The 144,179-nt window shown below is 44.4% G+C and overlaps 1 protein-coding gene across 1 annotated transcript; it reads left to right on the top strand.

The window, feature by feature from the left end:
• Window positions 1-37,707: 37,707 nt before the first annotated feature.
• LOC142924606 (uncharacterized) lies at window positions 37,708-106,558 on the top strand. Its single transcript, XM_076067146.1, has 7 exons — window positions 37,708-37,961; window positions 40,304-40,430; window positions 41,440-41,559; window positions 41,983-42,162; window positions 45,822-45,934; window positions 105,737-105,982; window positions 106,352-106,558. Exons 3-7 carry the CDS (start codon window positions 41,523-41,525, stop codon window positions 106,556-106,558), a joined length of 783 nt encoding a protein of 260 aa, XP_075923261.1. The 5' UTR covers window positions 37,708-37,961; window positions 40,304-40,430; window positions 41,440-41,522.
• The last annotated feature ends 37,621 nt before the right edge of the window (window positions 106,559-144,179 follow it).

Raw genomic sequence — 144,179 nt, 5'->3', positions numbered from 1 at the left:
CGTACATATATAAACGTGTCGTTAAAACCCGCCACCACTCGATACAGCCAACTAGTAAGGGTTGTCACGGAAACAGAACAAGCCAATTCGTCACTGGTACTTTGGAGAGCCAAGCCACAACATTTATAATCGGAGTACGACGTTTTGCCAGTAATTACAACTAGCTTCATCAGGCGACAGCCAGATTTGTGACACTCTCGCGCAAAGTGGGGGGGGGGGGGGAGATTACCGAGTCAACGTACATTATGCATGTGCATAATGAGAGCATTTTGATCTTGTCCTTCCTGTCTATTGTGTATTAAAATAGCCGTACCAATGGTAATCCCTATTGAAGTATGGTGCCCTTTATAGGCATGCATTTAAATAATGTATTATTTGTTGGCACCCGTGTTCAGCAGTAGCAGAGCACACGTGCCAACAAGGACACTCAGTTGATTTTAATGTTGAAGTTCTGTGCAAAACTAGCTACTGCTGGCCAAGAATAATTCGAGAATCTATCGAAATTGAAAGAAAAATTTACCGTTCGGATAGCTACCGCCTTTGTGCTGTGTGGAAGCGACCCATCAAATAGTACATTAGATGAAACTCCGAGTACCCACTCAGGAGGTATAGTGGTAAAGCAGTGGAGGAAAAAAAAGCAAATTTTTAAATTTGCCCTTGTTGAATGATAGAGTCGAGACACACAGCAAGCGAGATTAAGAAAGCGCATCGGAAGAAATAACGGAGGTGAGAGAGAGAAACAATTGCCTGCTGGAGAAGGAAAGGCATTCCTACCGAGGGAGACAAGTTGACAAAGATTTTGATAATGGGAACCGGTGGCGTGGCTCGATCTTCCCTATGTGCGCAACACGCTACCGAAGGAAAACAGAAAATCCTATTCAAAGGCTAAAATAAGCTCCATTTTTTGTATAAGAACCCGATAAACAATAACCCCATCCATAGACTGAGGAAGAAAGGGAAGAGCCTGAACAAAGGGAGGAGATTACGACGGAGATGGGTTGGAGGTGGAGAGAAGGGGAGAGGGGAGGCCGTAAAGGCGGCTGCACATTCAAGGAAAGCGGCGTAGAAAGAGTTGAACGGGGACATGGAGACAACAGACAAAGGGTGGAGAAAGAGGAAGAGAGGATCTTTCAGTGCTCCCTACAGGAAACCCACAAAACTGAATTTCCTAAACTCGTGTCGCCTCCGTGACAGCAGCACCACCAACGCCACAGACTCACGCTCCCCTAATTGATAATACTATCTCCATTGCCGACCAGCCACGAGATGGCTGCTCTCAACACCTCGGTCGTGGTGTATGCAGCAAAAGACTTCCGGCTGGTGAGCAACCGGCCATTGCGAGGGTTGGAAAGAAACTGAAGCACGGGGCGACTCCCACAACCTTCGGGTATTTCCCAACTGGATGACGTCTTGGGACGAAGCCAGAAGTAAGCCAAATCCGCACTCAATAAATGGGACAAAGATCCCAGAGAAGCCTCCAGAAATGTCACAGGAGGCTCGGGTGTGAGAAACCAGACTCCATGTGGGGTCCTCCAGACCTTTGCCCTCCAGTTCATCAACATTTGTAAAAGCAGGACGTCTCAAAGGTACGTAGCATGGGTGAGGGACGATGTTGAGAACCACGTTCCATGATTAGGCGCTTTGACAGGTTGGGGTCCGAGTAAACTTTTAATGGACCTCACCCTACGACATTACAGATAGAAGGATAGTGTGCCGGCACAATCCGGACACCCTACTACACCGAAACACTCTGCTGCATCAAACTCCCTGGTACAGCTAAACACTGGCACGATTACGCTCAAATACACACAAACTCTCGCTCAGCCAGTTGGTACACAGGTTGTCAGTTGTGGGGGACGCGGGCCCCCGGCTCCCCCCCCGGGGGAGGGCTGATCTCGAGAGGGCTGCGGGCTCCGGACTCCTCGCTCGAGTGAGAGCAGCCTCTACTCGACTCCTCGCTCGCGGGGAGAGGGCTGCCGCTCTCCGGCTCCTCTCTGTGGCTCCAGATCCACCCAGGACAGAGATCACAACCCCAGTCTCCTCCAACAGCTACCACAGATACAACAAATCCGTCAACATCAGTTGGTTGACACCGAGGCGACCGCAAGGCAAACACCGGCTTAAAGCTAAACGATACGCATGGAGCTGCATCTCACAATGCAGTGCACGAAAACTGATGAAATAATACAGATTTAAGTTTGCAAATTAACACAAAATTCGTTCTCAATTTTAGTTTTCCAAATGCGCTACCGGCGTAATGTCAAGAGACAAATAAATCATCCATTCGTAAATCTCGCATAGCCGTGCAGGCCCTGTGTCATAAAATGCGGTGGGTGGCCTTTTATCTTGTACACAATAGGAGCCAACACTTTCACATTAGCTGTGTTATGAGATTGTGCGGCGCACGAGAGTCAAGCTGAAATTGTTATTCTCAGAGATGGAATTAGGAAAATGAAGTGCAAAACCCAAGTTTAATGAGACTGTAATTTTGTGCAGTCGCTGGTGACGGGGCTCGGACGATCGACTTGATAAGACTTGAGACCTCGGTTTCAACCCAAGCAGTCAAAATCCAGATTCACGCCCAGAATCTCATTATTGCCAACGCACCGCTTTGATCTCTGAGCCACCCGTCCACTTTGCATATATAGTGTTATCATATATTTTATCTGAATGTCACCGCTGTACACTCAATTTTAACGGTGATTTTCAATATCTACCTTTGGGATGTTTGCCAAATTCACAGATATTTTTTAAGAGTGACAAGAGAAAACCCATGCATCTTACGTGACACTTTGTTGTGCTCTGCATTGGCAGTGATTAAATAACGCTTAAAACGTATTTGAGTTATCGACAAATGAGTTTTAAGTTCGTAATAATAAACTAATATTACCGCGCACAATTTTGGAAACAAACTTAACATTGAGCGCCACTCGGAGGCGATAAGTACATTCAAACTTTGCACGGGCAGTGTCGTACACCTACTTGCTGTACTGCCTCTTACCAGCTGGAGGCGGGTGGGCTCACGCACGCCACGTACGCACCTGGGCGTTGCGATGGAGGATGTCCAAGAAGGAGCCGAGGCCCAGGCTGGGGAGGTCGCGCGAGTCAAAGTGCTCGGCAAGCTGCTTCTCCACGCGTGACAGCGCGGGTAGGCCCAGGGGCTCTGCCATCTTACTTGCGTGGCTCAGCAGACGGACCAGATGCTCGACTACCGCCTCTGCGAAGGAGACAAGCAATGCCATTGCAGGAGAGGACAACGATGCTGTAACTCGCTCCAATAGGCTCAACAACTGCAACTCTCTCTCTGCCCTCCCACCCCCCACGTCTCATCTACGGCCTCCCGATAAGTTTCATCATCACTCTCCAGATGACTCAAAAAACAAGTTTAACACGAAGGCCTTCGCGACCAATATTATCCATAATAGAGATTTTTGGGTTAGGTCACATAAATAGTGCATATTAACGCGTATTATTGAGTGCATGTTTACATGATCTAACCCAAAAATCTAGATGGACTAAAAAAACCACTGGCAGACTTCTCGCACCCGTATGCAAGACGATATCGCCCCAATATTCGAATTGTTCAACTATCCCCCGAACCAGTCCAGGATTAATTTCAAGATCACACTCAGCATTCTGAAGGTCCTCCGTGGTCTGACCCCCTATGTACAATACAAGAAACTACATTTTATTCAGATTGTGCTTTCGATATCGTGTCATGAGACGGAGTATCCACTCGGATCTCTCACGGAGCAGCGGAACCCGTCCTATTGGAGAATGGCCCGCAGAAGAGAACATCACAAAGCTACCTCTGACATTGCTTCTAGTGACCTCTGGTCCACAGAGTAAAGGGAAGCACATTCCCACCCACTCTGTTGAGCCGATATTGGACTTGGTCAAATTAAGTGCATAGCCATTTATTTAGTATGTCTTGGGTTTTTTTGACAGTCATTAATGACCGAGCTGAGACCATCAACTGGCTGCACTTGACAAAAGCAAGTTTAATCACAGGTGGTTACCCGGATTCGAACCCAGGATTTCAGCGTTTCCAGCTCAATGCTAATAATCTCTCTCAGCCACCCGGGTCATCTCGATGTAAATTTGACAAACTGATGCGTCGTGATATGCCAAACTCTTACTAATGCATTAGTAATAATCGAGACGAGATGTGAAATAAGGTGTTTAGAGAAGCTACGACAATTCAGCGCGCGTGCAATCCAGTAGACTCTTGATTATCCGTGTGCGGTTTATCTGATTTGCGGATTAACCACGCACATGAGATTTTTACTTATTAATAACTCATGGATTTTCCCTTAGGCCCAAATTAATAATCTAAAAATAGTTATACATTGTAATTCTTGGAAATGTTTGTTACAAGTCACGTGCTTATATCGAGCAAATATGTGCGCCCATGAATCCGAAATCTACGTGATCACCTCGACAGTACAGTAGTTGCATATCTTTACAACAGTGGGTGGAGTTTGATTGATGGTGATTGGCGTGGCTCTGCTATCCACTTAGAGGGCCGAGTCTTCTGCTCGGGAGCAGGAAAGTTTTATCACCGACCACGTGCATCGATCGGTTGATCGTTAGTTTGTGTCATAGAGATCCGCAGAAAATAGATATCTTTGGATCATCCGAGATTTTTTTATCATCCGCAGCCATCTTCCCCGTAATTAGCGCGGATAATCGAGAGTCTACTGTATGTGAAAATTTGTCTCCTTACTCCCCGGAAGAAGCGGCGGTCTGGTGTCGGGAGTGCTGATGTTGCCGAGAAACGTGGCCGGTTTCTCCTTGACCACGAGGTCGCGAGGAGTATCGAGGGAGCCACAGCACAGGGCCAACTGAAACAGCTTCCGGGCCAGCGTGTCCCCTTTCACCTGCCCCAGGAAGTCCTGCACACACTGTTGGTGGAAACAATAAAGGACCCAATCCATTTGCAGCCATATCACTCTGTTGGGACAAATAGAGGGTGATACATGCATAGGTGTCTGACCAATTTCAATGCCCCCCCTTACTTTTGTCTCAACGTGTGACTGAATTTTGTGAAAGCGATGGCCCTAAATATTTTAGAGGAGAGTTAATTCAGTGGTAGAGAAAGTTTTTTGATAATGGTGGAAGTATCCACAGACTTGAAACGTATGGCGATTATCACTCATTAAATAATTCCGAGGACAAATGTATTATGGAAAATCTTTGACAAATGTAAGCAAATGCATTAACTTTCTCGCACGGTAATTTTGTTGCATTAAGTCCAGACGCCATGGCCCCCACCTTCTTCAGCTTATTCACAAAGATGTCCTCGGCGTTCTGGAAGACCTGCAGCACCATCTCGGTCGCCGGCTGTGTCGTGAACTGTCGGCGAAGATCGGCGCTCGTCCCTGGCAAGGGGAACGACTCCAACAGGTATTTCTTGATCTTGTGTGGCCGGCCCTCCACCTCCTGCTTGATGTCACACTCGATGCGAGCCAGCCCACGGTCCATCACCTCCCGCTCGCCTTTCTGGGCCTTGCCGATCACCTAAACAAACAACACAATGTTAGCAACTGTGGCGGCCACAGGTGCAGGGCAGTGCTGTAGTTGCGATGATGGAACACGTGATGGACGAGTGGTTCAACAGCGAATGCAAGGTGTGCTGCTAATGCACGATTGCAATCGAGAGATGGGATTGGTGGATCCTAGCAGCAGTGGCTTTTGGCAAGCCATCGAACAAAGACAGTTACCGCATCACTCGCTTTCAGATGGGCTTCTGCGGCCAACTGGAATGCTCTTCCTTCCGATATTAGGAAGCCATTGGAGCTATGCACTTTTAAATCTAGATTGAAAACAATTTCTTTAGAACTGCTTTTTGTGTTCAGTTTGTTGCCCTCCACACCTCCGATTAGCACAGTTGGCTACGTACAGTGCGAAAGAAGTTCAACATATATACATGTGGTTTTACCCAATCCAGTCATTTCTGAGTACTTGTTTAGATTTGCAAATTTTGATTCTGACGCCGGTACACATGTCCTCCTCATTCATTAATAACAACACGGGATTTTTTTTACATTATTTGTGAAGCATATAGAAATGCAGTTTTGGATAATATTAACGAGGGCGACTCCTAGGATCGAATCGCGAACCTCTGAAACAAGCGACAAATGCACAACCACTCGGGAAAGAATATTTCTGTAAGGAGCGGTACAGTAAAATAGGCCTCAGCCTTCAATACGATATATATTAACATGATGTACTTACACGAGCAGTTACTTCAGTGCTCTTGTCACAGCACTGCACCCCCAAAACTGAAGTCGTGTTGGAAGTCTGTCTCAGACTGCATGACAAAAGGATACACCACATTCACTTGACAGGGAGACAGGTGTAAAACTTGTGTGCCTGAGCAACTGAGGATAGCTCAGCATTGTGGCCGTGTAAGGCAAACGCAGGGGCGGGGGAATATTGGTAAAAGGCTGATGCAGTGTCACTCTCAGGTGTGAACACAGCGACATGTACGTTGTGGCTGTGTGTCAGCAATTCCAGAACGCATTTAATTCCGAAAGTAAACCCCCTCAAGGGCAACAACAATACATACTTGAGGCAATCTTGATTTGAAGCTTTCGCGACTGCAGGAATCCACACTCTTTGGTTCTTTCGGTAAAGTCACGTAAAATCGAGGAGGAGGCCGCTTTCCTACCTTACAGTTACACGCTAATTTCTCACGTTAACATCACTAGCCCTGGCCACTTCTTTATGACCCATGGGCTACACACATTTCAATCCATTTAAAACAGTCTGCCTCAGCAGCACACCAAGGCTTTCCCACCTGATGACGGACGCTTGTGTTGCGCCCGAAACGTCGTGATTTATTTTATTTTATACCTACGTGACTTTACCGAAAGAACCAAAGAGTATAACTTGAGGCATCCAATAATAATACAATTCGCAGTCAACAAGCGACGCAATGCATACACACGTACACACACACACACGCTCGTACACGCAGGCACGGCACGTACGGAAATGCCCAGAGGTATGCTGGTGATACGGATGCCCAGATCGTGAATATCCGGAGCCCCGTATCGTTCCATGAGATGCTTCAGCAAGTCCGGCACCTTGAAGCGTGCCATCACTCCTTTGCCTCGGGAGCTGCGGCTCTTGGCCACGAAGGTCCTAAACTCTGCCGCAAACAACAACAACACGAGCGGGTTACGCAGAGCGCATGCTAGGGGAGCAACGACGACGCATTGATTCGGACGTGATCATTCATCCTGAAGATCGCGATATGCACACCGGATCGCATGCGTAAGAATTTATGTTTTAGATTTGTATACGTTGCGTGTCATTGTTTCACATTGTCCAACACCCACCCACTCCAGTCACTAGAGCCGGCTGTGTTCACGTTTTAAAACAAGGCGTTGAATCTAGAATTTATTCACGAGCCCTCAATCGCGATAATCGATTGATTCGCGACATGGGTGGCTGGGGTGGCGCGTATCGCTTCTGTTTATGTCTGCAAGGAATCACTTGCTGAGCCTTCGTATCATTTCAAATACCAAACAAATTCATGCATCAGTAGCACTGGGGCCTTGAAAAAGGGAAAAAATCCGATAAGCGACGTTTCGGGCAATGACCCTTCTTCATATTGCATAGAAAGGCCAGAGAGATTGAGTGAACAATAAGAATTGGAAACTGCACTTCACAGCGATTACCGTGTTTCAAAAGTTATTAGGTAACCATTCATATGAACCTTATGGTGGGACCCCAGGGTCCCATAAGTCTCCGGCTCTTGCATAAACATTATATTATATATAATGTAAACATTGTATTATAATGTAAACATTATATTATATATTCTATAAACATTATATTATATATAATGTACACATTATATTATAATATAAACATTATATTATATTTTGATTTAAAGCTTTCGTGACTGCAGTAATTCATATTCTTAGTTTTTTCGGTAAAGTCACGTTGAAGAGAAACAACAAAATAACAAAATATATATAAAACAATAAAAATTCTCACGACGTTTCGACCATAACTCAAACGGTCATCATCAGGTGTGTCGGTTTGCATAAATTTATTTTGAAAACGGCATATTTATTTATATATATAAAAATAACGTTTGCGTCACGCGCAACGATTGGCTGTTTGCCAGGACTAGTCCATCTATTTTTTGAAAAGAGGAGGGGGGAGACGAAATTTGTTTTTATGTATGCTGTCTGAAAGCCACTGTAAGCGTGAACAATCAATCAAGAACTGAAATGATTTATCAAATCTTTCCAATGATTGCTAAGATAGAATCCATCTTCTCGGTTGAAATTGTCTCTGTGTTTGTATATGTGGATAGCCTCATGAACGAATCTCTCATGGAAGCCAGATGGCTTACAAAGAACCTCCGTCTTGGAAAAGTCAATGGCATGTGAGCCTACTGAATTAGAACAATGATCTGCTACGGCCGAGGTGTTGGTCCTACCGTGTTTAAGGTCTGCTTTATGTTCACGAATGCGGTCCGAGATATGGCGTTTGGTTTCTCCAATGTAACTACTACCACAGAGGCAACTTAGTTTGTAGACACCAGGGTATTGTATGTCCGGAATCACATCTTTTACAGACGGAACCAGATCACGGATTTTATGTAATGTGTTGAAACGGACCTGGATCTTGTGTTTATTCAAGATTTTGGAGATCTTTTTTGTGATCCCAGCAATGTAGGGTAAAGTGATGGTTTTGAAAGGCTCCTCAAGAGGGTTCTTCTTCATGGTTTGAGTGATAGCTTTGCGGATTGTATAGTCGGAGTAACCATTAGCCCTAAGAGCTTGGTGTACGTGCTTGAGTTCACTGCTTATGTGTTCCTGGTCGGATATGCATTGGGCTCTATGATACAGAGTCTTGATGAGAGAATTCTTCTGTGATGGATGGTGGTGGGAATCCGGTTTCAGATAAGCATCCGTATGGGTAGCTTTCCTGTAGACAGAGTGGCTCATTGAACCATCAGGTCTCTTTTTAATTAGGACATCCAAAAAAGGTATCTTGCCATCTATTTCGACTTCCATGGTAAATCTGATGGCTGGGTGTATGGAATTGATGTGGTCGAAGAATTGGTCTAGAGCAGGCCGGCCATGTGGCCAGATGACAAAAGTGTCATCCACGTACCTCTTCCATAAGGTTGGGCGCAGAGTGGCAGTCTGGATGGCGTCAGTCTCAAATTTCTCCATGAAAATGTTAGCTATAACTGGAGAAAGGGGGGAGCCCATTGGGGTGCCCTCAGTTTGTTTGTAGAAAGTTCCATTCCAAGTGAAGTATGTATTGGTTAAACAGTGTCTCACCAGGGGGGGTACCTCAGTGTTTAGTCCTTGATGAACCAAGTCTTCAATGATTGCAATGGTGTCAGGTACAGGAACCTTGGTGAATAAGGAAACTACATCAAAACTGACAAGCAGGTCGTCTGGGGACAGGGAAATACCCTTGATTGTTGATACCAGGTGAGTAGAATTTTGTACCGCAGAGGTGGTCTTTCCAGTGAAAGGACGCAGGATTTCAGACAAAAAACGAGCTAGTTTGTAGGTGGGGGAGCTGATAGTAGAGACTATGGGACGAAGAGGTGTATCAACTTTATGTATTTTTGGTAAGCCGTATAATCTTGGTGGCCTGGCAGCAGATTCTATCTTAGCAATCATTGGAAAGATTTGATAAATCATTTCAGTTCTTGATTGATTGTTCACGCTTACAGTGGCTTTCAGACAGCATACATAAAAACAAATTTCGTCTCCCCCCTCCTCTTTTCAAAAAATAGATGGACTAGTCCTGGCAAACAGCCAATCGTTGCGCGTGACGCAAACGTTATTTTTATATAAATAAATAAATAAATATGCCGTTTTCAAAATAAATTTATGCAAACCGACACACCTGATGATGACCGTTTGAGTTATGGTCGAAACGTCGTGAGAATTTTTATTGTTTTATATATATTTTGTTATTTTGTTGTTTCTCTTCAACGTGACTTTACCGAAAAAACTAAGAATATGAATTACTGCAGTCACGAAAGCTTTAAATCAAAATTTAATCGCCTCTACGGGGAGGGTTTTCACATAACTTTAAGATCCTTCAACAAACTCCGGGATAAGAAAGCTCAGCTGATCGAGTCTCTCACCTTCCTGAAGAGATGCCGCGACTCTGGGGTAATACCAATCGCATTTACACTCACCTCTGCTACTGTAACTTCTTCTAATGCGAAACGAATTCTTTTCAAAACTAGCTTAGCTCTTATCTCAGAAAAAATCAGACTTATACGCACAGAACTAGATCAGTTAGACAAGACACTCTACAAATCACACTTATCATTGACGGCAATAATGTCCACATCGGATTGGGAACATGTAGACAATATGACTGCCTCTTCAGCTGCTACTATGTCGACCAAATGTAAGGAAAACCTGATTTCCAAATTTAACCTCCTCTTTAACAAAAGACCGGACCCACACACCAAAAAGTTAGACGTTAATAAAGTCGTAATTAATCGCAGTAACAGTTCTATTTCCGATGGTCTGAAATCCGTTTTAGCTAAAGGTCTAAACTTTGCAGTCACACCTAAACACATACCAGTTAATGATATAATTGCCCAAGTAGACGTTGCTCTCAGGGGCCTGGGTCACATCGCTGCAGACGTAGCAAGATCTGAAATCGCTGCAACCCTCAAAAACGCTAAGATGCCAGCTAGCAACCTCAGCAAAGATGAGCGTTTTGAATTATATAAATTAAAAAAGAGGAATGATATTGTAGTTCTCTCAGCTGACAAAGGCAATGCTACTGTCATCATGGATAAAATAGAATACAACAACAAAATTAAAGAATTACTCGACGATGGTAGTTATACAAAAATAAAAAGAGATCCCACCAACAGCCTCGTCACACAAACTAACAAAATAATTTCTGATTCAACCGCATTAATTGATCAATCTAAACAGTTTTCGTTGAAACCTTCTGCTGCCAGGCCACCAAGATTATACGGCTTACCAAAAATACATAAAGTTGATACACCTCTTCGTCCCATAGTCTCTACTATCAGCTCCCCCACCTACAAACTAGCTCGTTTTTTGTCTGAAATCCTGCGTCCTTTCACTGGAAAGACCACCTCTGCGGTACAAAATTCTACTCACCTGGTATCAACAATCAAGGGTATTTCCCTGTCCCCAGACGACCTGCTTGTCAGTTTTGATGTAGTTTCCTTATTCACCAAGGTTCCTGTACCTGACACCATTGCAATCATTGAAGACTTGGTTCATCAAGGACTAAACCTTGAGGTACCCCCCCTGGTGAGACACTGTTTAACCAATACATACTTCACTTGGAATGGAACTTTCTACAAACAATCTGAGGGCACCCCAATGGGCTCCCCCCTTTCTCCAGTTATAGCTAACATTTTCATGGAGAAATTTGAGACTGACGCCATCCAGACTGCCACTCTGCGCCCAACCTTATGGAAGAGGTACGTGGATGACACTTTTGTCATCTGGCCACATGGCCGGCCTGCTCTAGACCAATTCTTCGACCACATCAATTCCATACACCCAGCCATCAGATTTACCATGGAAGTCGAAATAGATGGCAAGATACCTTTTTTGGATGTCCTAATTAAAAAGAGACCTGATGGTTCAATGAGCCACTCTGTCTACAGGAAAGCTACCCATACGGATGCTTATCTGAAACCGGATTCCCACCACCATCCATCACAGAAGAATTCTCTCATCAAGACTCTGTATCATCGAGCCCAATGCATATCCGACCAGGAACACATAAGCAGTGAACTCAAGCACGTACACCAAGCTCTTAGGGCTAATGGTTACTCCGACTATACAATCCGCAAAGCTATCACTCAAACCATGAAGAAGAACCCTCTTGAGGAGCCTTTCAAAACCATCACTTTACCCTACATTGCTGGGATCACAAAAAAGATCTCCAAAATCTTGAATAAACACAAGATCCAGGTCCGTTTCAACACATTACATAAAATCCGTGATCTGGTTCCGTCTGTAAAAGATGTGATTCCGGACATACAATACCCTGGTGTCTACAAACTAAGTTGCCTCTGTGGTAGTAGTTACATTGGAGAAACCAAACGCCATATCTCGGACCGCATTCGTGAACATAAAGCAGACCTTAAACACGGTAGGACCAACACCTCGGCCGTAGCAGATCATTGTTCTAATTCAGTAGGCTCACATGCCATTGACTTTTCCAAGACGGAGGTTCTTTGTAAGCCATCTGGCTTCCATGAGAGATTCGTTCATGAGGCTATCCACATATACAAACACAGAGACAATTTCAACCGAGAAGATGGATTCTATCTTAGCAATCATTGGAAAGATTTGATAAATCATTTCAGTTCTTGATTGATTGTTCACGCTTACAGTGGCTTTCAGACAGCATACATAAAAACAAATGTCGTCTCCCCCCTCCTCTTTTCAAAAAATAGATGGACTAGTCCTGGCAAACAGCCAATCGTTGCGCGTGACGCAAACGTTATTTTTATATATATAAATAAATAAATATGCCGTTTTCAAAATACATTTATGCAAACCGACACACCTGATGATGACCGTTTGAGTTATGGTCGAAACGTCGTGAGAATTTTTATTGTTTTATATATATTTTGTTATTTTGTTGTTTCTCTTCAACGTGACTTTACCGAAAAAACTAAGAATATTATATTATATTTTGATTTAAAGCTTTCGTGACTGCAGTAATTCATATGCTTAGTTTTTTCGGTAAAGTCACGTTGAAGAGAAACAACAAAATAATAAAATATAAAAATATATTGTTTTATATATATTTTATTATTTTGTTGTTTCTCTTCAACGTGACTTTACCGAAAAAACTAAGAATATTATATTATATATTATATATAATGTAAACATATTATAATGTAAACATAAACTGTGGTCTTTTTCACCAATGGGTTTGAAGGATGGTGGCAAGTGTTGTCTTGTTAAACTATGCCTTTAAAAATGAAAACTACTTACCTACAGTAGCTCTATTTAAATACACTATCGAAAACATAATTTACTCCCCTCTGCCAATCATCGTGTTTCTCAGTGTGGATTTGTGAACACACTTGTTAAACAATACATAAAATAGTACGCGTTTTCAATGCGCTGTTCATATTGTAAAATGTGTTTATACCAATGTGACTCTACAGCAGTTGCAGAGCCGCACTTTTATATAATTCAGGTCAAAGCCAGATAAACAGTGGAGGATAAACATCGCATGAAGGCGGGGCAATTGTTGTGCAATCATTTCAGGTCAAATTTACAGGTGCGTTTTATTCATGCCACACAGGTAGAGAGTTGAGAGTGAAACCTGGCCCACTGGCATCGTGAGTCATGGATCATGAGTCACCCGGACTTGTTGTGTTTGTTTATGGTTGCTATACAAGCCATCAAATTTACACCACGATGAGAGTTGATGAACAAGTAGGAGAGTGTGTAACTGGATTACATTCATGTGCACAGGCATTTCAGATGTGAATATAAAATAAATAAGGTCGACTCAAACGCCACTCTTTAGGATTTGGCACACTCAACATTTTAATTGATAAATTAAGACCAACAAACAATAATCAAATGGGTCATGCATCGATGCACCAATTGTGGTTACGGACTGCTTAAGAAGAAAATGATGAATGCAGATTCGAAGCGAGTTTAAACATGAATCTACACCATTTAAATATATTTTAAACAACCCGTTGCAAACATGACAGTAATTTGAAATGTAGCACTGTACATCAGAACAATTTGAAAGACGTTAGAGATTTGAAACTGTCCAAAAAGAAAGGGGGAAAATAAATGCATTTTTACATAATACAGGTTTTTTAGGTAAGATCGCGTAAATATAAAAATATGTCGGTAAACCCACCACCACCCGAAACCGCCAATTAGTAAGGTTTGTCACTTAAACAGAACATGCCAATTCGTTACTAGTACAGCACACCGGTTGTGTGTTAGAGAGCAAAGCCACAACATTAACAATCTGAGTACGACGTTTCGCCAGTAATTACAACCAGCATCATCAGGAGGCAGCCAGATTTGTGGATTTTTAAATGTAGATTTATTTAATTTCTAAATTTAAAACATATAGAGAAACTGGAACATTATTATTATTACAGAATTTGGTGGGACATATGTCGAAAAGAGAATGACTCCAGCTTAGCCTGCAAGAACTAAGAGACACAGTGTGGCCATGTGGCCTTAATGAGAGAGACTGACTCAAGCTTAGCTTGCAAGAACTAAGAGACACAGTGTGGCCATGTGCCCTTATTGAGAGAGACTGACTCCAGCTTAGCTTGCAAGAACTAAGAGACACAGTGTGGCCATGTGGCCTTAATGAGAGAGACTGACTCCAGCTTGGCTTGCAAGAACTAAGAGACACAGTGTGGCCATGTGGCCTTAATGAGACTCACTCCAGCTTAGCTTGAAAGAACTAAGAGACACAGTGTGGCCATGTGCCCTTATTGAGAGAGACTGACTCCAGCTTAGCTTGCAAGAACTAAAAGACACAGTGTGGCCATGTGGCCTTAATGAGAGAGACTCACTCCAGCTTAGCTTGCAAGAACTAAGAGACAGTGTGGCCATGTGGCTTAATGAGAGAGACTGACTCCAGCTTAGCTTGCAAGAACTAAGAGACACTGTGGTCACGTGGCCTTAATGAGAGAGACTCACTCCAGCTTAGCTTGCAAGAACTAAGAGACACAGTGTGGTCATGTGGCCTTAATGAGAGAGACTGACTCCAGCTTGGCTTGCAAGAACTAAGAGACACAGTGTAGCCATTGTGGCCTTAATGAGAGAGACTGACTCCAGCTTAGCTTGCAAGAACTAAGAGACACTGTGTGGCCATGTGGCCTTAATGAGAGAGACTGACTCCAGCTTAGCTTGCAAGAACTAAGAGACACAGTGTGGCCATGTGGCCTTAATGAGACTCACTCCAGCTTAGCTTGCAAGAACTAAGAGACACAGTGTGGCCATGTGGCCTTAATGAGATAGACTTACTCCAGCTTAGCTTGCAAGAACTAAGAGACACAGTGTGGCCATGTGGCCTTAATGAGAGAGACTGACTCCAGCTTAGCTTGCAAGAACTAAGAGACACAGTGTGGCCATGTGGCCTTAATGAGAGAGACTGACTCCAGCTTAGCTTGCAAGAACTAAGAGACACTGTGTGGCCATGTGGCCTTAATGAGAGAGACTGACTCCAGCTTAGCTTGCAAGAACTAAGAGACAGTGTGGCCATGTGGCCTTAATGAGAGAGACCGGCAGAACAAAGTTGACGTTGGAATGAAGACAAATGGACGAGGAAGGACACGGACTGCATTTCACGCATCGCCGAGTGCGTCTCGAAACCTTACGGACATCGATTAAAGTGGTCCCATTAGATTTACAATTAGTCTGAATCTTTAGTACACATTTAATGCCTAGGAATATAAAACATGTTGTAAAAGAATACAGGTCGTTTAAACAAATTCAAATATTGCTTACTACAACCAAAGCTCTTTGAAGAGGCGTAATTTAAAATAAAATGGCAGAGCAAAAGATTTTAATTAATTTCACTGCTCAAGAAAGTAGTCCGCTCAGAAAGCGCGTTGTGACGGAGCGCGTTCCGCGTTGTGCGAGAAGCGTTCCCTAAAGTAAAGAAAACGCGTTGTAGTGAAAACGCGTTATCGTGTGAACACGCGGGACAGACCCAGGTGTTGTGGGTTAATTCCCCGAGATAAACTTTCTTCCAACTTTGTGTTTTATACGCCTTGTGCTCCGCCAATTGTTGTTGTGAGCGTCGCTCTTCTGCCCTCTGTTGTTCATGGAGGGAGACTGCACCCCAGTGCCCAGTATCATCCTCCGCGAGCCTCTTCAAAATGCTGAGCTTGACACCGCTGGAAGCAGTCATCGGCCTTGACCTCACCCCACAGCAGTGCAATTTTAACAGCTCAACATCAAAACACAATAATGGGTCGTTTGCACCAATCGCACAACACCACAGCAATGAGTCTCAGCTGTTAAATTTTGATTTAAAGCTTTCGTGACTGCAGAGATTAATATTCTTGGTTCTTTCAAATTTTATTGTTGTGGTTTTCACACCTGATGATGATTGCTTGTGTTGCAGTCAAAAGGTCGTGAGAATTTTATTGTTTTATATTTGTATTATTTTATTGTTTCCCTTCGACGTGACTTTCCCAAAAGAACCAAGAATATGAATCTTAGCTGTTTCTTGTGTAGAGGGGGTCACGTGTGTCACCATAATTGCCCTAATCCTACAACTCGTGCTGCGTAATATTTTCCTTGCCATATTACCTGTGATACACATAATGAGGACAACCGGTAAGTCAAATGAAACCAGAGGTGGGAAACCTGTTCTTTATGATATTATTAATAAGCAATTTGAACACGACTTTTAGAAACACCGATGCAGCTATACACGTGCTAGATTGTCCAGAAATTCGGTTGATACTAATAGGGTTTATTTGCCAGTATTGTACATTATTTAAATTACATTTGTTTGGGCGGCAGGGTGGTGCAGTGGTCACGCCCGTGCATGACATCTTCTGAAGGACTGCCTGGCTTCGCTTTCCTCATTCTGGTCCCTTTCTCTGTATGGGTTTACTCCCATTGCAAAACAACAACAACATACAATGTAACTGGTACTAGCGAAACATCCAAATTACTCCTGCGAAAAGTTGGCAGGCCCCTCCTGAAAAAGAGTCTTGAGACTCAGTGAGGCTTTCCCAGGGAAACAAGCCTACTAAGAACATTGTTTCACTGCATGTGAAAAATAAAGATTTTCAGTATTAAATCTCAGTGGCTGTTTTCATTGAAAGATCAAGTTACGTTCAAGTGATAATTGTAACTGGCACACAGTATTCCTTCACTTTGGCGCGAGGAACTACAGATGAGGGAAGGCGGCAGTCAAATGGTGAGCAGCTGGCAACAAATCCCCCCCCCACCACTCCTGCCCATGCTCTGTTGTCCTCTTTATATAAAGATGTTTTCGGCCAATTAATGAAAGTTTGTACCCTTTGGTTGTTTAGGTAAAGTCGCGTAGGTAGAACAAATAACAATGGATCACGACGTTTCGATCGCCACACAAGCAATCGACGATTTTTTAAATTATTTTTTTCTACTTACGTGACTTTACCGAAAGAACCAAAGAGTAAGGATTCCTGCAGTCACGACAGCATCAAATCAAGATTAATGAGTGTTTACATGTGGGAGGAAATCGGAGCACCTGGAGAAATCCAAGCAAATGGGGGGGCAATGCTCTATCACAAATCTACAGATGGAACAGGCGGAGTCCACATTATTCGACACTGCCTTCTCTACCTCCTTGACGACCAAGGGGTGGGAGTTGTCGCAACATTTTTGTGATCCACCAACCCTCACCTCCACGTAGTCGTTGATTACAGGGATACATAGCCACCACAACCATCCGGCTAAAGTAGCTGTAATGCACGTCTAAAATTCTACAAAAGTTGATGGGGTCGTAGGTCAATTGGTTTGATTTCTATGCGCATTAACCAGTCTCTAACGTATGCACATTTAGATTCGCATTCGGCCGTCAATGGAATAGGTGGAGTCCAAAAGCAAAGTGGATGTACTGATTGTATCTTCATTGCGGGACTCATCCAGCAGTGGATTGACATGGGTTTCAGGCATCCACGTGTGGACGGGCAATAAACACTGGGGCCACCTGGCGGTAAATGTTTGCTGGTGCACATTGGGACCGGCTCACACGTCACTGGCCCCAGGCAACCCCCAGCCACTGGCATGCAACACAGCGAAGGGAATCTCCCACCAATAAGGACCACGCACAACCCAGGGTGCAGTCCTAGAACTTGGACTCGCAAACACAACAAAACCCATAGCCGCCAACCCACACGGTTTACCCGTATTCTGTTGGGGGAAAGTGAGTTTTCAGGTCCATACGGCAGACGGCCGTTTCAATACGGGCAACATTTTTGTTAAGTTTATTTGTGTGTTTCTCCCTTGTCATGGGACTTTGTAGGATGGACGTTGGGATTTATAAGGGGCACGGGGTGACCAACAAGGTGTGAATTGGTCTGTAATAAGGTAGTCACTGATGAGGGGTTGACAGCGATGCAAACCCCACACAATACAAAACGCCAAACGGCCAGTAACAATAAAAAATAATAATACATAACTGTCCAATGAGTAATTAGATAATTAAGATCAAAGAAACGCGTTCCTTAAATTGATCAAGTTTATTGTTGCAAGAGTTTGGGAAAACAGGAAGACTGGGAGTGGATTCCAGAGTGGAGCAGTGCAAACTGATAAATCTGAAAAGAAGAGTGAGGTGACCTGCATGGTGGTGAGCGGGTGGGTGAGTAAATGGGTGAGTGTTTGAGTAAACGAGTGGAGGAGTGTGTGATAGGGTGATTGAGTCAGTGACCGGATGAGTGGGTGACTGGATGCGTGGGTGATAGGGTGATTTAATTAGTGACTAGATGAGTATGTGATAGGGTGATTGAGTGGGTGACTGGATGAGTGGGTTATAGGGTGATTGCGTGGATGACTGGATGAGTGGGTGACTGGATGCGTGGCTGATTTGATGAGTGGGTGATAGGGTGATTGAGTGGGTGACTGAATGAGTGGGTGACTGGATGAGTGGGTGACTGAATGAGTGGGTGACTGGATGAGTGGTTAACTGGATGAGTGGGTGATAGGGTGATTGAATTAGTGACGAGATAAGTGTGTGATAGGGTGATTGAGTTAGTGACTGGATGAGTTAGTGACTGGATGAATGTGTGATAGGGTGATTGAGTTAGTGACTGGATGAGTGGGTGACCGAGTTGTTTAGTTGAGTGCGTTCTTGTGAACTGCAGTGAGGCGCGGTGGTTGAACGCGGAGTGGATGAGACGAAGCGGTCAAAGTGTCTGGTAGACCGAGTCCCTTAACGTGGGTGGAGGGGGGAATCAACGAGGGGAAGTTCACTGCAACATTCACCACGGTGGTGCTAGTAGTCGCAGCGAAAAAAGAGTGATACAGGGCTGACTGAATGAAGGTTGAGGCGAGGATGCAAGGTGGTGTAGAGGAGGCGAAGAGGAGGGTAGAGGAGGTGAGGTGGTGAGGAGGCGTAGAGGAGGGTGCCCCGCTCTTGGCGTTGATCTTGGTGAACACGTGTCCGCGCCCCGTCTCGTAGCTCTGCCCGGTGCTGATGCAGCCTCCACCGGCCGCAGCGCCCAGCGGCCTCGCCGAGTCCGTGCCCAGCTCCGCTCTGAGCAAGCTCTCCATTGCACGCTGTCTGCTCGCAGCGACAAACACAACGTTAAACTCCCCCCCCCCCCCGTCCCGTGTGGCCTCTAACACAGGGGTCCTCAACCCCCGGGTTGCAAGAGCACTTGCTTCAAGTACATATAAACCCACTTTTTTGTGTAGATATGTAGATGACACTTTGGTTGTCTGGCGACATGGTAAGGATACACTTAATGAATGAATGTCTAAATCATCTGAATTCACAAAAACCGGCCATCCAGTTCACCATGGAAATGGAGGTGAATAACACACTCCCTTTCCTGGATATTTTGCTCGGACGAGGCCTAAATGGTAAAGTAACAAACACAGCGTTTACCGAAAGGGAACACATACTGATGCCTATCTGAATGCAGATTGGCATCATCACCCCGCACAGAAATCCTTTCTCAACAAGATGCTCATACATCTGGCTAAAACAGTGTCAGATGGTCAAAGTCTGAGGAGAGAGATTAAACATGTCAAAGAAACGTTACGATTGAATGTTTACAAAAATGCTCAAATTAACAGAGCAGTGAATGCTAAACCAAGATCAAACAGCAATACTGCGGAATCAGGTTATTAAACAATTAAAATACCATATATCGTGGGAGAAACTGACAAATTAGCTAGTAGTCGCAGCTAAAAAAAAAGTGATACATTAATGACAGGGCTGAATGAATGAAGGTTGAGGCAAGGATGCAGGGTGGTGTAGAGGAGGCGAAGAGGGTAGAGGAGGTGAGGTGGTGAGGTGTTGAGGTGGCGTGGTGAGGAGGTGAGGTGGCGTGGTGAGGAGGTGAGGTGGCGTGGTGAGGAGGTGAGGTGGCGTGGTGAGGAGGTGAGGTGGCGTGGTGAGGTGGCGTGGTGAGGAGGCGTAGAGGAGGCGAGGAGAAGGGTAGAGGAGGTGAGGTGGTGAGGAGGTGGTGAGGAGGCGTAGAGGAGGCGTAGAGGAGGGTGCCCCGCTCTTGGCGTTGATCTTGGTGAACACGTGTCCGCGCCCCGTCTCGTAGCTCTGCCCGGTGCTGATGCAGCCTCCACCGGCCGAAGTGCCCAGCGTCCTCGCCGAGTCCGTGCCCAGCTCCGCTCTGAGCAAGCTCTCCATTGCGCGCTATCTGCTCGCAGCAACAGACACAACGATAAACTCCCCCCCCCCCCCCCCGGTCCCGTGTGGCCTCTAAATACTTATTTCCTTAGGAGAGGTGATTTATCGGACGAGGCCTAAATGGTAAAATAACACACACAGCGTTTACCAAAAGGGAACGCATACTGATGCCTATCTGAATGCAGATTCGCATCATCACCCCGTACAGAAAACCTCTCTCATCAAGATGCTCATACATCTGGCTAAAACAGTGTCAGATGGTGAATGTCTGGGGAGAGAGATTGAACATGTCAAAGAAACGCTACGATTGAATGTCTACAATAATGCTCAAATTAACAGCAATGAATGCTAAACCAAGATCGAACAGCAATACTGCTGAATCAGGTTATTAAACAATTAAAATACCATATATCGTGGGAGTAATTGAGAAATTAGCTCGAGTTTTGGAAAAGCAAAAAGCTAAACATCTAAGTAAGATTTGGCATGGTACACAAAATTCAAAATATAGTATCTTGTACTTAAGATTAATTGCCTAAGTTGTCAACGGATGGTGTGTATCGGATTAATGGCTTATGTGGCAGATGTTATATTGGACAGATGGGACGTAACATTAGCGTAAGACTAAAGGAACACCAAATAAATATTAAACACTCTCAAACATAACTGTCGGAAGTTGCAATACATGCTTGCCAACAAGGACACTTAATGTATTTTGATAACGATGAAGTGGTGTGTAAAACTCATTATTACTGGCCAAGACTAATTCGAGAATCCATTGAAACTGAGAAAAATGTAATTATTTTAACCTCTCTGACAGCTACAGGCTTAGTGCGGCCTGGAAGCGTATTATTAAGTAATTGTGATTGTAAGATGAGGAGATGAAGGCAGAAGAAGACGTGGGGCGATGTGGTGATGGGGTCGAACGTGGTGGCCCGAGGAGCGGAGGGAGAGATGGCGCGGGACGGGGCGGTGTGGAGAAGGTGGCAAGGACGGCGGACCCCACGTGAGTGGAACAAACGCGTGGAGGAAGAAGATATCTTACATTTATCATTACTTATAGAGGAAACATACTAATTTAATTATTACTATTTAATTATATAATTTCAATAACCCCCCTCCTCTGCCTCTGATTTCTGCACCTGATGGGTTCAGTGATGACATCGCCTTTCTCTATTTAAGACCGGAAGCAGGTGGATGGCTTCACTATTTTGGCAAATCGCCCGATGATGCTGGATGTAATTACCAGCGAAACGTCGTACTCATATTGTGGATTTACTCTCCAAAACACCGGTGGGCTGAAGTAGTAACTAAAAGTGGAGTTTTGTTTACGTGACAAATTCCTTACTAATTGGCTGTGTCAGGTGGTGGAGGATTACGACACATTTATACTTACACGATCTAAACCAAAAACCTATGTTATGAAATTAGGACAATTTATAAAATATATTGTCTACCAGAAAATACAGCAATTGACTAAAAATATACGGCAATAGATGTAACCTCGCAGCAGTGAACGTGACGAAATTTCATCATGGAAATGTCCGCTGCACAAAACCTTGCATTCATCGCCCCACACGTGGTACCTCAGCCTCAGGATGAAATAAATCATCAGGGAGTTCTCCGTGAGCATCGTGCGCGCTCCAAATCCAGAGTTGAGCCACGGTCTCGACACCCAGCCAGCCGCCTTCTCTTCTTGGGGCAGTCGGAGTCCAGCGCGCTATCGAAGGGCACGTGGTGAACGCTCAGAACGTGTCTCTTGAGCTTCGACTTCTGCGTCGCTCCGTACGAGCAGTCACTGCACGGGAAGGGCTTTTCCTCTGGAACACAAGACATCCACCGTTGAGCATACGCACGAGCTAATACATAATTTATTTATCACCATGCAGTGGATGCCATAGCATTACTATGTATATGGGACGTTTTATCAATCACGGTTGCTGACCACAGGACCAAAGGCCCAAAATGCCAAATGGCCAGCAACAAATACCTCCGATTAGCACGGTTGGCTACGTATGGTACGAAAGAAGTTCAACATGCGTGCAAATAGTAGAAAAGCAAGATACTGATTTCCTGAAAAATATCATAATACATTTTTGGGGCTTATTTTGAAGCCCCAACATTTTGCACTTCTTCGTGTGGTTGATGTTGATGCAGAGCAACAACTATAATTTAACATTGAGGTGGTTGAGCCAGATTATTCTATTACAGCTCATTAATTACACAATAATTACCTGCAATAGAACGAGTAAATACACATGGAATTATGAATTACATCCAAATGAAATGTAGTGTGTGCATTACTAGGACGTACCTAAAGGTGCCAGGTTGGGTTCATCCACCTTGGGGATGCTCTGCTCCACGCAGCCTCCTGCTTCCGTGCAGTCCATCCTCTTGATGTCCGAATTCTGGCTGTTGCTACTGCTGCAATTGGTGACGCTGGTGGTGGTCTACTTCGCTTTTCCTTCTTCTTCTGCTGCAAGGCCATCAACACTTTCATGCTCGTAATAGGATCAAGAGCAGCGTATGGTTTATTCTCACTGACTGGTGAAGCAGTTTGTTGATGTGGAACTAGGCCAAAGCATTCAAGAAAATTGGATTTCATGTCATTCATCTTAACGCCGCTATCCTTTGTCGAAGTGTAATCATGTTCAGGCTTCGGTCTGTACAAGAACTGTGCTTGAAGACTTTCATGAGTTTTCAGGATTTCAATAGGACTTAAAAATCCGCAGACTGAGCACATCTCATAGGGCGACGGTGGATTCAACACCGCATTGGCAAAACTGCTGTTATTCACCAAGCCTGGTGCACCCTTTATCATATAATCCTTTTCGTGGCTCTTCAAATGCATTTTGAATTTTCCTGGCTGATCAAACCTTTGTCCACATATGCCGCACCATTGCTCACGGATCTCCTTATGCGTTCTTACGTGGGCTTCTAGGCACCATGCCAGCTGGAATTTTTTCCCACAGACGTCACAAGAGATGAGTTTTTTAGCTCTTGTAACTCTACCGGATTGAGGTGGGGTTGAGACGGGTGCTGGTGAAGTGCCATCGATGGTAAAGGCAATTCTCCCAGCACCACCATGACTCGCAGCGGAGTTGCTCTCGCACATCTGAAACAAAAGACAAAGGTCACGCGCATGACACCCGTGTCACGAGTGTACTCACAAAGGCATACTTAAGGTGACATAAGATTCATATATACTACAACTCATTATACCAGAACTCCACAATATTGCAGTTCCTATCATGTACGATTTTACCCTCTTATCCACCCAAGTAATATTTTGTTTCTAAACAACAATGACTAACTACCTCCATTTTTCTAATGTTACCCACCAAATAGGTATTTCTGTATATACACACCAACAATATAATGATTGCCCCACACGTTCATTCCACTATTCACAACACTCTGACTCGCAATCTCCATGTAAGATTGTAATATCATTTCTGTATGAGGGCCCGTTAAGAAGTTTTGGGAATGGACACTTTTTTACAAACAACTACGTAAAATAGTCTTCATTAAAAGTACAGGATAGTACTACTAATGGCACTTATAAGGGAACGTCATTATCTCTCATGCTAATTATTACAATGTTAACTAGTTACCCAGGAAAGCTTAATTGCGTCTAAGTACTGCATTTTCAGAAAGGTCCCATTGCATTGAGATGTTTGCGTGAGTGGAACCCAGAGAGACCCCACCTTGCATATTGGGAAATAACACAACTCCACACAGATGGATTCAACCCACAAGCTCAAAGCATTCCCTGTTCAACAAAGTACTCAGTGTAATGTTTAATATAATTTATTTGGTAATATACAGTATCGTAATTGTATAGTGAATCTACAGCAGTGAGGTATACAGTAGGGTTGGTAAAATAATACATAGTGTAATATTACAAGTCTAATATTATTATAATCTAACGTATAGGGTAGTGTATAGTAACGCAGTGTATAATTCAATGTTGGGGTCTGTCTATGGCAGTTTATAATAAAAAATATTATTTGGAGGCATATCATAATATTTTTTGCGACATAGAAGTGTAATGTATAATAACTTATTGTTAGTAGCTCAGCTTAGTGGAGAATATATTGAGTACATTGATTATATTGATGTAGTTTATATTTAGTTCTTTCACATCGGTTTATTGTATGATAGTTGGGTAGTTGCAGTTCTTTAGCGTCAATATACTAAATGCCTCTGTTGATATGTAAACTCTGACTTTAACATAGCTACTTCTGTCACCAGTTACATGCTAATTCCTCACATTAACATCATGCTAATCTCACAGTTACATGCTAATTTCTGACTTTAACATCCTGCTAATCTATCACATTAACACAGCTACTTCAATGCTAAATTCTTCTGTTGATATGTAAACTCCTTTGTCAAGGAGCTCTGCTCCTCCCACCCAGCTTAAAATATGCTGCCAAGCTTAGCAGTGTTCATTGGAGCGCTGTCTTTCCGACAGTTCTGTTTCTTCACCTGAGGAAGGCTACTTGTGTTGTGGCCGAAACGTCGTGAGAATTTTATTAATTAATTTTAATTATTTTATTATTTCCCTTCTACGTGACTTTACCGAAAGAACCAAGAAGATGAATCCCTGCAGTCACGAAAGCTTTAAATCGAAATTTATTCAAATCAAGTTGTTTTATTTTTACCACAGTACTTTATGGAATCCTCAAGAATGAATGCATTTTTATAAGTATTAAACTATACTTGAAGATGTGTGAGAATGTAATTCTGCAGATGCAACCACAGGCTAACTCGTATCTGCATATACAAGTTTCTGGGCCTCCTCACTTCACCAAACCCGCATTGACCGGCATGGTGAAGTATGGTTAAACAACTCCCACGAACGACATGGTGTGGGGGAGGCCTCTATCAAAACGCTGGATCGACAAAGGGCTGATACATGTCACGACATTGTACGTTAAGATCGTTCTCTAGTCAGCACAAGCCGTCTATGTGGACAATAGAGGGCACGACACACGTGTACACGATGTTTGTGTGCGTATATTCAGCGTGTGTATCACGTAATAATTATATAAGGTCGCGATTATGCTCAAAACGAACCAAATTTATAACATCACGAATAACTTTGGAGGTCTCCAGAGCCTGAACAATATTTGAAGTAGACACTGACCCTTGTCACGAGTTCTTATGAACTATAAACTAAACTATAAACTATTTCTATTTTACCAGGTAAGGCCCACTGAGCTATATAACTCTTATCAGAAGCGACCTGGACACAAATGATAGCTCAACAAAAGTGGCTTATCATGTGGACATTTATAGCAGCCAAGTACTCTGAACTCACGTTTCTAAATGTGGAGGGGAAAACCGAAGGACCAGGAGAAGAATCTACGTGACCATAGGGGAAAAAAATAAACAAATACAGAGCAGGCGTCAGGGTCTGGATGGAACCTCCACGCTGCTGTAGGCCTGGCGAGGTAGTTAACATCTCGACACCGCGGCGCCCCTTATTAAAAGCTTAGCCATGTCTAGCAAGGTTATTGACTCATTTCACTCGACTCACGGCACCACAAGTAATGTATTAAACAAATAAAACAATAATAAAGTAGAGAGGCGCTACTTACATTTAACAATGTTGTTGTTAACTTTAAAAGGAGCGCGCTTCTCTCTGGCTTGCATTCCGGCGATCGCGGTCTCCTTTGCGATTGGTCAGCGCAGGCGTCACCCAGGGTGACACTCCACGTCCCCTTTGTTATTGCACGCCCCCACGTAGGCTCGAGACTCCTCCTCCCACTTCCTGGATAAGCCACGCCTGTCGCGGCTGTGCCCCGCCCACTGTCGTGCAAGCCACGCCCCCGCGGATCGGGCCAAGCTCACCCCACGGTGAAAGCCCCACATCCACAATCGGAATCTTTATTTACAGGCAGTCCTCGACTTACGAACGCCCAAATTACAAACAGCCGCACTTCAGAACCAACTGGCATGAAATATAAATTATTTTATATCGCCTGAAAACGTGAACTCGCGCTTGTGAGTGAGTCCGCATGCGTGAGTGTGAGGAGGGGGCACAGGTGGTGCATCAGCCAGTCATCTCAGTCATCTCAGTCAGTCGACCAGTGGCACCCTTGGGTCTGCCCCGTGACCTCATGCCAGCGGGCGTTCGACACTTGACGTGGCCTCAAGGTGCACATGGCCTGGCACAAGCGTTGTGGTGACGTCACCGACACTTAGTGGCGAATGGCGGTTGTTGTTGTGAGACAGTGAGAGAGTGTGAGGTCGACTCAGCCTCAGATGAGTTCCTGGTGCGGTGTGGAGTGAACATCGCTACTGGGGGAGACAAAGGCGACCGTGGAGGCGAATCCTCCAGGTGCTCACCGACACACTCACTATGCAACTCACCAACATCACCAACCCAATCACCTCTCAAATCACACCTGGCAGCATCTGCACGCCACGTTGGTGGCCGGCAGGTGGCAGCATCTACACGCCGTATTCTTGGTTATGTCGGTAATGTCACGTCGATAGAAAATACAAATAATTAAATAAAATTGAAAATAATAAAAGCTTTTATTATTATTATTTTAAAAATAATAAAAGCTTTTATTATTTTCAATTTATCATTTGTATTTTTAAATGTAAAATAATAAAAAAAATTTTTTTTATTAAATTCGATTATTTTATTTTCAAATCTACGTGACTTTACCAAAAGAACCGAGAATATTTTTCGATTTAAAGCTTTCGTGACTGCAAGGATTCATCTTCTTTGGTTCTTTCGGTAAAGTCACGTAGAATGAGAATAAAATAATAAATTGATAAAATAAAATAACAATAAAATTCTCACGACGTTTCGGCCACAACACAAGCGCCTTCATCAGGTGAAGGGACGAGACTGTCTAGAGAACAGCGCTGGAGCGAACAAAGCCAAGCTCAGATCGCGACCTTTAAGCTGTGTGAGAAGAAACAGAGCGCCTTGACAAAGGAATTATCATAGAATTTAGCATTGAAATAGCTGAGTGATTAGCTTGTGACTGGTCACAGAAATGGCTATGTTAAAGTCAAAGCCTACACATCTGAGCTATTAACAGTAACTGGGTAAACACTACACTAAATAATGAATACTATATACAACATGGAGTATAACAGCGCCTCGCAGCTGTCTCTCTACCCCTCCTCTGTTCCGACCATGGATGAACTCGTCCGTCTGAACGGGGCTCGTAGCTGTCCGTGGTGCTAAAGTTAAGGGTAAGAATCCACCAATTTTTTCGCCATATAGCATTGTGATATATAACGACTTATTGTGTGGTAGCTTAGCTGATTGGAGAATATATATAGTTTATTAATAACATTGAGGTAATTTATATTTTAGTTTTTTATTGGTTTACTATGTAGTATTCATTATGTAGTGTAGTATATACCCAGTTACTGTGAATAGCTCAGATGTGTAGGCTTTGACTTTAACATAGCCATTTCTGTGACCAGTCACAAGCTAATCACTCAGCTATTTCAATGCTAAATTCTATGATAATTCCTTTGTCAAGGTGCTCTGTTTCTTCTCACACAGTTTAAAGGTCGCGATCTGAGCTTGGCTTTGTTCGCTCCAGCGCTGTCCTCCAGACAGTCTCGTCCCTTCACCTGATGAAGGCCGCTTGTGTTGTGGCCGAAACGTCGTGATAATTTTATTGTGTCATTTTATTTTATCAATTTATTATTGTATTCTCATTCTACGTGACTTTACCGAAAGAACCAAGATTATGGCGTGTAGATGCTGCCATCTGCCGGCCACCAACGTGGCGTGTAGATTCTGCCAATTGAAAAATGAAAATAATAAATTGAAAATAATAAGCAAAAATCCAGATTCATATTCTTGGTTCTTTCGGTAAAGTCATGTAGATTTAAAAATAATCAAATAAATTTAAAACAAAATAAATCGAAATAATAAAAGATTTTATTATTTTCAATTTATTACTTTTATTTGTAATTTTTAAATTGGCATAATCTACACGCCATATTCTTGGTTCTTTCGGTAAAGTCACGTAGATTTGAAAATAAAAAAATTAAATGAAAAATCATGAATTGTTATTATTAAATTTTGATTTAAAGCTTTCGTGACTGCAGGGATTCATATTATTGGTTCTTTCAGTAAAGTCACGTAGAAGGGAAACAATAAAATAATTAAAAATATTTTTAAAAATATTGTTAAAAATTGTACTTTTCTTTTATTATTTATATTTTCTATCTACGTGACTTTACCCAAAGAACCAAGAAAATGGCGTGTAGATTCTGCCAATTTAAAAATACAAAAAAATAAATGGAAAATAATAAAAGCTTTTATTATTGTCAATTTATTATTTTAAAATCAAAATTTTGTTTCATTTTTTTATCTCTGTGACTTTACCGAAAGAACCAAGAATATGAATGTGGGTTTTTTGCTTTTATTATTTTCAATTTCACACTTTTGATTTGATTTGATTTTTTTTTCTATCAACGTGACTTTACCGATAGAACCAAGAATATGGCGTGTAGATGCTGCCAATTTAAAAATTAGAATAGATTGAAAATAATAATCAAAAATCCAGATTCATATTCTTGGTTCTTTCGGTAAAGCCATGTAGGTTGGAAATAAAAATAATAAAATTAAATAAAAAATACAAAAAATAAATGGAAAATAATGAAAGCTTTTATTATTTTCAATTTATTTTAATTTGTAATTTTTTTTAAATTGGCAGAATATACACGCCATATTCTTGGTTCTTTTGGTAAAGTAACGTAGATTTGAAAATTAAAATAATAGAATTAAATGAAAAAATACTAAATCATGAATTGTTAGTTTTTTACTTTTCTATATTATTTATATTTTACCCAAAGAACCAAGAATATGGCGTGTAGATGCTGCCATCTGCCAACGTTTGTGGCCACCAGATGGCAGCATCTACACGCCAGATTATTGCTTCCTTCGGTAAAGTTATAATAAAATTAAAATAATAAATTGAAAATAATAAAAGCTTTTCTTATTTTCAATTTATTATAAAATAATAAAAGCTTTTATTATTTTAAATTTATTATTTGTATTTTATTTTTTTATATTTTAAAATTTCAAGTAATAAATTGAAAATAATAAAAGCTTTTATTAGTTTCAATATATAATTGATATTTTTAAATTGAATTGAATTATTTTTATTTTCAAATCTACGTGACTTTACCTGAAGAACCAAGAATATGGCGTGTAGATTCTGCCAATTTAAAAAAACTTAAACAATAAATTGAAAATAATAAAAGCTTTTATTAGTTTCAATATATAATTTATATTTTTTAATTAAATTGAATTATTTTTATTTCAAATCTACGTTACTTTACCTGACGAACCAAGAATATGGCGTGTAGATTCTGCCAATTTAAAAACTTAAATAATAAATTGAAAATAATAAAAGCTTTCATTATTTAAAATTTATTTTTTGTATTTTTAATTTAAAAAAATAAATTGTATGTTATTATTTTAGTTTTATTTCTATCTACGTGACTTTACCGAAGCAACCAAGAATATGAATCTGGGTTTTTGCTTATTATTTTCAATTTCTTATTTTTATTAGTAACTTTTTAATTTGGCAGAATCTACACTCCACGTTGGTGGCCGGCAGGTGGCAGCAAAATAAAAATAATAAAATAATAAATTGTAAATAATCAAAGCTTTTATTATTTTCAATTTATTATTGTATTTCTTTTCATAACAAATTGAAATTTTATTATAATAAAAGCTTTAAGTATAGCTTTTATTATAATATTAATATAATATTACAATCAAAGTTTTTATTATAATAAAAGCTTTTATTATTTTAGGATTCTCCTCCACGGCGGCCTTTGTCTCCCCCAGTAGCGATGTTTACGACACACCGCACCAGGTACTCATCTGAGGCTGAGTCGACCTCACACTCTCTTACTGTCTCAAAACAACCGCCATTCGCCACTAAGTGGTGGTGACGTCACCACGACGCTTGTGCCAAGCCATGTGCACCTTGAGGCCACGTGAAGTGTCGATCGCCGGCTGGCAGGAGGTCACGGGGCAGACCCAGGTGCCAATGGTCGACTGACTGACATGACTGAGATGACTGGCTGATGCACCACCTGTGCCCCCTACTGTGCCAACTTGCTGAGCTTTAGCCACCCGACGCTCCGCTCGTTTTTCTGAGCGTCACTCCTCCGCCCTCCGTTGTTGTTGGAGGGCGACTGCCTCCAACTGCCCAGTAGCGTCCTTCACAAGCCTCCTCCACAGAGGCTGATCTTGACACCGCTGGTACCAGTCATCGGCAAGTCCACTCAGCTCCACATCCTCCTGTACCACATCACTCCATCTCTTCTCAAGTCCGTGCCACGCCCGTTTAGCTCCATCAATCCGGCCGAACAAAAGCTGTTTGGGCATGCGGTGATTGGGCATGCGGGCTACATGCCCAGCCAACACAGCCTTGCCTGCTGGAGGAGCTCGCCGATGGGACTTTGTCCAGATCTTTCGAGAATTTGTGAGCTCCTCACACAATCCAGCCTGGTTAAACCTAGGATTGATCGTAGGCAGGCCAGCCTAAATGTTTCTAACCGGTGAAGATGCTGCATTAGGGGGGTCCACGTTTCGCAAGCGTAGAGAAGGGAGGGAATGACTGTGGCCGAGAAGACCCGAAGCTTCATGCGGAGCGACAGACCAGGTAGCTTCCACACGTTACACAACCGATGAAAAGATAATGCCGCTCGACTAATTCGGAGTGAGACCTCTTTTGTTAAACCGGAACCGATCATGAGCACACTGCCCAGGTATGGGAAACTCTCCACTCTCTTCCCAACTGCCCCATCACCGATTGGGAGTTGTGGGGGTGGAGTGCCCGATGGCACAAAATACCCAGGCAGGTGCTTCTTTTGGTGGGGCTGATGGTAAGGCCCCACCTCTTAGTGGCACACTCCAGTTTCAGCAGCAGTGCCTCCAACTCTTCCTCTGAATGAGCAGCAATTACCAGGTCGTCGGAATACATAATGTGGTTGACCAATAGGGAGCCATCCCTTGACCGCACCCGGGCATCGATCAGCCTCCCATTATATCTGTACCAGACGTAAATTGCTCTGGTACAGCTACTGAAGGCTTCACGAACTATGTGGTCGAAATAGATGTTGAATAATGTTGGAGCCAGAGGACATCCCTGTCGCAGGGAATGGCTCTGACTCCCGGCTATGTAGTTTTACTCGGGTCTGCTCACCATCATGAAGGTCCTTAATGAGTGTGAGCAGAGGGTCAGGGACTCTGAAAGCACGAAGAAAAACCCAGAGCCCAGGCCTACTGATGGTATCATAGGCCTTGACCAGGTCAATAAAGCAGAGATGTAGGTCTTGTTGGAATTCCCTCCACCTCTGCTGTAGCAGACGGACAGAAAATATGACATCTGTGCAGGACCGCCCTTTCCTGAAACCGCATTGGGGCTCCGCAAGCCTCTGCTCAGCGTACCTAGCAAGGCGATGTTGAATAATCCTTACCAGGACCTTTCCCGGCACACTGAGTGAGATGCCCCTGTAGTTGTTACAGTCTGTGCGGTCCCCCTTCATAAAGAGGGGGACCACCAGGGCATCCTTCCAATCCTGCGGAACCCATCCAGTGGCCCAGACTGTTGTTATGATGTCATGTAGGGCAGTCTACGCACAAACGCAACCCTCCCTCAGCATTTCGCTTGGGAGATCATCTCTGCTCGGTGCCTTTCCTGGTCTCAGACTCTGGATCGCCCTCAGTACTTCCTCAATGGATGGTACCTCAGCCAGCCACTCACAGGGGGTGACTTCCTCCTCTAATATTTGAGGCACCGCATCCTCAGCAGAGTCATCCCCACTTTGTCCCATGATGTTTTCCAGGCTGAGGGATTCCCCCTCCCCCAGGACCTCACAGAAATGCTCAGCAAATCTGCAAACCTGTCCCTGGGGGTCGGAGATTGGATCACCCTTCGTTTCCCTAATGGTGGTGTAGTGGGTATAAATTGACGAATACACTTCTGATGAGGCAACACGATATTTATTGTCTTCCTTACAAGTCTCTAACACAAAGGGTATATCGGTCCCTTTACCCGATACCTGGGGAGGTATGGCCTCCGGATTATGCGGGCCCTATCACTAGGTACCCCGTTACCCTTCGTCCTCCGGCTGGGACCCTAGGAGAGGCTATTTGACCTGACCGTACCCGGTCCGTGGGTCCTGACCACTGGCCTCACTGAGCTCCGGCCCTTAGAAGGACAACGGAGCTTGGGGTCCAGAGTCCTATCTTCAGCCCAGGTCTTCGTTCTTCAGCTTGCAGATGACTGAGCCAAACCTCTGAGAGGTCCGGCTTATGGTTCGTGGCTTGCTCCGCCCTAGCCACGCTTCCCTTCTAGAACGTTCTGGAAGGTGACATCATCCCCCGGTTCCCCCCTCCCGGGGCCCCGGGGAATGTGTCCCAGGATCCGTTTGCTAGGGTTTGTCGTTGGCCCCTTTTTGGGCCATGGACATTAGCCCTGGCGTGATAGCGCTTCCGCCCCCTATTGACGATAAGGGGAAGCTACCAGCCCACAGAGTGGTGAGTGACGATTACCCCTACAATGGTAATAGGTGTGGCGCTGTAGGTTACTTTTTTAATGGAGTTAAATAGGGATTTGTGATCGCGGGCCACTGAGGCAGACTCCATCTCCTCAGCAACCCGCGACCACCACCCATCCTTGCAGCGCCTCACGGCTCTCCGAACCTCCGAGCGAAGGCTGCGGTAAGCCTCCTCATTCTCTGACGTGGGATGCTGTAGATGATTAGAGTGGGCCTGTCGCTTTTTCTCAACCATCCTGAACACCTCCTCTGTCAGCCAGGGTCTCTGGGGAGGTCTGGACCGCGTACACAAAGCAGTCATTGCAGCTGCATGAGTCACAGACCTAAACCTCGCCCATTTACCCTCGACATCAGGAGGAGTGGGGGACGATGCTGTCCACTCACACTCACTCACAGCGCGAGGCCGACTCATTACATCTCGCGGAGGATCGCGCTGCTGAACAAAAAAAGTTCCGCGGTTTCAGTTTGCAAGTGCGAGTTCGCGTTTTAAGGCGATGGGGGCCGTCCATAAATGACGTCACGCACCTGGGGAGGGGGGGGTCAGACATTTGTGACGATGTGTGACGAGGAGGGGGGGGGTTTAAGAAATGTGACGTCACATCAAAATGTGCAACTTTAAATAAATATAGACAACACGTTCTACTTAGGTAAATAGATTTTTTAATGTTTTCTCCGACAACAACTGAGTGCAGCACCACATTAAATACGCACTACAATGACAATAGTCTAAAGCGATTTGAGTCATGTTTAATTTTCAAAATGTAAATATGATTTTGGGGGGGGGGGGCAGAGCTTTGTGACGTCATATTTGAGGGGGGGGGTCTGACTTTTTGTGACGCCGTGTGACGAGGGGGGGGGGTCAAAAATCGTCCAAAATCGCGTGACGTCATTTATGGACGACCCCATATAAAATAATTAATATTTCATGGCAGTTGGTTCTGAAGTGCGACTGTTTGTAATTTGGGCGCTCGTAAGTCGAGGACTGTCTGTAAATAAAAATTCCAATTGTGGATGTGGGACTTGCTGGTAACAGCTTCTCTTCACAAGGCAGCAGACATCGCGGCTGTCGCGATTTTCACCTGAAGACGATGGCTTGTGTTGCTATCGAAACGTCGTGATTTATTTTGTTTTATTTCTACCTACGTGACTTTACCGAAAGAACCAAAGAGTATGGATTCCTGCAGTCACAAAAGCTTCAAACCAAGATCGGTTTGAATTATTTATCGAGTGTGGGTAGAATCTGTGCAGAGTTGTGCTGTTTCCCCATGTGCAAGGTGGGGGTCTCTCTGGGTTCTACTCACACAGAGCCAAACGCTCATTAATGTAATTGCCAAATATCTCATTGCAATGGGAAACTTCTGAAAAAAAAATCAGTCTTTAGACTCAATGAGGCTTTCCTGGGTAAATAGTTAATATTGTAATAATTAGCATGAGCAATAATGAAGTTCACTTATGAGTGCCACGAATAGTACTATACTAGACTTTTAATTAAGAATATTTTACGTAGTTTTTTTGAAAAAAAGTCTCCATTCTCAACACTTTTTGACGGGCCCTCATGCAGAAATTATATTGCAATCTTACATGGGGATTGGGAGTCAAGTGTGTCATGGATAGGGACTGAACGTATGGTGCTATAATTAGCTTTCTGTTGTGTATATGCAGATAGGATCTCTGGTGGGTAACATTGGGAAAATGGAGATAATTAGTAATTGTTGTTCATATACAAAATCTTATTTTGGTGGTGATTTGAAGCTTTCGTGACTGCAGAAATCCATACCCTTTTGTTCTTTCGGTAAAGTCACGTAGGTAGAAAAATAAAATAAAAAATAATATAGTACGTTTCGATCGCAACACAAGCGGTCGTCCTCAGGCGGAAAAAATAATCCGCTGCATCTCCGACCAGCGCCACCTAGCCAGTGAACTGGAGCACATATGTGGGTAAATAATCGGAGGCGAACTTCTTGTGAGGCAACACGATATTTATTAACACTCTATTTTACAGGGTCCCTAACACAAAGGGGTAGCGGCCCCTTCACCCGATACCTGGGGAGGTATGGCCTCCGGACTACACGGGCCCTAACACTGGGAACCCGTTAATTCCCCGTCCTCCGGCTGGGGGCCCTAGGGGAGGCTCTGCTGACCCGACCGTGCCAGGGTCTTCGGGTCCTGACCACTGGCCTCACTGAGCTCCGGCCCGTGGAAGGACGACGGAGTTTGGGGTCCAGGGTCCTATCCCCAAGGACCTATCTTCCCTTGACCACTGGCCTCACTGAGCTCTGGCCCTTTGAAGGACGACGGAGCTTGGGGTCCAGGGTCCTAACTTCAGCCCAGGGGCCAGTGACGTGTGAGCCGGTCCCAATGTGCACCGGCAAACATTTACCGCCAGGTGGCCCCAGTGTTCATTGCCGTCCACACGTGGATACCTGAAGCCCATGTCAATCCACTGCTGGATGAGTCCCGCAATGAAGATACAATCAGTACATCCACTTTGCTTTTGGACTCCACCTGTTCCATTGGCGGCCGAATGCGAATCTAAATGTGCATACGTTAGAGACTGGTTAATGCGCATAGAAATCAAACCAATTGACCTGCGACATTTGCCACATCAACTTTTGTAGAATTTTAGATGTGCATTACAGCTACTTTAGCCGGATGGTTGTGGCGGCTATGTATGCCTGTAATCAACGACTACGTGGAGGTGAGGGTTGGTGGATCACAAAAATGTTGCGACAACTCCCACCCCTTGGTCGTCTAGGAGGTAGAGAAGGCGGTGTCGAATAATGTGGACTCCGCCTGTTCCATTAGTATATTTGTGGTAGAGCGTTGGCCCCTCATTTGCTTGGATTTCTCCAGGTGCTCCGATTTCCTCCCACATGTAAACACTCATTAATCTTGATTTGAAGCTGTCGTGACTGCAGGAATCCTTACTCTTTGGTTCTTTCGGTAAAGTCACGTTGGTAGAAAAAACTAAAAAAAAATTCGTCGATTGCTTGTGTGGCGATCGAAACGTCGTGATCCATTATTTGTTCTACCTACGCGACTTTACCTAAACAACCAAAGAGTACAAACTCTCATTAATTGGCCGATAACATCTTTATATAAAGAGGACAACAGAGCATGGGCAGGAGTGGAAGGGGGGGGATTTGTTGCCAGCTGCTCACCATTTGACTGCTGTTGTCCCTCGTCTGTAGTTCCTCGTGCCAAAGTGAAGGGATACTGTGTGCCAGTTACAATTATCACTTGAACGTAACTTGATGTTTCAATGTAAACAGCCACAGATTTAATCCTGAAAATCGTTATTTTTCACATGCAGTGAAACAATGTTGTTAATAGGCTGTTTCCCTGGGAAAACCTCACTGAGTCTCAAGACTCTTTTTCAGGAGGGGCCTGACAACTTTTCGCAGGAGTAATTTGGATGTTTGGCTAGTACCAGTTACATTGTATGTTGTTGTTTTGCTATGGGAGTAAACCCATGCAGAGAAAGGGACCAAGAATGAGGAAAGCGAAGCCAGGCAGTCCTTCAGAAGATGTCATGCACGGGCGTGACCACTGCACCACCCTGCCGCCCAAACAAAAGTAATGTAAATAATGTACAATACTGGCAAATAAACCCTATTAGTATCAACTGAATTTCTGGCCAATATGGCACGTGTATAGCTGCATCGGTGTTTCTAAAAGTCGTGTTCACATTGCCTGAAATTAATAATATAAAGAACAGGTTTCCCACCTCTGGTTTCATTTGGATTACCGGTTGTCCTCATGTGTGTCACAGATAATATGGAAAGGAAAATATTACGCAGCACGAGTTGTAGGATTAGGGCAATTATGGTGACACACGTGACCCCCTCTACACAAGAAACAGCTAAGATTCATATTCTTGGTTCTTTCGGGAAAGTCACGTCGAAGGGAAACAATAAAATAATACAAATATAAAACAATAAAATTCTCACGACCTTTTGACTGCAACACAAGCAATCATCATCAGGTGTGAAAACCACAACAAGAAAATTTGAAAGAACCAAGAATATGAATCTCTGCAGTCACTAAAGCTTTAAATCAAAATTTAACAGCTGAGAGTCAATGCTGGGATGTTGTGCGATTGGTGCAAGCGACCCATCATTGTGTTTTGATGTTGAGCTGTTAAAATTGCACTGTTGTGGGGTGAGGTCAAGGCCGATGACTGCTTCCAGCGGTGTCAAGATCAGCATTTTGAAGAGGCTCGCGGAGGATGATACTGGGCACTGGGGTGCAGTCTCCCTCCATGAACAACAGAGGGCAGAGGAGCGACGCTCACAACAACAATTGGCAGAGCACCGGGCGTATAAAACACAAAGTTGGAAGAAAGTTTATCTCGGGGAGTTAACCCACAACACCTGGGTCTGTCCCGCGTGTTCACACGATAACGCGTTTTCACTACAACGCGTTTTCTCCGTCACAACGCGCTTTCTGAGCGGACTACTTTCTTGAGCTGCGCGGTTGAGCGAGATGAGACGGTAACGCGGCGGCGGCGGCGGCGTCCCATCAAGTTATTTGGACCCCCATCTTACCGTGCGTGGACATTATTAATATTTACGGGAGGAAAATAGTTTCCGCTTAACGCGGCACTTTTCAGGAACGCATCTACCGCGTTAAACGAGGACTCGCCGCGTACAGGTGCCGCGCACGCTGTATCGACCCTGGAGAAATCCGAAGCGCTATGAAGCTCTTGTTCACAGACGTCCAGTAAGGGGCGGGTGGTGTTGGTGGTGTGGGCGTCACCACGTGACACACAGCTTGTCCGTGGAGTCGATCGTGAGGGTGCCGACGTCGCCTAGGCAACGCCGCCCCCCCTCTGGCTCTGCTGCTGCTGCTGCCTCGCTCTGTGCACGCGAGGCGCCAATCCGTGACGCGGGCACTGTACGCGTTGCGTCACCGTTCACCGTGGGGGGCGGCGGGGCCCCAGCTACGTCACGTCGTGTACAGTGGGACATTAATATTGACACTTTTACTCGTGTTTATGTGCCTCGTTATTAAAGGTGAGTTTAATAATAATCATGCTGCTGCTACACAATGTGTGCATTGATATATACGTACAGTTTATGTGTTTAAACGCGATTGTAGTTTATGGGCCCTTGAGGGATTTTTCGCCTCGTGTGAGGTTTTTATGCGCAACCTTAATTATTGCGCTTTTGTTCATCGTTAACATTTGGTCAGGAATAATGTACTTAAGATAAATGTTCTGGCGACGATATTTTGCAAAACAGACGATGGCAAAATTTCGATTTAAAGCTTTCGTGACTGCAAGGATTCATCTTCTTTGGTTCTCTCGGTAAAGTCACGTAGAATGAGAATAAAATAATAAATTGATAAAATAAAATAACAATAATATTCTCACGACGTTTTCGGCCACAACACAAGCGGCCTTCATCAGGTGAAGGGGACGAGACTGATGAAGGCCACTTGTGTTGTGGCCGAAACGTCGTGAGAATATTATTATTTTATTTTATCAATTTATTTTTATCTTATTATTTTATCTTATTCTACGTGACTTTACCGAAATAACCAAAGAAGATGGCAAAATTGTGTATATATTGTGCGATATGTGCCACTGAAACGGCAAGAAGTCAATAACAATGACTCGTGTTGAGTGTTTAATATGCAAGCAATGGGCCCACCACAGGTTCGTTAATGTTATAATGGAAGCAGTGAAATTAATGAAAATCTTTTGCTCTGCCAATTTCATTTTAAATTACGACTCTTCAATGAGCTTTGGTTGTAGTAAGCAATATTTGAATTTGTTTAAACGACCTGTATTCTCTTACAACATGTTTTATATTCCTAGGCATTAAATGTGTACTAAAGATTCAGACTAATTGTAAATCTAATGGGACCACTTTAATCGATGTCCGTTAATATATGTAGGCGTGGTAAGGTTTTGAGACGCACTCGGCGATGTGTGAAACGCAGTCCGTGTCCTTCCTCGTCAATTTGTCTTCATTCCAACGTCAACTTTGTTCTGCCGGTCTCTCTCATTAAGGCCACATGGCCACACAGTGTCTCTTAGTTCTTGCAAGCTAAGCTGGAGTCAGTCTCTCTCATTAAGGCCACATGGCCACACTGTGTCTCTTAGTTCTTGCGAGCTAAGCTGAAGTCAGTCTCTCTCATTAAGGCCACATGGCCACACTGTCTCTTAGTTCTTGCAAGCTAAGCTGGAGTGAGTCTCTCGCATTAAGGCCACATGGCCACACTGTGTCTCTTAGTTCTTGCAAGCTGAGCTGGAGTTAGTCTCTCTCATTAAGGCCACATGGCCACACTGTGTCTCTTAGTTCTTGCCATCTAAGCTGGAGTTAGTCTCTCTCATTAAGGCCACATGGCCACACTGTATCTCTTAGTTCTTGCAAGCTAAGCTGGAGCCAGTCTGTCTCATTAAGGCCACATGGCCACACTGTGTCTCTTAGTTCTTGCAAGCTAAGCTGGAGTCAGTCTCTCTCATTAAGGCCACATGGCCACACTGTGTCTCTTAGTTTTTGCAAGCTAAGCTGGAGTCATTCTCTTTTCGACATATGTCCCACCAAATTCTGTAATAATAATGTTCCAGTTTCTCTGTTTTTTAAATATAGATTTAAATAAATCTACATTTTGAAATCCACAAATCTGGCTGCCTCCTGATGATGCTGGTTGTAATTACTGGCGAAACGTCGTACTCAGATTATTAATGTTGTGGCTTTGCTCTCTAACACACAACCGGTGTGCTGTACTAGTAACGAATTGGCATGTTCTGTTTAAGTGACAAACCTTACTAATTGGCTGTGTCGGGTGGTGGTGGGTTTACCGACACATTTTATATTTACGCGATCTTACCCAAAAAAACCTGTATTATGTAAAAATACATTTATTTTCCCCCTTTCTTTTTGGACAGTTTCAAATCTCTAACGTCTTTCAAATTGTTCTGATGTACAGTGCTACATTTCAAATTACCGTCATATTTGCAACGGGTTGTTTAAAATATATTTAAATGGTGTAGATTCACGTTTAAACTCGCTTCCAAACCGCATTCAGCATTTTCTTCTTTAGCAATCATCCGTAACCACAATTGGTACATCGGTGCATTACCCATTTGACTATGGTTTGTTGATCTTAATTTACCAATTAAAATGTTATTGAGTGTGCCAAATCCTAAAGAGTGGCGTTTGAGTCGACCTTATTTATTTCATATTCACATCTGAAACGCCTGTGCACATGAATGTTATCCAGTTACACACTCTCCTACTTGTTCATCAACTCTCTTCGTGGTGTAGATTTGATGGCTTGTATAGCAACCATAAACAAACACAACAAGTCCGGGTGACTCATGATCCATAGCATTGCGTCTCCGCAGTTGGATGACCTGAATCGTTCTGCCTCTCAAGTCGGAAAGCCACCAGAAACAGAACCTGTTCCCTGACATGCACCCGTCCCTGCTGCTCTTCCTGCACCGGCTGCGGATCATCACCATAGTCAACAAGGTGACACCACGCTATTCCCACGAAGCAGCGGGTTCCGTAGCACGGGGACCGTGCCACTTGATGCTTTGTTGTCCTCTCGCTCAACCACCCAGATCCGATTCACCCACGCCAACCACTGCTGGCCAGGTTAACTATTACCTGCCACTCGCGACTCGCTTCTGGGTGTCTCTCACGCATTGTTAGAGGACGCGTCTTGTCTCGCACACACACACAAACTGAATGCACACCATCCCATTCCTCCGCACCTCACGAAACACAAGCCATCTCTCCATATAAACTAAATTTTTATTTTTTTTATTTTACCAGGTAAGGCCTAATGAGCTATGTAGCTCTTTTTCAGAAGCGACCTGGCCACAAATGATAGCTCAACAAAGTGGCTCATCACGTGGACATTTATAGAAGCAAAATACTACGAACGCTTGTTTATACATTGTGGAGGGAAAAACTGGAAAACCCGGAGAAAAATCCACGCCACCACGCTGTGAACATGCAAACTCCAAACATAAACCACATTCCCACACCACCATGCCAGAACAGATAGACCACTCGCCCAGTCAAACGGCGTCAACAATCAAGAGCCTACAATGCACAGTTGAGTTGATGGATCGCTTGTCTGTTGCGTTTAAATTGTGCCAAGTATTCGCTTGTTTGCTGGGTCATGAATCTTTCCTTTTGGGTCAGGCGTCATGTTGGTATAATGACAACATTTTAAACTATTTCCCTCGACGGAGATAATCAAATGAAGTTGTCATGTAGGCAAGCGTTTGCCAATTCACTTCGTTTTTGAGCAAACCGGGGGAATGTTAAAAAGTGAGTACAATTTGACTATTCACATTTCTGCCTTGTAGCCCTATTATACAGGCTGTTTTCAAAGTAAAATGACATGCTTTAAAAAAAATATAACACGCAATTCCTCTCGATGAAGGGTGTGCTGTCGCTGTACTGTATTCACACAATGGTGCATGGTTCTGAACTCCCCCCCACGCCCCTCTGTGCTCGCCCGCTGCAGGTCGATGGCAGCGTGCAATTCATGCAGCAGAGGGAGCTCGGGGACGGCGTGGTGGAGATCGAGCACTCGACGAGTTGCGGCAGATGGCTGCTCATCAAATAAACGCTCAACGCCGCCAAGGTGCCGTCTACGCTCCCCACTCGCGTCCCGTTCGCGTACTCCGCGCCAATGTATATGTGTATATGTTGAACTTCTTTCGCACTGTACGTCGCCAACCGTGCTAATCGGAGGTGTGGGGGAAGGACAAAAACAAGCTCTGGAAGCGGCGCAAGACCTACGGTTACACTGACACCCTGTTGCCTTGGCGCTTTCTGACGAAACGCTTTTGTCCGCGCGGGCGTGTGTCAGTCATTGCGCCGTGCTGGCCTTAGGTGCTCGCTAACAGCACTTGTGTGAAATATCAGCGTGGAGGAGACAAAGGTGACCATGCGTGGTGCCGGCATCCCACCACCTCGTGTGCCATGGCGGCTTTTAATGAGTGCTCGCGAACAGCACTTGCCCCAACAGTCGGTTATAGGCTATACGGGTAATCTTTTGCTTTAGTTGCACGCGTGCTCCGTCAGATGAAGGAGAACGTGGAAGCCACGGAGCTGGCGTTGGCATTCCCTCTGGAGCAGGCGGAACCGGGCGAGCGCTCGGGGGGATTGCCTTCACTCCTGGACAAGCAGCCCGTGTTCGCCTTCCTGCCGCTCCGCAGCTACGGTTTCCGCTTCATCATTCAGGGTGCGTTGCCCGGCTACGCTCTCCCTGCATCCACCTCGCCAAAAAGAAGATGGACAAACACATTCGTAGCACCTCCTCCTATCATCCGAACCATTTCATCATTCGTCTCCTCTCAACTCTTGTTCATTTGCTCCTCCATTTACCTGCTGATGCTTGAAGCCAATGCTTAAAAACCCCCTGGAATCGAATTCCAGGGCTCTGGGTTTGTAGAGCAGTGCACTTCCCACTGCACCATCACTCCGGCATTATGCACACGTACGCTGCAGCACACAAACAAGATCAGCCCACACGGGACGTCGGTGGTTGTGAGCGTTCTTGCTTCTTCAAATGTTTCAATCTCAGCTGGCCCCTATGTGATTCTGCCATTTTGTTTTTATTCAAATGTAGAGACGAGACGTGGCTTAAATCGGTCGCTTCGAATGCATTGGTCTCTGGGAAGCCAGCCTACTTGTGCCTCCTTACGTAAAAGTGGCGAGGCTTAAAATCCCAGCAATTGTTGACCCAATTTTTGGATTAAAGCTATACAAGCTTTTAACGAAGAATACAAAAAAATTAGGTAAGAAACAAGCTTTTAAATGCACAGTTTTATCTGTAATCAAAATTTGAAAATACATTATTTTGATCCTAAAATTCATCAAATTTGATGTGCTCAATAAAAAAGGGTGGCTTTCTTTCAAATATATTCTTTGGCCTTTCGGTAAAGTCACGTAGATAGGTTCAAAGAAAATAACAAAAAATAACAAAAAACTATGACGTTTTGATCGCAACACAAGCAACCGTCATCAGTAGGAAAAAATTTAGGGGAAAGCTGCTGAGGCAGGCTGTTTTAAAGGTTTGAAATGGGTGTAGCCCAAGGGTCATAAACGAAGTGGGCGGGGCTAGTGATGTTAAAGTGAGACTAACATTGGAAGGTAGGATGGAAACATCAGCCAGTTATGACTTGAATTGGTTAATAACGTCCTTCCAATGATTTCTCAGTTTGTGCCCATCTTCTCTGTTGAAATTGTGTCTGTGTCTATAAATATGGATGGCTTCATGAACAAACCTTTGTTGATAGCCATTGGGTTTGCAAAGTACCTTCGTCTTGGAGAAATCAATTTCGTGTGAGCCCACCGCATTAAAACAATGATCAGCCACGGCCGAGGAATTGGTCCTCCCGTGTTTCAGATCTGCGTTATGTTCACGAACACGGTCCGAGACATGTCGCTTAGTTTCCCCAATGTAACTACTGCCACAGACACAGCTTAGTTTGTAGACGCCTAGGTATTGCATGTCAGGGATCACATCCTTCACAGATGGGATCAGATCACAAATTTTATGTACTGTGTTTAATCGAACCTGGATCTTCTGTTTGCTCATGATTTTGGAGATATTTTGGTGACTCCTGCTATGTATGGCAAGGTGATGGTTTTGATTGGGTCCTCAGATGGTTCTTTCCCAACGGTTGGGGTGATAGCTTTACGGATTGCGTAGTCTGAATATCCAATCATCTTGAGAGCTTGGTGTGTGTGTTGCAGTTCACTGGCTGGGTGATGATGGTCGGAAATACATCGAGCTCTATGGTGTAGAGTTTTGATGAGGGAATTCTTCTGGGCAGGATGGTGGTGGGAGTCAGGTTTTAGATATGCATCCGTATGGGTGGCTTTCCTGTAGACAGTGTCCCATTGAGTCATCTGGTCTCCTTTTGATTAAAACATCCAAGAATGGTAACTTGCCATCCTTTTATATCTCCATGGTGAATTTGATAGCTGGGTTTATGGAATTGATGTGGTTGAGGAATTGGTTCAGAGCTGGTCGGCCATGTGGCCAGATGACGAACGTGTCTTCTACGTACCTCTTCCATAAGGAAGGACGTAGCGTGGATGCCTGGATGGCATCTGTTTCAAATTTTTCCATGAAAACATTGGCTACAACTGGAGATAAGGGAGAACCTTCAACTTGTTTGCAGAATTTTCCATTCCAGGTGAAGTGAGTGTTGGTGAGGCAGTGTCTCACCAGGGCCATTACATCAACATTCAGTCCTTGTTGGACCAAATCTTCAATGATTGCAATGGTGTCAGGCACAGGAACTTTGGTAAACAAAGAGACCACATCGAAACTAACGAGCAATCACCTGGAGATAGTTAGATGTCCTTAATTAACGATACCAGGTGAGCTAAGTTAAGTACAGCTGAGGTGGTCTTACCAGTGAATGGTTGTAATGTCTCAGACAGCAATCGGGCCAGTTTGTATGTGGGTGAGTCAATGGTGGAGACGATAGGACGAAGGGGTGTCCCTTATTTGTGGATTTTGAGACCTCTAATTTGCAATCTTTGGAAGAACGTTATCAACCAGGTGGGGTGTTGACTGTTGTATTAGCCGACTCTCTGTGTTGTATTGCATTATATTTGTAAGTTTACTATGCTTTCTCATGAATTCTTACCTGATAATGGTTGCTTGTGTTGCAATCAAAACGTCGTATTCCATTATTATTTTATTTTATATTCTACGTGACTTTATCGAAAGAATCAAAGAGTAATTCCTGCAGTCACGAAAGCTTCTAATCTAAAATTATTCATTTTCTACTTTTCAGTGGAGATTAAAGTGTGCATTGAAAATCTTGTCTTTTACCTCATGTTTTGTTTGTACTTGTTGCTCTCACGCTAAGGAAGAGGGAAGCACAACGGCCTCTCCGGCGCCATGACGAGCGGCGATATTAGCGTTCCTTTCATTGGTCATGGCTGGCCAGCAAAAGCTGCTACGATTGGACAAGACGTTTGCCTTCGTAGGTGGGCACCACCGTTAGTGATTTCAAAAAGGGTTGGTAGAATTTGGTAGTATCAATTATTTAAATTTCGTTAAAAACGCGAATCTGACCATGATGGGTGGCACCTGGACCGGTCTTTGAAATGAAATTTTGAATTATCACGCAAGACAAGTCTGTGTAGAAAATTTCAGCTCGTTCAGCTTCATACATCCGAAGAGATTAAGTTCAATAAAAGTGTGTAAAAAAAGTATCTGTTAATTCTGTAACCCTTTTCAACCTGCGCTTGAAATATTTAATTAGCAAGAGGGAACAATACGTTCCGAGCCATCGTTCGACATGTGATGCAGTGGGTTGACATCGCGCATACACGGCGTCATCCTTGGAGCGCTGGTGTTGGATCCGTTTCGGGCAACCCTTTCATCAATGCAGCCCATTTACCCTCGGGCAACACAACTTTACATGAGCAATGAAATCACATTCAATCATCTTTACGAGACAGTCGGTGTGCCCCCAGTACAGGCACAAAGAGGTACGGACAGAACTAATGCATAAATGCTTTCAACATAAGTTGGAGAGAGTTGAGCCTTTCAAGGAATTCGGCAATGCTTTCCCACCTGTGACTACTCCTGATGTACGACTCGAGAGAATGTAGGTTTTGCTTGCAGGCCACACACACACACACACATGAATGATGTGTTTGGTATTATCTCATGGAAAAAAAACAATTGCACAAGGGCTAGGGTCATGCCCCATTCATTCTGAACGATTAAACCAAACTGACCCACGTTCACACACGAGAGCAGAGAGGTTGGCTGCAGGGTGACGCACACGAAGAACGGGTCACTGTGAAAGAGTTTGAAGGTTCCCCTTCGTACCTTCTTACTCTCCCTCCCACCCCCCTCCTTCCGGTCAGGTGATTTTGAAGTGTCGTCGTCACGCGAGGACGTGGACCGAGACAGCGCGTGGAACCAGTGGCTGCGCTCCGAGATCCCGGGGCTCTTCCTGCTGGCCCTGCACACATTTACCGTGAGTCGGCGCAGATGTGGCCTCGCGACTGGGGCTGCCACCTGTCCGCGTTTGACCCCCGGACAGTGTTCGGGTGGCAGCAGGAATTGATTTGTGCCGAGATCTGGTACCCCGGGTATGGCTATGGTTGAATTTAATCACCGTGAACTGCACAGTTTTAACAATAGACCTCGGCTTGCTGAGAAATGTGCCTGGGTTTGCTCTGTCGTAGAAATGGTGGCAGCTGTACTTGGGGCATCGGCACGTTTATTCGCGCTCCGGCTCCATTTACACCGAGAGTCACGTGCTCGTCTCGTGTGGGGAGTGGTGGTGTAGCTGTTAGGGGGCATCCATTTAGTATGTATGCATGGAGGGGGGAGGAGGGGTTAACCCAAATGCGTACGCTTGCGTATGGGGGTCTACTGACAATGTGTAAGCCGACTGCAACGGCATGAATCTGCCCATCGCAGTGACATGGGGAAGTAATTGCTTCCGACAAAGGCATTCTATGACCTTTTAAATCGTACTCAGGTTTGAGCACGGGGACAATTTGCATTCATGATCCTGAATCATGACAATTCCTTGACTCTCCGGCAGTGGTGAATCGTTCCAACCACCAGTAGGAATCGTGTATATGTGTGTACGTGTATGCACAGCTGTACCCATTGGCTTCTGTTGTGGTCATGTACGTTTATTTTTTATTTCGTGGAATATTACTTGCTGTACTCCACGCGGTGAGTTCTTTGTGTAGATAGGAATCATGTTATGTAGAGAATATAAATCTTATTCAGTACCTCTATATGTCTCCCACAGACGAGCGGGGAGACAGCAGCCAGGCGGTGAGCCGGCACTCCCAACAATCGCCCAAGATCTGCGGTTCTCTTTACATTCCGATATTTGCAGCCACTTACTGAGTGTTTTCATGTGGGGGGAAACCAGTACACTCGCAGAAAACGAACGAATGTGAGCAAGGGGGCAACGTTTTATCCCGTGCAGATGGAAAGGATTCCACAGTTGTGTTCCACTGCCTCCTGGCAAGCCAGGGTATGACTCATCCTCGATGCCCACCGGAAGGGAGATTGCACACTTGCAATTGAATTCCCTGAGATTATTTATATCATGGGGTAGGCAGTGACAAAGCCCCTGACTCACTTAACACGAACATGCGGTCCAGTGCATTGTACGTGCAAGGATACTCGCTTTCCAAAATGTATTAATGTGTGTTGTGCTTGAATCTTGACTTAAAGCTTACGTGACTGCAGGAATTAATATTATTTGGGTCTTTCGATAAAGTCACGTAGATAGAACAATAAAATAATAAAAATAAAGTGAATACAAAATAATAATAAAAAAATATCACGACGTTTCGATCGCAACACAAGCAATCGTTATCATTTTTCTCCTGATGACGATTGCTTGTGTTGCGATCGAAACGTCGTGATATATTTTACTTTTGTATTCACTTTATTTTTATTTATTGTTCTATCTACGTGACTTTACGGAAACACCCAAAGAATATGTGTTGAACTTCTTTCGCAGTGTACGTAGCCAACCGTGCTAATCTGTGGTACATTAACACCTTGCCACAAATGCCCTGTTGCTCATGAGCCCAGCGACTCAACTGAATCAGGCGCAAGGTTTGCGTGATTAATGCTTACAAAGTGGGGTCTATAATGAACAATATGGCTGAAGCTCGAGTTCTGTTCATTTAAAACGAAACGTGTTTCTTACCAACCATACCTGGTGTTTGCACACAGATACAGATTATGGGCGATGCGTTCTACACCATTCGGAATGCGCTGTTGCAATGTGCAGCCACAGCTGCTGCAAAAATATTTGTCTCGGTTTGATCCACTGAACAATATCCACTGACCACACCGCACGCGCAACAATGATATAACTATGAACAAAAATATTAATAAATTAGGATGGTTTATTAAATATATTGCACGTAAGAAAATACAGCAATAGACGTAAAAATACATGGCAGTTTAACACGTAGGCTTTCGCGACAAATATCCATAATACAGGTTTTACGGGTTGGATCGCGTAAATATATGTGTCATTATGAGACCTTTGCCGTAGCAAGATATAGTAGTAGGTTTTTACCCTTTCATCTGGCACCAAAACTGACACCTTTATACAAGGGATCATGTTTGCAATAACCACAACACAAGCAGTCAAAATGCAAACAAAAAGATACAAGTCTGATAGTGATATACACTGTCCTTGAAGTTCATTGGTCCACACCCGAGACGGCTTTTCTTAGAGCCTAGTCTCCACTGGTGTTGGACCAGATGACGCCAAAAGGCATACAACTCAAAAACAGCGCACTATCAGAGTATTGAGAGCTCGGGGTAAGAATTTACATTATGAGACCTCCTTTGCCAGTAGCAAGATATAGTAATAGGTTTTTACCCTTTTATCTGGCACCAAAACTGACACCTTTATACAAGGGATCATGTTTGCAATAACCACAACACAAGCAGTCAAAATGCAAACAAAAAGAGACAATTCTGATAATGATATACACTGTCCTTGAAGCTGATTGGTCCACACCCGAGATGGCTTTTCTTAGAGCCTAGTCTCCACTGGTGTTGGACCAGATGACGCCAAAAGGCATACAACTCAAAAACAGCGCACTATCAGAGTATTGAGAGCTCGGGGTAAGAATTTACATTATGAGACCTCCTTTGCCAGTAGCAAGATATAGTAATAGGTTTTTACCCTTTTATCTGGCACCAAAACTGACACCTTTATACAAGGGATCATGTTTGCATAAAGGTGTTAGTTATGGTGCCAGATAAAAGGGTAAAAACCTATTACAATTTAAATGTGTCGTTAAACCCGCCACCACCCGACAGCCAACTAGTAAGGGTTGTCACGTAAACAGAACATGCCAATTCATCACTAGTACAGCACACCGGTGTGTGGTGTAGCCATTTCTGTGACCAGTCACAAGCTAATCACTCAGCTATTTCAATGCTAAATTCTATGCTAATTCCTTTGTCAAGGGGTGCCTCTGCGGATGTGTATACTTTAACTTAGCTATTTCAATGCTAAATTCTATGCTAATTCCTTTGTCAAGGGGTGCCTTTGCGGATGTGTATGCTTTAACTTTAACATAGCCATTTCTGTGACCAGTCACAAGCTAATCACTCAGCCATTTCAATGCTAAATTATATGCTAATTCCTTTGTCAAGGCGCTTTGTTTCTTCTCACACAGCTTAAAGGTCGTGATCTGAGCGTGGCTTTTTTCACTCCAGTGCTGTCCTCCAGACAGTCTCGTCCCTTCACCTGATGAAGGCCGCTTGTGTTGTGGCCGAAACGTCGTGAGAATATTATTGTGTTATTTTATTTTATCAATTTATTATTTTATTCTCATTCTACGTGACTTTACCAAAAGAACCAAGAATATGTTGAACTTCTTTTATACCATACGTAGCCAACCGTGCTAATCGGAGGTATTTGTTGCTGGCCATTTGGCATTTTAGGCCTTTGGGCCTTTGTGCCTGTGGTCAGCAACCGTGATTGATAAAACGTCCCATATGCATAGTGATGCTATGGCATCCACTGCATGGTGATAAATAAATTATGTATTAGCGCGTGCGTGTGCTCAACGGTGGATGTCTTGTGTTCCAGAGGAAAAGCCCTTCCCGTGCAGTGACTGCTCGTACGGAGCGACGCAGAAGTCGAAGCTCAAGAGACACGTCCTGAGCGTTCACCACGTGCCCTTCGATAGCGCGCTGGACTCGGACTGCGCCAAGAAGAGAAGGCGGCTGGCTGGGTGCCGAGACCACGGCTCAACTCTGGATTTGGAGCGCGCACGATGCTCACGGAGAACTCCCTGATGATTTATTTCATCTTGAAGATGAATCCTTGCAGTCACGAAAGCTTTTAATTGAGAGGTGGCCATGTTAGTGAGACCCCAGCCCATTAATGCAGAGGCACCTAACAGGGCAATGCAACTCAGAGAGTCGGAGACAACAGACAAACGGCAGGAACGAATGGGAGCGCCACAGCAAGTTACGACTTTGCTTGGTTAATAACGTCCTTCCAATGATTGCTCAGCTTATACCCATCTTCTCGGTTGAAATTGTCTCCGTGTTTATTTTTCTGGATGGCTTCATGGACAAATCTTTTATGGTAGCCCGAAGGTTTGCAGAGTACCTTGGTCTCGGAAAAAATAATATCGTGCGCGCCCACTGCGTTATAACAATGATCATCCACGGCAGAGGTATTGGTTCTGCCTTGTTTCAAATCTGCCTTGTGTTCGCGAACACGGTCCGAGACATGTCGTTTCGTTTCCCCAATATAACTGCTGCCGCAGACACAGCTTAGTTTGTAGACGCCTGGGTATGCATGTCAGGAATGACATCCTTCACAGGTGGGATAAAATCATGGATTTTGTGTTCTGTATTGAATCGGACCTGGATCTTGTGTTTAAGATTTTGGAAATATTTTTGGTAACACCTGCTATGTATGGCAAGGTGATGGTTTTGATTGGGCCCTCAGATGGTTGTCTCCCCATAGCTGGAGATACAGCTTTGCGGATTGTGCGGTCTGAGTATCCATTCATCTTGAGGGCTTGGTGTATGTGTAGAGGCATTAATCGGCACTGCCCATCCTGTTAGCGAGTAGCTCCCCCTTCTCTTCAACAGGGGGTGGAAGCGCTATCACGCCACTGTTAATGACTATGGCCCAAGGGGCCAACGACAATCCCTGGGAAGTGGATCCTGAGACACATTCCCCGGACCTCGGGAGGGGGGACTGGGGGATGATGTCACCTTCCAGAAAGTTTTGGAAGGGAGGCGTGGCTAGGGCGGAGCAAGCCACGAACCAGTATATAAGCCGGACCTCTCAAGGGTCCGGCTCAGGCATCTCCAAGCCGAAGACTGTAGACCTGGGCTGAAGTTAGGACCCTGGACCCCAAGCTCCGTCGTCCTTCCAAGGGTCGGAGCTCAGTGAGGCCAATGGTCAGGACCCGAAGACCCTGGCACGGTCGGGTCAGCATAGCCTCCCCTAGGGCCCCCAGCCGGAGGACGGGGAATTAACGGGTTCCCAGTGTTAGGGCCCGTGTAGTCCGGAGGCCATACCTCTCCAGGTATCGGGTGAAGGGGCCGCTACCCCTTTGTGTTAGGGACCCTGTAAAATAGTGTTAATAAATATCGTGTTGCCTCGCAAGAAGTTCTCCGCCGATTATTTACCCACTTCATATGTGCTCCAGTTCACTGGCTAGGTGGCGCTGGTCGGAGATGCAGCGGATTATTTTTTCCACCTGAGGACGACCGCTTGTGTTGCGATAGAAACATCGTTATATGTTATTTTTTCTTTTATTTTTCTACCTACGTGACTTTCCTGAAAGAACCAAAGAGTATGGATTTCTGCAGTCACATAAGCTTCAAATCATCACCCAAATAAGATTTTGTATATGAACAACAATGACTATCTCCATTTTCCAAATGTTACCCACCAGAGATACTTTTTGTATATACACAACAGCAAGCGAATTATGGCACCATACGTTCAATCCCTATTCATGACACACTTGACTCCCAATCCTCATGTAAGATTGCAATATAATTTCTGCATGAGGGCCCGTCAAAAAGTGTTGAGAATGGACACTTTTTCCAAAAAACTACGTAAAGTAGTCTTAATTAAAAGTCCAGTATAGTACTATTCGTGGCACTCATAAGTGAACTTCATTATTGCTCATGTTAATTATTACAATATTAACTATTTACCCAGGAAAGCCTCATTGAGTCTAAAGACTGATTTTTTGTCAAGTTTCTCATTGCAATGAGATATTTGGCAATTACATTAATGAGCGTTTGGCTCTGTGTGAGTTGAACCCAGAGAGACCCCCACCTTGCACATGGGGAAACAGCACAACTCTGCACAGATTCTACCCACACTCGATAAATAATTAAAACCGATCTTGATTTGAAGCTTTTGTGACTGCAGGAATCCATACTCTTTGGTTCTTTCGGTAAAGTCACGTAGGTAGAAATAAAACAAAATAAATCACGACGTTTCGATAGCAACACAAGCCATCGTCTTCAGGTGAAAATCGCGACAGCCGCGATGTCTGCTGCGAGCAGCACGATGTCTGCTGCCTTGTGAAGAGAAGCTGTTACCAGCAAGAGTTTATATAAGTTTTTGAGAACAAAGGTAGCCAAAGTAGTGCTAATGGGGTATTATAGTGTAAAGGTAATAAATAGCGTGCCATGTTAAAGGAAATGAACTTAGATTACCATGTTGGATTATAGTGCAAAGTTAATTTGCTTCCGTAGCGCATAAGAGTTCAGATTAGCATGTAGGATTAGCATATGTATTTTGATAAGAGATGCATGTAAAAGTTATTGAAAAAAATAGCAAGTTAATGTCAGTCTATGTGTAACCAAGAATAGCATGTTAAAGTTGATGAGAAAAGTATGTCAAAGTCAATGAGCGAAGTTAATGAGAATATCATATTAAAGTCAATGAGAGATGAGCAAGTCGATGTCAGTCTACGTGTAATAAATAGCGTGGTATGTTAAAGTTAATGAACTTAGCATAAGAACGGCTGGCGGGAGAGAGAGAGAGAGAGAATGTGTTTTAATGAGAGAAGCATGTAAAAGTTAATGAAAAAATTAGTAAGTTAATGTCAGTCTATGTGTAACCAAGAGTGGCATGTTAAAGTTAAAGAGAAAAGCATGTAAAAGTACATGAACGAAGTCAATGAGAATATCATGTTGAAGGCAATGAGAGATGAGCAAGTCGATGTCAGTCTACGTGTAATAAATAGCGTGGTATGTTAAAGTTAATGAACTTAGCATAAGAACGGCTGGCGGGAGAGAGAGAGAGAGAATGTGTTTTAATGTGAGAAGCATGTAAAAGTTAATGAAAAAATTAGTAAGTTAATGTCAGTCTATGTGTAACCAAGAGTGGCATGTTAAAGTTAAAGAAAAAAGCATGTAAAAGTACATGAACGAAGTCAATGAGAATATCATGTTGAAGGCAATGAGAGATGAGCAAGTCGATGCAGTCATGCCGGTGGTAGCATGTCCACGTGTGACAAAAGCAGCCGTGTTAGCGATCCAAAAGATGGCCGTGCCAACGCGTTCGGGTGAGGAGCTCGCTCCTGCCGCGGAGCTCGCTCCCGCCACAGAGCTCGCTCCCGCTAGGAGCTCGCTCCCGCCACGGAGCTCGCTCCCGCCACGGAGCTCGCTGCCGCTAGGAGCTCGCTCCCGCCACGGAGCTCGCTCCCGCCGCGGAGCTCGCTCCCGCCGCGGAGCTCGCTCCCGCCACGGAGCTCGCTGACGTCACAAAGCTCTGCCCCCCCCCCAAACCATATTTTCATTTTGAAAATAAAACATGCTTCAAATCTCTTTAAACTATTGTAATTGTATTTAATGTGGCGCTGCACTCTGATATAGGAGAAAACATTTATTAAAAAGTCTATTTAACTAAATAGAACGTGTCGTCTATATTTATTTAAAGTTGCGCATTTTGACGTGACGTCACATTTCTCAAACCCCCCCCCCGTCACAAATGTCTGACCCCCCCCTCCCCAGGTGCGTGACGTCATTTATGGACGGCCCCCATCGCCTTAAAACGCGAACTCGCGCTTGCAAACTGAAACCGCGGAACTTTTTTTGTTCAACAGCGCGATCCTCCGCGAGATGTAATGAGTCGGCCTCGCGCTGTGAGTGAGTGTGAGTGAGACAGCATCTTCCCCCACTCCTCCTGATGTCGAGGGTAAATGGGGGAGGTTTAGGTCTGACTCATGCAGCTGCAATGGCTGCTTTGTGTACGCGGTCCAGACCTCCCCAGAGACCCTGGCTGACAGAGGAGGTGTTCAGGATTGTTGAGAAAAAGCGACAGGCTCACTCTAATTGTCTACAGCATCCCACGTCAGAGAATGAGGAGGCTTACCGCAGCCTTCGCTCGGAGGTTCCGAAAGACGTGAGGCGCTGCAAGGATGGGTGGTGGTCGCGGGTTGCTGAGGAGATGGAGTCTGCCTCAATGGCCCGCGATCACAAATCCCTATTTAACTCCATCAAAAAAGTAACCTACAGCGCCACACCTATTACCATTGTAGGGGTAATCGTCACTCACCACTCTGTGGGCTGGTAGCTTCCCCTTATCGTCAATAGGGGGCAGAAGCGCTATCACGCCAGGGCTAATGTCCATGGCCCAAAAAGGGGCCAACGATAAACCCTAGCAAACGGATCCTGGGACACATTCCCCGGGGCCCCGGGAGGAGGGAACCGGGGGATGATGTCACCTTCCAGAACGTTCTAGAAGGGAAGCGTGGCTAGGGCGGAGCAAGCCACGAACCATAAGCCGGACCTCTCAGAGGTCTGGTTCAGTCATCTGCAAGCTGAAGAACGAAGACCTGGGCTGAAGATAGGACTCTGGACCCCAAGCTCCGTTGTCCTTCTAAGGGCCGGAGCTCAGTGAGCCCAGTGGTCAGGACCCACGGACCGGGTACGGTCAGGTCAAATAGCCTCTCCTAGGGTCCCAGCCGGAGAAAGGGTAACGGGGTACCCAGTGATAGGGCCCTATAATCCGGAGGCCATACTTCCCCAGGGATCAGGTAAAGGGACCGATATACCCTTTGTGTTAGGGACTTGTAAGGAAGACAATAAATATCGTGTTGCCTCATCAGAAGTTTATTCGTCAATTTATACCCACTACACCACCATTAGGGGAACGAAGGGTGATCCAATCTCCGACCCCCAGGGACAGGTTTGCAGATTTGCTGAGCATTTCTGTGAGGTCCTGAGGGAGGGGGACTCCCTCAGCCTGGAAAACATCATGGGACAAAGTGGGGATGACTCTGCTGAGGATGCGGTGCCTCAAATATTGGAGGAGGAAGTCACCCTCTGTGAGTGGCTGGCTGAGGTACCATCCGTTGAGGAAGTACTGAGGGCGATCCAGAGTCCGAGAACAGGAAAGGCACCGAGCAGAGATGATCTCCAAAGCGAAATGCTGAGGGAGGGTGGCGTTTGTGCGTAGACTGCCCTACATGACATCATAACAACAGTCTGGGCCGCTGGACGGGTTCCGCAGGATTGGAAGGATACCCTGGTGGTCCCCCTCTTTAAGAAGGGGGACCGCACAGACTGTAACAACTACAAGGCATCTCACTCCTCAGTGTGCCGGGAAAGGTCCTGGCAAGGATTATTCAACATCGCCTTGCTAGGTACGCTGAGGAGAGGCTTGCGGAGCCCCAATGCGGTTTCAAGAAAGGGCGGTTCTGCAAAAATGTCATATTTTCTGTCCGTCTGCTACAGCAGAGTTGGAGGGAATTCTAACTAGACCTACATCTCTGCTTTATTGACCTGGTTAAGGCCTATGATACCATCAGTAGGCCTGGGCTCTGGGTTGTTCTTCGTGCTTTCAGAGTCCCTGACCCTCTGCTCACACTCATTAAGGACCTTCATGATGGTGAGCAGACCCGAGTAAAACTACATAGCCGGGAGTCAGAGCCATTCCCTGCGACAGGGATGTCCTCTGGCTCCAACATTATTTAACATCTATTTCGACCACATAGTTCGTGAAGCCTTCAGTAGCTGTACCAGAGGAATTTACGTCTGGTACAGATACAATGGGAGGCTGATCGATGCCCAGGTGCGGTCAAGGGATGTCTCCCTATTGGTCAACCACATTATGTATGCCGACGACCTGGTAATTGCTGCTCATTCAGAGGAGGAGTTGGAGGCGCTGCTGCTGAAACTGGAGTGTGCCGCTAAGAGGTGGGGCCTTACCATCAGCCCCACCAAAACGAAGCACCTGCCTGGGTATTTTGTGCCATCGGGCACTCTACCCCCACAACTCCCAATCGGTGATGGGGCAGTTGGGGAGAGAGTGGAGAGTTTTCCATACCTGGGCAGTGTGCTCATGATCGACTCCGGTTTAACAGCAGAGGTCTCACTCCGAATTAGTCGAGCGGCATTATCTTTTCATCGGTTGTGTAACGTTGTGTGGAAGCTACCTGTTCTGTCGCTCCGCATGAAGCTTCGGTTCTTCTCGGCCACAGTCATTCCCTCCCTTCTCTACGCTTGCAAAACGTGGACCCCCCTAATGCAGCATCTTCACCGGTTAGAAACATTTAGGCTGGCCTGCCTACGATCAATCCTGGGTTTAACCAGGCTGGATTGTGTGAGGAGCTCACAAATCCTCGAAAGATCTGGACAAAGTCCCATCGGTGAGCTCCTCCAGCAGGCAAGGCTGCGTTGGCTGGGCCATGTAGCCCGCATGCCCAATCACCGCATGCCCAAACAGCTTTTGTTCGGCCGGATCGAGGGAGCTAAACGGGCGTGGCACGGACTAGAGAAGAGATGGAGTGATGTGGTACAGGAGGATGTGGAGCTGAGTGGACTTGCCAATGACTGGTACCAGCGGTGTCTCTACTGGGCAATTGGAGGCAGTCGCCCTCCAACAACAACGGAGGGAGGAGGAACGACGCTCAGAAAAACGAGCGGAGCGTCGGGTGGCTAAAGCTCAGCAAGTTGGCACAGTAGGGGGCACAGGTGGTGCATCAGCCAGTAATCTCAGTCATCTCAGTCAGTCGACCAGTGGCACCTGGGTCTGCCCCGTGACCTCCTGCCAGCCGGCGATCGACACTTCACGTAGCCTCAAGGTGCACATAGCCTGGCATAAGCGTCGTGGTGACGTCACCGCCACTTAGTGGCGCATGGCGGTTGTTGTTTTGAGACAGTAAGAGAGTGTGAGGTCGACTCAGCCTCAGATGAGTACCTGGTGCGGTGTGTCGTAAACATCGCTACTGGGGGAGACAATGGCCACCGTGGAGGAGAATCCTAAAATAATAAAAGCTTTTATTATAATAAAAGCTTTGATTATAATATGATATTATAATAAAAGCTATACTAAAAGCTTTTTAAATTAAAAATACAAAATGTTTTGAAATAATGAAAGCTTTTATTATTTAAAATGTATTATTTAATTTTTAAATTGGCAGAATCTACACGCCATATTCTTGGTTCTTCAGGTAAAGTCACGTAGATTTGAAAATAAAAATAATGAAATTTAATTTAAAAATATAAATTATAATATTTAAACGAATAAAAGCTTTATTATTTTCAATTTATTATTTGAAATTTTAAAATACAAAAAAATAAAATACAAATAAAAAAATTGAAAATAATAAAAGCTTTTATTATTTTATAATAAATTGAAAATAAAAGCTTTTATTATTTTCAATTTATTATTTTAATTTTATTAACAGGTCCCTGCAGGGTGGGCTGGTAGGGAAAGTCTCTGCGCTGCCTATTGCTGATTTTACACCCAACAGCACGAGATTTCACTTCGTTAAAGTATTGAAAGGGGACGGACGGACACATTAATCTATTGCAGGCTGGTACACAGTTTACAACTTCGTTCCTACCAGTATTATGACTTTACCGAAGGAAGCAATAATCTGGCGTGTAGATGCTGCCATCTGCTGGCCACCATTGTTGGGTGTAGATTGTGACTTAAAACTTTCGTGACTTCAGGAATTCATATTCTTGGTTCTTTCGGTAAAGTCACGTCCATAGAAAATAAAAAAATATCAACTCAAATAAAAATGTGAAATTTTAAATAATAAAAGCAAAATACCCACATTCATATTCTTGGTTCTTTCGGTAAAGTCACGGAGATAAAAAAAATACAATTTTAAAATAATCAATTGAATAAAAGCTTTTAATATTATTTAAGCTCTTGTTATATTCAATTTATTATTTTAATTTTTAAATTGGCAGAATCTACACGCCACGTTGGTGGCCGGCAGGTGGCAACATCTACACGCCGAATTCTTGTTTTTTTCGTTAAAGTCACGTAGATTAAAAAAAAAATCTAATTTAATTTAAAAATACAAATAATAAATTGAAAATAATAAAAGCTTTCATAATTTTCATTTTTTAATTTTATTATTATTTTCTATCTACGTGACTTTACCGAAGGAAGCAATAATCTGGCGTGTAGATGCTGCCATCTGGTGGCCAACAACGTTGGCAGGTGGCAGCATCTACACGCCAGATTCTTGGTTCTTTGGGTAAAATGTAAATAATAAAGAAAAGTAAAAAAAATCATGATTTAGTATTTTTTCCATTTAATTCTATTATTTTCATTTTCAAATCTACGTTACTTTACCGAAAGAACCAAGAATATGGCGTGTAGATTCTGCCAATTTAAAAAAAATTACAAATTAAAAAAATAAATTTAAAATAATAAAAGCTTTCATTATTTTCCATTTATCTTTTGTATTTTTTTATTAAATTTTATTATTTTTATTTTCAACCTACATGGCTTTACCGAAGTAACCAAGAATATGAATCTGGATTTTGATTATTATTTTCAATCTATTTTAATGTTTAAATTGGCAGCATCTACACGCCATATTCTTGGTTGTATCGGTAAAGTCACGTCGATAGAAAATAAAAATAATTATCAAATCAAATCAAATAAAAAGTGTGAAATGGAAAATAATAAAAGCAAAAACCCACATTCATATTCTTGGTTCTTTCGGTAAAGTCACAGAGATTAAAGAAATGAAACAAAATTTTGATTTTAAAATAATAAATTGAAAATAATAAAAGCTTTTATTATTTTCCATTTATTTTTTTGTATTTTTAAATTGGCAGAATCTACACGCTAAATTCTTAGTTCTTTGGGTAAAGTCACGTAGATAGAAAATATAAATAATAAAAGAAAAGTTACAATTTAAATAATATTTTTAAAAATATTTATTTTATTTTATTGTTTCCCTTCTACGTGACTTTACTGAAAGAACCAATAATATGAATCACTGCAGTCACGAAAGCTTTAAATCAAAATATAATAACAATTCATGATTTTCATTTAATTATTTTCCTTTTATTTTCAAATCTACGTGACTTTACCGAAAGAACCAAGAATATGGCGTGTAGATTATGCCAATTTAAAATTACAAATAAAAGTAATTTTATTATTTCCGATTTATTTGTTATTTAATTTATTTCATTATTTTTAAATCTACGTGACTTTACCGAAAGAACCAAGAATATGAATCTGGATTTTTGCTTATTATTTTCAATTTATTATTTTAATTTTTCAATTTGCAGAATCTACAAGCCACATTGGTGGCCGGCAGATGGCAGCATCTACACGCCATATTCTTGGTTCATCTTCTTTGGTTCTTTCGGTAAAGTCACGTAGCATGAGAATAAAATAATAAATTGGAAAAATAAAATTACACAATAAAATTCTCACGACGTTTCGGCCACAACACAAGCGGCCTTCATCAGGTGAAGGAACGAGACTGTCTGGAGGACAGCGCTGGAGCGAACAAAGCCAAGCTCAGATCGAGACCTTTAAGCTGTGTGAGAAATAACAAAGCGCCTTGACAAAGGAATTAGCATTGAATTTAGCATTGAAATGGCTGAGTGATTAGCTTGTGACTGGTCACAGATATGGCTATGTTAAAGTCAAAGCATACACATCCACAGAGGCACCGCTTGACAAAGGAATTAGCATAGAATTTAGCATTGAAATATCTGAGTGATTAGCTTGTGACTGGTCACAGAAATGGCTATGTTAAAGTCAAAGCATACACATTCACAGAGGCACCTAGTAAAAATCAAACAGGAAAATTTAGTGTTGAAATAACTAGGAGAATTTAGCATTGAAATAACTGAGTGATTAGCTTGTGACTGGTCACAGAAATGGATATGTTAAAGTCAAAGCCTACACATCTGAGCTATTAATAGTAACTGGGTCAGTGTCTACTTCAAATATTGTTCAGGCTCTGAAGACTTCCAAAGTTATTCGTGATGTTATACATTTGGTTCGTTTTGAGCATAATCGCGACCTTATATAATTATGACGTGATACACGCTGAATATACGCACACAAACATCGTGTACACGTGTGTCGTGCCCTCTATTGTCCACATAGACGGCTTGTGCTGACGAGAGAACGATCTTAACGTACAATGTCGTGACATGTATCAGCCCTTTGTCGATCCAGCGTTTTGATAGAGGCCTCCCCCACACCATGTCGTTCGTGGGAGTTGTTTAACCATACTTCACCATGCCGGTCAATGCGGGTTTGGTGAAGTGAGGAGGCCCAGAAACTTGTATATGCAGATACGAGTTTGCCTGTGCTTGCATCTGCAGAATTACATTCTCACACATCTTCAAGTGTAGTTTATTACTTCTAAAAATGCATTTATTCTTGAGGATTCCATAAAGTACTGTGGTAAAAAGAAAACAACTTGATTTGAATAAATTTCGATTTAAAGCTTTCGTGACTGCAGAGATTCATCTTCTTGGTTCTTTCGGTAAAGTCACATAGAAGGGAAATAATAAAATAAAACATAATAAAATAAAATTCTCACGACGTTTCGGCCACAACACAAGCAGCCGTCCTCAGGTGAAGAAACAGAACTGTCGGAAAGACAGCGCTCCAATGAACACTGCTAAGCTTGGCAGCGTATTTTAAGCTGGGTGGGAGGAGCAGAGCGCCTTGCCAAAAGAGTTTACATATCAACAGAATAATTTAGCATTGAAGTAGCTGTGTCAATGTGAGATATTAGTAGGATGTTAAAGTCAGAAATTAGCATGTAACTGGGAGATTAGCATGATGTTAATGTAAGGAATTAGCATGTAACTGATCACGGAAGTAGCTATGTTAAAGTCAGAGTTTACATATCAACAGAGGCATTTAGTATATTGACGCTAAAGAACTGCAACTACCCAACTATCATACAATAAACCGATGTGAAAGAACTAAATATAAACTACATCAATATAATCAATGTACTCAATATATTCTCCACTAAGCTGAGCTACTAACAATAAGTTAATATACATTACACTTCTATGTCACAAAAAATATTATAATATGCCTCCAAATAATATTTTTATTATAAACTGGCATAGACAGACCACAACACTGAATTATACACTGAGTTACTATACACTACCCTATACGTTAGATTATAATAATATTAGACTTGTAATATTACACTATGTATTATTTTACCAACCCTACTGTATACCACACTGCTGTAGATTCACTATACAATTACGATACTATATATTACCAAATAAATTATATTAAACATTACACTGAGTACTTTGTTGAACAGGGAATGTTTTGAGCTTGTGGGTTGAATCCATCTGTGTGGAGTTGTGTTATTTCCCAATATGCAAGGTGGGGTCTCTCTGGGTTCCACTCACACAAACATCTCAATGCAATGGGACCTTTCTGAAAATGCAGTACTTAGACTCAATGAAGCTTTCCTGGGTAACTAGTTAACATTGTAATATTAGCATGAGAGATAATGACGTTCACTTATAAGTGCCATTAATAGTACTATACTGTACTTTTAATGAAGACTATTTTACGTAGTTTTTTGTAAAAAAGTGTCCATTCTCAAAACTTTTTGATGGGCCCTCGTACAGAAATTATATTACAATCTTATATGGAGATTGCGAGTCAGAGTGTTGTGAATAGTGGAGTGAACGTGTGGTGCCATCATTATATTGTTGGTGTGCATATACAGAAAGGCCTATTGGGTGGGTAACATTAGGTAATTGTAGGTAGATAGTCATTGTTGTTTAGAAACAAAATATTACTTGGGTGGATAAGAGGGTAAAATCGTACATGATAGGAACTGCAATATTGTGGAGTTCTGGTATAATGAGTTGTAGTATATATGAATCTTATGTCACCTTAAGTATGCCTTTGTGAGTACACTCGTGACACGGGTGTCATGCGCGTGACCTTTGTCTTTTGTTTCAGATGTGCGAGAGCAACTCCGCTGCGAGTCATGGTGGTGCTGGGAGAATTGCCTTTACCATCGATGGCACTTCACCAGCACCCGTCTCAACCCCACCTCAATCCGGTAGAGTTACAAGAGCTAAAAAACTCATCTCTTGTGACGTCTGTGGGAAAAAATTCCAGCTGGCATGGTGCCTAGAAGCCCACTTAAGAACGCATAAGGAAACCCGTGATCAATGGTGCGGCATATGTGGACAAAGTTTTGATCAGCCAGGAAAATTCAAAAGGCATTTGAAGAGCCACGAAAAGGATTATATGATAAAGGGTGCACCAGGCTTGGTGAATAACAGCAGTTTTGCCAATGCGGTGTTGAATCCACCGTCGCCCTATGAGATAGCGGCGTTAAGATAAATGACATGAAATCCAATTTTCTTGAATGCTTTGGCCTAGTTCAACATCAACAAACTGCTTCACCAGTGAGAATAAACCATACGCTGCTCTTGATCCTATTACGAGCATGAAAGTGTTGATGGCCTTGCAGCAGAAGAAGAAGGAAAAGTGAAGTAGACCTAAGCCCATTAAAATAAAGAAGACCACCACCAGCGTCACCAATTGCAGCAGTAGCAACAGCCAGAATTCGGACATCAAGAGGATGGACTGCACGGAAGCAGGAGGCTGCATGGAGCAGAGCATCCCCAAGGTGGATGAACCCAACCTGGCACCTTTAGGTACGTCCTAGTAATGCACACACTACATTTCATTTGGATGTAATTCATAATTTCACAAATTAGTTAATGTGCGCATATGTTGACCATATTTGTATGCCTGCGCTGAGGAGTCTAGAGATCTGATGTGGTGCTGCTCGGATGTTGGGTTAAACCGTGAAACTCTGGGTTTCAGTCACCGAGCCATGATTAAACTGGCTTCTCATTGATGGTCTTATCCAGTTACCAAACACTTCTTCCAGCAAACACTTCTGATGTCGCGTGATGTGTAGGAAATTGCAATAACCTCCTAGTGGATAAAAAACGGTCACGAAGGGATGTCATGAGTAGTGCAATGATATCTCCTTCCACGAGCTGTTATCTTACATGAGGTGGTTCACTGCTGTGTGAGAGTTGCACAGGGATACTTCATCTCATGACATGGAGCCAATAGCACCATTGGAAGGAAACTGAGAAAAATACATTGCTTGACAAATTCCAAAAATTATCTATTTCTTAACCGGGGTAAATTTTACTTAAACAAGTGGGTAAATTTAGGGAACATTTTTGAATGTATAGACCGAGTCATTTCCACAATGGGAATTTCCTCTTCATTGTACTAACACCTAACTTCCATGTGTATTTACTCGTTCTATTGCAGGTAATTATTGTGTAATTAATGAGCTGTAATAGAATAATCTGGCTCAACCACCTCAATGTTAAATTATAGTTGTTGCTCTGCATCAACATCAACCACACGAAGAAGTGCAAAATGTTGGGGCTTCAAAATAAGCCCCAAAAATGTATTATGATATTTTTCAGGAAATCAGTATCTTGCTTTTCTACTATTTGTACGTATGTTGAACTTCTTTCGTACCATACGTAGCCAACCGTGCTAATCGGAGGTATTTGTTGCTGGCCATTTGGCATTTTGGGCCTTTGGGTATGTGGTCAGCAACCGTGATTGATAAAACGTCCCATATACATAGTAATGCTATGGCATCCACTGCATGGTGATAAATAAATTATGTATTAGCGCGTGCGTGTGCTCAACGGTGGATGTCTTGTGTTCCAGAGGAAAAGCCCTTCCCGTGCAGTGACTGCTCGTACGGAGCGACGCAGAAGTCGAAGCTCAAGAGACACGTCCTGAGCGTTCACCACATGCCCTTCGATAGCGCGCTGGACTCCGACTGTCCCAAGAAGAGAAGACGGCTGGCTGGGTGCCGAGACCACGGCTCAACTCTGGATTTGGAGCGCGCACGATGCTCACGGAGAACTCTCTGATGATTTATTTCATCCTGAAGCTGAGGTACCACGTGTGGGGCGATGAACGCAAGGTTTTGTGCAGCGGACATTTCCATGATGAAATTTCGTCACGTTCACTGCTGCGAGGTTACATCTATTGCCGTATATTTTTAGTCAATTGCTGTATTTTATGGTATACAATATATTTAATAAATTGTCCTAATTTAATAACAAAGGTTTTTGGGTTAGATCGTGTAAGTATAAATGTGTCATAACCCTACACCACCTGACACAGCCAATTAGTAAGGAATTTGTCACGTAAACAAAACTCCACTTAGTTACTACTTCAGCCCACCGGTGTTTTGGAGAGTAAATCCACAAGATGAGTACGACGTTTCACTGGTAATTACATCCAGCATCATCGGGAGATTTGCCAGAATAGTGAAGCCATCCACCTGCTTCCGGTCTTAAATAGAGAAAGGCGATGTCATCACTGAACCCATCAGGTGCAGAAATCAGAGGCGGGGAGGGGGATTATTGAAATGATATAATTGATTAGTAATCATTTAATTAGTATGTTTCCTCTATAAGTAATGATAAATGTGAGATGTCTTCTTCCTCCACGCGTTTGTTCCACTCACGTGGGGTCCGCCGTCCTTGCCACCTTCTCCACACCGCCCCGTCCCGCGCCATCTCTCCCTCCGCTCCTCGGGCCACCACGTTCGACCGCATCACCACATCGCCCCACGTCTTCTTCTGCCTTCATCTCCTCATCTTACAATCACAATTACTTAATAATACGCTTCCAGGCCGCACTAAGCCTGTAGCTGTCAGAGAGGTTAAAATAATACAAATTTTCTCAGTTTCAATGGATTCTCGAATTAGTCTTGGCCAGTAATAATGAGTTTTACACAACACTTCATCGTTATCAAAATACATGACGTGTTCTTGTTGGCAAGTATGTACTGCAACTTCCGACAGTTATGTTTGAGAGTGTTTAATATTTATTTGGTGTTCCTTTAGTCTTACGCTAATGTTACATCCCATCTGTCCAATATAACATCTGCCACATAAGCCATTAATCCGATACACACCATCCGTTGACAACTTAGGCAATTCATCTTAAGTACAAGATACTATTTTTTGAATTTTGTGTACCGTGCCAAATCTTACTTAGATGTTTAGCTTTTTGCTTTTCCAAAACTCGAGCTAATTTCTCAATTACTCCCACGATATATGGTATTTTAATTGTTTAATAACCTGATTCAGCAGTATTGCTGTTCGATCTTGGTTTAGCATTCACTGCTCTGTTAATTTGAGCATTATTGTAGACATTCAATCGTAGCTTTTCTTTGACATGTTTAATCTCCCTCCTCAGACTTTGACCATCTGACACTGTTTTAGCTAGATGTATGAGCATCTTGTTGAGAAAGGATTTATGTGCGGGGTGATGATGCCAATCTGCATTCAGATAGGCATCAGTATGTGTTCCCTTTCGGTAAACGCTGTGTGTGTTACTTTACCATTTAGGCCTCATCCGAGCAAAATATCCAGGAAAGGGAGTGTGTTATTCACCTCCATTTCCATGGTGAAATGGATGGCCGGTTTTTGTGAATTGAGATGATTTAGACATTCATTCATTAAGTGTATCCTTACCATGTCGCCAGACAACCAAAGTGTCATCTACATATCTACACCAAAAAGTGGGTTTTAATGTACTTGAAGCAAGTGCTCTTGCAACCCGTGGGTTGAGGACCCCTGTGTTAGAGGCCACACAGGACGGGGGGGGGGAGTTTATCGTTGTGTTTGTCGCTGCGAGCAGACAGCGTGCAATGGAGAGCTTGCTCAGAGGGGAGCTGGGCACGGACTCGGCGAGGCCGCTGGGCGCTGCGGCCGGTGGAGGCTGCATCAGCACCGGGCAGAGCTACGAGACGGGGCGCGGACACGTGTTCACCAAGATCAACGCCAAGAGCGGGGCACCCTCCTCTACGCCTCCTCACCACCTCACCTCCTCTACCCTCCTCTTCGCCTCCTCTACACCACCTTGCTTCCTCGCCTCAACCTTCATTCATTCTGCCCTGTATCACTTTTTTTCGCTGCGACTACTAGCACCACCGTGGTGAATGTTGCAGTGAACTTCCCCTCGTTGATTCCCCCCTCCACCCACGTTAAGGGACTCGGTCTACCAGACACTTTGACCGCTTCGTCCCATCCACTCCGCGTTCAACCACTGCGCCTCGCTGTAGTTCACAACAACGCACTCAACTAAACAACTCGGTCACCCACTCATCCAGTCACTAACTCAATCACCCTATCACACATTCATCCAGTCACTAACTCATCCAGTCACTAACTAAATCACCCTATCACACACTATCTCGTCACTAATTCAATCACCCTATCACCCACTCATCCAATTAACCACTCATCCAGTCACCCACTCATTCAGTCACCCACTCATCCAGTCACCCACTTATTCAGTCACCCACTCAATCACCCTATCACCCACTCATCAAATCAGCCACGCATCCAGTCACCCACTCATCCAGTCATCCACGCAATCACCCTATAACCCACTCATCCAGTCACCCACTCAATCACCCTATCACATACTCATCTAGTCACTAATTAAATCACCCTATCACCCACTCATCCAGTCACCCACTCATCTAGTCACCCACTCATTTAGTCACCCACTCAATCACCCACTCATCTAATCACCCACGCATTCAGTCACCCACGCATCCAGTCACCCACTCATCCGGTCACTGACTCAATCACCCTATCACACACTCCTCCACTCGTTTACTCAAACACTCACCCATTTACTCACCCACCCACTCACCACCATGCAGGTCACCTCACTCTTCTTTTCAGATTTATCAGTTTGCACTGCTCCACTCTGGAATCCACTCCCGGTCTTCCTGTTTTCCCAAACTCTTGCAACAATAAACTTGATCAATTTAAGGAACGCGTTTCTTTGATCTTAATTATCTAATTACTCATTGGACAGTTATGTATTATTATTTTTTATTGTTACTGGCCGTTTGGCGTTTTGTATTGTGTGGGGTTTGCATCGCTGTCAACCCCTCATCAGTGCCTACCTTATTACAGAACAATTCAGACCTTGTTGGTCACCCCGTGCCCCTTATAAGTCCCATGACAAGGGAGAAACACACAAATAAACTTAACAAAAATGTTGCCCGTATTGAAACGGCCGTCTGCCGTATGGACCTGACAACTCACTTTCCCCCAACAGAATACGGGTAAACCGTGTGGGTTGGCGGCTATGGGTTTTGTTGTGTTTGCGAGTCCAAGTTATAGGACTGCACCCTGGGTTGTGCGTGGTTCTCATTGGTGGGAGATTCCCTTCGCTGTGTTGCACGCCAGTGGCTGGGGGCTGCCTGGGGCTAGTGACGTGTAAGCCGGTCCCAATGTGCACCGGCAAACATTTACCGCCAGGTGGGCCCAGTGTTTATTGCCCGTCTCCACGTGGATACCTGAAACCCACGTCAATCCACTGCTGGATGAGTCCCGCAATGAAGATACAATCAGTACATCCACTTTGCTTTTGGACACCACCTGTTCCATTGGCGGCCGAATGCGAATCTAAATGTGCATACGTTAGAGACTGGTTAATGCGCATAGAAATCAAACCAATTGACCTACGACATTTGCCCCATCAACTTTTGTAGAATTTTAGATGTGCATTACAGCTACTTTAGCCGGATGGTTGTGGTGGCTTTGTATGCCTGTAATCCACGACTACGTGGAAGTGAGGGTTGGTGGATCACAAAAATGTTGCGACAACTCCCACCCCTTGGTCGTCAAGGAGGTAGAGAAGGCGGTGTCGAATAATGTGGACTCCGCCTGTTCCATCTGTAGATTTGTGATAGAGCGTTGGCCCCCCATTTGCTTGGATTTCTCCAGGTGCTCCGATTTCTTCCCACATGTAAACACTCATTAATCTTGATTTGAAGCTTTCGTGACTGCAGGACTCCTTACTCTTTGGTTCTTTCGGTAAAGTCACGTAGGTAGAAAAAATAATAATGGATCACGACGTTTCGATCGCCACACAAGCAATCTCACTGAGTCTCAAGACTCTTGTTCAGGAGGGGCCTGACAACTTTTCGCAGGAGTAATTTGGATGTTTGGCTAGTACCAGTTACATTGTATGTTGTTGTTGTTGTTTTGCTGTGGGAGTAAACCCATACAGAGAAAGGGACCAGAATGAGGAAAGCGAAGCCAGGCAGTCCTTCAGAAGATGTCATGCACGGGCGTGACCACTGCACCACCCTGCCGCCCAAACAAATGTAATTTAAATAATGTACAATACTGGCAAATAAACCCTATTAGTATCAACTGAATTTGTGGACAATGTGGCACGTGTATAGCTGCATCGGTGTTTCTAAAAGTCGTGTTCAAATTGCTTATTAAAAATATTATAAAGAACAGGTTTCTCACCTCTGGTTTCATTTGACTTACCGGTTGTCCTCATTATGTGTGTCACAGGTAATATGGCAAGGAAAATATTATGCAGCACGAGTTGTAGGATTAGGGCAATTATGGTGACACACGTGACCCCCTCTACACAAGTAACAGCTGAGAGTCAATGCTGGGATGTTGTGCGATTGGTGCAAGCGACACATCATTGTGTTTTGATGTTGAGCTGTTAAAATTGCACTGTTGTGAGGTGAGGTCAAGGCCGATAACTGCTTCCAGCAGTGTCAAGATCAGCATTTTGAAGAGGCTCGCGGAGGATGATACTGGGCACTGGGGTGCAGTCTCCCTCCATGAACAACAGAGGGCAGAGGAGCGACGCTCACAACAATAATTGGCGGAGCGCCGGGCGTATAAAAGACAAAGTTGGAAGAAAGTTTATCTCGGGGAGGTAACCCACAACAACTGGGTCTGTCCCGCGTGTTCACACGATAACGCGTTTTCACTACGTTGAGATTTATAAGGGCACGGGGTGACCAATAAAGTATGAATTGGTCTGTGATAAGCTCGGCCCTGATAAGGGGTTGACAGATATGAAATAATCGAGCAGACAGACACGGGCCTGACTTCATCCACAGATGCCTTGTTGAGTCTCTAATTTTTAGGATTCTGCTTGGGATGTCTTGCCAATTCCTCAGCAAATAATGTGTACGTGTGAGTAACCAGACCTACCTGAGATCTCACGCCTCGTAGAGAGCCAAAATAAATATCGTACGTTTATAGATTGCTCGGTAACCTCCGTTCCATGCTGCCATCGACTGGCCAAGAATGTGGCCTGTAGATGCTGCCATCTGCTGGCCACTGATGTAGATGGCAGCATGTAATGTGGTGAATTGCGGTCGTTGAGATGAGTTTTGATTGGTGAGATGAGTGAGGTTGGTGCAGTGGATGAGATGGGTGCAGTCAGTATGGTGACTGTGTGGTTGGTGTGGTGAATGTAGTGGGTGGTGTGGTGAATGTAGTGGTTGGTGTGGTGAATGTAGTGGTTGGTGTAGTGAATGTAGTGGGTTGTGTGGTGAATGTAGTGGTTGGTGTGGTGAATGTAGTGGTTGGTGTGGTGAATGTAGTGGTTGGTGTGGTGAATGTAGTGGTTGGTGTGGTGAATGTAGTGGTTGGTGTGGTGAATGTAGTGGTTGGTGTGGTGAATGTAGTGGGTGAGATGAGTGTAGTAGGTGTGATGAGTGCCATTTGTGCGGTGAGTGGAGTTGGTGTTTGGTGAGTAAGGTGAGTGTGGTGTGATTGGTGAGGTGTAATTGGGGTGGTGAGGTGGGTGAGGTGTCATTGGTGAGGTAAAGTTGGTGAGTGTATCAGTGAGCACCTGGAGGATTCTCCTCCACGGTCGCCTTTGTCTCCCCCAGTAGCGGTGTTCACTCCACTCCTCACCAGGAACTCATCTGAGGCTGAGTCGACCTCACACTCTCTCACTGTCTCACAACAACAACCGCCATTCGCCACTAAGTGGCGGTGACGTCACCACGACGCTTGTGCCAGGCCATGTGCACCTTGAGGCCACGTGAAGTGTCGAACGCCCGCTGGCAGGTCACGGGGCAGATCCAGGTGGTGCCACGGGTCGACTGACTGAGATGACTGAGATGACTGGCTGATGCACCACCTGTGCCCCCTGCTCACACTCACGCACGCGCACTCACTCACAAGCGCGAGTTCGCGTTTTCAGGCGATATAAAATAATTTATATTTCATGCCAGTTGGTTCTGAAGGGCGGCTGTTTGTAATTTGGGCGTTCGTAAGTCGAGGACTGTCTGTAAATAAAGATTCCGATTGTGGGGCTTTCACCGTGGGATGAGCTTGGCCCGATCCGCAGGGGCGTGGCTTGCACGACAGTGGGCGGGGCAAAGCCGCGACGGGCGTGGCTTATCCAGGAAGTGGAGACCGCGATCGCCGGACTGCAAGCCAGACAGAAGCGCGCTCCTTTTAAAGTTAACAACAACATTGTTAAATGTAAGTAGCGCCTCTCTACTTTATTATTGTTTTATTTGTTTAATACATTACTTGTGGTGCCGTGAGTCGAGTGAAATCAGTCAATAACCTTGCTAGACATGGTTAATCTTTTAATAAGGGGCGCCGCGGTGTCGAGATGTTAACTACCTCGCTAGGCCTACAGCAGCGTGGAGGTTCCATCGAGACCCTGACGCCTGCTCTGTATTTGTTTATTTTTTTCCCCTGTGGTCGCGTAGATTCTTCTCCTGGTCCTTCGGTTTTCCCCTCCACATTTAGAAACGTGAGTTTAGAGTACTTGACTGCTATAAATGTCGACATGATAAGCCACTTTCGTTGAGCTATCATTTGTGTCCAGGTCGCTTCTGATAAGAGTTATATAGCTCAGTGGGCCTTACCTGGTTAAATAAAAATAGTTTATAGTTTAGTTTATAGTTCATAAGAACTCGTGACAAGGGTCAGTGTCTACTTCAAATATTGTTCAGGCTCTGGAGACCTCCAAAGTTATTCGTGATGTTATACATTTGGTTCGTTTTGAGCATAATCGCGACCTTATATAATTATGACGTGATGCACACGCTGAATATACGCACACAAACATCGTGTACACGTGTGTCGTGCCCTCTATTGTCCACATAGACGGCTTGTGCTGACGAGAGAACGGTCTTAATGTACAATGTCGTGACATGTATCAGCCCTTTGTCGATCCAGCGTTTTGATAGAGGCCTCCCCCACACCATGTCGTTCGTGGGAGTTGTTTAACCATACTTCACCATGCCGGTCAATGCGGGTTTGGTGAAGTGAGGAGGCCCAGAAACTTGTATATGCAGATACGAGTTTGCCTGTGCTTGCATCTGCAGAATTACATTCTCACACATCTTCAAGTATAGTTTAATACTTCTAAAATGCATTAATTATTGAGGATTCCATAAAGTACTGTGGTAAAAAGAAAATAACTTGATTTGAATACTTTGTTGAACAGGGAATGCTTTGAGTTTGTGGGTTGAATCCATTAGTGCGGAGTTGTGTTATTTCCCCATTTGCAAGGTGGGGTCTCTCTGGGTTCCACTCACACAAACATCTCAATGCAATGGGACCTTTCTGAAAATGCAGTACTTAGACTCAATGAAGCTTTCCTGGGTAACTATTTAACATTGTAATAATTAGCATGAGAGATAATGACGTTCACGTATAAGTGCCATTAATAGTACTATACTGTACTTTTATTGAAGACTATTTTACGTAGTTGTTTGTAAAAAAAGTGTCCATTCTCAAAACTTTTTAACTGGCCCTCGTACATAAATGATATTACAATCTTTATGGAGATTGCAAGTCAGAGTGTTGTGAATAGTGGAGTGAACGTGTGGTGCAATCATTATATTGTTGGTGTGTATATACAGAAAGGCCTATTTGGTGGGTAACATTAGGAAAATGGAGGTAGTTGGTCATTGTTGTTTAGAAACAAAATATTATTTGGGTGGATAAGAGGAGTAAAATCGTACATGATAGGAACTGCAATATTGTGAAGTTCTGGTATAATGAGTTGTAGTATATATGAATCTTATGTCACCTTAAGTATGCCTTTGTGAGTACACTCGTGACACGGGTGTCATGCGCGTGACCTTTGTCTTTGTTTCAGATGTGCGAGAGCAACTCCGCTGTGAGTCATGGTGGTGCTGGGAGAATTGCCTTTACCATCGATGGCACTTCATCAGCACCCGTCTCAACCCCACCTCAATCCGGTAGAGTTACAAGACCGAAAAAACTTATCTCTTGTGACGTCTGTGGGAAAAAATTCCAACTGGCATGGTGCCTAGAAGCCCACGTAACAACGCACAAAGAGACCCATGACCAATGGTGCCGCATATGTGGACAAAAGTTTGAACAGCTAGGAAAATTTAAAAGGCATGTGAAGACCCACGAGAAGGATTACGTGATAAAGGGTGCACCAGGCTTGGTGAATAACGGCAGTTTTGCCAATGCGGTGTTGAATCCACCATCGCCCTATGAGATGTGCTCAGTCTGCGGAGTTTTATGTCCTATTGAAATCCTGAAAACTCATGAAAGTCTTCATGCACAGTTCTTGTACAGACCGAAGCCTGAACATGATTACGCTTCGACAAAAGATAGCGGCGTTAAGATAAATGACATGAAATCCAATTTTCCTGAATGCTTTGGCCTAGTTCCACATCAACAAACTGCTTCACCAGTCAGTGAGAATAAACCATACGCTGCTCTCGATCCTATTACGAGCATGAAAGTGTTGATGGCCTTGCAGCAGAAGAAGAAGGAAAAGCGACGTAGACCTAAGTCCATTAAAAGAAAGAAGACCACCACCAGCGTCACCAATTGCAGCAGTAGCAACAGCCAGAATTCGGACATCAAGAGGATGGACTGCACGGAAGCAGGAGGCTGCGTGGAGCGGAACATCCCCAAGGTGGATGAACCCAACCTGGCACCTTTCGGTACGTCCGAGTAATGCACACACTACATTTCATTTGGATGTAATTCATAATTTCACAAATTAGTTAATGTACGCATATGTTGACCATATCTGTATGCCTGCGCTGAGGAGTCTAGAGATCTGATGTGGTGCTGCTCGGATGTTGGGTTAAACCATGAAACTCTGGGTTTCAGTCACCGAGCCATGATTAAACTGGCTTCTCATTGATGGTCTTATCCAGTTACCAAACACTTCTTCCAGCAAACACTTCTGATGTCGCGTGATGTGTAGGAAATTGCAATAACCTCCTAGTGGATAAAAAACGGTCACGAAGGGATGTCATGAGTAGTGCAATGATATCTCCTTCCACGAGCTCTTCTCTTACATGAGGTGGTTCACTGCTGTGTGAGAGTTGCACAGGGATACTTCATCTCATGACATGGAGCCAATAGCACCATTGGAAGGAAACTGAGAAAAATACCTTGCTTGACAAATTCCAAAAATTATCTAATTCTTAACCGGGGTAAATTTTACTTAAACAAGTGGGTAAATTTAGGGAACATTTTTGAATGTATAGACCGAGTCATTTCCACGATGGGAATTTCCTCTTCATTGTACTCACACCTAACTTCCATGTGTATTTACTCGTTCTATTGCAGGTAATTATTGTGTAATTAATGAGCTGTAATAGAATAATCTGGCTCAACCACCTCAATGTTAATTATAGTTGTTGCTCTGCATCAACATCAACCACACGAAGAAGTGCAAAATGTTGGGGCTTCAAAATAAGCCCCAAAAATGTATTATGATATTTTTCAGGAAATCAGTATCTTGCTTTTCTACTATTTGTACGTATGTTGAACTTCTTTCGTACCATACGTAGCCAACCGTGCTAATCGGAGGTATTTGTTGCTGGCCATTTGGCATTTTGGGCCTTTGGGCCTGTGCTCAGCAACCGTGATTGATAAAACGTCCCATATACATAGTAATGCTATGGCATCCACTGCATGGTGATAAATAAATTATGTATTAGCGCGTGCGTGTGCTCAACGGTGGATGTCTTGTGTTCCAGAGGAAAAGCCCTTCCCGTGCAGTGACTGCTCGTACGGAGCGATGCAGAAGTCGAAGCTCAAGAGACACGTCCTGAGCGTTCACCACGTGCCCTTCGATAGCGCGCTGGACTCCGACTGCCCCAAGAAGAGAAGGCGTCTGGCTGGGTGCCGAGACCACGGCTCAACTCTGGATTTGGAGCGCGCACGATGCTCACGGAGAACTCCCTGATGATTTATTTCATCCTGAGGCTGAGGTACCACGTGTGGGGCGATGAACTCAAGGTTTTGTGCAGCGGACATTTCCATGATGAAATTTCGTCACGTTCACTGCTGCGAGGTTACATCTATTGCCGTATATTTTTAGTCAATTGCTGTATTTTATGGTATACAATATATTTAATAAATTGTCCTAATTTCATAACCCATCAGGTGCAGAAATCAGAGGCGGGGAGGGGGATTATTGAAATTATATAATTGATTAGTAATCATTTAATTAGTATGTTTCCTCTATAAGTAATGATAAATGTGAGATGTCTTCTTCTTCCACGCGTTTGTTCCACTCACGTGGGGTCCGCCGTCCTTGCCACCTTCTCCACACCGCCCCGTCCCGCGCCATCTCTCCCTCCGCTCCTCGGGCCACCACGTTCGACCGCATCACCACATCGCCCCACGTCTTCTTCTTCTGCCTTCATCTCCTCATCTTACAATTACAATTACTTAATAATACGCTTCCAGGCCGCACTAAGCCTGTAGCTGTCAGAGAGGTTAAAATAATACAAATTTTCTCAGTTTCAATGGATTCTCGAATTAGTCTTGACCAGTAATAATGAGTTTTACACAACACTTCATCGTTATCAAAATACATTAAGTGTTCTTGTTGGCAAGCATGTACTGCAACTTCCGACAGTTATGTTTGAGAGTGTTTAATATTTATTTGGTGTTCCTTTAGTCTTACGCTAATGTTACGTCCCATCTGTCCAATGTAACATCTGCCACATAAGCCATTAATCCGATACACACCATCCGTTGACAACTTAGGCAATTCATCTTAAGTACAAGATACTATTTTTTGAATTTTGTGTACCGTGCCAAATCTTACTTAGATGTTTAGCTTTTTGCTTTTCCAAAACTCGAGCTAATTTCTCAATTACTCCCACGATATATGGTATTTTAATTGTTTAATAACCTGATTCAGCAGTATTGCTGTTCGATCTTGGTTTAGCATTCACTGCTCTGTTAATTTGAGCATTATTGTAGACATTCAATCGTAGCTTTTCTTTGACATGTTTAATCTCCCTCCTCAGACTTTGACCATCTGACACTGTTTTAGCTAGATGTATGAGCATCTTGTTGAGAAAGGATTTATGTGCGGGGTGATGATGCCAATCTGCATTCAGATAGGCATCAGTATGTGTTCCCTTTCGGTAAACGCTGTGTGTGTTACTTTACCATTTAGGCCTCATCCGAGCAAAATATCCAGGAAAGGGAGTGTGTTATTCACCTCCATTTCCATGGTGAAATGGATGGCCGGTTTTTGTGAATTGAGATGATTTAGACATTCATTCATTAAGTGTATCCTTACCATGTCGCCAGACAACCAAAGTGTCATCTACATATCTACACCAAAAAGTGGGTTTTAATGTACTTGAAGCAAGTGCTCTTGCAACCCGTGGGTTGAGGACCCCTGTGTTAGAGGCCACACAGGACGGGGGGGGGGAGTTTATCGTTGTGTTTGTCGCTGCGAGCAGACAGCGTGCAATGGAGAGCTTGCTCAGAGGGGAGCTGGGCACGGACTCGGCGAGGCCGCTGGGCGCTGCGGCCGGTGGAGGCTGCATCAGCACCGGGCAGAGCTACGAGACGGGGCGCGGACACGTGTTCACCAAGATCAACGCCAAGAGCGGGGCACCCTCCTCTACGCCTCCTCACCACCTCACCTCCTCTACCCTCCTCTTCGCCTCCTCTACACCACCTTGCTTCCTCGCCTCAACCTTCATTCATTCTGCCCTGTATCACTTTTTTTCGCTGCGACTACTAGCACCACCGTGGTGAATGTTGCAGTGAACTTCCCCTCGTTGATTCCCCCCTCCACCCACGTTAAGGGACTCGGTCTACCAGACACTTTGACCGCTTCGTCCCATCCACTCCGCGTTCAACCACTGCGCCTCGCTGTAGTTCACAACAACGCACTCAACTAAACAACTCGGTCACCCACTCATCCAGTCACTAACTCAATCACCCTATCACACATTCATCCAGTCACTAACTCATCCAGTCACTAACTAAATCACCCTATCACACACTATCTCGTCACTAATTCAATCACCCTATCACCCACTCATCCAATTAACCACTCATCCAGTCACCCACTCATTCAGTCACCCACTCATCCAGTCACCCACTTATTCAGTCACCCACTCAATCACCCTATCACCCACTCATCAAATCAGCCACGCATCCAGTCACCCACTCATCCAGTCATCCACGCAATCACCCTATAACCCACTCATCCAGTCACCCACTCAATCACCCTATCACATACTCATCTAGTCACTAATTAAATCACCCTATCACCCACTCATCCAGTCACCCACTCATCTAGTCACCCACTCATTTAGTCACCCACTCAATCACCCACTCATCTAATCACCCACGCATTCAGTCACCCACGCATCCAGTCACCCACTCATCCGGTCACTGACTCAATCACCCTATCACACACTCCTCCACTCGTTTACTCAAACACTCACCCATTTACTCACCCACCCACTCACCACCATGCAGGTCACCTCACTCTTCTTTTCAGATTTATCAGTTTGCACTGCTCCACTCTGGAATCCACTCCCGGTCTTCCTGTTTTCCCAAACTCTTGCAACAATAAACTTGATCAATTTAAGGAACGCGTTTCTTTGATCTTAATTATCTAATTACTCATTGGACAGTTATGTATTATTATTTTTTATTGTTACTGGCCGTTTGGCGTTTTGTATTGTGTGGGGTTTGCATCGCTGTCAACCCCTCATCAGTGCCTACCTTATTACAGAACAATTCAGACCTTGTTGGTCACCCCGTGCCCCTTATAAGTCCCATGACAAGGGAGAAACACACAAATAAACTTAACAAAAATGTTGCCCGTATTGAAACGGCCGTCTGCCGTATGGACCTGACAACTCACTTTCCCCCAACAGAATACGGGTAAACCGTGTGGGTTGGCGGCTATGGGTTTTGTTGTGTTTGCGAGTCCAAGTTATAGGACTGCACCCTGGGTTGTGCGTGGTTCTCATTGGTGGGAGATTCCCTTCGCTGTGTTGCACGCCAGTGGCTGGGGGCTGCCTGGGGCTAGTGACGTGTAAGCCGGTCCCAATGTGCACCGGCAAACATTTACCGCCAGGTGGGCCCAGTGTTTATTGCCCGTCTCCACGTGGATACCTGAAACCCACGTCAATCCACTGCTGGATGAGTCCCGCAATGAAGATACAATCAGTACATCCACTTTGCTTTTGGACACCACCTGTTCCATTGGCGGCCGAATGCGAATCTAAATGTGCATACGTTAGAGACTGGTTAATGCGCATAGAAATCAAACCAATTGACCTACGACATTTGCCCCATCAACTTTTGTAGAATTTTAGATGTGCATTACAGCTACTTTAGCCGGATGGTTGTGGTGGCTTTGTATGCCTGTAATCCACGACTACGTGGAAGTGAGGGTTGGTGGATCACAAAAATGTTGCGACAACTCCCACCCCTTGGTCGTCAAGGAGGTAGAGAAGGCGGTGTCGAATAATGTGGACTCCGCCTGTTCCATCTGTAGATTTGTGATAGAGCGTTGGCCCCCCATTTGCTTGGATTTCTCCAGGTGCTCCGATTTCTTCCCACATGTAAACACTCATTAATCTTGATTTGAAGCTTTCGTGACTGCAGGACTCCTTACTCTTTGGTTCTTTCGGTAAAGTCACGTAGGTAGAAAAAATAATAATGGATCACGACGTTTCGATCGCCACACAAGCAATCTCACTGAGTCTCAAGACTCTTGTTCAGGAGGGGCCTGACAACTTTTCGCAGGAGTAATTTGGATGTTTGGCTAGTACCAGTTACATTGTATGTTGTTGTTGTTGTTTTGCTGTGGGAGTAAACCCATACAGAGAAAGGGACCAGAATGAGGAAAGCGAAGCCAGGCAGTCCTTCAGAAGATGTCATGCACGGGCGTGACCACTGCACCACCCTGCCGCCCAAACAAATGTAATTTAAATAATGTACAATACTGGCAAATAAACCCTATTAGTATCAACTGAATTTGTGGACAATGTGGCACGTGTATAGCTGCATCGGTGTTTCTAAAAGTCGTGTTCAAATTGCTTATTAAAAATATTATAAAGAACAGGTTTCTCACCTCTGGTTTCATTTGACTTACCGGTTGTCCTCATTATGTGTGTCACAGGTAATATGGCAAGGAAAATATTATGCAGCACGAGTTGTAGGATTAGGGCAATTATGGTGACACACGTGACCCCCTCTACACAAGTAACAGCTGAGAGTCAATGCTGGGATGTTGTGCGATTGGTGCAAGCGACACATCATTGTGTTTTGATGTTGAGCTGTTAAAATTGCACTGTTGTGAGGTGAGGTCAAGGCCGATAACTGCTTCCAGCAGTGTCAAGATCAGCATTTTGAAGAGGCTCGCGGAGGATGATACTGGGCACTGGGGTGCAGTCTCCCTCCATGAACAACAGAGGGCAGAGGAGCGACGCTCACAACAATAATTGGCGGAGCGCCGGGCGTATAAAAGACAAAGTTGGAAGAAAGTTTATCTCGGGGAGGTAACCCACAACAACTGGGTCTGTCCCGCGTGTTCACACGATAACGCGTTTTCACTACGTTGAGATTTATAAGGGCACGGGGTGACCAATAAAGTATGAATTGGTCTGTGATAAGCTCGGCCCTGATAAGGGGTTGACAGATATGAAATAATCGAGCAGACAGACACGGGCCTGACTTCATCCACAGATGCCTTGTTGAGTCTCTAATTTTTAGGATTCTGCTTGGGATGTCTTGCCAATTCCTCAGCAAATAATGTGTACGTGTGAGTAACCAGACCTACCTGAGATCTCACGCCTCGTAGAGAGCCAAAATAAATATCGTACGTTTATAGATTGCTCGGTAACCTCCGTTCCATGCTGCCATCGACTGGCCAAGAATGTGGCCTGTAGATGCTGCCATCTGCTGGCCACTGATGTAGATGGCAGCATGTAATGTGGTGAATTGCGGTCGTTGAGATGAGTTTTGATTGGTGAGATGAGTGAGGTTGGTGCAGTGGATGAGATGGGTGCAGTCAGTATGGTGACTGTGTGGTTGGTGTGGTGAATGTAGTGGGTGGTGTGGTGAATGTAGTGGTTGGTGTGGTGAATGTAGTGGTTGGTGTAGTGAATGTAGTGGGTTGTGTGGTGAATGTAGTGGTTGGTGTGGTGAATGTAGTGGTTGGTGTGGTGAATGTAGTGGTTGGTGTGGTGAATGTAGTGGTTGGTGTGGTGAATGTAGTGGTTGGTGTGGTGAATGTAGTGGTTGGTGTGGTGAATGTAGTGGGTGAGATGAGTGTAGTAGGTGTGATGAGTGCCATTTGTGCGGTGAGTGGAGTTGGTGTTTGGTGAGTAAGGTGAGTGTGGTGTGATTGGTGAGGTGTAATTGGGGTGGTGAGGTGGGTGAGGTGTCATTGGTGAGGTAAAGTTGGTGAGTGTATCAGTGAGCACCTGGAGGATTCTCCTCCACGGTCGCCTTTGTCTCCCCCAGTAGCGGTGTTCACTCCACTCCTCACCAGGAACTCATCTGAGGCTGAGTCGACCTCACACTCTCTCACTGTCTCACAACAACAACCGCCATTCGCCACTAAGTGGCGGTGACGTCACCACGACGCTTGTGCCAGGCCATGTGCACCTTGAGGCCACGTGAAGTGTCGAACGCCCGCTGGCAGGAGGTCACGGGGCAGATCCAGGTGGTGCCACGGGTCGACTGACTGAGATGACTGAGATGACTGGCTGATGCACCACCTGTGCCCCCTGCTCACACTCACGCACGCGCACTCACAAGCGCGAGTTCGCGTTTTCAGGCGATATAAAATAATTTATATTTCATGCCAGTTGGTTCTGAAGGGCGGCTGTTTGTAATTTGGGCGTTCGTAAGTCGAGGACTGTCTGTAAATAAAGATTCCGATTGTGGGGCTTTCACCGTGGGATGAGCTTGGCCCGATCCGCAGGGGCGTGGCTTGCACGACAGTGGGCGGGGCAAAGCCGCGACGGGCGTGGCTTATCCAGGAAGTGGAGACCGCGATCGCCGGACTGCAAGCCAGACAGAAGCGCGCTCCTTTTAAAGTTAACAACAACATTGTTAAATGTAAGTAGCGCCTCTCTACTTTATTATTGTTTTATTTGTTTAATACATTACTTGTGGTGCCGTGAGTCGAGTGAAATCAGTCAATAACCTTGCTAGACATGGTTAATCTTTTAATAAGGGGCGCCGCGGTGTCGAGATGTTAACTACCTCGCTAGGCCTACAGCAGCGTGGAGGTTCCATCGAGACCCTGACGCCTGCTCTGTATTTGTTTATTTTTTTCCCCTGTGGTCGCGTAGATTCTTCTCCTGGTCCTTCGGTTTTCCCCTCCACATTTAGAAACGTGAGTTTAGAGTACTTGACTGCTATAAATGTCGACATGATAAGCCACTTTCGTTGAGCTATCATTTGTGTCCAGGTCGCTTCTGATAAGAGTTATATAGCTCAGTGGGCCTTACCTGGTTAAATAAAAATAGTTTATAGTTTAGTTTATAGTTCATAAGAACTCGTGACAAGGGTCAGTGTCTACTTCAAATATTGTTCAGGCTCTGGAGACCTCCAAAGTTATTCGTGATGTTATACATTTGGTTCGTTTTGAGCATAATCGCGACCTTATATAATTATGACGTGATGCACACGCTGAATATACGCACACAAACATCGTGTACACGTGTGTCGTGCCCTCTATTGTCCACATAGACGGCTTGTGCTGACGAGAGAACGGTCTTAATGTACAATGTCGTGACATGTATCAGCCCTTTGTCGATCCAGCGTTTTGATAGAGGCCTCCCCCACACCATGTCGTTCGTGGGAGTTGTTTAACCATACTTCACCATGCCGGTCAATGCGGGTTTGGTGAAGTGAGGAGGCCCAGAAACTTGTATATGCAGATACGAGTTTGCCTGTGCTTGCATCTGCAGAATTACATTCTCACACATCTTCAAGTATAGTTTAATACTTCTAAAATGCATTAATTATTGAGGATTCCATAAAGTACTGTGGTAAAAAGAAAATAACTTGATTTGAATACTTTGTTGAACAGGGAATGCTTTGAGTTTGTGGGTTGAATCCATTAGTGCGGAGTTGTGTTATTTCCCCATTTGCAAGGTGGGGTCTCTCTGGGTTCCACTCACACAAACATCTCAATGCAATGGGACCTTTCTGAAAATGCAGTACTTAGACTCAATGAAGCTTTCCTGGGTAACTATTTAACATTGTAATAATTAGCATGAGAGATAATGACGTTCACGTATAAGTGCCATTAATAGTACTATACTGTACTTTTATTGAAGACTATTTTACGTAGTTGTTTGTAAAAAAAGTGTCCATTCTCAAAACTTTTTAACTGGCCCTCGTACATAAATGATATTACAATCTTTATGGAGATTGCAAGTCAGAGTGTTGTGAATAGTGGAGTGAACGTGTGGTGCAATCATTATATTGTTGGTGTGTATATACAGAAAGGCCTATTTGGTGGGTAACATTAGGAAAATGGAGGTAGTTGGTCATTGTTGTTTAGAAACAAAATATTATTTGGGTGGATAAGAGGAGTAAAATCGTACATGATAGGAACTGCAATATTGTGAAGTTCTGGTATAATGAGTTGTAGTATATATGAATCTTATGTCACCTTAAGTATGCCTTTGTGAGTACACTCGTGACACGGGTGTCATGCGCGTGACCTTTGTCTTTGTTTCAGATGTGCGAGAGCAACTCCGCTGTGAGTCATGGTGGTGCTGGGAGAATTGCCTTTACCATCGATGGCACTTCATCAGCACCCGTCTCAACCCCACCTCAATCCGGTAGAGTTACAAGACCGAAAAAACTTATCTCTTGTGACGTCTGTGGGAAAAAATTCCAACTGGCATGGTGCCTAGAAGCCCACGTAACAACGCACAAAGAGACCCATGACCAATGGTGCCGCATATGTGGACAAAAGTTTGAACAGCTAGGAAAATTTAAAAGGCATGTGAAGACCCACGAGAAGGATTACGTGATAAAGGGTGCACCAGGCTTGGTGAATAACGGCAGTTTTGCCAATGCGGTGTTGAATCCACCATCGCCCTATGAGATGTGCTCAGTCTGCGGAGTTTTATGTCCTATTGAAATCCTGAAAACTCATGAAAGTCTTCATGCACAGTTCTTGTACAGACCGAAGCCTGAACATGATTACGCTTCGACAAAAGATAGCGGCGTTAAGATAAATGACATGAAATCCAATTTTCCTGAATGCTTTGGCCTAGTTCCACATCAACAAACTGCTTCACCAGTCAGTGAGAATAAACCATACGCTGCTCTCGATCCTATTACGAGCATGAAAGTGTTGATGGCCTTGCAGCAGAAGAAGAAGGAAAAGCGACGTAGACCTAAGTCCATTAAAAGAAAGAAGACCACCACCAGCGTCACCAATTGCAGCAGTAGCAACAGCCAGAATTCGGACATCAAGAGGATGGACTGCACGGAAGCAGGAGGCTGCGTGGAGCGGAACATCCCCAAGGTGGATGAACCCAACCTGGCACCTTTCGGTACGTCCGAGTAATGCACACACTACATTTCATTTGGATGTAATTCATAATTTCACAAATTAGTTAATGTACGCATATGTTGACCATATCTGTATGCCTGCGCTGAGGAGTCTAGAGATCTGATGTGGTGCTGCTCGGATGTTGGGTTAAACCATGAAACTCTGGGTTTCAGTCACCGAGCCATGATTAAACTGGCTTCTCATTGATGGTCTTATCCAGTTACCAAACACTTCTTCCAGCAAACACTTCTGATGTCGCGTGATGTGTAGGAAATTGCAATAACCTCCTAGTGGATAAAAAACGGTCACGAAGGGATGTCATGAGTAGTGCAATGATATCTCCTTCCACGAGCTCTTCTCTTACATGAGGTGGTTCACTGCTGTGTGAGAGTTGCACAGGGATACTTCATCTCATGACATGGAGCCAATAGCACCATTGGAAGGAAACTGAGAAAAATACCTTGCTTGACAAATTCCAAAAATTATCTAATTCTTAACCGGGGTAAATTTTACTTAAACAAGTGGGTAAATTTAGGGAACATTTTTGAATGTATAGACCGAGTCATTTCCACGATGGGAATTTCCTCTTCATTGTACTCACACCTAACTTCCATGTGTATTTACTCGTTCTATTGCAGGTAATTATTGTGTAATTAATGAGCTGTAATAGAATAATCTGGCTCAACCACCTCAATGTTAATTATAGTTGTTGCTCTGCATCAACATCAACCACACGAAGAAGTGCAAAATGTTGGGGCTTCAAAATAAGCCCCAAAAATGTATTATGATATTTTTCAGGAAATCAGTATCTTGCTTTTCTACTATTTGTACGTATGTTGAACTTCTTTCGTACCATACGTAGCCAACCGTGCTAATCGGAGGTATTTGTTGCTGGCCATTTGGCATTTTGGGCCTTTGGGCCTGTGCTCAGCAACCGTGATTGATAAAACGTCCCATATACATAGTAATGCTATGGCATCCACTGCATGGTGATAAATAAATTATGTATTAGCGCGTGCGTGTGCTCAACGGTGGATGTCTTGTGTTCCAGAGGAAAAGCCCTTCCCGTGCAGTGACTGCTCGTACGGAGCGATGCAGAAGTCGAAGCTCAAGAGACACGTCCTGAGCGTTCACCACGTGCCCTTCGATAGCGCGCTGGACTCCGACTGCCCCAAGAAGAGAAGGCGTCTGGCTGGGTGCCGAGACCACGGCTCAACTCTGGATTTGGAGCGCGCACGATGCTCACGGAGAACTCCCTGATGATTTATTTCATCCTGAGGCTGAGGTACCACGTGTGGGGCGATGAACTCAAGGTTTTGTGCAGCGGACATTTCCATGATGAAATTTCGTCACGTTCACTGCTGCGAGGTTACATCTATTGCCGTATATTTTTAGTCAATTGCTGTATTTTATGGTATACAATATATTTAATAAATTGTCCTAATTTCATAACCCATCAGGTGCAGAAATCAGAGGCGGGGAGGGGGATTATTGAAATTATATAATTGATTAGTAATCATTTAATTAGTATGTTTCCTCTATAAGTAATGATAAATGTGAGATGTCTTCTTCTTCCACGCGTTTGTTCCACTCACGTGGGGTCCGCCGTCCTTGCCACCTTCTCCACACCGCCCCGTCCCGCGCCATCTCTCCCTCCGCTCCTCGGGCCACCACGTTCGACCGCATCACCACATCGCCCCACGTCTTCTTCTTCTGCCTTCATCTCCTCATCTTACAATTACAATTACTTAATAATACGCTTCCAGGCCGCACTAAGCCTGTAGCTGTCAGAGAGGTTAAAATAATACAAATTTTCTCAGTTTCAATGGATTCTCGAATTAGTCTTGACCAGTAATAATGAGTTTTACACAACACTTCATCGTTATCAAAATACATTAAGTGTTCTTGTTGGCAAGCATGTACTGCAACTTCCGACAGTTATGTTTGAGAGTGTTTAATATTTATTTGGTGTTCCTTTAGTCTTACGCTAATGTTACGTCCCATCTGTCCAATGTAACATCTGCCACATAAGCCATTAATCCGATACACACCATCCGTTGACAACTTAGGCAATTCATCTTAAGTACAAGATACTATTTTTTGAATTTTGTGTACCGTGCCAAATCTTACTTAGATGTTTAGATTTTTGCTTTTCCAAAACTCGAGCTAATTTCTCAATTACTCCCACGATATATGGTATTTTAATTGTTTAATAACCTGATTCAGCAGTATTGCTGTTCGATCTTGGTTTAGCATTCATTACTGTTAATTATTTGAGCATTTTCTTTGGTTCTTTCGGTAAAGTCACGTAGAATGAGAATAAAATAATAAATTGATAAAATATCAATTTATTATTTGATAAAATATCAATTTATTATTTTATTCTCATTCTACGTGACTTTACCGAAAGAACCAAAGAAGATGAATCATTGCAGTCACGAAAGCTTTAAATCGATATTTGAGCATTATTGTAGACATTCAATCGTAGCGTTTCTTTGACATGTTCAATCTCTCTCCCCAGACATTCACCATCTGACACTGTTTTAGCCAGATGTATGAGCATCTTGATGAGAGAGGTTTTCTGTACGGGGTGATAATGCGAATCTGCATTCAGATAGGCATCAGTATGCGTTCCCTTTTGGTAAACGCTGTGTGTGTTATTTTACCATTTAGGCCTCGTCCGATAAATCACCTCTCCCAAGGAAATAAGTATTTAGAGGCCACACGGGACCGGGGGGGGGGGGAGTTTATCGTTGTGTCTGTTGCTGAGAGCAGATAGCGCGCAATGGAGAGCTTGCTCAGAGCGGAGCTGGGCACGTACTCGGCGAGGACGCTGGGCGCTTCGGCCAGTGGAGGCTGCATCAGCACCGGGCAGAGCTACGAGACGGGGCGCGGACACGTGCTCACCAAGATCAATGCCAAGAGCGGGACCACCCTCCTCTACGCCTCCTCTACGCCTCCTCACCACCTCACCTCCTCTACCCTTCTCCTCGCCTCCTCTACGCCTCCTCACTACGCCACCTCACCACGCCACCTCACCTCCTCACCACGCCACCTCACCTCCTCACGCCACCTCACCTCCTCACCACGCCACCTCACCTCCTCACCACGCCACCTCAACACCTCACCACCTCACCTCCTCTACCCTCCTCTTCGCCTCCTCTACACCACCCTGCATTCTTGCCTCAACCTTCATTCATTCAGCCCTGTCATTAATGTATCACTTTTTTTTAGCTGCGACTACTAGCTAATTTGTCAGTTACTCCCACGATAGATGGTATTTTAATTATTTAATAACCTGATTCAGCAGTATTACTGTTTGATCTTGGTTTAGCATTCACTGCTCTGTTAATTTGAGCATTATTGTAGACATTCAATCGTAGCGTTTCTTTGACATGTTTAATCTCTCTCCTCAGACTTTGACCATCTGACACTGTTTTAGCCAGATGTATGAGCATCTTGTTGAGAAAGGATTTCTGTTCGGGGTGATGATGCCAATCTGCATTCAGATAGGCATCAGTATGTGTTCCCTTTTGGTAAATGCTGTGTGTGTTACTTTACCATTTAGGCCTCGTCCGAGCAAAATATCCAGGAAAGGGAGTGTGTTATTCACCTCCATTTCCATGGTGAACTGGATGGCCGGTTTTTGTGAATTGAGATGATTTAGACATTCATTCATTAAGTGTATCCTTCCCATGTCGCCAGACAACCAAAGTGTCATCTACATATCTACACCAAAAAGTGGGTTTTAATGTACTTGAAGCAAGTGCTCTTGCAACCCGGGGGTTGAGGACCCCTGTGTTAGAGGCCACACGGGACGGGGGGGGTGGGGAAGTTTAACGTTGTGTTTGTCGCTGCGAGCAGACAGCGTGCAATGGAGAGCTTGCTCAGAGCGGAGCTGTGCACGGACTCGGCGAGGCCGCTGGGCGCTGCGGCCGGTGGAGGCTGCATCAGCACCGGGCAGAGCTACGAGACGGGGCGCGGACACGTGTTCACCAAGATCAACGCCAAGAGCGGGGCACCCTCCTCTACGCCTCCTCACCACCTCACCTCCTCTACCCTCCTCTTCGCCTCCTCTACACCACCTTGCATCCTGGCCTCAACCTTCATTCAGTCAGCCCTGTATCACTTTTTTTCGCTGCGACTACTAGCACCACCGTGGTGAATGTTGCAGTGAACTTCCCCTCGTTGATTCCCCCCTCCACCCACGTTAAGGGACTCGGTCTACCAGACACTTTGACCGCTTCGTCTCATCCACTCCGCGTTCAACCACCGCGCCTCACTGCAGTTCACAACAACGCACTCAACTAAACAACTCGGTCACCCACTCATCCAGTCACTAACCCAATCACCCTATCACACATTCATCCAGTCACTAACTCATCCAGTCACTAACTCAATCACCCTATCACACACTCATCTCGTCACTAATTCAATCACCCTATCACCCACTCATCCAGTTAACCACTCATCCAGTCACCCACTCATTCAGTCACCCACTCATTCAGTCACCCACTCATCCAGTCACCCACTCATTCAGTCACCCACTCAATCACCCTATCACCCACTCATCAAATCAGCCACGCATCCAGTCACCCACTCATCCAGTCATCCACGCAATCACCCTATAACCCACTCATCCAGTCACCCACTCAATCACCCTATCACATACTCATCTAGTCACTAATTAAATCACCCTATCACCCACTCATCCAGTCACCCACTCATCTAGTCACCCACTCATTTAGTCACCCACTCAATCACCCACTCATCTAATCACCCACGCATTCAGTCACCCACGCATCCAGTCACCCACTCATCCGGTCACTGACTCAATCACCCTATCACACACTCCTCCACTCGTTTACTCAAACACTCACCCATTTACTCACCCACCCACTCACCACCATGCAGGTCACCTCACTCTTCTTTTCAGATTTATCAGTTTGCACTGCTCCACTCTGGAATCCACTCCCGGTCTTCCTGTTTTCCCAAACTCTTGCAACAATAAACTTGATCAATTTAAGGAACGCGTTTCTTTGATCTTAATTATCTAATTACTCATTGGACAGTTATGTATTATTATTTTTTATTGTTACTGGCCGTTTGGCGTTTTGTATTGTGTGGGGTTTGCATCGCTGTCAACCCCTCATCAGTGCCTACCTTATTACAGAACAATTCAGACCTTGTTGGTCACCCCGTGCCCCTTATAAGTCCCATGACAAGGGAGAAACACACAAATAAACTTAACAAAAATGTTGCCCGTATTGAAACGGCCGTCTGCCGTATGGACCTGACAACTCACTTTCCCCCAACAGAATACGGGTAAACCGTGTGGGTTGGCGGCTATGGGTTTTGTTGTGTTTGCGAGTCCAAGTTATAGGACTGCACCCTGGGTTGTGCGTGGTTCTCATTGGTGGGAGATTCCCTTCGCTGTGTTGCACGCCAGTGGCTGGGGGCTGCCTGGGGCTAGTGACGTGTAAGCCGGTCCCAATGTGCACCGGCAAACATTTACCGCCAGGTGGGCCCAGTGTTTATTGCCCGTCTCCACGTGGATACCTGAAACCCACGTCAATCCACTGCTGGATGAGTCCCGCAATGAAGATACAATCAGTACATCCACTTTGCTTTTGGACACCACCTGTTCCATTGGCGGCCGAATGCGAATCTAAATGTGCATACGTTAGAGACTGGTTAATGCGCATAGAAATCAAACCAATTGACCTACGACATTTGCCCCATCAACTTTTGTAGAATTTTAGATGTGCATTACAGCTACTTTAGCCGGATGGTTGTGGTGGCTTTGTATGCCTGTAATCCACGACTACGTGGAGGTGAGGGTTGGTGGATCACAAAAATGTTGCGACAACTCCCACCCCTTGGTCGTCAAGGAGGTAGAGAAGGCGGTGTCGAATAATGTGGACTCCGCCTGTTCCATCTGTAGATTTGTGATAGAGCGTTGGTCCCCCATTTGCTTGGATTTCTCCAGGTGCTCCGATTTCCTCCCACATGTAAACACTCATTAATCTTGATTTGAAGCTTTCGTGACTGCAGGAATCCTTACTCTTTGGTTCTTTCGGTAAAGTCACGTAGGTAGAAAAAATAATAATGGATCACGACGTTTCGATCGCCACACAAGCAATCTCACTGAGTCTCAAGACTCTTGTTCAGGAGGGGCCTGACAACTTTTCGCAGGAGTAATTTGGATGTTTGGCTAGTACCAGTTACATTGTATGTTGTTGTTGTTGTTTTGCTGTGGGAGTAAACCCATACAGAGAAAGGGACCAGAATGAGGAAAGCGAAGCCAGGCAGTCCTTCAGAAGATGTCATGCACGGGCGTGACCACTGCACCACCCTGCCGCCCAAACAAATGTAATTTAAATAATGTACAATACTGGCAAATAAACCCTATTAGTATCAACTGAATTTGTGGACAATGTGGCACGTGTATAGCTGCATCGGTGTTTCTAAAAGTCGTGTTCAAATTGCTTATTAAAAATATTATAAAGAACAGGTTTCTCACCTCTGGTTTCATTTGACTTACCGGTTGTCCTCATTATGTGTGTCACAGGTAATATGGCAAGGAAAATATTATGCAGCACGAGTTGTAGGATTAGGGCAATTATGGTGACACACGTGACCCCCTCTACACAAGTAACAGCTGAGAGTCAATGCTGGGATGTTGTGCGATTGGTGCAAGCGACACATCATTGTGTTTTGATGTTGAGCTGTTAAAATTGCACTGTTGTGAGGTGAGGTCAAGGCCGATAACTGCTTCCAGCGGTGTCAAGATCAGCATTTTGAAGAGGCTCGCGGAGGATGATACTGGGCACTGGGGTGCAGTCTCCCTCCATGAACAACAGAGGGCAGAGGAGCGACGCTCACAACAATAATTGGCGGAGCGCCGGGCGTATAAAAGACAAAGTTGGAAGAAAGTTTATCTCGGGGAGGTAACCCACAACACCTGGGTCTGTCCCGCGTGTTCACACGATAACGCGTTTTCACTACGTTGAGATTTATAAGGGCACGGGGTGACCAATAAAGTATGAATTGGTCTGTGATAAGCTCGGCCCTGATAAGGGGTTGACAGATATGAAATAATCGAGCAGACAGACACGGGCCTGACTTCATCCACAGATGCCTTGTTGAGTCTCTAATTTTTAGGATTCTGCTTGGGATGTCTTGCCAATTCCTCAGCAAATAATGTGTACGTGTGAGTAACCAGACCTACCTGAGATCTCACGCCTCGTAGAGAGCCAAAATAAATATCGTACGTTTATAGATTGCTCGGTAACCTCCGTTCCATGCTGCCATCGACTGGCCAAGAATGTGGCCTGTAGATGCTGCCATCTGCTGGCCACTGATGTAGATGGCAGCATGTAATGTGGTGAATTGCGGTCGTTGAGATGAGTTTTGATTGGTGAGATGAGTGAGGTTGGTGCAGTGGATGAGATGGGTGCAGTCAGTATGGTGACTGTGTGGTTGGTGTGGTGAATGTAGTGGGTGGTGTGGTGAATGTAGTGGTTGGTGTGGTGAATGTAGTGGTTGGTGTAGTGAATGTAGTGGGTTGTGTGGTGAATGTAGTGGTTGGTGTGGTGAATGTAGTGGTTGGTGTGGTGAATGTAGTGGTTGGTGTGGTGAATGTAGTGGTTGGTGTGGTGAATGTAGTGGTTGGTGTGGTGAATGTAGTGGTTGGTGTGGTGAATGTAGTGGGTGAGATGAGTGTAGTAGGTGTGATGAGTGCCATTTGTGCGGTGAGTGGAGTTGGTGTTTGGTGAGTAAGGTGAGTGTGGTGTGATTGGTGAGGTGTAATTGGGGTGGTGAGGTGGGTGAGGTGTCATTGGTGAGGTAAAGTTGGTGAGTGTATCAGTGAGCACCTGGAGGATTCTCCTCCACGGTCGCCTTTGTCTCCCCCAGTAGCGGTGTTCACTCCACTCCTCACCAGGAACTCATCTGAGGCTGAGTCGACCTCACACTCTCTCACTGTCTCACAACAACAACCGCCATTCGCCACTAAGTGGCGGTGACGTCACCACGACGCTTGTGCCAGGCCATGTGCACCTTGAGGCCACGTGAAGTGTCGAACGCCCGCTGGCAGGAGGTCACGGGGCAGATCCAGGTGGTGCCACGGGTCGACTGACTGAGATGACTGAGATGACTGGCTGATGCACCACCTGTGCCCCCTGCTCACACTCACGCACGCGCACTCACTCACAAGCGCGAGTTCGCGTTTTCAGGCGATATAAAATAATTTATATTTCATGCCAGTTGGTTCTGAAGGGCGGCTGTTTGTAATTTGGGCGTTCGTAAGTCGAGGACTGTCTGTAAATAAAGATTCCGATTGTGGGGCTTTCACCGTGGGATGAGCTTGGCCCGATCCGCAGGGGCGTGGCTTGCACGACAGTGGGCGGGGCAAAGCCGCGACGGGCGTGGCTTATCCAGGAAGTGGAGACCGCGATCGCCGGACTGCAAGCCAGACAGAAGCGCGCTCCTTTTAAAGTTAACAACAACATTGTTAAATGTAAGTAGCGCCTCTCTACTTTATTATTGTTTTATTTGTTTAATACATTACTTGTGGTGCCGTGAGTCGAGTGAAATCAGTCAATAACCTTGCTAGACATGGTTAATCTTTTAATAAGGGGCGCCGCGGTGTCGAGATGTTAACTACCTCGCTAGGCCTACAGCAGCGTGGAGGTTCCATCGAGACCCTGACGCCTGCTCTGTATTTGTTTATTTTTTTCCCCTGTGGTCGCGTAGATTCTTCTCCTGGTCCTTCGGTTTTCCCCTCCACATTTAGAAACGTGAGTTTAGAGTACTTGACTGCTATAAATGTCGACATGATAAGCCACTTTCGTTGAGCTATCATTTGTGTCCAGGTCGCTTCTGATAAGAGTTATATAGCTCAGTGGGCCTTACCTGGTTAAATAAAAATAGTTTATAGTTTAGTTTATAGTTCATAAGAACTCGTGACAAGGGTCAGTGTCTACTTCAAATATTGTTCAGGCTCTGGAGACCTCCAAAGTTATTCGTGATGTTATACATTTGGTTCGTTTTGAGCATAATCGCGACCTTATATAATTATGACGTGATGCACACGCTGAATATACGCACACAAACATCGTGTACACGTGTGTCGTGCCCTCTATTGTCCACATAGACGGCTTGTGCTGACGAGAGAACGGTCTTAATGTACAATGTCGTGACATGTATCAGCCCTTTGTCGATCCAGCGTTTTGATAGAGGCCTCCCCCACACCATGTCGTTCGTGGGAGTTGTTTAACCATACTTCACCATGCCGGTCAATGCGGGTTTGGTGAAGTGAGGAGGCCCAGAAACTTGTATATGCAGATACGAGTTTGCCTGTGCTTGCATCTGCAGAATTACATTCTCACACATCTTCAAGTATAGTTTAATACTTCTAAAATGCATTAATTATTGAGGATTCCATAAAGTACTGTGGTAAAAAGAAAATAACTTGATTTGAATACTTTGTTGAACAGGGAATGCTTTGAGTTTGTGGGTTGAATCCATTAGTGCGGAGTTGTGTTATTTCCCCATTTGCAAGGTGGGGTCTCTCTGGGTTCCACTCACACAAACATCTCAATGCAATGGGACCTTTCTGAAAATGCAGTACTTAGACTCAATGAAGCTTTCCTGGGTAACTATTTAACATTGTAATAATTAGCATGAGAGATAATGACGTTCACGTATAAGTGCCATTAATAGTACTATACTGTACTTTTATTGAAGACTATTTTACGTAGTTGTTTGTAAAAAAAGTGTCCATTCTCAAAACTTTTTAACTGGCCCTCGTACATAAATGATATTACAATCTTTATGGAGATTGCAAGTCAGAGTATTGTGAATAGTGGAGTGAACGTGTGGTGCAATCATTATATTGTTGGTGTGTATATACAGAAAGGCCTATTTGGTGGGTAACATTAGGAAAATGGAGGTAGTTGGTCATTGTTGTTTAGAAACAAAATATTATTTGGGTGGATAAGAGGAGTAAAATCGTACATGATAGGAACTGCAATATTGTGGAGTTCTGGTATAATGAGTTGTAGTATATATGAATCTTATGTCACCTTAAGTATGCCTTTGTGAGTACACTCGTGACACGGGTGTCATGCGCGTGACCTTTGTCTTTGTTTCAGATGTGCGAGAGCAACTCCGCTGTGAGTCATGGTGGTGCTGGGAGAATTGCCTTTACCATCGATGGCACTTCATCAGCACCCGTCTCAACCCCACCTCAATCCGGTAGAGTTACAAGACCGAAAAAACTTATCTCTTGTGACGTCTGTGGGAAAAAATTCCAACTGGCATGGTGCCTAGAAGCCCACGTAACAACGCACAAAGAGACCCATGACCAATGGTGCCGCATATGTGGACAAAGGTTTGAACAGCTAGGAAAATTTAAAAGGCATGTGAAGACCCACGAGAAGGATTACGTGATAAAGGGTGCACCAGGCTTGGTGAATAACGGCAGTTTTGCCAATGCGGTGTTGAATCCACCATCGCCCTATGAGATGTGCTCAGTCTGCGGAGTTTTATGTCCTATTGAAATCCTGAAAACTCATGAAAGTCTTCACGCACAGTTCTTGTACAGACCGAAGCCTGAACATGATTACGCTTCGACAAAAGATAGCGGCGTTAAGATAAATGACATGAAATCCAATTTTCCTGAATGCTTTGGCCTAGTTCCACATCAACAAACTGCTTCACCAGTCAGTGAGAATAAACCATACGCTGCTCTCGATCCTATTACGAGCATGAAAGTGTTGATGGCCTTGCAGCAGAAGAAGAAGGAAAAGCGACGTAGACCTAAGTCCATTAAAAGAAAGAAGACCACCACCAGCGTCACCAATTGCAGCAGTAGCAACAGCCAGAATTCGGACATCAAGAGGATGGACTGCACGGAAGCAGGAGGCTGCGTGGAGCGGAACATCCCCAAGGTGGATGAACCCAACCTGGCACCTTTCGGTACGTCCGAGTAATGCACACACTACATTTCATTTGGATGTAATTCATAATTTCACAAATTAGTTAATGTACGCATATGTTGACCATATCTGTATGCCTGCGCTGAGGAGTCTAGAGATCTGATGTGGTGCTGCTCGGATGTTGGGTTAAACCATGAAACTCTGGGTTTCAGTCACCGAGCCATGATTAAACTGGCTTCTCATTGATGGTCTTATCCAGTTACCAAACACTTCTTCCAGCAAACACTTCTGATGTCGCGTGATGTGTAGGAAATTGCAATAACCTCCTAGTGGATAAAAAACGGTCACGAAGGGATGTCATGAGCAGTGCAATGATATCTCCTTCCACGAGCTGTTCCCTTACATGAGGTGGTTCACTGCTGTGTGAGAGTTGCACAGGGATACTTCATCTCATGACATGGAGCCAATAGCACCATTGGAAGGAAACTGAGAAAAATACATTGCTTGACAAATTCCAAAAATTATCTATTTCTTAACCGGGGTAAATTTTACTTAAACAAGTGGGTAAATTTAGGGAACATTTTTGAATGTATAGACCGAGTCATTTCCACGATGGGAATTTCCTCTTCATTGTACTCACACCTAACTTCCATGTGTATTTACTCGTTCTATTGCAGGTAATTATTGTGTAATTAATGAGCTGTAATAGAATAATCTGGCTCAACCACCTCAATGTTAAATTATAGTTGTTGCTCTGCATCAACATCAACCACACGAAGAAGTGCAAAATGTTGGGGCTTCAAAATAAGCCCCAAAAATGTATTATGATATTTTTCAGGAAATCAGTATCTTGCTTTTCTACTATTTGTACGTATGTTGAACTTCTTTCGTACCATACGTAGCCAACCGTGCTAATCGGAGGTATTTGTTGCTGGCCATTTGGCATTTTGGGCCTTTGGGCCTGTGCTCAGCAACCGTGATTGATAAAACGTCCCATATACATAGTAATGCTATGGCATCCACTGCATGGTGATAAATAAATTATGTATTAGCGCGTGCGTGTGCTCAACGGTGGATGTCTTGTGTTCCAGAGGAAAAGCCCTTCCCGTGCAGTGACTGCTCGTACGGAGCGATGCAGAAGTCGAAGCTCAAGAGACACGTCCTGAGCGTTCACCACGTGCCCTTCGATAGCGCGCTGGACTCCGACTGCCCCAAGAAGAGAAGGCGTCTGGCTGGGTGCCGAGACCACGGCTCAACTCTGGATTTGGAGCGCGCACGATGCTCACGGAGAACTCCCTGATGATTTATTTCATCCTGAGGCTGAGGTACCACGTGTGGGGCGATGAACTCAAGGTTTTGTGCAGCGGACATTTCCATGATGAAATTTCGTCACGTTCACTGCTGCGAGGTTACATCTATTGCCGTATATTTTTAGTCAATTGCTGTATTTTATGGTATACAATATATTTAATAAATTGTCCTAATTTCATAACCCATTAGGTGCAGAAATCAGAGGCGGGGAGGGGGATTATTGAAATTATATAATTGATTAGTAATCATTTAATTAGTATGTTTCCTCTATAAGTAATGATAAATGTGAGATGTCTTCTTCTTCCACGCGTTTGTTCCACTCACGTGGGGTCCGCCGTCCTTGCCACCTTCTCCACACCGCCCCGTCCCGCGCCATCTCTCCCTCCGCTCCTCGGGCCACCACGTTCGACCGCATCACCACATCGCCCCACGTCTTCTTCTTCTGCCTTCATCTCCTCATCTTACAATTACAATTACTTAATAATACGCTTCCAGGCCGCACTAAGCCTGTAGCTGTCAGAGAGGTTAAAATAATACAAATTTTCTCAGTTTCAATGGATTCTCGAATTAGTCTTGACCAGTAATAATGAGTTTTACACAACACTTCATCGTTATCAAAATACATTAAGTGTTCTTGTTGGCAAGCATGTACTGCAACTTCCGACAGTTATGTTTGAGAGTGTTTAATATTTATTTGGTGTTCCTTTAGTCTTACGCTAATGTTACGTCCCATCTGTCCAATGTAACATCTGCCACATAAGCCATTAATCCGATACACACCATCCGTTGACAACTTAGAATCAGAAAGGGTTTTATTCGCCATGTAAGTTCACACCGACACGGAATTTACTTTGGCAGGATGGTGCATACATTCAACATATAGGAATCTAAAATCTTAAATAAGTTTTAAACAAGTCTTACTATAATAAGGGTTAAAAGTCTAACACTAAGGGGCTGAAGTATATAAAATTAAATAAATATCGAATATAAAATAGCTTTAAGATATAATTTAAAAATACAAATAGGGAAACATAGTTAATATCAGCAACGTGTCGTTATGTAGATCAAATGTTAAAAACAGTGTTAGCCCTTGGCCTTGTTTAACAGGCCAGCAGCAGATGGGAAGAAACTGTTTTTATGGCGTGAGGTTTTGGTCCTGATGGACCGAAGCCTTCTGCCGGAGGGGAGTAGCTGAAACAGAGAGTGTCCAGGGTGGGAGAAATCGGCCATAATCTTCCTCGCTCGCCTCATAGACCTTGTCGTGTGCAGGTCCTCGAGGGTCGGTAGATTGCAGGCAATTACCTTCTCAGCAGTGTGGATGATACGCTGCAGTCTGCTCTTAGGCAATTCATCTTAAGTACAAGATACTATTTTTTGAATTTTGTGTACCGTGCCAAATCTTACTTAGATGTTTAGATTTTTGCTTTTCCAAAACTCGAGCTAATTTCTCAATTACTCCCACGATATATGGTATTTTAATTGTTTAATAACCTGATTCAGCAGTATTGCTGTTCGATCTTGGTTTAGCATTCATTGCTGTTAATTATTTGAGCATTTTCTTTGGTTCTTTCGGTAAAGTCACGTAGAATGAGAATAAAATAATAAATTGATAAAATATCAATTTATTATTTGATAAAATATCAATTTATTATTTTATTTTCATTCTACGTGACTTTACCGAAAGAACCAAAGAAGATGAATCATTGCAGTCACGAAAGCTTTAAATCGATATTTGAGCATTATTGTAGACATTCAATCGTAGCGTTTCTTTGACATGTTCAATCTCTCTCCCCAGACATTCACCATCTGACACTGTTTTAGCCAGATGTATGAGCATCTTGATGAGAGAGGTTTTCTGTACGGGGTGATGATGCGAATCTGCATTCAGATAGGCTTCAGTATGTGTTCCCTTTCGGTAAATGCTGTGTGTGTTACTTTACCATTTAGGCCTCGTCCGAGCAAAATATCCAGGAAAGGGAGTGTGTTATTCACCTCCATTTCCATGGTGAACTGGATGGCCGGTTTTTGTGAATTGAGATGATTTAGACATTCATTCATTAAGTGTATCCTTCCCATGTCACCAGACAACCAAAGTGTCATCTACATATCTACACCAAAAAGTGGGTTTTAATGTACTTGAAGCAAGTGCTCTTGCAACCCGGGGGTTGAGGACCCCTGTGTTAGAGGCCACACGGGACGGGGGGGGGTGGGGAAGTTTAACGTTGTGTTTGTCGCTGCGAGCAGACAGCGTGCAATGGAGAGCTTGCTCAGAGCGGAGCTGTGCACGGACTCGGCGAGGCCGCTGGGCGCTGCGGCCGGTGGAGGCTGCATCAGCACCGGGCAGAGCTACGAGACGGGGCGCGGACACGTGTTCACCAAGATCAACGCCAAGAGCGGGGCACCCTCCTCTACGCCTCCTCACCACCTCACCTCCTCTACCCTCCTCTTCGCCTCCTCTACACCACCTTGCATCCTGGCCTCAACCTTCATTCAGTCAGCCCTGTATCACTTTTTTTCGCTGCGACTACTAGCACCACCGTGGTGAATGTTGCAGTGAACTTCCCCTCGTTGATTCCCCCCTCCCCCCACGTTAAGGGACTCGGTCTACCAGACACTTTGACCGCTTCGTCTCATCCACTCCGCGTTCAACCACCGCGCCTCACTGCAGTTCACAACAACGCACTCAACTAAACAACTCGGTCACCCACTCATCCAGTCACTAACCCAATCACCCTATCACACATTCATCCAGTCACTAACTCATCCAGTCACTAACTCAATCACCCTATCACACACTTATCTCGTCACTAATTCAATCACCCTATCACCCACTCATCCAGTTAACCACTCATCCAGTCACCCACTCATTCAGTCACCCACATCCAGTCACCCACTCATTCAGTCACCCACTCAATCACCCTATCACCCACTCATCAAATCAGCCACGCATCCAGTCACCCACTCATCCAGTCATCCACGCAATCACCCTATAACCCACTCACCCACTCATCTAGTCACCCACTCATTTAGTCACCCACTCAATCACCCACTCATCTAATCACCCACGCATTCAGTCACCCACGCATCCAGTCACCCACTCATCCGGTCACTGACTCAATCACCCTATCACACACTCCTCCACTCGTTTACTCAAACACTCACCCATTTACTCACCCACCCGCTCACCACCATGCAGGTCACCTCACTCTTCTTTTCAGATTTATCAGTTTGCACTGCTCCACTCTGGAATCCACACCCGGTCTTCCTGTTTTCCCAAACTCTTGCAACAATAAACTTGATCAATTTAAGGAACGCGTTTCTTTGATCTTAATTATCTAATTACTCATTGGACAGTTATGTATTATTATTTTTTATTGTTACTGGCCGTTTGGCGTTTTGTATTGTGTGGGGTTTGCATCGCTGTCAACCCCTCATCAGTGCCTACCTTATTACAGAACAATTCAGACCTTGTTGGTCACCCCGTGCCCCTTATAAGTCCCATGACAAGGGAGAAACACACGAATAAACTTAACAAAATGTTGCCCGTATTGAAACGGCCGTCTGCCGTATGGACCTGACAACTCACTCCCCCCCAACAGAATACGGGTAAACCGTGTGGGTTGACGGCTATGGGTTTTGTTGTGTTTGCGAGTCCAAGTTATAGGACTGCACCCTGGGTTGTGCGTTGTTCTCATTGGTGGGAGATTCCCTTCGCTGTGTTGCACGCCAGTGGCTGGGGGCTGCCTGGGGCTAGTGACGTGTAAGCCGGTCCCAATGTGCACCGGCAAACATTTACCGCCAGGTGGCCCCAGTGTTTATTGCCCGTCTCCACGTGGATACCTGAAACCCATGTCAATCCACTGCTGGATGAGTCCCGCAATGAAGATACAATCAGTACATCCACTTAGCTTTTGGACTCCACCTGTTCCATTGGCGGCCGAATGCGAATCTAAATGTGCATACGTTAGAGACTGGTTAATGCGCATAGAAATCAAACCAATTGACCTACGACATTTGCCCCGTCAACTTTTGTAGAATTTTAGATGTGCATTACAGCTACTTTAGCCGGATGGTTGTGGTGGCTATGTATGCCTGTAATCCACGACTACGTGGAGGTGAGGGTTGGTGGATTACAAAAATGTTGCGACAACTCCCACCCCTTGGTCGTCAAGGAGGTAGAGAAGGCGGTGTCGAATAATGTGGACTCTGCCTGTTCCATCTGTAGATTTGTGATAGAGCATTTGATTGGATTTCTCCAGGTGCTCCGATTTCCTCCCACATGTAAACACTCATTAATCTTGATTTGAAGCTGTCGTGACTGCAGGAATCCTTACTCTTTGGTTCTTTCGGTAAAGTCACGTAAGTAGAAAAAATAATAATGGATCACGATGTTTCGATCGCCACACAAGCAATCTCACTGAGTCTCAAGACTCTTGTTCAGGAGGGGCCTGCCAACTTTTCGCAGGAGTAATTTGGATGTTTGGCTAGTACCAGTTACATTGTATGTTGTTGTTTTGCTATGGGAGTAAACCCATACAGAGAAAGGGACCAGAATGAGAAAAGCGAAGCCAGGCAGTCCTTCAGAAGATGTCATGCACGGGCGTGACCACTGCACCACCCTGCCGCCCAAACAAATGTAATTTAAATAATGTACAATACTGGCAAATAAACCCTATTAGTATCAACTGAATTTCTGGACAATGTGGCACGTGTATAGCTGCATCGGTGTTTCTAAAAGTCGTGTTAAAATTGCTTATTAAAAATATTATAAAGAACAGGTTTCCCACCTCTGGTTTCATTTGACTTACCGGTTGTCCTCATTATGTGTGTCACAGGTAATATGGAAAGGAAAATATTACGCAGCACGAGTTGTAGGATAAGGGCAATTATGGTGACACACGTGACCCCCTCTACACAAGAAACAGCTAGGATTCATATTCTTGGTTCTTTCGGGAAAGTCACGTCGAAGGGAAACAATAAAATAATACAAATATAAAACAATAAAATTCTCGCGACCTTTTGATTGCAACACAAGCAATCATCATCAGGTGTGAAAACCACAAGAAAATTTGAAAGAACCAAGAATATGAATCTCTGCAGTCACTAAAGCTTTAAATCAAAATGTAACAGCTGAGAGTCAATGCTGTGGTGTTGTGCGATTGGTGCAAGCGACCCATCATTGTGTTTTGATGTTGAGCTGTTAAAATTGCACTGTTGTGAGGTGAGGTCAAGGCCGATGACTGCTTCCAGCGGTGTCAAGATCAGCATTTTGAAGAGGCTCGCGGAGGATGATACTGGGCACTGGGGTGCAGTCTCCCTCCATGAACAACAGAGGGCAGAGGAGCGACGCTCACAACAATTATTGGTGGAGCGCCGGGCGTATGAAACGCAAATTTGGAAGAAAGTTTATCTCGGGGAGTTAACCCACAACACCTAGGTCTGTCCCGCGTGTTCACACGATAACGCGTTTTCACTACAACGCGTTTTCTCCGTCACAACGCGCTTTCTGAGCGGACTACTTTCTTGAGCTGCGCGGTTGAGCGAGATGAGACGGTAACGCGGCGGCGGCGGCGTCCCCTCAAGTTATTTGGACCCCCATCTTACCGTGCGTGGACATTATTATTATTTACGGGAGGAAAATAGTTTCCGCTTAACGCGGCACTTTTCAGGAACGCATCTACCGCGTTAAACGAGGACTCGCCGCGTACAGGTGCCGCGCACGCTGTATCGACCCTGGAGAAATCCGAAGCGCTATGAAGCTCTTGTTCACAGACGTCCAGTAAGGGGCGGGTGGTGTTGGTGGTGTGGGCGTCACCACGTGACACCCAGCTTGTCCGTGGAGTCGATCGTGAGGGTGCCGACGTCGCCTAGGCAACGCCGCCCCCCCTCTGGCTCTGCTGCTGCTGCTGCCTCGCTCTGTGCACGCGAGGCGCCAATCCGTGACGCGGGCACTGTACGCGTTGCGTCACCGTTCACCGTGGGGGGCGGCGGGGCCTCAGCCACGTCACGTCGTGTACAGTGGCACATTAATATTGACACTTTTACTCGTGTTTATGTGCCTCGTTATTAAAGGTGAGTTTAATAATAATCATGCTGCTGCTACACAATGTGTGCATTGATATATACGTACAGTTTATGTGTTTAAACGCGATTGTAGTTTATGGGCCCTTGAGGGATTTTTCGCCTCGTGTGAGGTTTTTATGCGCAACCTTAATTATTGCGCTTTTGTTAATCGTTAACATTTGGTCAGGAATAATGCACTTAAGATAAATGTTCTGGCGACGATATTTTGCAAAACAGACGATGGCAAAATTTCGATTTAAAGCTTTCGTGACTGCAAGGATTCATCTTCTTTGGTTCTTTCGGTAAAGTCACGTAGAATGAGAATAAAATAATAAATTGATAAAATAAAATAACACAATAATATTCTCACGACGTTTTCGGCCACAACACAAGCGGCCTTCATCAGGTGAAGGGGACGAGACTGTCTGATGAAGGCCACTTGTGTTGTGGCGGAAACGTCGTGAGAATATTATTATTTTATTTTATCAATTTATTATTTTATCTTATTCTACGTGACTTTACCGAAATAACCAAAGAAGATGGCAAAATTGTGTATATATTGTGCGATATGTGCCACTGAAACGGCAAGAAGTCAATAACAATGACTCGTGTTGAGTGTTTAATATGCAAGCAATGGGCCCACCACAGGTTCGTTAATGTTATAATGGAAGCAGTGAAATTAATGAAAATCTTTTGCTCTGCCATTTGATTTTAAATTACGACTCTTCAAAGAGCTTTGGTTGTAGTAAGCAATATTTGAATTTGTTTAAGCGACCTGTATTCTCTTACAACATGTTTTATATTCCTAGGCATTAAATTTGTACTAAAGATTCAGACTAATTGTAAATCTAATGGGACCACTGTAATCGATGTCCGTTAATATATGTAGGCGTGGTAAGGTTTCGAGACGCACTCTGCGATGCGTGAAACGCAGTCCGTGTCCTTCCTCATCCATTTGTCTTCATTCCAACGTCAACTTTGTTCTGCCGGTCTCTCTCATTAAGGCCACATGGCCACACTGTGTCTCTTAGTTCTTGCAAGCTAAGCTGGAGTCAGTCTCTCTCATTAAGGCCACATGGCCACACTGTGTCTCTTAGTTCTTGCAAGCTAAGCTGGAGTCAGTCTCTCTCATTAAGGCCACATGGCCACACTGTCTCTTAGTTCTTGCAAGCCAAGCTGGAGTCAGTCTCTCTCATTAAGGCCACGTGGCCACAGTGTCTCTTAGTTCTTGCAAGCTAAGCTGGAGTGAGTCCCTCTCATTAAGGCCACATGGCCACACTGTGTCTCTTAGTGCTTGCAAGCTAAGCTGGAGTCAGTCTCTCTCATTAAGGCCACATGGCCACACAGTGTCTCTTAGTTCTTGCAAGCTAAGCTGGAGTCAGTCTCTTTTCAACATATGTCCCACCAAATTCTGTATTAATAATGTTCCAGTTTCTCTATGTTTTTAAATTTAGATTTAAATTAATCTACATTTTAAAATCCACAAATCTGGCTGCCTCCTGATGATGATGGTTGTAATTACTGGCGAAACGTCGTACTCAGATTGTTAATGTTGTGGCTTTGCTCTCTAACACACAACCGGTGTGCTGTACTAGTAACGAATTGGCATGTTCTGTTTAAGTGACAAACCTTACTAATTGGCTGTGTCGGGTGGTGGTGGGTTTACCGACATTTTTTTTTATATTTACGCGATCTTACCCAAAAAACCTGTATTATGTAAAAATACATTTATTTTCCTCCTTTCTTTTTGGACAGTTTAAAATCTCTAACGTTTTTCAAATTGTTCTGATGTACAGTGCTACATTTCAAATTACTGTCATGTTTGCAACGGGTTGTTTAAAATATATTTAAATGGTGTAGATTCATGTTTAAACTCGCTTCGAATCTGCATTCATCATTTTCTTCTTAAGCAGTCCGTAACCACAATTGGTACATCGATGCATGACCCATTTGATTATGGTTTGTTGATCTTAATTTATCAATTAAAATGTTATTGAGTGTGCCAAATCCTAAAGAGTGGCGTTTGAGTCGACCTTATTTCATATTCACATCTGAAACGCCTGTGCACATGAATGTAATCCAGTTACACACTCTCCTACTTGTTCATCAACTCTCTTCGTGGTGTAGATTTGATGGCTTGTATAGCAACCATAATCAAACACAACAAGTCCGGGTGACTCATGATCCATGATTCACGATGCCAGTGGGCCAGGTTTCACTCTCAATTCTCTACCTGTGTGGCATGAATAAAACGCACCTGTAAATTTGACCTGAAATGATTGCACAACAATTGCCCCGCCTTCATGCGATGTTTATCCTCCACTGTTTATCTGGCTTTGACCTGAATTATATAAAAGTGCGGCTGTGCAACTGCTGTAGAGTCACATTGGTATAAACGCATTTTACAATATGAACAGCGCATTGAAAACGCGTACTATTTTAAGTGAGAAACACGATGATTGACAGAGGGGAGTAGATTATGTTTTCGATAGTGTATTTAAATAGAGCTACTGTAGGTAAGTAGTTTTCAGTTTTAAAGGCATAGTTTAACAAGTCAACACTTGCCACCATCCTTCAAACCCATTGGTGAAAAAGACCACAGTTTATGTTTACATTATAATATGTTTACATTATATATAATATATAATATAATGTTTACATTATATATAATATAATGTTTATATATAATATATAATATAATGTTTACATTATAATACATTGTTTACATTATATATAATATAATGTTTATGCAAAAGCCGGAGACTTATGGGACCCCGGGGTCCCACCATAAGGTTCATATGAATGGTTACCTAATAGCTTTTGAAACACGGTAATCGCTGTGAAGTGCAGTTTCCAATTCTTATTGTTGACTCAATCTCTCTGGCCTTTCTATGCAATATGAAGAAGGGTCATTGCCCGAAACGTCGCTTATCGGATTTTTTCCCCTTTTCAAGGCACCAGTGCTACTGATGCATGAATTTGTTTGGTATTTGAAATGATACGAAGGCTCAGCAAGTGATTCCTTGCAGACATAAACAGAAGCGATACGCGCCACCCCAGCCACCCATGTCGCGAATCAATCGATTATCGCGATTGAGGGCTCGTGAATAAATTCTAGATTCAACGCCTTGTTTTAAAACGTGAACACAGCCGGCTCTAGTGACTGGAGTGGGTGGGTGTTGGACAATGTGAAACAATGACACGCAACGTATACAAATCAAAAACAAATTCTTACGCACGCGATCCGGTGTGCATATCGCGATCTTCAGGATGAATGATCACGTCCGAATCAATGCGTCGTCGTTGCTCCCCTAGCATGCGCTCTGCGTAACCCGCTCGTGTTGTTGTTGTTTGCGGCAGAGTTTAGGACCTTCGTGGCCAAGAGCCGCAGCTCCCGAGGCAAAGGAGTGATGGCACGCTTCAAGGTGCCGGACTTGCTGAAGCATCTCATGGAATGATACGGGGCTCCGGATATTCACGATCTGGGCATCCGTATCACCAGCATACCTCTGGGCATTTCCGTACGTGCCGTGCCTGCGTGTACGAGCGTGTGTGTGTGTGTACGTGTGTATGCATTGCGTCGCTTGTTGACTGCGAATTGTATTATTATTGGATGCCTCAAGTTATACTCTTTGGTTCTTTCGGTAAAGTCACGTAGGTATAAAATGAAATAAATCACGACGTTTCGGGCGCGACACAAGCGTCCGTCATCAGGTGGGAAAGCCTTGGTGTGCTGCTGAGGCAGACTGTTTTAAATGGTTTGAAATGTGTGTAGCCCATGGGTCATAAAGAAGTGGCCAGGGCTAGTGATGTTAACATGAGAAATTAGCGTGTAACTGTAAGGTAGGAAAGCGGCCTCCTCCTCGATTTTACGTGACTTTACCGAAAGAACCAAAGAGTGTGGATTCCTGCAGTCGCGAAAGCTTCAAATCAAGATTGGCTCAAGTATGTATTGTTGTTGCCCTTGAGGGGGTTTACTTTCGGAATTAAATGCGTTCTGGAATTGCTGACACACAGCCACAACGTACGTGTCGCTGTGTTCACACCTGAGAGTGACACTGCATCAGCCTTTTACCAATATTCCCCCGCCCCTGCGTTTGCCTTACACGGCCACAATGCTGAGTTATCCTCAGTTGCTCAGGCACACAAGTTTCACACCTGTCTCCCTGTCAAGTGAATGTGGTGTATCCTTTTGTCATGCAGTCTGAGACAGACTTCCAACACGACTTCAGTTTTGGGGGTGCAGTGCTGCGACAAGAGCACTGAAGTAACTGCTCGTGTAAGTACATCATGTTAATATATCGTATTGAAGGCTGAGGCCTATTTTACTGTACCGCTCCTTACAGAAATCTTCTTTCCCGAGTGGTTGTGCATTTGTCGCTTGTTTCAGAGGTTCGCGATTCGATCCCAGGAGTCGCCCTAGTTAATATTGCGGGTGTATTATCCAAAACTGCATTTCTATATGCTTCACAAATAATGTAAAAAAATAAATCCCGTGTTATTAATGAATGAGGAGGACATGTGTGCTGGCGTCAGAATCAAAATTTGCAAATCTAAACAAGTACTCAGAAATGACTGGATTGGGTAAAACCACATGTATATATGTTGAACATCTTTCGCACTGTACATAGCCAACTGTGCTAATCGGAGGTGTGGAGGACAACAAACTGAACACAAAAAGCAGTTCTAAAGAAATTGTTTTCAATCTAGATTTAAAAGTGCATAGCTCCAATGGCTTCCTAATATCGGAAGGAAGAGCATTCCAGTTGGCCGCAGAAGCCCATCTGAAAGCGAGTGATGCGGTGACTGTCTTTGTTCGATGGCTTGCCAAAAGCCACTGCTGCTAGGATGATCCACCAATCCCATCTCTCGATTGCAATCGTGCATTAGCTGCACACCTTGCATTTGCTGTTGAACCACTCGTCCATCACGTGTTCCATCATCGCAACTACAGCACTGCCCTGCACCTGTGGCCGCCACAGTTGCTAACATTGTGTTGTTTGTTTAGGTGATCGGCAAGGCCCAGAAAGGCGAGCGGGAGGCGATGGACCGTGGGCTGGCTCGCATCGAGTGTGACATTAAGCAGGAGGTGGAGGGCCGGCCACACAAGATCAAGAAATACCTGTTGGAGTCGTTCCCCTTGCCAGGGACGAGCGCCGATCTTCGCCGACAGTTCACGATACAGCCGGCGGCCGAGATGGTGCTGCAGGTCTTCCAGAACGCCGAGGACATCTTTGTGAATAAGCTGAAGAAGGTGGGGCCATGGCGTCTGGACTTAATGCAACAAAATTACCTTGCGAGAACATTCATGCATTTGCTTAGATTTGTCAAAGATTTTCCATAATACATTTGTCCTCGGAATTATTTAATAAGTGATAATCGCCATACGTTTCAAGTCTGTGGATACTTCCACCATTATCAAAAGACTTGCTCTACCACTGAATTAACACTCCTCTATAATATTTAGGGCCATCGCTTTCACAAAATTCAGTCACACGTTGAAACAAAAGTAAGGGGGGGCATTGAAATCGGTCGGACATCTATGCATGTATCACCCTCTATTTGTCCCAACAGAGTGATATGGCTGCACGTGGTTTGGGTCCTTTGTTGATTCCACCAACAGTGTGTGCAGGACTTCCTGGGGCAGGTGAAAGGGGACACGCTGGCCCGGAAGCTGTTTCAGTTGGCCCTGTGCTGTGGCTCCCTCGAGACTCCTCGCGACCTCGTGGTCAAGGAGAAGCCGGCCGCGTTTCTCGGCAACATCAGCACTCCCGACACCAGACCGCCGCTTCTTCCGTGGAGTAAGGAGACAAATTTTCACATACATTAGACTCTCGATTATCCGCGCTAATTACGGGGAAGATGGCTGCGGATGATAAAAAATCTCGGATGATCCAAAGATATCTATTTTCTGCGGATCTCTATACCACAAACTAACGATCAACCGATCGATGCACGTGGTCGGTGATAAAACTTTCCTGCTCCCGAGCAGAAGACTCGGCCCTCTAAGTGGATAGCAGAGCCACGCCAATCACCATCAATCAAACTCCACCCACTGTTGTAAAGATATGCAACTACTGTACTGTCGAGGTGATCACGTAGATTTCGGATTCATGGGCGCACATATTTGCTCGATATAAGCACGTGACTTGTAACAAACATTTCCAAGAATTACAATGTATAACTATTTTTAGATTATTAATTTGGGCCTAAGGGAAAATCCATGAGTTATTAATAAGTAAAAATCTCATGTGCGTGGTTAATCCGCAAATCAGATAAACCGTACACGGATAATCAAGAGTCTACTGGATTGCACGCGTGCTGAATTGTCGTAGCTTCTCTAAACACCTTATTTCACATCTCGTCTCGATTATTACTAATGCATTAGTAAGAGTTTGGCATATCACGACGCATCAGTTTGTCAAATTTACGTCGAGATGACCCGGGTGGCTGAGAGAGATTATTAGCATTGAGCTGGAAACGCTGAGATCCTGGGTTCGAATCTGGGTAACCACCTGTGATTAAACTTGCTTTTGTCAAGTGCAGCCAGTTGATGGTCTCAGCTCGGTCATTAATGACTGTCAAAAAAACCCAAAACTTACTAAATAAATGGCTATGCACTTAATTTGACCAAGTCCAATATCGGCTCAACAGAGTGGGTGGGAATGTGCTTCCCTTTACTCTGTGGACCAGAGGTCACTAGCAGCAATGTCAGAGGTAGCTTTGTGATGTTCTCTTCTGCGGGCCATTCTCCAATAGGACGGGTTCCGCTGCTCCGTGAGAGATCCGAGTGGATACTCCGTCTCATGACACGATATCGAAAGCACAATCTGAATAAAATGTAGTTTCTTGTATTGTACATAGGGGGTCAGACCACGGAGGACCTTCAGAATGCTGAGTGTGATCTTGAAATTAATCCTGGACTGGTTCGGGGGATAGTTGAACAATTCGAATATTGGGGCGATATCGTCTTGCATACGGGTGTGAGAAGTCTGCCAGTGGTTTTTTTAGTCCATCTAAATTTTTGGGTTAGATCATGTAAACATGCACTCAATAATACGCGTTAATATGCACTATTTACGTGACCTAACCCAAAAATCTCTATTATGGATAATATTGGTCGCGAAGGCCTTCGTGTTAAACTTGTTTTTTGAGTCATCTGGAGAGTGATGATGAAACGTATCGGGAGGCCGTAGATGAGACGTGGGGGGTGGGGGGGCAGAGAGAGAGTTGCAGTTTTTGAGCCTATTGGAGCGAGTTACAGCATCGTTGTCCTCTCCTACAATGGCATTGCTTGTCTCCTTCGCAGAGGCGGTAGCCGAGCATCTGGTCCGTCTGCTGAGCCACGCAAGTAAGATGGCAGAGCCCCTGGGCCTACCCGCGCTGTCACGCGTGGAGAAGCAGCTTGCCGAGCTTTTGACTCGCGCGACCTCCCCAGCCTGGGCCTCGGCTCCTTCTTGGACATCCTCCATCGCAACGCCCAGGTGCGTACGTGGCGTGCGTGAGCCCACCCGCCTCTAGCTGGTAAGAGGCAGTACAGCAAGTAGGTGTACGACACTGCCCGTGCAAAGTTTGAGTGTACTTATCGCCTCCGAGTGGCGCTCAATGTTAAGTTTGTTTCCAAAATTGTGCGCGGTAATATTAGTTTATTATTACGAACTTAAAACTCATTTGTCGATAACTCAAATACGTTTAAGCGTTATGTAATCACTGCCAATGCAGAGCACAACAAAGTGTCACGTAAGATGCATGGGTTTTCTCTTGTCACTCTTAAAAAATATCTGTGAATTTGGCAAACATCCCAAAGGTAGATATTGAAAATCACCGTTAAAATTGAGTGTACAGCGGTGACATTCAGATCAAATATATGATAACACTATATATGCAAAGTGGACGGGTGGCTCAGAGATCAAAGCGGTGATTTGGCAATAATGAGATTATGGGCTTGAATCTGGATTTTGACCGCTTGGGTTGAAACCGAGGTCTCAAGTCTTATCAAGTCGATCGTCCGAGCCCCGTCACCAGCGACTGCACAAAAATACAGTCTCATTAAACTTGGGTTTTGCACTTCATTTTCCTAATTCCATCTCTGAGAATAACAATTTTAGCTTGACTCTCGTGCACCGCACAATCTCATAACACAGCTAATGTGAAAGTGTTGGCTCCTATTGTGTACAAGATTAAAGGCCACCCACCGCATTTTATGACACAGGGCCTGCACGGCTATGCGAGATTTACGAATGGATGATTTATTTGTCTCTTGACATTACGCTGATAGCGCATTTGGAAAACTAAAATTGAGAACGAATTTTGTGTTAATTTGCAAACTTAAATCTGTATTATTTAATCAGTTTTCGTGCACTGCATTGTGAGATGCAGCTCCATGCGTATCGTTTAGCTTTAAGCCGGTGTTTGCCTTGCGGTCGCCTCGGTGTCAACCAACTGATGTTGACGGATTTGTTGTGTCTGTTGTAGCTGTTCGAGGAGACTGGGGTTGTGATCTCTGCCCTGGGTGGATCTGGAGCCACAGCGGGAAGCTTCTGCCCAAAGCGCGACGAGCTGCATGGAGTTCATCCACCAGTGCAGCAGCCTCGACACCGCAGCGGTGAGACACGGGCCCCAGTAGGGGCCACAGGGGCGGCTCAGAGATGGGGATAAGGATTTGGAGATTTAGGGTGCTCGCGGAAATAAACTCTTCAACTCAAAGCGCCTTACAGCAGCGTCTCATCTCAACCATTCCATTGCTCTGCGGCAGTCTACCCGAGGGGACCCCCCCCCCCCCCCCCCAATGGCAGCTGTTCCTATTTGGCACGTGGTGCACGCACTACCGGCCTGTGAATGGACATGTCTGCCATTCGGGAGCGATGTTTGAGTTTCCTACGTGGTTTTTCCCCAATAAAGTAATTTGCAAGTATTTTTTTCTGATTTAGCAGATTTGGAACATGATGCGGTTACACGTGGCCAATTCTATTTTTTTAATACAGCGTCACGGGATTATTATCATACATTGTAAAACAGATCTCTTTGTTTATGGTGAATAAACTGGCAACATTAACCAGGGCGGATGCTGGGCTTGAACCGAGAACCACCACTCGGCCATGTTTCCATACATTTGTGCAGTCACGTTAACGCTGTTCACGTCGTACGCAATGGACACTTTATTATTAGCACCACCTCTGGACCTGTTTGGCCCCTGGTCCATCTTGAATGGTCTTGTAAGTGCGACGTATTACAGTTTGATTTTATATCGGCACAGCAAATAGCCAATGGAAAACCACCCGTTCCGTGGGGGTGCTACGCGCTGGCACGGATCGGATGCGCCAGTGGAAAAGGGCTGCTAGCAACTCGGCCGCCTCCAAACGAAAGAGAGAGGGTTCCAGGTCTCTGTTGTTGGCTGTGTGCTCTCCAGCTGCCGGCCGTGGACTGCGCTGTGGGGCAGCACTACGGCGTGCATTCCTGCCGCAACCTTGGGCACGGCCCCGTGGCCAACCTGGTAAAACTGGCGCAGAAGGCCAAGCCCGGTGGCAGCAGCGGCGGTGCCCATCGGTGCGCCATCTTGTACGAGGAGACGGCGCTGTGTGCTCGCGACTCGAGGTTTGGCAGCCCCCTCCAAAGTGCCCTCCTCCTCACCCCTCTGCTCACCTCGTGATCTGCCTGACCGCCACGGGTCGCTCCTCAAAATTGTTGAGTCGGCGACAGACACTTGGGGTTCTTTAATCTTTCACATCAAACGGTCAGTGAGCCACACCAATATGCCATTGGTAATGTAACTTAAGGATTCAATGTTCAAGGCAAGTGATTGTCGAGACAAACTGATGATTGTGTGTGTTACACTCCTCTGGCAGTCCACTGCCTGATGAAGGCCTCACCACGTTGCTTTGGTCATGGGGGTTGTTGCACAAAACGTTACCACGCTTGGTGAAGGGGGCGGGGATTAGGTTCAGGACTGGTTCAGATATCAGTCACCACTGACGTTAGCCATGGCTAGGAATCCAACTCGGATCGCCGCGTTAGTATCGCAGTGCACCAAACATTGCAGCAGTGCTTCAGAAATCATTCCGAAGTTGCTTGATATTGCACACAGTTTGAATAAACCATCATTACTTCAGGACATATCTTTCTACTTAAAATTTTACTTTATACATGCTTTGATCGTAATAAAGAGTTGTGCTAGTTAGTAGTAACAGCGCGATACATCGGTTAAATCGATTAATATGTATTATTCAGCTGACAATTCACGTATTGAATTGCACGTGTAAGAATCAACTTCTAAAAAATTGTATCCCTTTTTATTTTAATAGTTTCACATTGCCACTGCAGAGAGTCGACATGATCAGTGTAAGTTCAAAAGAACTGACACACCTTGTGAAAAACCCAACGCAGAAGATCCCTGGGCTTGATATTCCACGAAGATCATGGTCCCCCTAAACCGCATCTGCACAAAACATGGCAGATGCGGATACCTGATGCACAAATGGAAAATTTTAAACTCTCCAGTGTTTGACTGTGGTCATCCAGAACAGATCGTACAACGTGAAACGACGCAATAGAAAATTAAAGTCAAGCCACAGTGCGATTGTGACCATGCAACCCAAACTATGCACAATATTGTGAACCACAGTCGTCTGTGCTCCTTCAACGGAGTAGGAATAGTAACCCTACACGAAGTTTCTCCTGAAGCCCTCTCGTCGTGACCAGCAGACCTCGGACATTGGCTTATGGCTCCTGAACATGTTGCCCTCATGCGCAGGAATAGAATAGCTCAGGGGTTGGCAATCTGCGTCTCCCGGTGCCGCATGCTGCTCTTTAAAGACTGTTTGGTGATGTTGTTTATGAAGGACCACTGTCTCGTATTCACCACAGTGCATTGCGCCTCTTGAAATATTGAGTTGAGTAATCCCGGTAGTTGAGAAACTAAGGTAGTTGAGTACCCCGGGAACACGCTGTGGTTCGTGTCGCGTTAATAGCTCCGTACTGTGCCGTGTAACTCACTAAGCAGCCGATTGCTCGCGTGCAGTGGTAGTGCCGTGTTCATTGATAACACTGCACACTCCGTGCAGTGGTAGTGCCGTGTTCATTGATAACGCTGCACACTCCGTGCAGTGTTAGTGCCGTGTTCATTGATAACGTTGCACACTCCGTGCAGTGGTAGTGCCGTGTTCATTGATAACACTGCACACTCCGTGCAGTGGTAGTGCCGTGTTCATTGATAACGTTGCACACTCCGTGCAGCGTTGTGTGAGGATGGCTCACTAATTGAAAGCGGAGTCGTAGCTATCGCACTGTGGGGTGGTCATCGCCCTCCTCCCCCTGGGCATGTGCCGTGTGTGTTGTGTGCGTCGTGAGTCGTGGCGATGTAAACCCGGGGTAGCTCCTCTCTCCGTCTCTTCGTTTGTTGCTGTCCCGGCGAAGCTCGAGTTGGTGAGCGCAACGCGTGGCAGATCCGGCTTCACCCGTTCCCACTCCTCCCAGTCAGCGACTCCCAAACCCCCACTCAATAATCGCAGATCACTACCCAGGTCCTTATCAACCAAATGATTTTTAACTAAACTATTTTTTGTATTCTTAACAAAGTATCCACAGTTCAATTTTAAAGTACAATTTTACCGGCGCACTGTATGTTTTCCTGGTGTGGACTGTGGCTGTTTTTGCTATTGTTTTACTGCCTTTTCCAAGCTTGGAAATGTATGTATGAATGAAATTGGAACTTATATACTTCATTTATTTACTAATTGACAAACTATTTATATTTTACCAGGTAAGGCCCACTGAGCATATATAGCAGTTTTTCAGAAGCGACCTGGCCATCGCAAATGATAGCTCAACGAAGTGGCTTATCGTCACGTGGACATTTATAGCAGACAAATATACAGCATGCGTCAGGGTTGGGATGTAACCCACGACCTCCTGCGTACCAGGGGAGGTAGTTAACATCTCCCAGTCACCGTGGTGCCCTGTGGTCACGTGAGGCCTTCCACTTCTGAATGGCTTGCGATGCATATTTGAACATTACTGCAAGCGTCTTAGCCTCGTTCATTCGGTATTCGAGGGGAATATTGCCATTTAGTAACGCTGTTTAAAATATCGCGCATTGAACTTTCGATTTTAATTTGCAATGTAATTGAGGGACTGTGCGTTGTCTTGTCGTGGTCTGGTGCTGTTGTTGTGTTGCTGCCTTGCCCAAACTTGCATTTGTTGACAAATCGGCAGGAATCTATGTACTTTGTATTTTTAGCAACATGCTTACATTTTCTCCGTCTTGCCTCACATATCGTTTTTGTACATACCTCGCTGACCCGCCCCTACTGGACATATGTGAAAAGAGCTTCATAGCTCATTGGATTCCTCCAGGATGAAAAAAAGATTCTGATTAATCAGTGGCACTGCCAACAGCCTACATCCACACACGACCAAGCACCCCTTGTAATGCCATACACATGGTTCCTTTCCCATAGACATGTAATTCTGCAAATGTGCAGAAATGTCTGCCGTATGCGAATTACTCCAGACAATTCTTAGTTTTTTCGGTAAAGTCACGTTGAAGGGGAACAACAAAATAATAAAATATATATAAAACAATAAAAAATTCTCACGACGTTTCGACCATAACTCAAACGGTCATATATATTATATTATTATTTTGTTGTTTCCTTCAACGTGACTTTACCGAAAAAACTAAGAATATGAATTACTGCAGTCACGAAAGCTTTAAATCAAAATTTACTCCAGACAAGTTTAGAGTATTAAACGTGACCTGTTGTGACTCGTCTAATGTGTATCGCGTGGTCGTCAGCACAGAAAGATGCGTCTGGTAACGTCCTAATGGACCAAACATCGTAAAAAGGAGGCTGGGTCTGCGTTGTTCAGTGACCACCATATACAGGGACTCTTCTACTTACGGACGAGTTAGGTTCCAGAAGTCTGTTCGTAAGTCCAACTTTACTCCTGTCGATTCCAAACATGTTGTACGGCGTGTACACTAAACACAGGGAATGGCTTTAAGAGTTGTATAATCTCCTGTAGACGTAGACGCCACTGGTTCTTCACGTTGTGTAGATGTAGATGCCACCACCACCATCTATTGCGTGGCGGTTGAACTTATGAATCTCGGTACAAACAGGCAACTGGACATATGGACAGGTTTCTTTGTATCTCTGAGACTTTCTAAGTTGAATGTTTTTTAAGTGAAGGAGTCCCCATAAATATTTTTGAGGACCACTGGGATCTTTAGTTTAAACCGTGAGTCTTGGAGTCATTGGACCAGAAAGAAGCGAGATAAAAACGACAGTAACATTGAAAAATATGTACACAGGGCAGGGAGGGCCCAGCCGCATGACAGGATTTATTCAGCGCTATCGTCACGGTAACAGAAACAGTGCTCCCGAATGAATCGCAGAATCCCCCGAATATTCCGCCTCAGGCGGGAGAATCTCCGTCCAGGCCCGCGTGACGCCTTTGGCCCAATCTTGTCGACGGCATCATCATCATCCTCCTCGTTGTTGTTGTTGCCTGGTTGGAGAGCAGGGCCCCGCCTGGCAAATGGACGCACGCGCCATCGTTAGCACGGTCGGCTACGGTTAGCACGATCGGCTACGTACGCGTTCAAAATTATTTCAACGTACAGACATGCGCGTATCTATAATGCCACCGTCTGCCCCATCGTGCATTCTCGGCTGTGCTTACACTGGTTGCTGCAGTGCACCTCACATGTGTCCGGCCGCTCAAATGCGAGGTAGGAGGATGCCACACATCTCTCACTATGGCCAGTAGCGGAATGCTACATTCCTATAACAGGAGCCAATGGTGGTGTATAATAGGATCACCGCTGTTGACTTCCCACAAAATGGGATTCATTATTTGACTATAGCTCGGGTTGATAAATAAGCTGTTAACCTTCTTGACCTGGATTTTGAACTCGCAAGCGTACAGTGATCGTGGAGTGCTCTAACCGCAGCACCTCCAAGTGGGATGCAGTGCAATTCATATATTTATAATTAAGATATATATTTTTACTAGGAATGCATTTAGCTGCAGATTGGTGGAGATGAGGTTAGGGATAAGATATTACATCCTGTGGAGCCCTGGGATATTTACATCTTCAAGTGAGATGAACTAAAGAGGTGAATGCCATTACAGAATCCTCATTTCACAACTCCTCATGAAACAGATTCCCCGTTCTTACAATACAGAACTTGTCTCATCTGATACAGAACCCAAATCTCATGTTTCCTCAATATTTTTTTCTTCCTCTCAATCGTGAATACTACATTGTGGGAATCAACAGTGGTTGTAATATAAATAGACTTGCCCTTGCTATAGGAATGTGTAATTTACTCAAATAACTAATTTATGATGATGATGGTGTTTGCTATATGCTAATTTATATCAGGAGACACTTTGTCTGAATGACCTCCCCAATACACATTTTTCTCAAGGTGCACTTCTGCGTGGAGACTCACTCTTGTCTCGTGGCCAACTCCATCTCCTCCTCCTCCGCGATGACGTCATTGGTGCCACCACTTTGGGGAATTTTTCAGACAGGCGTGTTACCACACAGTCACCCGCCGACTCCACTCCCCACTCCGACTCCATTCCCCAATCAGAGTTTGAAGCCCACTCGCTCACAGAAACTGAGCCTGCAGTATTCTGATTTGACCAAGTGGACTCCGAAGTCTGCTCGCTTGCAGCAGGGACTTGGAAATCTCCCTCACAGAGACAGGGGATTGCCGAGAGGCTGCAGGCCACCATCGGCTCCATTTCCTCTTCAACGATGACGTCATTGGTGCTGTCACGTTGATCGAATAGTTTTTCAGACAGGCGTGTTACCGCACAGTCACCTGCCGACTCCACTCCCCACTCCGACTCCATTCCCCAATCAGAGTTTGAAGCCCACTCGCTCCCAGAAACTGAGCCTGCAGTATTCTGATTTGACCAAGTGGACTCCGAAGTCTGCCTCCTTGCAGCAGGGACTTGGCAATCTCCCTGGCTGAGACGGGGGACTGCCAAGAGGCTGCAGGCCGCCACCGGCTCCGTGTCCATGGCTGGGCAAGGCGGGAAGTTCGCTTGCGGTGGCACGGCCCTGCCGCCCAACAATAATGGGTGGTTGAGGGCCTCCGTGGGTGTGAGGCGACGTTGGGGATCCCACCTGCCAAGGAGGCATACGGAGGGAGTCAGGTGCCTGTTGCATTCTAAAATCGCTTCATTGAATCGTGGTCTGGGGTGAAATGAGCAATTCTATCCTCAACACTTTTGTCAGAAACGATATTTATTTGAAAAAGCGACGAGATGAAGAAACGATGCCCCGGTGTGACACAAAACTTTGCAGTCCTAGCCCAAACGACGCGTGAGGTCTAAGATCGTTTCCAGTAATGTTGATGGTAGACGCAAAGTGATTTATATTTAATTATTTGTACGAGGTGAAATGTAGACAATAGTAACAAGTCTCTTACTGAAGGCACCCGCGGAGAAAATTGATGAACTTTTGATTGCGGGTTCCCAGAACCGCCTTCAAAGACACGGAGCACGGGACGATCCGTTTCCCGTTGACGACGGGGCGATTCTTTTTGTCTGTTTATTGGAGAGAGAAAAAGAGAGAAACACTGAATTAGTTGTGGCGATCAGTACAATGCGGGGGCGGTCCTTAACCCTCCAATTGCGATGTTTGCAAATATGATTCCATGTTGGCGGTCGACTACAGCCTGTCATCCCTCCAGGGTCGATAAAATTTGTAACCGTTTGTGAGACGTTTGCAGTAGTCGTGTGGAAAGGATGGCTCCTAAGCGTGAAAGTGAAATTCCCACTCTCAACTCTGGGTCACCGGAGGAGACGAGAACCTCCTGATACTTGTTTGAGCAAGGAGACACTTTGATGTTTATTTTAGTATTATATTATTATTTGCATCACTTGGAGAGGATGGTAATTTGTTGTACAAGCGTGCTTTTAAGCATAATCTATTTCTCAATCAAGGACCCACAGTTTGTGTGGAGGGTTGTTCTCTGTGGTTGTTTTGTACTATGGTAGAACTGCTCTATGCTGATTTAGGATACCGTCGCATCTGCCACACAATTTTTTAAAATAGTGCTAAGTCATGCTGAAATTAAAAAAAAACGGCCACTCATCTTTATAAAAAATGTGATGGCCAGCATTCCATGTAATTAATACACACGTCCTCTGTTGGATTGCAAATCCCTATAAGGTTTTCCAAATATACTCTGCTACCTAAACATAACCGTTCCTTTTAAAGTATTTTTTCATAAGACTCCTTACTGTCACACTAATTCAACACGTACTGACGAGTACGTTGCCAAGACCGTTGTGACTTTTAAACCCAAATAAAGCACAGTTCATTTTTACATTACGCGAAGCAGTTTCCATGCCTTTCTATTCAAGCACAGAGCACGAGACACGCGGCTGCATGGCCACGACTCTCCGGGCAGTGACAGCAGCAGCAGCAGCTACGAACTCCAACACCACCACCTCACCACCCCCCCGGTCCATTCACCAAAGGAGATAATGTTGTGGGTCGAGGCGTCAATCATGGCTTTGGGTGGGAGCCCCAACATCTGAAACCAAGATCACAAGAGGGATGAGTTGGATGAGGTCCGTCGCTCGAGTGAACAGAGCGTACATACGCTGCTCTTTGTCTCATTGAAACGTCGATGAACAATTAACTTTGCCTGCTCTTGTACATACTGTTTGCAGATATTTATCTCTATCATCAGGCGAAGCATACATATTTGGTCTTTAATTTATGACGTGGTTACTACGTGTGGCTTCGTTGCTCTCCAACACAGGCTCTGAAAGCCTTGGGGATTAACAACAAACCACAATAATCATAACAATAGTAATCATTCCGAAGGACATCAGCCTGACGCTCTGATTATTTGGTATTACCGATGATCCCGAAATCTCTCTTTACTTCTTTACTCATGCAAATGGTGCGTGATCACGCAGTGAACACGTCCACTCCTCTCCCGTGTACCGGCAGCTGAGCGACATTTTGTGACCAGTGAAAGGCCCAGAGGATGACGACAGCCCTGCACGTAACCAGCTTTGTCGCATGAGCCATCGCACAGCGGGTCTGTACGCTGGTGGATCGTCGTGCGCCATCAGTCATAACCAACCCCCTGCTGCTGCTGCTGTTGTTGTTTATCGTGGACTCCATCGTTGGTTCAAATTCGAATTAAACCCTCCCTCCTCCTTTATATGGCGCAGTTGGAACGGTCCCATCGGAAATACGACGCCCGGTTTGGTGGTGCCGTATCGGGCTCGAGGTTTGTTACAATAAAAATTATAGAATTCATCAGTATGTATATGTTATAATAATTAATATTTGTAAGGCGCATTTAATCCGATGATCCCAATGCGCCCCGTGTATGAAAAGCAGGGAAATGAGACGACCAAAACGAGGAAATGAGACGACCAAAACAATGGGGAATAGGCCATTTTACCGAGGTGAGTTTTCATGGCGAGATTTAAATAGCTTTAAAAATTCTGTCTTGTTATCAGAGGCCAACGCGTTCCATCGTCTTGGAGCTGCACTGGCAAAAAGCCTGATCGCCCCCAGGAATTGAGACTTGACCTCAGAAAACTGAGTAGGAGATCAGAAGATCTCAAGGACCTCATTGGTGTACATGAGTGGATCAGCTCCTGTAAGTATTGTGGGGCTAACCCACTGACAGCCTTGTAGCTCAACAGCAGGACCTTATAACCAACTGGATATATATGCAATGGTGTTTTCCTACGCGTCAGATACCTGGATGAGATAGCCGATGTGGTCTTCCGAGCTTGTCTTGAAGAGCGGGTTCCCGAGGAGCATCTCGGCCACCACAAATTCGAGTGACCACATGTCCGCGCTGCATGTCACCGGGAGCCCAAAGTACATTTCGGGGGCCATGTACCACATCGAGCCAAGACACCAAGCTCCTAGCAGCACACGGACAGACAGGTGACCAAACAAGGTGGCACTTGCACATTATTCACCTGTACTTGTGAAGTGCTGAATAGATGAGGGTATGCACACGCAGTCACGTATGGCACTCAAAATACGCACAATGACAAAGATCGCCCACGTAAATGCGTGTATCAGCTGGGTAGCACTTAGAAATGTAAATTATTTTCATTACACTGGTGCCAGCTATCATAGAGTGCAGCTGTCGTGTCGCGAGAGTTCTCTGCGGTGAGTAACAACTTCTTTAAAAGCAACGGCGCTGCGACGCCTCTCTGAATAAAATTAACGCCGAGCCGCTTTGCACGTTTCAAGATTCAGTGATGAACCGGGGACACCTACCACCACCCTGTAACGTGCAGACGTCTCGGAACGGGAAAAGGTTACGTGAGGAATGAGGACAAAGGTACTTAGGGCTGCCATGCGATCTGTACATTTGCAAACGTAAATCACATGTAAATCACACGTTAATCAGCCATCCGCGATGAAAATTCCAATGGGATTGGCTACTGGCTCCAGACTTTCAATACCAGCAATCGATTATGAAAATTGTTACCGGTTTACTGGTTATTGTTTGACAACTACCCTCCTCAAAACTGGGAGGTTGAGAGTTGAAATCCTGGCCAAATGATTGACGAAATGTAACGTTTGAAGGGTATCAGTGTCATTACCACACTTTGTTTAAGCGGTGCTAACCACCACACCACCACAGCACGTAGACAAAGACCCCCCCATATAGCTTAAACAGGCTCGTAGCGCAGCGTGCTAACCGTTAACACCACCGCTCCCCACAAACTCTGTGACACGCACACACACATGCTGCTACACACGTACACACACACAGGGCAGCTAGATCACTCACTTGGACAGGTCTCGCTGATGCTCAGGCCAAAATCCGTGAGCCTGATATTGCCACTGATGTGGTCTTTGACCAAGATGTTTGCCTGCCAAAATGACAGAGTGGTTGTCAGTGAAACTCGTGGTGTGTCGGTGAGATTGCGTCTTGTTGAATTGGTTCATGGCGGTTTATTCAAGGATTTCATGTACTCATTTTTGTTGAACACTTAATGCCCTTTGTAAATGTAATCATGCTTAAAGATCTCCCTACCCCATGCCGTGTTAATCAAGGGGGTTGTATGGCCATACCTCACCATGCTGCTCAGGGGCTGTTGAAGGCAATGGGATCCAGGACCGGTTCAGATATCGCCCAAACCCTGGTTTTAGCCGTGGCCAGAAATCGAATTCGGGTCATTAACCTCTGAGTGCAGTTTGCGAACTACCCCACCACTGCTACGCCCATCATTTAGCTTTGGCATTCGGAATTGTTGCTTAGGGCAGTGGTCGTTGTTGTTTAACGCAAATTAGAAAATATTAAATGTTCCGCGGAGCGTTGGTTGTTGAGAGCAAACAGAGATCCACGTGAAAAGTTGTATTTCTATGCAAGTTTTGGCTATCTGTGTTTATGAAATAGCAAGTCGTGGCATGAGTGTTGTTGCGGTGTAGAATAAGATATCTCGAAATCCTGTTACTAAGGTTTACAAGAGTGTTCTCATTTTCTACAACTGCACGACCTGAGGCACTAACTCCATACTGACGGACAAAAGACGCAGCGGGCTGCTTAGTTTACTAACCGGCTTCAGATCCGCGTGAATGATGTGCATCGCCTTCAGCTTTGCCAGGGCCCGCAGCATGGAGCCCACGTACGGCTTCAATTCCGTCATGTATAAGCCATAGGTCTCGTCCAGCTTCTGGAGGAGGTCTCCGCTGCGTGACGGCACAAAACGTGAACGGTTACAGTTTCTTCCTGCTTGTGACCCATTCCCTGATTGGCCCCTTGAACGGGAGCACACGTGCTTGACTGAGGCGAAGCCGCACGGAGTAACCATACAGGGTTGCCGCTCAACTCAAAAGATAGTCAATGAGGCAGGAAGGCATTATAAAGAGTTATGTCTGACCATGGAGCCGTGTACAAAGACAATAATTCTAGGGCATTCTGAAAGCCTACGGACATTTATTCTACATCCAAATGACTCATGTGTGTGAACACACGGACGCATCGGTGTTTGGGGGAGCGGTGGTGCGGCGTTTAGCACGTTGCTCTACAATTCCCGCTCACGGCCAAGACCGGTGACGATTATTTGAACCAATCCTGGGCCTCCCCTAGATCGACTCAGCCTCAAATGAGTACCTGGTGCGGTGTGTAAACATCGCCACTGGGGAGACAAAGGCTGCCGGGCGTGGTGCTGCCCACCCACCCCCCCCCTCGTGTGCCTTGCCCGTCTTCATAGGCGCTACTTGCTAAAAGCACTTGCCCCAACAATCTTCCGAGGCTATACTGGTTAATCTTTGTCTTTGGATCGGTGTTCATCGGACGCCATGACACTCACCTGATGAGCTCCAGGACGACGCAGTTGTGTCCCCGGAAGGTGAAGTTGTCCAGGAGGGTGACGATGTTGTTGTTGTCAGGGTCCCCCTTGCTCTGCAGGATCTTCATGATCTCCAACTCCAGCTGCTGTCTCTTGTTGTTGATGCTGTGGGGTGGGGGGGAGAACGCACGGAATGAGAGTTGTCACCTCGCTCTGAGCATCGCAACACGCAGGGGCGGAGGCAATGCTCATTCACCCTCCATGAGTGGTCCTAAGCCAAGAGTGTGAATCCCAATGGCTGAGGGAACCATTAAACACACCGTCAACACGCTGTTTGTGTTTAGTTTGTTGCCCTTCCTCTGCACCTCCGATTAGCATGGTCGGTTACATACGGTGCGAAAGAAGTTCAACATTACATACTTACAATGAATGTCAGAATCGGCATGTGTATTTATACTGGAGGAATTTGATGAGCTACAAATAACTTTTTCACAGACGTCCAGTAGGGGCGGGTGAGAACGTTACAACAACAAACAATACAAAAATACGATAGCAGTGCAAAGTACAAGAAAGGTAAACAAATTACCCAAACGCATGTAAATAAAAACAATCCTTCATAATAAAGGTTTTTGGGTTAGATCGCGTTTATTTATAAATGTGTCGTAACCCTCCACCACCCGACACGGCCAATTAGCAAAAAAAGTGTCTTTTCGTATTCCTCCAGGATATAAAAAAGATTCTGATTCTGATTAATCAGTGGCTCTGCGAACAACCTATTCCCTGTATTGCTGCGGGAATCTGCATCCACACATGATCAAAACACCTGTGTAATGCAATACACATGGTTCCTTTATCATTGACATGTAATTCTGCAAATGTGCAGAAATGTCTACCATATGCGACTTACTCCAGACAAGTTTAGACTATTAAACGTGACCTGTTGTGACACGTCTAATGTGTATTGTGTGGTCGTTAGCACAGAAAGATGGGTATGGTAATGTCCTAATGGACCAAAAATAGTAAAAAGGAGGCTGGGTCTGTGTTGTTCAGAGTGACCACCATATACAGACTCTTGTACGTACAAATGAGTTCAGTTCCAGAGGTCTGTTCGTAAGTCGATTTGTTCGTGAGTCCAACTTTACTCCCGTCGATTTCAAACACGTTTTACGGCTTGTACACTAAACACGGGGAATGGCTTTAATAGTTGCCTCTGGTTCTTCACGTTCTGCAGATGTAGATGCCACCATCACCACCTATTGTGCGGCAGTTGAACTTACGACTCTCGGTCCGAACAGGAAACTGGACATACGGACAGGTTTGATCATATCTCTGAAAGTTCGTAAGTTGAATGATCGTAAGTAGAGGATTCCCTGTGTTTTGGCATAGAATCGTAATGTAACAGTATAGCGCTGGCTGCTGGCAGGGAAAGGGATCTGAGGCTTACGGCCCTGACGTCAGCAGGCCAGGTTATACACCAGAGGGGTATCTAGGGAAAGGTCGCAGAAGGGGCACTGAATTCATAATGATACAATAATTCAGTAACACTGTACAAGTGTACAGCACGTCAGATCATTACATGGCCTAACCCTGGTTGGAACACCGTGGGAGTGAAGAAGAAGATTGATTAATAATCATTATTATTTACATTTGTAAGGTGCATTTCATCCTTATGCCACCAGACTTGGAGTGTCTAAATTACCTTTGCCCACCAGAATGAACAGACCTCATCTTTCCCACCCCTGCAGACTTGGTATTAAAGTAGATACATGCTAATGTTTACAAAGTAACGGACTCTTGACCAATTTCATTTCCGCATAAATCAATCATTCGGAAATAGGCCCCACTATACCCCACCGACTACAGCACTCTAATCTTGCCTCCTCGTTTTGCCTCTTCCACCTGCCTCATGCTCGTCAGCACCGCCTTTCGTGCAGCCATGCGGGTGTGAGGTCATCATCACGAGAGGCCGTGCACTTCATCGTTCGCACGCGGCGGAGGAACCACTGAAGTGAAACGTTTACATACGTGCGGTTTAGTGGGGTCATTTCCGAGCGAACTCGGTTTGAAAGTGTTTATCGTTGAATGTGGAAGGGTTTGGGTTAGTTTTCGGGTTACCACCTTTTCCACTATGGAGATCAAACCCAGACCTATGTTTCAGTCTGTCTAGGTCTGTCAACAACCATGCAGTAGTAAAGTTCAGCACAGTACCGGTACCAGATCTCGGTACAAATTAATTCATGCCACCCAAACACAGATGCCAATTCACAGACTGTCTCGGCTGGACCGGGACAGGAGGTAACCCAAGGGTAGTGGGAGGATAACCGCTTTGTGAGCTATTTGTAAGTAATGCGTTTAGAGTATTTGGCTACTATAAATTTCCACGTGATAAGCCACTTCGTTAAGCTATAATTTGTGGCCAGGTCGCTTCTGAAAAAGAGCTTAATAGCTCTCAATGGGCCTTACCTGGTAAATAAAAAATAGTTTACTTTAATGGTATACATACTTGAATTTTACTGCGGATGTTTTAAAACATTTCCTGTCTAACTGTCAACTTTGTTTGAATTTCAGTGGGAGAAGATGCTTCTCACACAGACGTTAAAGCAGGTACCAGAGTCCACCTGAAGCTCCTGCAGTGTGCGCCTTATATAGGATTCCGTCCATTACTGTTGGTGCGATGGTTTGGATTTTCAAGTTGAAATCTCCTAGTTCATTTTATCTTTACCCAGGCGACAACTCAATTGTCAAGGGTAGTCCTGTTTGGAAGAGGCATCCATGTCTCTTGAGTTCCACATCTTGGAGAGGATGTGATTAGTCAGCATCGATGCCATTTTAGTTGGTGTCACGCATCATGCGTGCATTCTTAAATTACTGACGCCGACTGAAGACTGAAGGTGCAAGTGTGCCATCTGACAATGATAGTTATGAAGCCATGTTTTGCCATTGCCAGTCTTCTTTTGTGCTCTGTCAGAGTCTGCGATAACACGGCCTTGGTGAAGTCCCCTGGACTTGTATAATTTCTGTATCAATTTCTTTTGTTTCATTTTGAAATCTCTGCTCCACTTCCTTCAATTGCATCCATCTGCACCTCCGATTAGCACGGCTGGCTGACGTACGGCGCGAAAGAGGTTCAACGTACATACCTACAAGTAGTGTAAATTCATACGGTGCCAGAAACTCTGCACGAGTTCGTGCCGCGTTCTCCCGATGTTGCCGTCGATGTTTGTCCAGCGACAAGCCATTCGTTGCCACGCGCGAACCTGTCTCACCTCCACAATCACAGGGCCGAGTGTGTGACGTGTCTGGCAAGCCGTGTGATGTGTCTGCGGATGATATTCTTCAGCAGAGGCCTGTGCCTTCTCCCACAGACGCTGCGCAACTGACGCCGCTCCCAGCGCCGCCGACCTCTGCTTCCCCGGCCACGGCCACGGGGAGTTCCTCTCCTCTGCTGGACACCCCGTGTGCTGGACCTGCTGCTCCACCACACTTGCCTGCCCACTACACAGGCACAAAGAGGTACGGGCAGAACTAATGCATACAGTGAGGGAAAAAAAGTCTTTGATCCCCTGCTGCTTTTGTACGTTTGCCCACTGACAAAGAAATGATCAGTCTATATTTTTAATGGTAGGTTTATTTGAACAGTGAGAGACAGAATAACAACAACAAAATCCAGAAAAACGCATGTGAAAAATGTTATAAATTGATTTGCATTTTAATGAGGGAAATAAGTATTTGACCCCTTGTTGGCAATCACAGAGGTCAGACGTTTTGCTTGCAGGCCACACACACACACACATGAATGATGTGTTTGGTATTATCTCATGGAAAATAATAAATTGCACAAGGGCCAGGGTCATGCCCCATTCATTCTGAACGATTAAACCAAACTGACCCACGTTCACACACGAGAGCAGAGAGGTTGGCTGCAGGGTGACGCACGCGAAGAACGCGTCACTGTGAAAGAGTTAGAAGGTTCCCCTTCGTACCTTCTTACTCTCCCTCCCACCCCCCTCCTTCCGGTCAGGTGATTTTGAAGTGTCGTCGTCACGCGAGGACGTGGACCGAGACAGCGCGTGGAACCAGTGGCTGCGCTCCGAGATCCCGGGGCTCTTCCTGCTGGCCCTGCACACGTTTGCCGTGAGTCGGTGCAGATGTGGCCTCGCGACTGGGGCTGCCACCTGTCTGTGTTTGACCCCCGGACAGTATTCGGGTGGCAGCAGGAATTAATTTGTGTCGAGATCTGGTACCCCGGGTATGGCTATGGTTGAATTTTATCACCGTGAACTGCACAGTTTTAACAATAGACCTCGGCTCGCTGAGAAATGTGCCTGGGTTTGCTCTGTCGTAGGAATGGTGGCAACTGTACTTGGGGCATCGGCACGTTTATTCGCGCTCCGGCTCCATTTACACCGAGAGTCACGTGCTTGTCTCGTGCGGGGAGTGGTGGTGTAGCTGTCAGGGGGCATCCATTTAGTATGTATGCATGGAGGGGGGAGGAGGGGTTAACCCAAATGCGTACGCTTGCGTACTACTGACAATGTGTAAGCCGACTGCAATGGCATGAATCTGCCCATCGCAGTGACATGGGGAAGTAATTGCTTCCGACAAAGGCGTTCTACGACCTTTTCAATCATACTCAGGTTTGAGAACGGGGACAGTTTGCATTCATGATCCTGAATCATGACAATTCCTTGACTCTCCGGCAGTGGTGAATCGTTCCATCAGTAGGAATCGTGTATATGTGTGTACGTGTATGCACAGCTGTACCCATTGGCTTCTGTTATGGTCATGTACGTTTATTTTTTATTTCGTGGAATATCACTTGCTGTACTCCACGCGGTGAGTGCTTTGTGTAGATAGGAATCATGTTATGTAGAGAATATAAATCTAATTCAGTACCTCTATATGTCTCCCACAGACGAGCGGGGAGACAGCAGCCAGGCGGTGAGCCGGCACTACCAACAATCGCCCAAGATCTGCGGTTCTCTTTACATTCCGATATTTGCAGCCACTTACTGAGTGTTTACATGTGGGGGGAAACCAGTACACTCGCAGAAAACGAACGAATGTGAGCAAGGGGGCAACGTTCTATCCCGTGCATATGGAAAGGATTCCACAGTTGTGTTTCACTGCCTCCTGGCAAGCCAGGGTATGACTCATCCTCGATGCCCACCGGAAGGGAGATTGCACACTTGCAATTGAATTCCCTGAGATTATTTATATCATGGGGTAGGCAGTGACAAATCCCCTGAATCACTTAACACGAACATGCGGTCCAGTGCATTGTACGTGCAAGGATACTCGCTTTACAAAATGTATGAATGTATGTTGAACTTGAATCTTGACTTAAAGCTTTCGTGACTGCAGGAATTCATATTCTTTGGGTCTTTCGGTAAAGTCACGTAGATAGAACAATAAAATAATAAAAATAAAGTGAATACAAAATAATAATACAAATATCACGACGTTTTGATCACAACACAAGCAATCGTTATCATTTTTCTCCTGATGACGATTGCTTGTGTTGCGATCGAAACGTCGTGATATATTTTACTTTTTTATTCACTTTATTTTCATTATTTTATTGTTCTATCTACGTGACTTTACGGAAAGACCCAAAGAATATGTGTTGAAATTCTTTCGCAGTGTACGTAGCCAACCGTGCTAATCTGTGATACATTAACACCTTGCCACAAATGCCCTGTTGCTCATGAGCACACCGACTCAAATGAATCAGGCGCAAGGTTTGCGTGATTAATGCTTACAAAGTGGGGTCTATAATGAACAATATGGCTGAAGCTCGAGTTCTATTCATTTAAAACCAAACGTGTTTCTTACCAACCATACCTGGTGTTTGCACACAGATACAGATTCTGGGCGATGCGTTCTACACCATTCGGAATGCGCTGTTGCAATGTGCAGCCACAGCTGCTGCAAAAATATTTGTCTCGGTTTGATCCACTAAACAATATCCACTGACCACACCGCACGCGCAACAATGATATAACTATGAACAAAAATATGAATAAATTAGGATGGTTTATTAAATATATTGCACGTAAGAAAATACAGCAATAGACGTAAAAATACATGGCAGTTTAACACGTAGGCTTTCGTGACAAATATCCATAATACAGGTTTTATGGGTTGGATCGCGTAAATATATAAATGTGTCATAAGACCTCCTTTGCCAGTAGCAAGATATAGTAATAGGTTTTTACCCTTTTATCTGGCACCAAAACTGACACCTTTATACAAGGGATCATGTTTGCAATAACCACAACAAAAGCAGTCAAAATGCAAACAAAAAGAGACAACTCTGATAATGATATACACTGTCCTTGAAGCTGATTGGTCCACACCCGAGACGGCTTTTCTTAGAGCCTAGTCTCCACTGGTGTTGGACCAGATGACGCCAAAAGGCATACAACTCAAAAACAGCGCACTATCAGAGTATTGAGAGCTCGGGGTAAGAATTTACATTATGAGACCTCCTTTGCCAGTAGCAAGATATAGTAATAGGTTTTTACCCTTTTATCTGGCACCAAAACTGACACCTTTATACAAGGGATCATGTTTCCATAAAGGTGTCAGTTTTGGTGCCAGATAAAAGGATAAAAACCTATTACAATTTAAATGTGTCATTAAACCCGCCACCACCCGACAGCCCACTAGTAAGGGTTGTCACGTAAACAGAACATGCCAATTCATCACTAGTACAGCACACCGGTGTGTGGTGTGTTGGAGAGCCAAGCCACAACATTTACCATCGGAGTACGGCGTTTCAGTAATTACAACTAGCTTCATCAGGCAACAGCAAGGTTTGGGAGAAGTCCACCTGTTTAATTCCTTATATAGAGACGTAGATGTGGTGACAACACTTGTGCACTCTTTGAGCGCAAAGTGGGGGGGGATTAATGAATCAACATACATTATACATGCACATTATGCTAGCCCATTGATCTTGTACTTAGTGTCCATTGTGTGTATTAAAATAGCCGTACAAACGGTAATTTGATGATTCTCTTCCATGCAGCACTAAGTCGGTAGCTATCCAAACGATTACAATTATTTTTATTTCTTTAAATTTCGATAGATTCTGTAATTATTCTTGGCCAGTAGTAACAAGTTTTGCACAGAACTTCAACATTATCAATTGAGTGTCCTTGTGGGCACGTGTGTTCTGCTACTGCTGACAGTTGTATTTGTGAGCATTTCATATTTCTGTGGTGTTTTTATAGTCTTGTGCTGATCATTCATCCTGTTTGCCCAACATAGCATTCCACAAGTGCAATTAATCCGGTACACACCTTCTGTTGATAGCTTCAGTAATAGAACAGCAAAGAAATATCCAATAGTCCTTTTCGTAGGTTTCCATATGCCTTCTGAATTTGCCTGGCTGATCAAAGTTTCGACCGCAGATGCCATTGGTCAGGGGTCTCTTTGTCCGTTCTCATGTGGGACTCTAGGCATGATGGCAGTTGGAATGCTTTCCCACAGACTTGGCAAGACATTTGTTTTCTCACTCTAGTGACTATGGGAGTGAGGTGGAGTCGAGACAGGCGCTGGTCAGGCGTGGCGTTTCCCAGCAGGCGCCTTCGTTCCATGCGTGGTCGCTGTGATAGCAATAACTTTGTTGCATGCAGGTGCGCCCTTTGCAGAAGGTGGCATTGTCTGCAACTCTGCCTCCTCACCACCAGGACTCGACAAGCTGCTGCTGGAGCTGCTGGTGCCATCCATGGCAAAGGCAATTCTTCCAGCACCATGACTCGCAGCCGAGTAGCTCTGACACACCTTCAACACCGCATTGGCAAAATTGCCGTCATTCACCGTGCCACGTGCGCCCCTTGAGTTCTTTCCGTGGGTCTCCATATGCCTTCTGAGTTTGTAGGGCTGATCAAAGCTTTGATCGCAGATGTTGCAGCTTTGACCACCGGTCTTGTGCATTCTCATGTGGGACTCTAGGCACCATGCCAGTTGGAATGTTTTCCTGCAGACGTCGCAAGAGATTCGTTTTCTCACTCTAGTGATACTATCAGATTCTAGTGACTCTATCGGATTCAACACCGCATTGGCAAAACTGCCGTTATTCACCAAGCCTGGTGCACCCTTTATCATGTAATCCTTTTCATGGGTCTTCATATGCCTTTTGAATTTGCCTGGCTGATCAAAACTTTGTCCGCATATGCCGCCCCATTGATCACGGGTCTCCTTGTACGTTCTTACGTGGGATTCTAGGCACCATGCCAGTTGGAATTTTTTTTCCCACAGACGTCACAAGAGATGAGTTTTTTCGCTCTTGTAACTCTACCGGATTGAGGTGGGGTCGAGACGGGTGCTGGTGAAGTGCCATCGATGGTAAAGGCAATTCTCCCAGCACCACCATGACTCGCAGCAGAGTTGCTCTCGAACATCTGATACAAAAGACAAAGTTCACGCGCATGACACCCGTGTCACGAGTGTACTCACAAAGGCATACTTAAGGTGACATGAAATTCATTACAACAGATTCATTATAACAGAACATAAGTACTCTTTTGTTCTTTCGGTAAAGTCACGTAGGTAGGAAAAATAAAATAAAAAATAATATATCACGACCATAAATGACGTCACGCGATTTTGGACCATTTTTGACCCCCCCCCCCTCGTCACACGGCGTCACAAAAAGTCAGACCCCCCCCTCAAGTATGACGTCACAAAGCTCTGCCCCCCCCCCAAAACCATATTTTCATTTTGAAAATAAAACATGCTTCAAATCGCTTTAAACTATTGTCATTGTATTTAATGTGGCGCTGCACTCTGATGTTGTAGGAGAAAACATTTATTAAAAAGTCTATTTAACTAAATAGAACGTGTCGTCTGTATTTATTTAAAGTTGCGCATTTTGACGTGACGTCACATTTCTCAAACCCCCCCCCTTGTCACAAATGTCTGACCCCCCCCTCCCCAGGTGCGTGACGTCATTTATGGACGGCCCCCATCGCCTTAAAACGCGAACTCGCGCTGGCAAACTGAAACCGCGGAACTTTTTTTGTTCAGCAGCGCGATCCTCCGCGAGATGTAATGAGTCGGCCTCGCGCTGTGAGTGAGTGTGAGTGAGACAGCATCGTCCCCCACTCCTCCTGATGTCGAGGGTAAATGGGCGAGGTTTAGGTCTGTGACTCATGCAGCTGCAATGGCTGCTTTGTGTACGCGGTCCAGACCGCCCCAGAGACCCTGGCCGACAGAGGAGGCGTTCAGGATGGTTGAGAAAAAGCAACAAGCCCACTCTAATCGTCTACAGCATCCCACGTCAGAGAATGAGGAGGCTTACCGCAGCCTTCGGTCGGAGGTTCGGAGAGACGTGAGGCGCTGCAAGGATGGGTGGTGGTCGCGGGTTGCTGAGGAGATGGAGTCTGCCTCAATGGCCCGCGATCACAAATCCCTATTTAACTCCATTAAAAAAGTAACCTACAGCGCCACACCTATTACCATTGTAGGGGTAATCGTCACTCACCACTCTGTGGGCTGGTAGCTTCCCCTTATCGTCAATAGGGGGCGGAAGCGCTATCACGCCAGGGCTAATGTCCATGGCCCAAAAAGGGGCCAAGACAATAAATATCGTGTTGCCTCATCAGAAGTTTCTTCGTCAATTTATACCCACTACACCATCATTAGGGGAACGAAGGGTGATCCAATCTCCGACCCCCAGCGACAGGTTTGCAGATTTGCTGAGCATTTCTGTGAGGTCCTGGGGGAGGGGGAATCCCTCAGCCTGGAAAACATCATGGGACAAAGTGGGGATGACTCTGCTGAGGATGCGGTGCCTCAAATATTGGAGGAGGAAGTCACCCTCTGTGAGTGGCTGGCTGAGGTACCATCCGTTGAGGAAGTACTGAGGGCGATCCAGAGTCTGAGAACAGGAAAGGCACGGAGCAGAGATGATCTCCCAAGCGAAATGCTGAGGGAGGGTGGCGTTTGTGCGTAGACTGCCCTACGTGACATCATAACAACAGTCTGGGCCACTGGACGGGTTCCGCAGGATTGGAAGGATGCCCTGGCGGTCCCCCTCTTTAAGAAGGGGGACCGCACAGACTGTAACAACAACAGGGGCATCTAACTCCTCAGTGTGCCGGGAAAGGTCCTGGCAAGGATTATTCAACATCGCCTTGCTAGGTACGCTAAGGAGAGGCTTGCGGAGCCCCAATGCGGTTTCAAGAAAGGGCGGTCCTGCAAAAATGTCATATTTTCTGTCCGTCTGCTACAGCAGAGGTTGAGGGAATTCCAACTAGACCTACATCTCTGCTTTATTGACCTGGTTAAGGCCTATGATACCATCAGTAGGCCTGGGCTCTGGGTTGTTCTTCATGCTTTCAGAGTCGCTGACCCTCTGCTCACACTCATTAAGGACCTTCATGATGGTGAGCAGACCCGAGTAAAACTACATAGCCGGGAGTCAGAGCCATTCCCTGCGACAGGGATGTCCTCTGGCTCCAACATTATTTAACATCTATTTCGACCACATAGTTCGTGAAGCTTTCAGTAGCTGTACCAGAGGAATTTACGTCTGGTACAGATACAATGGGAGGCTGATCGATGCCCAGGTGCGGTCAAGGGATGTCTCCCTATTGGTCAACCACATTATGTATGCCGACGACCTGGTAATTGCTGCTCATTCAGAGGAGGCGTTGGAGGCGCTGCTGCTGAAACTGGAGTGTGCCACTAAGAGGTGGGGCCTTACCATCAGCCCCACCAAAACGAAGCACCTGCCTGGGTAATTTGTGCCATCGGGCACTCTACCCCCACAACTCCCAATCGGTGATGGGGCAGTTGGGGAGAGAGTGGAGAGTTTTCCATACCTGGGCAGTGTGCTCATGATCGGCTCCGGTTTAACAGCAGAGGTCTCACTCCGAATTAGTCGAGCGGCATTATCTTTTCATCAGTTGTGTAACGTTGTGTGGAAGCTACCTGGTCTGTCGCTCCGCATGAAGCTTCGGTTCTTCTCGGCCACAGTCATTCCCTCCCTTCTCTACGCTTGCAAAACGTGGACCCCCCTAATGCAGCATCTTCACCGGTTAGAAACATTTAGGCTGGCCTGCCTACGATCAATCCTGGGTTTAACCAGGCTGGATTGTGTGAGGAGCTCACAAATCCTCGAAAGATCTGGACAAAGTCCCATCGGTGAGCTCCTCCAGCAGGCAAGGCTGCGTTGGCTGGGCCATGTAGCCCGCATGCCCAATCACCGCATGCCCAAACAGCTTTTGTTCGGCCGGATCGAGGGAGCTAAACGGGCGTGGCACGGACTAGAGAAGAGATGGAGTGATGTGGTACAGGAGGATGTGGAGCTGAGTGGACTTGCCAATGACTGGTACCAGCGGTGTCTCTACTGGGCAGTTGGAGGCAGTCGCCCTCCAACAACAACGGAGGGCGGAGGAGCGACGCTCAGAAAAACGAGCGGAGCGTCGGGTGGCTAAAGCTCAGCAAGTTGGCACAGTAGGGGGCACAGGTGGTGCATCAGCCAGTAATCTCAGTCATCTCAGTCAGTCGACCAGTGGCACCTGGGTCTGCCCCGTGACCTCCTGCCAGCCGGCGATCGACACTTCACGTAGCCTCAAGGTGCACATAGCCTGGCATAAGCGTCGTGGTGACGTCACCGCCACTTAGTGGCGCATGGCGGTTGTTGTTTTGAGACAGTAAGAGAGTGTGAGGTCGACTCAGCCTCAGATGAGTACCTGGTGCGGTGTGTCGTAAACATTGCTACTGGGGGAGACAAAGGCCGCCGTGGAGGAGAACCCTAAAATAATTAAAGCTTTTATTATAATAAAAGCTTTATTATAATAAAAGCTTTGATTATAATATGATATTATAATAAAAGCTATACTAAAAGCTTTTTAAATTAAAAATACAAAAAAATTTGAAATAATGAAAGCTTTTATTATTTAAAATTTATTATTTAATTTTTTACTTGGCAGAATCTACACGCCATATTCTTGGTTCTTCAGGTAAAGTCACGTAGATTTGAAAATAAAAATAATTACATTTAATTTAAAAATATAAATTTTAATATTTAAACTAATAAAAGCTTTATCATTTTCAATTTATTATTTGAAATTTTAAAATACAAAAAAATAAAATACAAATAATAAATTGAAAATAATAAAAGCTTGTATTATTTTATAATAAATTGAAAATAAAAGATTTTATTATTTTCAATTTATTATTTTAATTGTATTAACAGGTCCCTGCAGGGTGGGCTGGTAGGGCAAGTCTCTGCGCTGCCTATTGCTGATTTTACACCCAACAGCACGAGATTTCATTTCGTTAAAGTATTGAAAGGGGACGGACGGACACATTAATCTATTGCAGGCTGGTACACTCAGTTTACAACTTCGTTCCTACCAGTATTATGACTTTACCGAAGGAAGCAATAATCTGGCGTGTAGATGCTGCCATCTGCTGGCCACCATTGTTGGGTGTAGATTGTGACTTAAAACTTTCGTGACTTCAGGAATTCATATTCTTGGTTCTTTCGGTAAAGTCACGTCCATAGAAAATAAAAAAATATCAAATCAAATAAAAATGTGAAATTTTAAATAATAAAAGCAAAAAACCCACATTCATATTCTTGGTTCTTTCGGTAAAGTCACGGAGATAAAAAAATATACAATTTTAAAATAATCAATTGAATAAAAGCTTTTAATATTAGTTAAGCTTTTGTTATATTCAATTTATTATTTTAATTTTTAAATTGGCAGAATCTACACGCCATATTCTTGGTTCTTCAGGTAAAGTCACGTAGATTTGAAAATAAAAATAATTTAATTTAATTTTAAAATATAAATTTTAATATTTAAACTAATAAAAGCTTTATCATTTTCAATTTATTATTTGAAATTTTAAAATACAAAAAAATAAAATCCAAATAATAAATTGAAAATAATAAAAGCTTGTATTATTTTATAATAAATTGAAAATAAAAGCTTTTATTATTTTCAATTTATTATTTTAATTGTATTAACAGGTCCCTGCAGGGTGGGCTGGTAGGGCAAGTCTCTGCGCTGCCTATTGCTGATTTTACACCCAACAGCACGAGATTTCACTTCGTTAAAGTATTGAAAGGGGACGGACGGACACATTAATCTATTGCAGGCTGGTACACTCAGTTTACAACTTCGTTCCTACCAGTATTATGACTTTACCGAAGGAAGCAATAATCTGGCGTGTAGATGCTGCCATCTGCTGGCCACCATTGTTGGGTGTAGATTGTGACTTAAAACTTTCGTGACTTCAGGAATTCATATTCTTGGTTCTTTCGGTAAAGTCACGTCCATAGAAAATAAAAAAAATATCAAATCAAATAAAAATGTGAAATTTTAAATAATAAAAGCAAAAAACCCACATTCATATTCTTGGTTCTTTCGGTAAAGTCACGGAGATAAAAAAAATACAATTTTAAAATAATCAATTGAATAAAAGCTTTTAATATTATTTAAAAGTAAAGTCACGGAGATAAAAAAAAATACAATTTTAAAATAATCAATTGAATAAAAGCTTTTCATATTATTTAAGCTTTTGTTATATTCAATTTATTATTTTAATTTTTAAATTGGCAGAATCTACACGCCACGTTGGTGGCCGGCAGGTGGCAACATCTACACGCCGAATTCTTGTTTTTTTCGTTAAAGTCACGTAGATTTTAAAATAAAAATAATAGAATTTGATTTAAAAATACAAATAATAAATTGAAAATAATAAAAGCTTTCATAATTTTCATTTTTTAATTTTATTATTATTTTCTATCTCCGTTACTTTACCGAAGGAAGCAATAATATGGCGTGTAGATACTGCCATCTGGTGGCCAACAACGTTGGCAGGTGGCAGCATCTACACGCCAGATTCTTGGTTCTTTGGGTAAAATAGAAATAATAAAAAAAGTAAAAAAATATCATTCATGATTTAGTATTTTTTCATTTAATTCTATTATTTTCATTTTCAAATCTACGTTACTTTACCGAAAGAACCAAGAATATGGCGTGTAGATTCTGCCAATTTAAAAAAAATACAAATTAAAATAATAAATTTAAAATAATAAAAGCTTTCATTATTTTCCATTTATCTTTTGTATTTTTCATTTAATTTTATTATTTTTATTTTCAACCTACATGGCTTTACCGAAAGAACCAAGAATATGAATCTGGATTTTGATTATTATTTTCAATCTATTTTATTTTTTAAATTGGCAGCATCTACACGCCATATTCTTGGTTCTATCGGTAAAGTCACGTCGATAGAAAATAAAAAAATAATCAAATCAAATAAAAAGTGTGAAATGGAAAATAATAAAAGCAAAAAACCCGCATTCATATTCTTGGTTCTTTCGGTAAAGTCACAGAGATAAAAAAAAAATGAAACAAAATTTTGATTTTAAAATAATAAATTGAAAATAATAAAAGCTTTTATTATTTTCCATTTATTTTTTTGTATTTTAAAATTGGCAGAATCTACACGCTATATTCTTAGTTCTTTGGGTAAAGTCACGTAGATAGAAAATATAAATAATAAAAGAAAAGTAAAAATTTAAATAATATTTTAAAAAATATTTATTTTATTTTATTGTTTCCCTTCTACGTGACTTTACTGAAAGAACCAATAATATGAATCACTGCAGTCACGAAAGCTTTAAATCAAAATATAATAATAACAATTCATGATTTTCATTTAATTACTTTCTTTTTATTTTCAAATCTACGTGACTTTACCGAAAGAACCAAGAATATGGCGTGTAGATTATGCCAATTGAAAACTGACAAATAAAAGTAATTTTATTATTTCCGATTTATTTTGTATTTACATTTATTTAATTATTTTTAAATCTACGTGACTTTACCGAAAGAACCAAGAATATGAATCTGGATTTTTGCTTATTATTTTCAATTTATTATTTTAATTTTTCAATTTGCAGAATCTACACGCCACGTTGGTGGCCGGCAGATGGCAGCATCTACACGCCATAATCTTGGTTCATCTTCTTTGGTTCTTTCGGTAGTGTTACGTAGCATGAGAATAAAATAATACATTGAAAAAAGAAAATAACACAATAAAATTCTCACGACGTTTCGGCCACAACACAAGCGGCCTTCATCAGGTGAAGGGACGAGACTGTCTGGAGGACAGCGCTGGAGCGAACAAAGCCAAGCTCAGATCGAGACCTTTAAGTTGTGTGAGAAGGAACAAAGCGCCTTGACAAAGGAATTAGCATTGAATTTAGCATTGAAATGGCTGAGTGATTAGCTTGTGACTGGTCACAGATATGGCTATGTTAAAGTCAAAGCATACACATCCACAGAGGCACCCCTTGACAAAGGAATTAGCATAGAATTTAGCATTGAAATAGCTGAGTGATTAGCTTGTGACTGGTCACAGAAATGGCTATGTTAAAGTCAAAGCATACACATTCACAGAGGCACCTAGTAAAAATCAAACAGGAAAATTTAGCATTGAAATAACTGAGTGATTAGCTTGTGACTGGTCACAGAAATGGCTATGTTAAAGTCAAAGCCTACACATCTGAGCTATTAATAGTAACTGGGTCAGTGTCTACTTCAAATATTGTTCAGGCTCTGGAGACCTCCAAAGTTATTCGTGATGTTATACATTTGGTTCGTTTTGAGCATAATCGCGACCTTATATAATTATTACGTGATACACACGCTGAATATACGCACACAAACATCGTGTACACGTGTGTCGTGTCCTCTATTGTCCACATAGACGGCTTGTGCTGACGAGAGAACGATCTTAACGTACAATGTCGTGACATGTATCAGCCCTTTGTCGATCCAGCGTTTTGATAGAGGCCTCCCCCACACCATGTCGTTCGTGGGAGTTGTTTAACCATACTTCACCATGCCGGTCAATGCGGGTTTGGTGAAGTGAGGAGGCCCAGAAACTTGTATATGCAGATACGAGTTTGCCTGTGCTTGCATCTGCATAATTACATTCTCACACATCTTCAAGTGTAGTTTAATACTTCTAAAAATGCATTTATTCTTGAGGATTCCATAAAGTACTGTGGTAAAAAGAAAACAACTTGATTTGAATAAATTTCGATTTAAAGCTTTCGTGACTGCAGAGATTCATCTTCTTGGTTCTTTCGGTAAAGTCACGTAGAAGGGAAATAATAAAATAAAACATAATAAAATAAAATTCTCACGACGTTTCGGCCACAACACAAGCAGCCGTCCTCAGGTGAAGAAACAGAACTGTCGGAAAGACAGCACTCCAATGAACACTGCTAAGCTTGGCAGCGTATTTTAAGCTGGGTGGGAGGAGCAGAGCGCCTTGCCAAAAGAGTTTACATATCAACAGAATAATTTAGCATTGAAGTAGTGTGTTAATGTGATAGATTAGCAGGATGTTAAAGTCAGAAATTAGCATGTAACTGGGAGATTAGCATGATGTTAATGTGAGGAATTAGCATGTAACTGGTCACGGAAGTAGCTATGTTAAAGTCAGAGTTTACATATCAACAGAGGCATTTAGTATATTGACGCTAAAGAACTGCAACTACCAAACTATCATACAATAAACCGATGTGAAAGAACTAAATATAAATTACATCAATATAATCAATGTACTCAATATATTCTCCACTAAGCTGAGCTACTAACAATAAGTTATTATACATTAAACTTCTATGTCGCAAAAAATATTATAATATGCCTCCAAATAATATTTTTATTATAAACTGGCATAGACAGACCACAACATTGAATTATACACTGAGTTACTATACACTACCCTATACGTTAGATTATAATAATATTAGACTTGTAATATTACACTATGTATTATTTTACCAACCCTACTGTATACCACACTGCTATATATTGACTATACAATTACGATACTATATATTACCAAATAAATTATATTAAACATTACACTGAATACTTTGTTAAACAAGGAATGCTTTGAGCTTGTGGGTTGAATCCATCTGTGTGAAGTTGTGTTATTTCCCCATATGCAAGGTGGGGTCTCTCTGGGTTCCACTCACACAAACATATCAATGCAATGGGACCTTTCTGAAAATGCAGTACTTAGACTCAATGAAGCTTTCCTGGGTAACTAGTTAACATTGTAATAATTAGCATGAGAGATAATGACGTTCAGTTATAAGGGCCATTAATAGTACTATACTGTATTTTTATTGAAGACTATTTTACGTAGTTGTTTGTAAAAAAAAGTGTCCATTCTCAAAACTTTTTGACGGGCCCTCGTACAGAAATGATATTACAATCTTATATGGAGATAGCGAGTCAGAGTGTTGTGAATAGTGGAGTGAACGTGTGGTGCCATCATTATATTGTTGGTGTGTATATACAGAAAGGCCTATTTGGTGGGTAACATTAGGAAAATGGAGGTAGTTCGTCATTGTTGTTAAACAAAATCTTATTTGGGTGGATAAGAGGAGTAAAATCGTACATGATAGGAACTGCAATATTGTGGAGTTCTGGTATAATGAGTTGTAGTATATATGAATCTTATGTCACCTTAAGTATGCCTGTGTGAGTACACTCGTGACACGGGTGTCATGCGCGTGACCTTTGTCTTTTGTTTCAGATGTGCGAGAGCAACTCCGCTGCGAGTCAAGGTGGTGCTGGGAGAATTGCCTTCACCATTGATGGCACTTCACCAGCACCCATCTCAACCCCACCTCAATCCGGTAGAATTACAAGAACGAAAAAACTTATCTCTTGTGACGTCTGTGGGAAAAAATTCCAGCTGGCATGGTGCCTAGAAGCCCACGTAAGAACGCACAAGGAGACCCGTGATCAATGGTGCGGCATATGCGGAAAAAGGTTTGATCAGCTAGGAAAATTAAAAAGGCATTTGAAGACCCATGAGAAAGATTACATGATAAAGGGTGCAACAGGCTTGGTGATTAACGGCAGTTTTGCCAATGCGGTGTTGAATCCACCGTCGCCCTATGAGATATGCTCAGTCTGCGGATTTTTAAGTCCTATTGAAATCCTGAAAACTCATGAAAGTCTTCACGCACAGTTCTTGTACAGACCGAAGCCTGAACATGATTACACTTCGACAAAAGATAGCGGCGTTAAGATAAATGACATGAAATCCAATTTTCTTGAATGCTTTGGCCTAGTTCCACGTCAACAAACTGCTTCACCAGTCAGTGAGAATAAACCATACGCTGCTCTCGATCCTATGACGAGCATGAAAGTGTTGATGGCCTTGCAGCAGAAGAAGAAGGAAAAGCGAAGTAGACCTAAGCCCATTAGAAGAAAGAAGACCACCACCAGCGTCACCAATTGCAGCAGTAGCAACAGCCAGAATTCGGACATCAAGAGGATGGACTGCACGGAAGCAAGAGGCTGCGTGGAGCAGAGCATCCCCAAGGTGGATGAACCCAACCTGGCACCTTTAGGTACGTCCTAGTAATGCACACAATACATTTCATTTGGATGTAATTCATAATTTCACAAATTAGTTAATGTATGCATATGTTGACCATATCTGTATGCCTGCGCTGAGGAGTCTAGAGATCTAATGTGGTGCTGCTCGGATGTTGGGTTAAACCGTGAAACTCTGGGTTTCAGTCACCGAGCCATGATTAAACTGGCTTCTCATTGATGGTCTTATCCAGTTACCAAACACTTCTTCCAGCAAACACTTCTGATGTCGCGTGATGTGTAGGGAATTGCAATAAACTCCTAGTGGATAAAAAACGGTCACGAAGGGATGTCATGAGTAGTGCAATGATATCTCCTTCCACGAGCTGTTCCCTTACATGAGGTGGTTCACTGCTGTGTGAGAGTTGCACAGGGATACTTCATCTCATGACATGGAGCCAATATCACCATTGGAAGGAAACTGAGAAAAATACATTGCTTGACAAATTCCAAAAAGTATCTATTTCTTAACCGGGGTAAATATTACTTAAACAAGTGGGTAAATTTAGGGAACATTTTTGAATGTATAGACCGAGTCATTTCCACAATGGGAATTTCCTCTTCATTGTACTAACACCTAACTTCCATGTGTATTTACTCGTTCTATTGCAGGTAATTATTGTGAAATTAATGAGCTGTAATAGAATAATCTGGCTCAACCACCTCAATGTTAAATTATAGTTGTTGCTCTGCATCAACATCAACCACACGAAGAAGTGCAAAATGTTGGGGCTTCAAAATAAGCCCCAAAAATGTATTATGATATTTTGCAGGAAATCAGTATCTTGCTTTTCTACTATTTGTACGTATGTTGAACTTCTTTCGTACCATACGTAGCCAACCGTGCTAATCGGAGGTATTTGTTGCTGGCCATTTGGCATTTTGGGCCTTTGGGTATGTGCTCAGCAACCGTGATTGATAAAACGTCCCATATACATAGTAATGCTATGGCATCCACTGCATGGTGATAAATAAATTATGTATTAGCGCGTGCGTGTGCTCAACGGTGGATGTCTTGTGTTCCAGAGGAAAAGCCCTTCCCGTGCAGTGACTGCTCGTACGGAGCGACGCAGAAGTCGAAGCTCAAGAGACACGTCCTGAGCGTTCACCACGTGCCCTTCGATAGCGCGCTGGACTCCGACTGTCCCAAGAAGAGAAGACGGCTGGCTGGGTGCCGAGACCACGGCTCAACTCTGGATTTGGAGCGCGCACGATGCTCACGGAGAACTCTCTGATGATTTATTTCATCCTGAAGCTGAGGTACCACGTGTGGGGCGATGAACGCAAGGTTTTGTGCAGCGGACATTTCCATGATGAAATTTCGTCACGTTCACTGCTGCGAGGTTACATCTATTGCCGTATATTTTTAGTCAATTGCTGTATTTTATGGTATACAATATATTTAATAAATTGTCCTAATTTCATAACCCATCAGGTGCAGAAATCAGAGGCGGGGAGGGGGATTATTGAAATTATATAATTGATTAGTAATCATTTAATTAGTATGTTTCCTCTATAAGTAATGATAAATGTGAGATGTCTTCTTCTTCCACGCGTTTGTTCCACTCACGTGGGGTCCGCCGTCCTTGCCACCTTCTCCACACCGCCCCGTCCCGCGCCATCTCTCCCTCCGCTCCTCGGGCCACCACGTTCGACCGCATCACCACATCGCCCCACGTCTTCTTCTTCTGCCTTCATCTCCTCATCTTACAATTACAATTACTTAATAATACGCTTCCAGGCCGCACTAAGCCTGTAGCTGTCAGAGAGGTTAAAATAATACAAATTTTCTCAGTTTCAATGGATTCTCGAATTAGTCTTGACCAGTAATAATGAGTTTTACACAACACTTCATCGTTATCAAAATACATGACGTGTTCTTGTTGGCAAGCATGTACTGCAACTTCCGACAGTTATGTTTGAGAGTGTTTAATATTTATTTGGTGTTCCTTTAGTCTTACGCTAATGTTACATCCCATCTGTCCAATATAACATCTGCCACATAAGCCATTAATCCGATACACACCATCCGTTGACAACTTAGGCAATTCATCTTAAGTACAAGATACTATTTTTTGAATTTTGTGTACCGTGCCAAATCTTACTTAGATGTTTAGCTTTTTGCTTTTCCAAAACTCGAGCTAATTTCTCAATTACTCCCACGATATATGGTATTTTAACTGTTTAATAACCTGATTCAGCAGTATTGCTGTTCGATCTTGGTTTAGCATTCACTGCTCTGTTAATTTGAGCATTATTGTAGACATTCAATCGTAGCTTTTCTTTGACATGTTTAATCTTTCTCCTCAGACTTTGACCATCTGACACTGTTTTAGCTAGATGTATGAGCATCTTGTTGAGAAAGGATTTATGTGCGGGGTGATGATGCCAATCTGCATTCAGATAGGCATCAGTATGTGTTCCCTTTCGGTAAACGCTGTGTGTGTTACTTTACCATTTAGGCCTCATCCGAGCAAAATATTCAGGAAAGGGAGTGTGTTATTCACCTCCATTTCCATGGTGAAATGGATGGCCGGTTTTTGTGAATTGAGATGATTTAGACATTCATTCATTAAGTGTATCCTTACCATGTCGCCAGACAACCAAAGTGTCATCTACATATCTACACCAAAAAGTGGGTTTTAATGTACTTGAAGCAAGTGCTCTTGCAACCCGTGGGTTGAGGACCCCTGTGTTAGAGGCCACACAGGACGGGGGGGGGGAGTTTATCGTTGTGTTTGTCGCTGCGAGCAGACAGCGTGCAATGGAGAGCTTGCTCAGAGCGGAGCTGGGCACGGACTCGGCGAGGCCGATGGGCGCTGCGGCCGGTGGAGGCTGCATCAGCACCGGGCAGAGCTACGAGACGGGGCGCGGACACGTGTCCTCTACCCTCCTCTTCGCCTCCTCTACACCACCTTGCTTCCTCGCCTCAACCTTCATTCATTCAGCCCTGTATCACTTTTTTTCGCTGCAACTACTAGCACCACCGTGGTGAATGTTGCAGTGAACTTCCCCTCGTTGATTCCCCCCTCCACCCACGTTAAGGGACTCGGTCTACCAGACACTTTGACCGCTTCGTCTCATCCACTCCGCGTTCAACCACTGCGCCTCGCTGTAGTTCACAACAACGCACTCAACTAAACAACTCGGTCACCCACTCATCCAGTCACTAACTCAATCACCCTATCACACATTCATCCAGTCACTAACTCATCCAGTCACTAACTCAATCACCCTATCACACACTATCTCGTCACTAATTCAATCACCCTATCACCCACTCATCCAGTTAACCACTCATCCAGTCACCCACTCATTCAGTCACCCACTCATCCAGTCACCCACTCATTCAGTCACCCACTCAATCACCCTATCACCCACTCATCAAATCAGCCACGCATCCAGTCACCCACTCATCCAGTCATCCACGCAATCACCCTATATCCCACTCATCCACTCATCCAGTCACCCACTCAATCACCCTATCACATACTAATCTAGTCACTAATTAAATCACCCTATCACCCACTCATCCAGTCACCCACTCATCTAGTCACCCACTCATTTAGTCCCCCACTCAATCACCCACTCATCTAATCACCCACGCATTCAGTCACCCACGCATCCAGTCACCCACTCATCTGGTCACTGACTCAATCACCCTATCACACACTCCTCCACTCGTTTACTCAAACACTCACCCATTTACTCACCCACCTGCTCACCACCATGCAGGTCACCTCACTCTTATTTTCAGATTTATCAGTTTGCACTGCTCCACTCTGGAATCCACACCCGGTCTTCCTGTTTTCCCAAACTCTTGCAACAATAAACTTGATCAATTTAAGGAACGCGTTTCTTTGATCTTAATTATCTAATTACTCATTGGACAGTTATGTATTATTTTTTGTATTGTTACTGGCCGTTTGGCGTTTTGTATTGTGTGGGGTTTGCATCGCTGTCAACCCCTCATCAGTGCCTACCTTATTACAGAACAATTCAGACCTTGTTGGTCACCCCGTGCCCCTTATAAGTCCCATGACAAGGGAGAAACACACAAATAAACTTAACAAAAATGTTGCCCGTATTGAAACGGCCGTCTGCCGTATGGACCTGACAACTCACTTTCCCCCAACAGAATACGGGTAAACCGTGTGGGTTGGCGGCTATGGGTTTTGTTGTGTTTGCGAGTCCAAGTTATAGGACTGCACCCTGGGTTGTGCGTGATTCTCATTGGTGGGAGGGGCTGCCTGGGGCCAGTGACGTGTGAGCCGGTCCCAATGTGCACCGGCAAACATTTACCGCCAGGTGGCCCCAGTGTTTATTGCCCGTCTCCACGTGGATACCTGAAACCCATGTCAATCCACTGCTGGATGAGTCCCGCAATGAAGATACAATCAGTACATCCACTTTGCTTTTGGACTCCACCTGTTCCATTGGCGGCCGAATGCGAATCTAAATGTGCATACGTTAGAGACTGGTTAATGCGCATAGAAATCAAACCAATTGACCTACAACATTTGCCCCATCAACTTTTGTAGAATTTTAGATGTGCATTACAGCTACTTTAGCCGGATGGTTGTGGTGGCTATGTATGCCTGTAATCCACGACTACGTGGAGGTGAGGGTTGGTGGATCACAATAATGTTGCAACAACTCCCACCCCTTGGTCGTCAAGGAGGTAGAGAA

This window comes from Petromyzon marinus, chromosome 15 (assembly GCF_048934315.1).
Source record: "Petromyzon marinus isolate PM22_M1 ecotype Great Lakes invasive population chromosome 15, UKy_Petmar_22M1.pri1.0, whole genome shotgun sequence".
Taxonomy (NCBI): Eukaryota; Metazoa; Chordata; class Hyperoartia; order Petromyzontiformes; family Petromyzontidae; genus Petromyzon; species Petromyzon marinus.
The sequence above is the reverse complement of the archived record's forward strand: the minus strand, read 5'-3'. Positions and strand labels throughout refer to the sequence as shown.

Coding starts and splice junctions, on each gene's coding strand:
- LOC142924606 (XM_076067146.1), top strand. CDS start 41,523: ATGGCTGCTCATCAAATAAACGCTCAACGCCGCCAAG. Junction 41,560..41,982: donor AAACGCTCAACGCCGCCAAG/GTGCCGTCTACG, acceptor CTTTTGCTTTAG/TTGCACGCGTGCTCCGTCAG. Junction 105,983..106,351: donor TTGTGAATAAGCTGAAGAAG/GTGGGGCCATGG, acceptor TTCCACCAACAG/TGTGTGCAGGACTTCCTGGG.